This window comes from Phoxinus phoxinus, assembly GCF_949152265.1.
Source record: "Phoxinus phoxinus genome assembly, chromosome: 19".
Classification (NCBI taxonomy): Eukaryota; Metazoa; Chordata; class Actinopteri; order Cypriniformes; family Leuciscidae; genus Phoxinus; species Phoxinus phoxinus.
The window spans coordinates 5,938,567-6,072,257 of record NC_136894.1 but is presented as its reverse complement, the minus strand read 5'-3'; the positions used below and the strand labels follow the sequence as shown (position 1 = coordinate 6,072,257).

At 38.0% G+C, this 133,691-nt stretch overlaps 1 protein-coding gene across 4 annotated transcripts; it reads left to right on the top strand.

The window, feature by feature from the left end:
* The first annotated feature begins 19,940 nt into the window (after nucleotides 1–19,940).
* phf14 (PHD finger protein 14) lies at nucleotides 19,941–98,838 on the top strand. 4 transcript variants are annotated; one of them, XM_079590464.1, is made up of 18 exons: nucleotides 19,941–20,105; nucleotides 21,292–21,402; nucleotides 22,889–23,538; nucleotides 24,861–25,002; nucleotides 38,285–38,444; nucleotides 39,171–39,282; nucleotides 40,753–40,890; nucleotides 44,448–44,594; nucleotides 44,716–44,986; nucleotides 45,907–46,013; nucleotides 48,523–48,618; nucleotides 55,312–55,418; nucleotides 55,626–55,757; nucleotides 56,868–57,030; nucleotides 63,795–63,851; nucleotides 64,041–64,162; nucleotides 80,010–80,127; nucleotides 97,841–98,838. In XM_079590464.1, coding segments are annotated over exons 1-18 (2,706 nt in total). In that variant the 5' UTR covers nucleotides 19,941–20,104; the 3' UTR covers nucleotides 97,913–98,838. The 4 variants fall into 4 exon arrangements, with proteins under 4 accessions (XP_079446590.1, XP_079446589.1, XP_079446591.1 ...); XM_079590463.1 differs by having other exon boundaries at nucleotides 44,448–44,612; nucleotides 97,841–98,788; XM_079590465.1 differs by lacking the exons at nucleotides 80,010–80,127; nucleotides 97,841–98,838 and adding an exon at nucleotides 65,539–67,779 and having other exon boundaries at nucleotides 44,448–44,612.
* The last annotated feature ends 34,853 nt before the right edge of the window (nucleotides 98,839–133,691 follow it).

Here is a 133,691-nt window from a genome sequence, read left to right as displayed (position 1 = left end):
AGAAGGAATGTTGTTAACCGCGGAAAGACATCAGTACACCTTTTCAAGTTCAAATCCTCCCATGTTAATCTACTAACTCTCCTGACTGCTTTGTCGGACAAAATGGCGGATGGCGTATGATTGGTCAGATCATCTGTCAATCAAGCTCCCTGCGAAGGGTCAATTGACTTGAGATTGTGTTGGAATCACACCGTATAGTTCAAGCCAGAGTTGCCTGGTTGCCTGGTTGTCCGCGTTTTTTCCAACACCAAACATTATTTGTAGCGTGCCTCCCATCCAAATGTGCTTTGTCACTTCTGATAAGAAACAAAGTCCCAGATAAAATTCGGTCCATTTTATCAAGAAATTCAAACAACAAATGGCGTTTTGATGCTCTTGAATGTGACGTGACACTATAGCGCCTCTGTTAAGGAGCGTCTTTTCTTTTCTTCCATTTTAATACAAGTTATATTTCACAATGTTACTGTTTTTAATGTTTTTTTTTCCAAATAAATGCAATCTTGGTGAGCATAAGAGACTTCTCAAAAAACACCAGGTAAAATAGATGTGTAAATGATGACTCAATTCAATTTTTTAGGTAATAATAATAATAATTAGTTACATTTATATAGCGCTTTATCTGAGACCTCAAAGCGCTTTACATAGAAGGGGGAATCTCCTCAACCACCACCAATGTGCAGCATCCACCTGAATGATGCGACGGCAGCCATATTGCGCCAGAACGCCCACCACACACCAGCTTACTGGTGGAGAGGAGACAGTGATGAAGCCAATCAGTGTATGGGGATGATTAGGAGGCCATGATGGACACAGGCCAAAGGGGCAAATTTGGCCAGGATGCCGGGGTTACATCCCTACTCTTTTTTGAAGGACATCCTGGGATTTTTAATGACCACAGAGAGTCAGGACCTCGGTTTAACGTCTCATCTGAAGGACGGCGCTCTTTTGTCAGTATATTGTCCCCGTCACTATACTGGGGTGTTAGGACCCACACAGACCACAGGGTGAGCGCCCCCTGCTGGCCTCACTAACACCTCTACCAGCAGCAACCTGGTTTTCTCAGGAGGTCTCCCATCCTGAGACAGGTAAACTGTCCTTTAAATTAAAATTTAGAAATGTCATGTAGAAAATCATAGAAAGTACCATTAGCTCAAGATACGAATTAGTCAATGAAAAGTCCCCACTACGGTAATGTGTGTGAGAGAAAAACATTTAGCTGATGGTCAGAAAAAGTGTGGCAATGGAAGCGTGTTTCCACAACCGAATAAAAAATAATAAAGGTAATTGTGACCTTTTTATCTATCAATTTTGACTTGTTTTCTCACAATTCGCCTTTGGCTAAGCCACGCCCTAGAATGTAAGATTGACCAATCACAGCGCAGCCAAGAACGAGCTCCCACAGAGGGTCCGACACTTGTTCACAGCGCTCCATTGACTTTAACACAGGCGTCTCATATTTTTGGTCTCGGCAGGCTATTACCGTCGTAGTTTTATCAAAAATATGGTTAAGCGTTGTGCCTGGGGCATTTGTAACACAGATACGCGTTTCCCAGAGAGGTTGGAGGGGGGTGTCCGTTTTTTTCCCCTTCCCAAAACCGAAGTCAAATTCTGACAAGTGTCGTCTTTGGATTAAACTGTGTGGATGTCCTCAGTCAGCGAAACCCCTCAAGATCAACAAGCACACTTTTGTGCTCTAAGATACATTTAGCGTTTAACCTTACTGTGAAGTTATACTAGTTAGACAGTTTTATGCTGTTTAGGTTATGATTTCGGTTCTCTACCCTAATTGTTGATACGCTAGCACACGCTGCTAATAAATACAACTTTATACTCACGTAGTCCGTTTGCTTTGTAATAACGTTATACCCTACGATACGATATAATAACGATTATAACGAGACCTACCCAGCTTTGCATGAACAGTGTTGCTCTTTGATATTGTTAGTCCCAGCCTCCGTCTCGATTAGGATATGCGGTGGTTCATTTTTTTAACTGTGACCGTTATGCTTTTGCCTCTATTTGGATGCCTTGTTGTTGCTTGCGTTTCACCGGTATGTCTTGAATATAGCCTTCGAACACATACTGCAGCCACTTTTGCCTACTTCTATCGGACACTTTATTTGCTGCTTTATAAAAGTTTGATAAAATTCCAGCAGGAAGAGCCGTCACAGCATAAGCCATGTTGATATCAAACCAGAGCCCAGTTGAAGTTGTCGGAGGTAGCAACAGTAACTAAGGGGGGCGGGGCTTAGCCAAAGGCGAATTGCGAGTTTACATCTCGCAATTCTGACTTTTTTTCTCAGAGTTGCGTCATATAACCTCACAATTGCGAGTTATAACGTCAGAATTGCATATAAACTCACAATTGAGTTACACAGAGATATAAATTCAAAATTGCGAGTAATAAACTGATATAAACAGACTTTATTTCTCACAAGGGCAAGTTTAAATCTCACAATTCTGACTTTATTTCCCGCAATTGCAAGTTGTATCGTGCAATTCTGACTTAACTCATGTGAGAGACAAAAATCATAAAAAAGTTGCAATTATCTTTTAAATGTTTCTTTTTTTCTTTTCTGTGGCGGAAACAAGCTTCCATGTGTCGCACCTTAAAACAAAATGCAAAAACGTACACATGCTATACTACTTGTTTTAAGCAGTAACAATAATGTCACATGTTCCTATTAAAATTAACGTTTCACAATGCTGTCAGCCCATTTAGAACTGATAATTCCTTTAGAATGTTAACTTATAATGCAGGGCAATGCCATGTGCTTTACAAATTAACTTTGAACATATTGCTGGTGGAGTTACACTCTGGAACAAGGTCCGGCTCAAAATGGAGGCTCAGCAAATGGAGGCACCAAAGCAGCGGCACTCACCGATTAATCACTGCTAATGAGCTACAGGCCCTGAGGAATACAAGAAAAATCAAAACAAATTAATAGGAAGCAATGGAGAAGATTGTAAAATACTCATTTGCATCCCCCTCCCCCCCACAACAGACAACAATTTCCCCATCCAATCAGTGGCCGGGCTTTAAGAAATCAAACATACTCTTATCTAGGGAGGGATGCTCCTCTGACAAGCCTGTGATTGAATGAATTCATTATCCATCGCTCAAAGAGACACGTGCTGTTTCCTCAACTTTTCCCAGGGTTGCTTGCCTGGGTCGGCGCATGTTTATGGCTGTCCTGTTATGGATGACTTGGGCGCACGGTGGAGAAAGACTCCTTCAAACTGATGGAGGGTGCGCTGCTTATTTCAGCACAAACGCTCACCCCGAGAGCAGGCGTTTAGCATCTTAAGCACAGGCCACGGTGTAGAGCATGTCAACAGTGCAGCTCTGATAGATCAATCTGGCTTTTCGAGATGAATCCAGTTCTGAATAATTTTGAGCAGCTTGGCGAACCTTTCACTGCTCAGCAAGTATGTGTGAGACTTACAGTATTGAGATGTTTAAAGGGAGCGCACACTTGCGTGTGTGTAGTGAGTGTACAAGTGTACGACAACAAGCCTATGCAACCTGAATTTTGTGGTAGTAGTATTATTTTTGTTATGCACAGATAGTGAATCATATTTGGTATATTTAATATTAAAACGCTTCACATAATGTTTTTAATAGATTTTTCAAGTCCCTTGAAGGCATAATTATAAAAATACATTCAAGGCATTCAACTGATTAAAATTATGTCAAGTGACTTGTACAGTATAATTATCAATCAAATTAATTGTAATCATATTGCACATTTCAACATTGACTATAAGAACATGTAAATTCAAAGCCTGTAAAGATAAGGCGAGTAAAGATGAGTAAATCAAAAGTGACTTTAGAAGTCAATATATTATTATTATTATTATATATATTTTTATAAAAATGTTGTTATTTGTTATGAAATAGTGTTATTTTAATAGTATTTACTGTATATAGTCTTATATTATGTATTAATAGCTTTTATATTATATATTTTAAAGTTTATATTTTAAATTTTACTTTAAGTTTGAGTCATTTAGTGTGCTTTTGTGCTTTTATCAGTTTTTTACTATTTCTATTTACCTTTAATTTATATTTATTTCAGTAGTTTGAGCAATTTTAGTATTTAAACTTATTTCTGTCATTTTTCATCTAATATTAAACGAACAAAAACTATTTCTAATAGTTTTAGTTAACAATAACACTGATGGTGATCTTTATACAATATTCTAAAATATGAAATTGATAATTAAATAATTTGATTAATGTTTTTATACAATAGTGCATTTTATATCATATTATTTAACATTTAATTTTGTTTATATCGTTGCACATAAGTTGCATCTTTATTTCTGCGCCTTACGCCATGAGCACTATATTTTAAAGATGCTTTGTCAAGTTAAAAGCAGTTTCATGTAAAAAGAAAAAAAGAAGCAGCTTTTTCTATTGCAAACCATCTTTTGAATGAAACGAACTTGTCCCGTGTGTATGGCTGCTTACTCATTATGTGCTGCCTGCTTAAATTAAATCTGACATATTATTCCTAATATAATTAACTGTATCAAATGAATGTGTTGAAATAGCAGCCCTACTTTAATTGTAATTATGATCGTTAATTTATAGAGTATTTGTGCTCCCTTCTAAATATGTTCAAACTAGAGTCTTTTCTGCCTCGTAGCGATCACACAATGGCCGCATGAGTCACATGTAAATCTTCCATACAGTGTCAATTCAGATTCAGTTCACGCGCAGAGAGGAAAAAACTCACAGCAGAGAGACGCTCTGATTACTACTCAGCCATAATCCCTTTTCTCTGATCTCTGCTGATTTTAGTTTAATATTCCTGGGACTTTTTTTTTTTTTTTTAGAAGGGGGAATTATTCAAATACAAGGTAGAAATCGCTTCTCTACCTGCAGGCATTTGAAAGGGAAGTTTGGAGGGAGGGAGATAAATCGGAGCAAAGTGCTTATATGGCCTCCGAGCTTTTTCCTCCCTGATGTTTCCTTCAACGTCAGCCGGACATCTCGAACACTCGAGGTCATTTCCCCTCCTGCCCTGCTAATTTACTTGCGGGTGGCGTGTGTTTGGCGATGGCTAAAACCTGGTTCTTGAGCTGCATCTACTCGCCCCCCAGGCCACCCAGACTCACCCCTCTGATCTGGGGTGTTCGCTGATAGCGGCATGATAGCTGCCATGCCTTGAATTTCATTCCCGGGATCACGCCTCGCCAGCAGAGGAACAGGGGATGCTAAATCATCTCTGATAATCGGCTAGACGGCTAAAGCAGCCTAGCATGGCAGCCATTTACTGCGATTTCGTCATTCTGTAAAGCTTCCTGCATGTGTGCGATGGGTTGCGTTGGGTTGTTGATTGTCTAACCCTATTAATGCCTTTAGATTTATACATAGAGTGACGATGACAAAATGGATTAAAATGAGAGGAATATTCCAGATATAATACAAGTTCATTTCATCTATAAAGCATTTCTGGAAAAAATTATTTCACCGTCCAGCTTAGTTCAGTCAGTGCAGTCAGATCAATTATATTGTTGAATATTAAGTGTCCCCAAGTAAGCCAGAGGCGACAGTGGCAAGGAACCCAAACTCCATCAGGTGACCGAATGGAGAAACCAGGCACAGTCAGGGGGTCAGTTCTCCTCTGACCAATGAACAAACACTGTCATTATGATTCAGGCTGCATCACAAGTCAGAATTCGGATTGGGATCGGTTACATCGGTATCATCAAAGTCCTTTTAGGCAAGTCGTGCCACATCTTGGCAACGCCTCCGGGCAGCTATTTCGGACTAACAAGACCAGGCTTCTATCTAAATGAATGGGCAGAGAGTCAGAACTGCACTTTCACTGGTCACTGTGACGTAAAAACTGCATGTATGGAAACAGCAGTAAAATATTATAAAAATCGCTGAAAAAGTTTGATGACTTTGCCCCAAAATAAGGTTTAAAACGCCTTTTCCCCCACAGGTTATACTTTTACTACGCATGCGCAAGGGTTCGTCTCCGCTGTCGCAAAACCTCAACTGTGCGCATGCGTCAGTGGAACCAGACGATAGGCTTAAATGTTTCCCGGCTTGACTGTTAAAAGCAGATGATTGGCTTTCCAGCGGGAGGGGCGGGACATGTGCATACAACCGCCATCTTTGCCGTTACGGGTTTTCCTTATATAGTTGTATTGAGGATTGAGGAAGTGACATGTCTCTTATATAAATTGTCTCTGGTATCATTCGAATATTTCATCCAGCTCCTTTTTCTTGAAAATCCGACTCATCACGCCAGTATGGAGTTGAAGCTGGCCATAGGTCTGTGCCGAGGACCTAGCTGGTTCCTGTGGTCTCTGCTGAGGATCTGTGCCGATGGCAGTCGTGTCGACGAGGCCTTCACATGTCTCTGCTGACATTCAGGGTTGCGTTTTGGTCGTGTTTAGGTGCAGGCCCACCATCTGATCTGGATACGGACCGGGTCCGGCTGACTACGGTAACCTCGGGATAAGGATGAGGCATACAGACTAATATTAGAGTAGATGCCACTCATTTAGGAAGTAGTGTTCCCGGTTCCAGTTGACCTAATTTATGCAGCCTAACAATCATTTAACTGATTTGAATAAAATAAATTGATAATGTGTTATGTGTATGCCAGGTTGAAGAGAAGTGTTTTAGTCTAGATTTAAACTGAGAGTGTGTCTGCTTCCCAAACAAGGCTAGGAAGACTATTCCAGAGTTTGGGTGCTAAATAGGAAAATGATCACCTGCAGTTGATTTTGATATTCTAGGAATTATCAACTGGCCAGAATTGTGAGATTGCTTTAAGAAAGGGTTACAGTAAAAGCACTTACAATTGGAAGTAAATGGGGCCAATTTTTGGAGGATTGAAAAGGAGAAATGTGAAGCTTATAATTTTATAAAAGCACTTTGGCTACATTAATTCTTCTGTTAAAATGTGTGTGAGCTGTAAAGCTGTTTTAATCAAATGTATAGTCGTTTCAGGGTTTGATGGTCTGTTGTCATAGCAACAAAGTTGAAAATTGGATAGGCTATAACTCCAAGCTGCGTTCACACCGCACCGCCAGCGACACGCAGCGACACAGAGACATGACCCCATTCATTTCAACAGAGAGCTGGTGATTGTGGCAGTGACCGTGTGTCCAGCGACGTGACAAAGTTGAGATATGTTTAACTTTATGCAAATGAGGAGTGACTTTCGTGAGCGACGGCTAATCGGAGTGAAGTCTGTGAAGTCTATACGTCCTGTAGAGGAGAGTGTCGAGGCAAGATGGAGAAGTTAATTTTAGCGGTCAGCAACTTTCCCATAATTTCGAAATAATGTTATTATTGATATCGTTGATTCTGTAGTTTTCCTGTTTATTACTGTGAAGCTGCTTGAAATGATTTGAGGTGTGTAAAGTGCTATATAAATAAAGATAACTTAACTTCTATTGTAAATGATTTGCTGTAACGCAGATTTTTGCTTTTTTAAAGAGGGAAAATAATGTTATATTATTTTGCACTCAGCATTATGCCACAAGTAAATCATTCTGTTTAAAAGGTAAATAATGTCATTTCTGCACCACAAGCATCACCAAATGTTGTCTTTTTTCACATAATACTTCACGACTTTAGACAACTTAGTTATAATATAGGGCATGAGTCATATGGGCCACTTTTATGATACTTTTATGGTGATTTTGCATCTTTTTTGAAGCTTGGAATCTTTACTCCCCATTCATTGTAATTGCAATGACCAGAACAGTCAAGACAGGTTTCACACAACATGAGGGTGAGTAGAATTTTAATTTGTTGGTGAACTAATCATTTAAACAATACACACTTCATCTTTCAACATTCACATCGTACATCTGATAAACAAAAACCTTAAAGAGTCAGGCGCAAAAGCATATTCAATCGTAACTGTTGCAGAAGTGATATTGCAGATGTGAAAAAAGCCATCTTCCTGATGAACATGCATGCATTCAAATTGAATAGACAAGTGATGGCTACACAGATAACAACTGTTCCACCCTAGTCTAATTTTTAGTAATGGTGAATCTGTATTTGGGGTTGTTTAGCTGGAAAGCAAGGGCCAGAATGCAACCTCAGCCCTTCATCCAGAACTAGCTTTGTGTCAGTGCCAGCCTGGGGATTCACACTCTGGGAACAGTCACTTGGAGACCCGCTGTCAACACAAACACAGCACAATGAGTCCCAAACCGCCTTCACTCTGACAATGTGCAGCTTTAAGCTCTCTGCCAGGTACCTGATTGGGGTGGTGGATGCCAGAAGAAGAGCTTAAGTACAGGCTTCAGAAAAGGTTTACCACCGAGATCGGTATTTACCAAGCTTCCCTGCAACTTCTGTTTTGCTTTTTCAAGGTATAGCCTAACTAGCATTTTCAGTTGACGTAATAACATGCTTGTTTATAATTGAAGATATAAATGTGGTTTCAAAATATGCCAGAACGTCATCATATCCTCTATTTTTAATTGGCATTAACAATAAATCGATTCTTTTTTTTTTACACAAGATACTGGCATAACATCACTGTTTTTCTGCGCCTCGTCCCATGAGTGACAAAATTTTAAGAAAAAAAGTTGTAACTTTTCAAGTTAAAACTGTTAAAGCCTCTTCTATTTAAAAAGCATTTTCCATTGCACACCATCTACATATTTTTGTAGCAAAAATAAGAATGCTGTAATAGAGTGATTTTCAACTTTGCCATCTGGTGAATGGATCAAACAAGTTTTGGTAAAGGGTAATGTTGTTTTAAATAGAACACTTCACCTTTTTTACAGCACCAAATCATTTGTCGTTTTCCATTTCAATAAAATGGCATTTGAAACAAGCCTTTGCAAGTCCACGAGACCGCAAGTGCACATGAAGTGTTCCATTTGGGACAGGACCTTTTTTCAGTGTAAATACTCACATGACCTATACTAAAATAAATACTAAAATGAAACTATACAACAAAATGGCATAAAATTGTGCAAAAGTATGTGTAATAGGATGCTTTTGATGGTGCCTAGCATTTACGAAGGAGGTCAGTAATACTTGGAAAAATCTGTTAGCAGTCCCATTCATCTCAATGGCATCTTCATATGTTTGGGCTCCAGATGGTGTTGTTAGTCTACCAAGGGTCTATGGGCCAAACTAACCGTTGACCCCTTGGAAGAAAAAAAAAATACTTAGATTACTTGTAGTTGTCTCTGCATATATAGTTGAGAAAGTTTAGAAAAGGAGAATATTTAACATCCAGAAAATTACACACATTACCTTTAATGTGTTGTCTGATATTCCCATTTTTTAGTGTTGGCTTTGGTTAAAAGAGCTACAGATACATATCAGAGCATTGGCTGAACTATTCTTATGATTTTGTGGTTTGATGGCAGCAGTGACTATTTCTTTGCTCTAATGTACAGTGCCCTCTGCAGGCAGTTTGTAACCCTTAAATTTGATGGAACTGGCAACATTTTCTCTGGCTTTGAACATAATATGCACATAACCGCCCCTCAACACACACACACACACAGAGAGAGAGAGAGAGAGGGGAGGGGAGGGGGGGGGGGGGGGGGGGTACATGTATAAAGATAATGAACATGGTTTTATCCTTTCTGTATTAGACATTTGACATGACAGACACTAACACAAACATACAGGCTCGCATCCACTCCTAAAAATGTAAACGCCACTCAGAAAATGCAAGGCCCGTATGAATTTTTAGCAGACAGATGCATGCTAATTAATCACACAAACTAATGCCTCGTACCCCAACAGGCTGTTTTCCCTGTGCTCTTCCTCTTGATATGGCAAATAACAGGCCTGCCTGCCACGCAAGCTAGACACTTTGTCAAACAAATATGATCAAAACAAAGCTAATGATGTGTAAATTGTTTATGATGTTCTGTGCAATGAGCAACCCTAGTGTGTGCGTGTGTGCGCGCGCGTGTGTGTGTGTGTGTGTGTGTGTGTGTGTGTGCGTGTGTGTGTGTGTGTGTGTGTGTGTGTGTGTGTGTGTGTGTGTGTGTGTGTGTGCGTGTGTGTGTGTGTGTGTGTGTGTGTGTGTGTGTGTGTGTATAATCACTGCCATCAGCTTGACATAATCAGGAGGAAATGAATACGAGTATTTCACAGCACACTTTGAGCCAAACAGCGATCTGGGGCCTGTGATGGATGCTGGGCAATTCAAACGCCGTGAGTGATCGTTCGTGTATATTTCCCTGTGAAGTATCATGTGTGGGACGTATGAAATGTATTGGAGCGAAACAGGTACGTAATTGACTGGCATGTGCAAATGAATCGGGTTTTGAAGGAAACATGTCCTCTGAAGGGACTATACTGTGAACTGATCTCGACACTTTCTTTTTTAGCAGTATAAGAAATGATGAATGCTTAACAACATTGTATGTACAGTAGGGCTTAATGTGAGCACTGAAAATCTGGTAAAAAGTTGTATTAAGTTATATATATATATATATTAGAAGTAAATAATATGTAGTGGTTTCAGACTTTAATAGCAATACATATGCAATCATTGCAAATACATTCTCAAATGGCAACGGTTGTTTTTCAGTGCTGTGGCTAATGCATGTCAACAACATCATTGGCAGGTGTGTGTAAAAAGAGATGTTTAGCAAATGCATCGAATTGAAAGCACACACACACTTTAGCTCTCCAGGCAGCAGCCAGCGCCGCAGCCAGCAGTTCAGGCAGTCTGCAGTGTATTCTGTAAGGGGAATGCAGCATGTGCCTGCTGGGCTGTCACACAACAGCCAAAAGGAAGCATAACCAACCCTAATCCAACACACTGAAGCAATGCATCGTTCTGCTGAATCCTGGGACAGAAATACAATGCACACTCACAGTTTTAGATGCATGCAGGTGCACCACAAATACGTATTCTTATCTATTTTAATTGTAATTATGTGTACATCATTTATATTAATTAAATAATGATACATTATTTAAATATATATTATTGTATATGTATTTATTTGTATTTATATAAATATATTATTAATATTTTACTTAAATGTTAATAATACATTTTAATTATATTAAATTATATTAATTAAATGTTAATTATAATATATATTTAAATATATTAAATTATATAAATTATATAAAATATATAAAAAAATATGTTTGTATTTTTATTTTTTTATTTTAATTAAAATATTTTAATATGCATGTCTTTATATTTTTTGTGTGTGGATGTTTAAGATTACATTTTAAATCTCCCATTGAATTACATTCAGAGATCTTCCTATTGAACAATTTAGAGTACATTTACACAACAACGATGTACTAAAAACGGAAATGTATTCCTTTGCGTTTTTCACGTACAGACGACAATGTTGTGAAAAAAATCCCTGTTCACATGGATCGGCAAAAAATTACTAAAAAAATATGTAATACACAGGACAGGCCAGTAGCTGGCAATATCATTATTTAAAGAAACACTACGCGCCTAGTAATACACATAAGTATTATCCAAATTCACGTTTTTGTAGTTTTCACGGAGTCGATAGCGGTAGGCCTATCATTTTCCAAAACTTGCACTTTAGGGGCATTTACAATGGCGGTTTTTAACTAAAAAACAGAAAACTTAATGTGTTTTGGCCGTTCATTTACACGAAGCCTAAAAACACAAACTTTTGAGAGCGGGATTCAAAGTGCGCGGCGTTTCTTTAAAAAGTGACATCGCCAACTACTGGCCTGGCATGCGTAACAGCGTTTTTACTCATTTTAACAACATTGCTGTCTGTAAAACTTTTAAAAATAACTTTTTTTAATTTTAGTAGATCTTTGTCATGTACGGTAAATGTACCCTGAGTCTAATGATAAACTGCTTTGATACTGCAGTTCATTTGTCCAGAATCAAAGCCAAAAACCTAAACTAAAACTTTAACACTTATAATACTGTCTTAAAAGCTAGTTCTTTCAGGTAATACTGTTTGTAATGACATGTAGAGACATGTCATAAAATTGCAGTCTGAAACTTTAGATTCGTGACAGAAATCTTAATTTCCCTTCAAGAGACAGAATTAGTCTTTGAATTGAACAATGTGGTAAAATCATTGCCTTTGGGAAATAAATACATATTTATAACCAAACATCTATACTTTAAATATAGACACATACATCACAACTCAAAACAAACAAATAAAGGGGACTAATCTGAATTTCACCATTTGCGCTATGGCTGTTTATGGCTTATCTTAGCGCATTTTGCACTATGCATAATGTGGAGCGTTGAACCCGTAAATAAAATAACTATGGTAATTTCATGCAATTTCACTATAAATCAGTGAATGATGGTTCTAGTTCCACTTGGCTCTGGTAGCACATGTAACGTTTGAACCTGAAAATAAAAAATGAAATTTCTTGACACAGTCTCACCATGCAAGAGATGGATTTCCCTCTCCAGGAAATAAATGAACAAAAAGAGCATTCAATATGTAATTACCTGTCATAGACACAGTCACACCGGTGAAGGGAATTCAATATGCACCCGTGACACTTCCGGCGTAATGTGATGGAAATAAGTGTTTGTTTTGGTAGGTGGAGGGGGAGGTAGGTGTGTGTGTGTGTGTGTGTGTGTGTGGTGCGTGTGTGTGTGTAGTTTAGTGTTTTTTTGGTGCCAGAGAAACCGCATCTAGTTGTTCATTATGACCAACCATAGAAGAAAATGAAGGCATGGAGAGATGCTTCGTTTCATAGACCAAAAACATTGTTTGCGACACTTAAGTTTATCTCAGACATTTCAAAACATCTCTCTCTCTCTCTCTCTCTCTCTCTCTCTCTCTCTCTCTCTCTCTCTCTCTCTCTCTCTCTCTCTCTCTCTCTCTCTCTCTCTCTCTCTCTCTCTCTCTCTCTCTCTCTCTCTCTCTCTCTCTCTCTCTCTCTCTCTCTTTGTAATGGTTGTGTGAGTCTCACTCAATATTTCTCATTCTTATTAACTGCATGGGTGCAATTTATTTTCCTCTCAGGCAACGGAGGTGGCTGGGAATGTGGGAGACTCTGGTCGACGCTGATAAGCCCACGCTCACATACAGGCCTGCAGGAGGAACCAGATTTACCAGGAAGACAATGTCCACTAGGTCACATACATGCGCTTACACACGGACACATGAGTGGAGTAATTTACTGCACCAACATAGATAAACTTAAATAAACAGATAAACAGACTAACACATGCTTATAGGAACCAAACATGCACAATCATTCAATTTATCAATGCTTAACTGCATAAGCATGTGCATAAAAACATAACACATGAAAGCAAGTCGACTCGCTAACCTATGAAACAATGAACCACATTAAAGGGAAGCTTTTATTCACCTTTTTACAAGATGTAATGTAAGTCTCAGGTGTCCCCGAGAATGTGTCTGAGAAGTTTCAGCTCAAAAAAGGCCAATTTTGGAGTTGAAGCAAAAACATCCAGTTTTCGTGCATGTATCTTTAAATGCAAATGATCTGATCCTCCTTTCCAGAAGGGGGCGGAGCCTGTACAGCTTGTGCCTCGGATAAACTTAGGCCCTGTCCCAAATGGCACACTTCATATGCACTTTCGGTCTTGTGAATTGACAATGGCTGCCGCGTGTGCGTGTCCGTTCAAGGGATACTTCACCTCTGGAAAGATGAATGTGTATTTAAAATGGGTCATTAATGTGGAAGAAATGTGAAATTATTTTTGAATTTGGAGCCTTCTAGACTGAGAAAAGCCAGAAATTTTATTTTTGGCTTATGGGGATGAAAGACAAGAACTTCCAGAATGCACTTGCTTCGCTGCCCTAGGAGGCCACGCCTACCGGTAAGAGCGCAGCTAAACAACAAGGCTATGCTACTAGTGAGTCTCCGTGAGTCTGCCCGGGATTTTGATGTCGCCCATAATGTCCAGGATTCGGTTTTGCGTTCTACAGTCGCCATTCATTATGTTTCATGTAGCGAGCAGGACGAGACTGACGGCTGCGGGAGAACGAACGATGAATTCAGTTAGATTGAAACAAAAGGTGTGTATGTAAACAATGAATGGCGACTGCAGAAAGCAAAAGCCGAATCCCAGACATTTTGGACGATCTCGACGGCTGGACATGTCTGGGAAAAAGAAGATGGTAACCCGTACTACTCAGCTTTCTACACAGAACAAGAGCCTGTTAGCTTAGCTTCCAAATAAAAGATGGCTGACACTATTTGTACATTCTGTGAGTGAGATCCCTCCCTCTATGGGTGGGTTGAAAACATGCGGAACAGCACCTTCTACTGTAGTTGTAAGTGTCTGGCCAAAAAATCGTCATATGACGCAATATGAGGATTTTTGTCATATGTGGATTTTTTCCAGACTAAAACTACATAAATCTCATCTCAGGGGGATCTGAGGCAAGGGGGAGCACGGTGATTCGAAAATAATACTGGCTTTCTACTGATACAAAGCTTAATGCTAAATCCTGAAGTATCCCTTTAAGTCTGTGAGACTGTAGGGTGTCCCATTTCTCATTTTGGCTCTCAGAAGGGTGCTGGCGAGCGCCCCCTCTGCGGTCGATTTGCGCCCTCGATGCGCACTTTTGCCGAGCCCGCACTGATGCGGACTCCACAGCACACTTCTTCCCGACAGTTAAAGCGGCGTCACGTCACGAAAGTGCGGACTCAGAGGAAGACCGCGAGTGCTTAGGGTGCCATTTGGGACAGGGCCTAAAAACAAACTTATTCAGGGGAGGAGCTAAGCTAATAAGGCAGATTCTGTGTCAGTCATGGGCGGGGCCTGTTCCAACATGACATCACACTTGGAGCACATTCGTAAACGGATCATTTTGAGACATTGAGCAAGTTTACATGCACACCAGTACGCTGATAACTCACAAAAAGTCGTTCCGGGTTAACATGCAAACCGTTATTTCTCGGTAGTGACGTCAAACCGCAATCATTTGCGTATCTGTCTTTAAGTATTTCATTTGTAATGTCGTTCATTTGTGATGTTAAATAAAGCATTTCTGGCTGTTTTAATTTCTTCTGAACTATATCCAACAAAACAAAGCTGAATTAAAGGAGACATAATTAGGGAATAGTAATTCCATTTGTGCTGCTTAGTTAGGGACTTGCATTAAGGAGAAAGTTTTAGAGCTGGAAAAAAATATGTAATGATATTCCTCCCTAGTTGCTTGTTTGTGTTTATGTCTAGGAGCCGAGCAAAGCAGCAGGACGATAAGGGAGAAAAACGACACACACACTGTGGCGTCAGGAGCACAGAGACGTCTATAAACTAAAAGAAGCACTGCACTGTCGGAATATGACAGCCAATCCATCAGGGAAATGGAAGCTCTGTCTACTGCACCAAGGAGAGAGTGGCCAGAACTTTTATAAATAGTCACGCATTTTTAAGGGAAATTGAAAGTTGTCAGACATATGCTTTCCAGTCTTTCTGTTGATCATCCAAGTGGCCGCGTTGGTTGAATATGATTGAAACATCAAAGCATACAAAGCAGGAAGGTTGAAGACTACATGGGACATGGAAGGGCATGTGGGATGATTTTAATGGCCTTCTGTCTTAGAGCAGGGTTTTCTAAACGGCAGAAAAGTTAATAATCAATGAAATCGAATGTAACATTAAAACAACTCATCTACTCAATGAATCGAAATAAAACTGAAAATGCTATACGAGTGTGCTGCTTCTCACAAGTGGTCTCTGCAAGTGTTGTGTGTAGACGGAGACCCTAAATGGACATGGTGGTGAATATATTTCATTATTTTTGCGTTTTTTCACCATCTCGCGTTTCCCGAGAAATTTTGCGTTCACTCGTAAAGAGCTCAAAAGTTTTGCGAGTGAATGCAAAGTTTCTTGGGGAAACGCACATATTTTGAAAGTTGTAAAAGTTTCTCCGGGGAATGGAAAACTTTTGTGAGGGAAGGGAACAAAAAAACATTAAATTATAATTTTTTCTCCCATCTCAATTTTTGTTTTTTGTTAGGAGTTTAACATGCATTTGGAAACTCAGTGTGAGCTATAGGTTCACTTTATTTGGGAACTATTTGGAATCCCCTGTCTAAGAGATAATGAGGGAATGATTCTGATGGATTATAATGGAATAATGTGGAAAAGTAAAGCATTTTTGGTTTATGTTGTTCTTTTTTTACGATCCAGCCAGGGAGTGAGGACAACCATGCGCAACATGATCCCAGGATACTGGTCAAGATAAAAGGGTATCAGGGTCTAGACATAGTCAAGAAAAGGTAAGAACGTCCAGATGTTTTCTTTATTTCATCAAGAGACGCAACATTGCATACAAATTCTCAAATTCAATCAAAACTTCCATGCAGAACATGAGGGCTTTGAGTTTTTATATTAAAAGAAGAAATAAAAAAAACGGAAATGATCAATGTGGATACAAAAATGAAATTCAAATTGAACTTCAAAGAGGAAACACAGTGTATCTAATTCAAAGAATATACCAGAGTGAAATAGGCAGGAGAGGCGGTTGATTAAAGCTGAATATCTCCTCTTGTGGAAGTGTTAGGCAGACTTTTGAGAACGCATGTTAAAGAGAAGTACCCTGAGGCTCGGGACCAAATATGTTACATGGACGTGTGGTCATCCTTTCATCTGTGCATGAGCAGCGAGACCTATGCTATTAACCTCATCAAAACTAGCATGGCTTGCAAGTCAAACATTACGCTCAAGGAATGTTTCACTCTGTTCTTTCTGGACAACAACTGAACCCACATTTAAAAAAAATAAAAAGAGTTTAACTTTGAAGTAGCTGCTAAAAAGAAATTGCAAAAAAGAAACGCATTACGCTGACTGCAAATTAGAAGAAGGTGTTAAAGGAGGCCTGGAAATTAGCATCATCGCATGGGAGTCATTAGGTTCAACGATTGCCCCGGTAATGGTTGAAGCAATGCTATACCATTTTACTCACTTCTGTGCAGACTATTAAACAAATAGCATGCGTTTCTGTTTTTAGTTTTTTTTTTTTTAATTCACAGCCTCCAAGTTCCTTATTACTCATGCTTTCAAGTCTTCTGAACACATAGCTCTGTGTGAGAAACAAAGGGTGATTTTCATTTTCGGGTGATCTATTCCTTTAATGGCTGTGTTTTGCTTGGATGAGCCCTATGCTAATCATTTCGGCAGCTTTCATAAGAATGTTTCTTAACTTCTCTGCCAATTAATTTCAAGCATTTCGGTTTCCAATTGAATAAAGGATTGTGCATCGGTATAGATTGTCTCTTTCCTAAGGAGTAAATAATCATATCTAAAATGACGATTAAATTAGCGCAGCCCTGCACGCGGAGGGTGACATTAAGATAACACCGAGATAACATCTCCACACAGGGGCAATGTGTTTGTAATCAAATTCACTCAATTTCAGCCACACGCTCCAGTGAAAGAGCCCGCGAGGAAAAGCAATGGGCACCTCAGCCAAGATAAACGGTGGCCAACGTGGTATGATTTACACCATATGAATGGATAAATATTTCAATTTAAATGCAAAACATTAAACCGGCGGAGGTAGTCGATCAATGCAAGCATTCCGTAACATACTTCTTTAGGGTTCATAAATAATAGCCATTGCAATTACTTCTCTTCAAATGAGGTTTTAAAGCTGGCGTGGCACAGCACGTCTTTATAGTAATGTTTTTATTTCCTAAACCTTGTGTTATTCTTGTTCTTAATGTAATTGCTTCTGTCTTTTGCCTCATCAAGCTGACAGATATCTGCAGCAGAACAGTTTCTCAAGATCTCCATGTGGCTCCTCTGTGGGTTTCTTCATTTACAGCCTCTCGGTCCATCACTGATTCCATCACTGTATTAGATACTGAATAGTGCTGATAGAAACTTAACACAGTGATGGAAGCGTCTTTTATGATAAATATGCCTCATATTTGAATTCATTATTTGTAATCTGATATTTAAAAGTCCATCTGAACTTTACCATTTCTCAAGTTTTAAGGCCCCAGACTGGAATGCGGTATGTTCAGTAGCTATATATTGTGAGATACTTTTTGAATTTAAAACTTTTCTTTTTCTGTTTTCTATTTTAATATATTTTAAAATGTCATTAATTCATATTTAAAGTATTTAAAAAGTATTTAGCACTTTCTTTTTCTTTCAAGTTCACAGAACTGATATATTTTAAGTAAACTGAACTGTTTCATTGTTTTGAGTTTTATGAAATTATTTATTTTAATTTAGACAAACTTAAGTTTAACTGAAATGGCTGTGATGTCTATTTCCCAGCATGCTTTGCCGATGGAGGGAGGGTAGGGAGAGTAAATACTAAAAATAAGTGAAATATAGGCTAATGTTTTTTTGTTTTTGTTTTCTGCAAGATTAATGTTAAGTGGGAGATTTAGTAGCGTTTAGCGTAGTATGTTTTGTTATGCTAATTTAGAATAATTTCTGTTAATGTTGGTTTTAGGATAGTTACCATCATGGTGACAAGTGGTGAATGCAGCTTTATTTGAGAGCAAACAAAACCTTTATATTGTTGCACTCGTACAGCAAGTGCTTCTGTATAACTAATATTTTAACAAATTAGTATGTTAGCAGATTAGCTTGTTAAAGCTAGCTAATTTTATAATAAAAGAGTTCACATTGAGATTACATGAAAGTTTTAAGTTAATTGTATGAATTAGTGTACTCAAACATTTCAAGTTTAGAATAATTAAAATGTATAATACAAAATAAAATTCTGCTAGTTCAGCTTACTTAAACTTTGCCAAGTTATTCGCGGGTTTACAGTGCGTAGTGTCATATGATCCTTTAGAAATCATTATAATATGCTTACTTGCTGCTCAAGAAACATTTATTAATACTGTCAATGTTGAAAATAGGTGTTTAATGCAATCAGTTTAATGCATACTTAATAAAAGTACTAATTTAGTTTTTTTTTAAATACTGTAAATGCAACCAACAATACATTCCTTCTGCAATATACAAGAATGTGTGACCTGCACCATGTTTCGTCAGCAGAACAAAAACACATTAAATAACAGTACAACCAATTGAAGAGATGCATGTCTATCCCTCACAGCCTCACTTTCATTCCCTATTAAAAATCAAAGATGGCGCTGCTGTGAATAAGATCAATTACTGACAGAAATGTGCTGCTGTGCAATCATAGTCACCTTGGCTAATATGAAGCATTCATTTCATTCATTGGCAATATCATGGCATCTACAATGGAAAACGCTGGCATGGTGACACTGATGATGACGATGATGCTTATGATGATATTCGGAAAATGTTTTGATGCCAAGGGATAAAAAACGGTGGCTTTCCAGCACAATACAGTGCCATTTGTCATCGGGCAAGGACAGTCGTAATCATCCCTTGCGCGTGCCTTTCCCCATCAGTCTTCCCCTCGCTGAGTATCAGGATCAATCTAGGCTCATTTATTTTAATCGTCTCCTGTTTGCTAAACTGGCAAAGTCAACAGAGGACGACAGAAACAAGCCTCGCTCTCAAAACAAGCCAAAAACTGTCATTTCCAGTCTCGTAACATATCCTTGTTATTCTGCAAATGTGTGATTGTTTTAATATTTGTTTTAACCAGAAATGTGTCATTTTAGTGATTCCAATTGTGTTTAGTTAAATACATTTTTCTTCTAGAAACTTTTTAGGGGAAACAAATATTTGAGAGCAATTTGAGAATAAAGACTCAAACTGAATTCAATAAGCAACTTGTTTCTCAACCACTGATGAAGAATGGACTGAATGAATGAAGAATGAATGCAAATCGGAACATACGTCAAAGTCATAAGATATCGTTTTTCTTTTAGTGTGTTATGGTTGGAACACATTTTTCTATATTTGTTCCAAATAATAAAAATAAACAGTATTTTTTCAAATTACTTTAATAAATGACAGCTTAATAAACATTAAACCAACGTGATTGTGGATCATTTGGAGAACATGCAAAGGCAATGGCATTTGGCAAGCCTTTCTCTGGTGTGATCTGATGCGGCGGGTTGCTATGGTTTCCAACTCCTACCTTGTGAGCTGAACGTCAGCACAATGTGTACACGTGATACGCAATATCGTAGACGTACTACGCAGAACATGAGCTGAAGAGGCGTCCGTTGTACCTTTGTCCAAGCTATCCAAACGCGAAAATCCTATAAAGTGAGTAATCCTCGCTGTTACACTATACATTTTGAAAGAGAAAAAATAGCACAACATAATCACCATCAGAATTTACAACATGTGGTGTGAAATAAAAGAAACAAGCGTTAATAGATAGCACGAAGCTACAGCTGCGTTAGCTCGCTGGCTAACTGTTGTGAAGTTGCTCTCTCCATCATTCAGCTTTACAAACACATAGCATCACTTATGAAATATCAGCAGCTCTACGCATTGTTCACCTTATGCTAGATTATAAAGCACAGTGCGTCTTCGTCTCTCCAGGAAACTAGCTTCTTTATCCAGCTTAGAAAAGCAAACAGACTGTTTCTCTGCGAGCTGCCGTGACAGCATCATAGACCTGTGCTGCATGTTTAGCCAACATCATGTGTGAGTGAAGTGAAGTGAACTGTACTTCACGTGATTTTGAGATACAGACACTGTCTGTCGTTATTAGTAAGCAGTTTATTAGTATTAGTAGTTTGTTTAAACAACGTGGACATACATTTAAAGCCAGAAACCACAAGTGTGTAGACAATGTTTACATGGTAGGAAGGTATTACGCTATCTATCTATCTATCTATCTATCTATCTATCTATCTATCTATCTATCTATCTATCTATCTATCTATCTATCTGTCTGTCTGTCTGTCTGTCTGTCTGTCTGTCTGTCTGTCTGTCTGTCTGTCTGTGTAGTAGTCTAGCTGTGTGACCGTTTTAATTTCTAAACTTTTGGTGCATGTTTTGTTTGATAATTTGTTTAAAATAATGCATTTCCATCCATCCATCCATACAGTTTTGGTGCAAAAAAATGACAGTTTTAGCTCATTCTGCTGGGAGGTCCTACAGATGTTGAAGAGTCTTTACAATTGTAATTGTTTTAGATGTTTTCCTTGTACATTTATTTCATTGTTATTTTAGTATTATTTACTTACTTTTATACTATTTATTGATATTTTAAATTAAATTAATTTTTATTGATTCAGTTTTTTTTACTTTAGTTTGTATTACAATTTTTTTTACTACTTTTTATTTCAGTTTTTGTAAGTTTAGTTCTTAGACATTTATTTCAGTTAGTGATTTCTACACACATACAATCTTTATTTCAATTAACATTTTGTAGTTTTGGTTTTAACACTGACATAGTGTTTATGAAGTATAAAATGCATTTAAATCTCATTTTAACTAGTGGATCGGGGGTCGAAGCGGCGGCAGGTGAAGCCTTTGGCTGACTCTCTGCTGGATGCTCTGGACTATGACAGCTCAGATGACAGTGATTTTGAAGTTGGAGATGCATCAGGTAAAAAAATAGTCTCAAAACACCTTGTCACATCGATGTATGTGTAGTAGGGTATACTAGAAATGTCAAAAAGTGGGATTGTGGATCAATTAGATCTGTAAAATAATGACAAGTAGTGATGGCTAGTCTTAAAGGGATAGTTCACTTTAAAATTTAAATTCTGTCATCATTTACTCACCCTCAAGTTGTTTCAAACCTGTATTAATTTATTTCTTCTGCTGAACACAAAGAAAGATATTTTGAAGAATGTCAGTAACCAGACAGTAGTCTGTACCCATTGACTTCCATAGTAGGAAAAAAATATACTATGGAAGTCAATGGGTACAGACTACTGTTTGGTTACTGACATTCTTCAAAATATCTTTCTTTGTGTTCAGCAGAAGAAATAAATTAATACAGGTTTGAAACAACTTGAGGGTGAGTAAATGATGACAGAATTTTTATCCCTTTAATACAGTTAAAAAAGTCAAATCATAACTGATAGTTACATCAAATCATAACTGATAGTTGCACACAGCCATTTTAGACTTGGGGCCCTGCTTGGGTTTTCTCACCTGTCATGAAAACAGCTGCTGAGGTGGAGATGAGACCTTCATCACCACGCGTGTCACTGTTTTTTCCCCCTGCCTGCAGATTAGACCTCCTGTAATGCATTACTAACACTGGAGTCACATAAGCAATGGCTCCATATCACCATGACAGACTGGAGGTTAACGCAAAGCTAGCTATCCCATCAAGCTGCTGTCAACCAAAGTGCAGAAATATCTGCAACCTGATAATGAAATTCTAACACTTTGACCCCTTTGGGTCTTGACGTTTTGCTGTATGAAATTTCTGGTCAGATTAATCACGCTAAAATTTTTGGGTAATATATCATTGCCATATGCTTTATACAAATGCAAAAAATTACCAACTTCACATTTATAGGTCATGGTGGTTTAAAATACATGGTAAATGCATGTCGTTAATTTTACATGAAAGGATGAGTTTTTATGTTTGTTGAATGTTCACTCATTCAACTGATTTAATAACAGTTTTTAATATTATTTTGGTATTTACGATTCAACATGTAGCAAGGTAAACAAATACAATAGGAAATGTACATATTGAAATCTCGTTGTGATAAATAAGAACTGAAAGTGACCACAGCAGCAAGGCTGCTTTAATCCATTAGATTTAAAAACAACAACAACTACATATACTTATATATATATATAAAACCCAACCACACAAAATTTTAACCATTATTAGCTATGTATAAATATATTTTGTGATCCATGTATTTAATCCTAAAAAGGTAAGAATCTGTTTGAAAACTTCTTTAGTTGTATATTGAGTTATATTATATATATTTTTGTCATTTTAAATATGTATAAATTGTTGATCCATTGTACATGAAACAGAAGCTTGCTGTCAGCAGAGTATTTTTTGCATCACATCTGAAGTATGTTTTGTTCTGCACAAGTTAATTTCTCTTGTGTCCCAGGTTCAGAGGGCACTGGCAACGGGAGTGATGAGGAGGGCTCAAATGACAGCGCTGCGGGCTCTGAGAGCGACTCTGACGCTGTTGGCTCAGCTGATGAAGAGGGCATAGATGACGAAGAGACCAAAGATTTAAATGAAGACACTGAAGAAGAGGAAAAAGCCAAGGAACAAACTTTCTCTGAGGAGACCAGCAGCAAAGAAACAGAGGGAACCTCCAAGAATCGCAGGAAAGGAGAAAAATCCTCAGATACAGAACCAAATGGTAGTGGTACCGCCGAGGAGGCCTCAGGAGAGCCAAAAAAATGGAACCTCCGACGAAACCGGCCCATGCTGGACTTCACTACGATGGAAGAGCTAAACGAAATGGATGATTATGACAGTGAGGATGACAATGACTGGAGGCCGACGCAAGGAAAAAAGAAAGGCAAGGCATCATCTGGCAAGGAGAAAGAAGGGAGTGATGAAGAGGATGATGATGATGATGGTGGTAGTGATGAAGAGGACAATGAGGATGATGAAAATGAAACTAGTAGCAGTGATAGTGATGAAGAAGGGAAGAAACCAAAGAGAAAAGCAGGCAAGAACACTGGGGCGTTTGACGAGGAGGAGACCAATGACAGCCACAGCACATCCCATGGGAAGGGCAATGAGGTACAATCTCCTCTGATATTGCACTACTGTTCAAAAGCTGCTGACCATTTAAACTTTCTGTTCATCAAAAAATCCTAAAAAAAAACTGCATCACGGGATCACAGCTTTATAAAAAATATTATGCGGTACAACTGGTAATTATAATTTTTTTTTGATCAGCATATTAGATTGATTTCTGAAGGATCATGTGACACTGAAGACTGGAGTAATGATGCTGAAAATTCAGCTTTGCATCACAGTAGTCAATTAGCTATCTTTAAAAAAACTCTTAAAATAGTAATAAGATATGTTAAATTGTAATAATGTTTCACAATATTACTGTTTATGATCAAATAAATGGAGCCTTGGTGAGCATTAAAGACTTCTTTTAAAATATTTTATTCTTTACATTAAATAAGTAACTTGTAATTATCAGATAGAGCAACACCTTATTTACTTTGTTCATACTAAAAAACATGAATTCTACATTCTTCAGAATGCTCAATATTATTTTCTCCATACTTTATGGACTTTATCGTATGTATTTATCAAATATTGTTTTGCTGCAATCTTCCAAGGATATTCTCATTCACGATTGTTCAGATATATTTACCTCATGCTGTAGAATGCTTTGTTGAGATTCGGTTAGGCTATATTCCACCACCCTACAATTAAAGGAATAGGTCAGCCAAAATATTTACCGGTAATTCTTTCATGATTTATTCACCCTTGTGTCGGGAGTCTTAGGGATGTGGAATGACATGAGGGTGTGTAATTTATTTTATTTGTATTTTTTGGGGGGTGAACTAACTCTTTAATGCAAATAGCTTTACGAAGTACTGTTCAGATTTAATTTCTAAATAAACTAGCCATCTGTCTCCATCATTTACTGAAAACTGGCAATATGCGTGCCCTATTTCTCACAGTTAGTGTGATCAAATAGTTGATCTATCCACTTGTTTAAATTTGTCCAAAAGTTTAGCTGTATGAAAAGGAACCAGCTTGAATTCTCAGATGCAATTGTATTATTGTGCATTTAGGAAAGCAATCAGATAATCCAGTCATTGGCGCACATAGCATCAGATTGTTGATACAAAAGAGCAATCCTTGTGAATGGGCTTATCTGAGAACTTCAGTTTATAGGATTGGCTAATCTTCCAATCTCAGAGGTGGAATTAGAGCAGAAGCTTTTGAGTGGCTTTACTTTTGTCTCAGGTTTTTTCCACGCTGATCCGAGAACTGTTTTCAGAGGAAGATATTTGGACTTTGGTAGAGGACTTGTCCTATCAGTTGTAACATTCCTAACTTGAGTTGGATTGCTAAGTTATCCGTTGCTTCCTCAGGACTCTCTGTTGGAGCGGCCCCAGACCTGGAGCGCCCAGCGGATGGAGCACATCCTTATCTGCTGCGTGTGTCTGGGAGACAACAGCGAAGATGCGGATGAGATCATCCAGTGTGACAACTGTGGCGTGACCGTGCATGAAGGTGAAATCCCACATTCTGCCACCAAAAACTCAAATATTGATCTCAAATGTTTGCACAAAGTTTTGAAAAATTAATTTTAGAATATATTTCAATATTCAGTTCCTCCTTTTGCAGTGCAGAGCCTGATCTAACTTAGACAAAATAACATTAAGGTGCACTCACTTTTGCAAATGTAAAGGTTTTACATATAGAAATGTGTATAAATTCCGAGTAATAGGATCTATATCCATAGAAGAATATGCCATCCAATTCATGCAAATGTCATCCAGCTGAATTATTAGTTACATTTACTTTAGAAAGTCCAAACCAATGGATTATTATTAGCAGGGGTGCACATAACTTTTTCAGTGAGTTACTCAGGTGAGTACCAGGAGATGGTGTTAGGTACTCACCCCATATGTAGCGTGGCCACAGCCGTCAATCAAAAACATTCCCGTTTTTATAGAATCAAATAACTAACTAAAACCAAACGTATTTAAAAAAACGAACACTTAAATTTACATCCGCGTGAAAAAAACCCTACCTAAAATGATAGAAAACATCTTTGGAAAAAAATTATTTGAATTGTTATTTGATTGTTTAGTTTCCATCGCGTTCATTAGACTTCACGGAGTCAAAAATAGTCGATCTCCGAATGCAACTTAAAGGAGAACTCCGGTCAAATTTAACATTGAGCTCATTTTTTAGTACATTTGGAGTGCTGTCAATACAGAGAACAACGACAAATATCGGTGTTGCCTACACCGTGTTATCCTCTTTTTAAAATTTACACCCTATTGACTTGAATGGGGCAAGTTTTAAACTTAACCAGTTCTTAGTCTTATCATCCTTGATGTGTCATACAAGTGCCCAGTCATGTTGCTGGATTCCTTCAGAGTGAACACGAGTGAATCTGACTGCAGTAGATGTGAAAGATATGAATAAAAATGATGTTATATCAGCCAGCGCAAATACCTGTATTTAGTTCCTGTTTTCGGTCGAAGTCCAAAGTAGTCGATTGTCGAGTTCACGCGCATAGGTTTAGTTACTATGATCACGCGCGTGAACTCGACAATCGACTACTTTGGACTTCCACCGAAAACAGGAACTAAATACAGGTATTTGCGCTGGCTGAATTAACATCATTTTTATTCATATCTTTCACATCTAATGCAGTCAGATTCACTCGTGTTCACTCTGAAGGAATCACTCAACATGGCTGGGCACTTGTATGACACATCAAGGATGTTAAGAGGATAAAAGCAGGTTTAAAACTTGCCCCATTCAAGTCAATAGGGTGCAAATTTTAAAAATAGGATAACACAGTGTAGGCAACACCGATTTTTGTCGTTGTTCTCTGTATTGACAGCACTCCAAATTTACTAAAAATTGAGCTCAATGTTAAAATTGACCGGAGTTCTCCTTTAACAGGGAGGAGAGTAAAGATGGAAAGCTCCTAAAGCTTAGTTCCATATAAATTCACAGATAATTTGTTGTCGTGAAAATCAATATTGACCTTGTATTTGAAAAAGGTTCCTCATATAAGAAACAATACTAAAATTCAGAGTCAGTTCATTCGCATTCGGAGATCGACTATTTTTGACTGACAAAATGCAGACGGACACAGCTACAGTGAGTTGTTAAATCTTTCTTTTTAGTAAACTCTGTGTACACAAACAATGTTCTCAATGCTCGAGTTCATGTGTAGAGCCCCTTGGTGATACTTCACAGTTTCATGTTGTGTCGAGCCTTCTTAGTGTTTTAAAAATAGCGATTTTTGATTCATATACGTGCCCCTAGCTCTCCCATTCAAAAGGCAATTTGACCGAAAACGAAAATACCGTCAAACTTAAAATTGGCGTTTCTATTCTAATTATGCTTTTAAACGAAAGTTTGCCTCTTGTAGATTAACAAAAAGACCCTAGGTTGCATTTTGGCGACAGTTACCCTTAAAGTACTCAAAGGTGCGTAGTAACACAAGTGGCATTACGCATTCCTGATTTTTGTCTCGCATGCGTACCTGCGTACCAGTTATGTGCACCCCTGATTTATTAGGGTGAATTAGAACACTGAAGTTTTAGGTAGTTCTTTTTCAGTTGGATAAGAATAAAACTTAAGGCAATATTCCTCTCAATTTTGTTGTGAAACTTGTCATGGCATACGCTTGTCGTGTGTCCATACACTAGATTGCATTGTCAAGTCAGCGTGTGGAGAGTAAACACAGAAAGGCGAGTGATCTTCATCATCCCACATTATTAGCTCATTGTGACTCTTGACTCGTTGGAAACAAAAATCAATTACGCTTTAAACTGTCTTTTAGCGGTGGCCGTCTCATTCAGACAGACCCACTTAACACCAGCCGGGCAGGCTGGATCAATGTGTCACCACTAATTTTCAATTACTCATTGATTTATTTCTTTAATTATTTATTTGCGGCTTTTTTTTTTTGCTGATGTTCTGTTGATTTGCAGAAGCCTCACAGGTAGTTCTACGCTAGAAACAAAAAGTAGAAGTCTGTTCTACTTGAATACATTGAAATTTTATGAGATTCAGTTTTGTGCACATATTTTAGGTATAACTGGAAATTAAATTATCAATAAATCAGCTTTTAAAAAAACTGGTTGGTTATATTATGATCTCAATGTACAAATTCTCTATTTAAAGATCTTGTGAGTATACGTTAATTTAATAAAATGGTTGAAAATGCGACAGCGCAAGCATTATAAAGGCAATATAATGACGATATGAAGTCACAAAGAAAAAACATCCTTTCTTCTGTATTGTCATGTTCAAAAAATGTATGGTTTGGACATGGCTCTATCAATCGGTTGGTGATTTGATAGAGGTAGATCTGAATGTGAGTTTGCAGTTTATTGCAAGAAAGCGAATTAACTCATTAGAGAAGTGAGTTACTTCACCAGAGAGAAGTCTGTCGGTTTTGAGTTATAACATTTTGATGAAAAATTACGAGGTAAAAAAACAAACAAAACAATGAAATATGCATGGATGAATTGTTCATATTAAGATTAACAATATACATTTAGAAAATTAGAGTATTTTTTTTATTTCATGGCAAATTTGAAGTCCAGTCTGTCTATTTAGTTTTATGTGGTGAGGCATAGTGCCAAAGGATCAGGATTTTCAGAGTAAATCAAAAGGTTGCCGGTCACTGTTGTGTCCTTGAGCAACACACTTAATGTCTGGAGGGATTGTCCTTGAAATAAGTAAGTCACTTTGGATAAAAGCATGAGTTAAATGACTACCTACTTACCTGCTTGCTTCTCAGATTCCGTCTGGTGAGGACACATTAGTTAATTACATCTATAGAGCATGTGCCTGTTCGTCCTTTCATCTTAGCACACAGCAATGAGTGGTTTAAGAGGTGGTAAAGAATACACTCAGTAAAGCATCCATGCAGTTCTCCCATATACAGCATGTGTTCCATCTTGATGAATCTCCCAGTGGATCTTTGATCAATGCAGTGGACTTTAAAAGGGTGAATCTCATAAAGAAATTCCTGGGGAAAATTTCACCTCAAAATAAAAGGAAATAAAAATTACTTTATTATATATTATATAATTTTTTATATTTTTGTACAAAGAGAATGAAGCCAGTTTTGAGTACCATTGAGATTTTGTTGCGTTGTTGCGATTGTTTTGCGTTGTGGGGAAAAAAAGGTCTAAAACGGTAATGAAAATCATTTGTTTGATTCAATTTCAAGCTTTGTTATGCTAAATACCGTTCACTACTGTTCAAAAGTTTTGTTTAAAAATATTTATATATATATAATATGTTGACTTAATGCTCAAGAAACATTTATTATTATTATCAATGTTTTCTGCCTAATATTTTTTATAGAAACCTTTAAACCTTTTTTAATGCTATAAATGTCTTACTGTCACTTTTGATCAATTTAATGTGTCATCATTGCTAAATAAAAGTATCAATTTCTTTACATTATTTTTCTTTACTTTCCAAACATTTGAATGGAAGTGGAAAAAATAATAATAAAATGATTATTATTATTATATATATTTATTTATTTTTCATATTTTTTTCTTGTGGTTAAATGTGACTCAGACATTTATTAAATTTTTATTTTTATTTTTTGCGATATTCACTCAAATAAATCCACAAAAGTTACGGAGCATGAGCAATAGTGTTTCTACACAACTGTTTGTATTGAGACATTTTTCAACTAAAAAACAAAGTTTAATTTTAGCAGCCATTGGGTATTGGTATTGGTTTTTAGCTGTCAGTGGTGTTATCTAAGTCAAATAAGCTGCTCTCTCAAACTGATAGCGTGTCTGATTTAGAAAATGGTTAAATCAGTCACTGGCTGTGCCATTTCGGTTAGAAGACACATACACAAGGGTTCTGGTCCAGGCGCTCGCATTCACTCCTCCCCCTTCAGTGTCAACTCCAACTCACTGAAACAAGTCACTTCATAACCTAGTGCCACTGAATCAGAGGGCAACCTTGAAGCATCCAGGAGTCTTTCACTGTGCCAAGAGCAATGTTGCGGTGTCAGCTCTTAGAGCTGCACTCCTCTCAGATTCATAGACGCACAGTCTCTCGCTCTCCCCTTCAGGAGTGAAATAGAAAGTATAAAATGCAGTGAGCCCTATAGAGGAGTGCAGAATCTGTTCTGCGGTTCTGTTGCTTCATGATCTGTTTGAGTTCTCCCCTCACTCTCTTTCTCTTGTCGCTGGAGTGGTATGTGTGTATGTATATATATATATATATATATATATATATATATATATATATATATATATATATATATATATATATATATATATATATATATATATATATATATATATAAATTACAAATAAAGAATATTTCAGGATTTTTGAAGTGGCATGACCAAAAAGGAGTCATTAAATATTGAACAGTGCATATTACGCTACAACTGCTTTGAGTAATTTAGTGGTATAAATAAATATCACAACATTTGAAAAAGATTTGGTTATTTTTTTGTATAATATTACAGGATAAAGATATGTATATAGATTCCGAACATTTTTGCAAAATGGTAAAGAATATATATTTTTTTATGTTATGTTTTTTTACATTAATTATGAGTTTGGCATCAGTAAAGAATAAATAAAAAATGCTTTTTTCGTATTGTATTACAATGAGCCACATTCAAAGCGGTTGTAAAATAGCTGACATGTACACACCTGCAACCGCACAATTTGAATTCTTGCACCAAATTTTAAACAACCTTCTATTTTTAATTTTTTTCCCCATTCATAATTAAAAAAAACGGTCTGCACTGAAAACTGGTGTTTTTAAATGCTTTTCTGCTATTAAAATGGTAGAGCAGAATCTCACTTGGTTTATATTGCTGTACTGCCCAGCCTTCAACAACATTCTTTTAATTCATTTTCTTTTTTTAGCTCAAAGACTGTCTGAGAATGCTAATACTTTGAAAATAGCAATAAAAGGTATGAAGTATTGTAAGTCCAGGCATTATTCAAGGTATAATTTTACATTCTGCATTTGGTAAGTGTTTGGTTAGTACTATCAATCACATGCTTTACAATGACTAAAAGGTAAAATTCATGAGAAAAAAAAAAATACTGTCCTTCATCTCATTCCAAGCCTGTGTGAATTTTTTTTTTTTTTTTTGTGTAACACACAAAATAATATTTTTAACCATGTTGGAAACCACACAGTTTGGGTGACTCTTAAATTTAAAAAAAAATAATCTTTTGTGTTCCGCAGATAAAAAAAGACTTTAATTTTTTGGGGAATTTTCCCTATTCACTAGTCTTACTCCGTAACATTCACAATAGTTTGAACTGAACCAATAGTATTCACTTAAATTTATATAAATTTATGGTTTATATAAATTTATATTTTCAAATAGATCACATTAGGATGGAGAAAGCCAGCAGCTTCTAAGGGGTTGGACAGCTGTTTCAGAACACAATTCTTGACCTGGGCCAGTCGCTTGCCACCTGCTAGTACCAACTGCTCTGTGGTACCACTATTCCCAGTGGGAGAGGGCATGATTGGTCTAGGAGGTGTGGCGGCCCTCATTGCTGACTGTCACAAATGCTCGCTTGATATTTGTGCACTAGTTTGAAAAGGTGACCTTTAGACAAGTGCCACTGAATAAGGTGTCGTTCCTGTATTCCACTTCGCATACAGACAAACGTAAGTTTGTCCCAGACCAGCGCTCAGCTGCTGTTTCTTCACGTCAGCTATTTTGCCAAAGCCGTAGAGCTTTTGAAAAGCATTGCGTCTGCACTCGCGCAGTAAAAAATGGGATGTCACGTCTCAGACTGTGGGGAGCATGGGTGGCTCCCGAAACAAAGGATTTAGATTCTAATCTGCCTATTTACCGAGGGAAAGTTCAAGTGGCAGTTTTGTTTAACGTTGCAGTATTTGGATAGCTCGGCTATTCGGAAATGTTCTTGGGAAGGAGCCAGGAAAAATGGAATGATAAAGTAATGGAGCAAAGGGGCCACAAGAGCAGCACTGAAGATAAGAGACAAGCTGTCATCCTTAGATGCGCACAAGTGTCTCACAGCGTGACTCTGAAGCTCGGCAGTCTGTGGAGGCTCTGACCTCGCATATGGCCTCGCTCAAACTCTAAAGGGAAAGACTCTATCAGAGAAATGCGCTGGAGACTCGTGAACGATCAGAGCAGAGAGGAGGACTGGAGCCTCTTGGTTCCAGTAGTTGACACGTATTTCCCGTTTGAGCTCCGCACAATGCTTTTGATTAGCATCTAACTCTAACACGGCTCTATTTGCACGCTCGTCATTACTCGAGAATTGTTAAAAGAGACACTCCCCGCCATACTTGAATCTGATCTGCAAAGGCTATTCAGGCTAATTATGAGTCCTTGTTTACGCCTCCGACTTGTTTGTTGGTTTTATGTCCTTTAGTAGTTCATTAAAACAAAAAGAGGATTTTTTACTGGCTGTGTTGTAATGGTTGCCACTGTCATTCAGTGGAGTAAGTTTATTAAAACCGCACCACAGTAAAAAGCATCACATCGTTCAGTAATGGCTTTGCACTCATTGGAACACCAATTACCATGCTGCTGGTATTGATTTCAGTAAGACCCTAATGAATTCTGGACCGTAAAGTTAATTATTTCCCCAAACATGTGCAATTCATTTAAATTAGTTACTTGCTTAAATGGGTTTTTTGGTCAAATTTAGTCCTCAGGAATATGGTTATGTTTGTTTTTCTATGTTGTCTTCTGATTTGTCTCGCTTCTTGAGTAACTTTTCAATTAACACTCACTTACTCCTGCTTGCACATCCAAATTTATGCTTGGTTAATAGTCACTCAAATGTGCATGTGATCATTGGGGATGTAAAAAATGCATAGATGGATCATAACGCCTAACAGTAACTGTTAAAAGTGTTGATTATTATATTTATAATGACTATAATAATTCTGAGTGTATTATGTGTTCATCCATAATACAGTTCTTCACCTAATTCCAGTTGTAAAATTATTGGGAATCACATTGAATCAAACCAGTTTCCAGACTGACGGCAAATTTGAGTTTGCATGATTTGGAGAATTGTAATCAAACAGAAATATTGTGAGAGTAAATATTACTAATATTAAAGGAATTTATTGATTTGTGTTCAGAGCTTTAAGTACAACATTACACAGTAAGTTGGAACTGTATGCATTTGATTCACTTAAAATAAATAATTCAGAGTCATTCATTAACGGAACCGAACGTCATGAACAAACAATTCCGCTATTTAAAAAAGAATGGAACCGTTCCTAGTGTAATCTACTGTTAGTTTCAGATTGAATGCGTTTATTTAGGAAAACATTGTTTACAGCATAAAACCCAGAAGTCAGAGTAATGAAAACACTCTCATAGCACTGTCTTCTGTCCCATCACTATGTTTCCAATTTGAAAGACTCATAAAACTTGGTCTAGTGCAAACCAGACACAAATAAATAATTGGAGACTAGTCTGTGCTTTTAGCTGTGTATATCATGTTGTGTTATGACAGTTCTTGTTATAGGTCTATGTTTCGGGAACTCTGTGAGAGATAAAACTCCCTTAGTTTTAGGAATGGGTTTCTCACCAGAAGTTAAACAGTTTTGCTTGAAGGTATTTGTAATGTGGATTCTGTAACAGGATGCATTGAAGCCACTTTGCACACGTCTATTTTCACACCGGTGCACCTGGCAGAAGAGCTCACATTATTCCTTTGTACAGATGGATAATTGCTAAATTAATTCAGGTTAAGTATTTTGCTCAAGGTTAAAACATGATTCTCTCTTGCTTTATCTGATCTTTCATTCCTCAGACTATAAGCATTGCTCCCTTGCTTCCTGTCTTAAGTTTCAGCTTGCCTTCAAGGAGGATTGTATTGTCACAATGAACCTGTGATGCATGTGACCCAAGGCTGGGTTGCAGCATAGTCTCTGGCCTCAGGTGGTGTGCCTGCAGGTTTACAAGGTACCGAACTGCTAACAGTACACTTTAGATCGAGTGCTGCTTTGTTCAAGTATTGGGATTGCTTTTTTCTTTCTTTTTTGTTTCTAAATAGTTTCAACTGGTCTCTCGGTGTCACAAATTAAAGTCAAAACTGAGGGTATCCAACCATCTGTGCACCACCTGAAGTTATTGTTTAATCGAGTGATTCAGGAGGACAATTATCCAAAACACTGAATGAAGTTCACTTCTTAATGTCTAAAAATACTCAGATTTAAAGTCTTAGAGTTGCCCAGGCAATGTTGTAGCTTGAATCCAATAGTAAAGTAATGTATACGATATACGAAACCATATCGCCATTGTGCTCTTTAGAAATGTTCTTAACCCTATAGAGCTTCAGGGGTGATTGAAGTGTAGACTGATTTGGTTTAAAAAACAAAACTAAGTATCTGCTTATGGAATGGGAGCCTGAAAATGTAATATTTTACAATGCACAATGGAGAAGTATGTAATGTGTTTAATAGCTACATGCCGGAGCAGTGAAAACGCTTTTGACTTTCATTGACTATTGAAACAAAACATTTCAAGCGCTGCTGAATAAAACTGATTTATTAAGCAAATTCAAGCCTTTGTTCTTAAAAAGGTGCCCTGCTGAATAACAGCTGAATCACATTGGTTTCATCCCCAATACAAAACCAGCCTCACAGAGTTAAACAAGTATTAAATTAGAATGTTATCTGGTTTGATAGAACCTTGATTTTTTTTTTTTCACCTGCATGTTTCATTTTATTTCTTTTCACTCACCTCTTAATGAGGAAATGATTTATTCCACGCATTGCTGGTTATGAAAATGATTGTATTGTTTTGTGAAAAAGAGAGTGCTGGTTTTCAAAAGGCTTTTTTCAGTAGCTCTGAATCAATTTAGCTGATTTACATCAAGGCAGCTGCCATTCGTAGCTCTTACCTCATACCCCCCCTCTCTTTCTCATCTGCCAGTCTTTATGGTTCTAATTGGCCCTATTCATTCATTCCCGTGCCCCCCGACTTGGTTCTGTTGCTCCTGTATGTCCTGTTTTGCATGCTGACATGGCAAATATTTGATATATTGAATAAATCTTCTTCATCCTGGATGAAAAATATTAGCATTTAGGGAAGAAACGGAGTGAATATAATTGAAATACATCGCTGCGCTGAACGTCTCCTCGTTAATCATTTGACAAAGACAAAGAGTCAAAGGACTTCAATTCATCTTAAAGGAATCTTCTGGGTTCAATTAGAACTTAGAAATTAATGTTTTCATTGTTTTCTTCTGGTTTGCCTACTCTGTTTAACATTTTAGATGTTACCGCTTAAATTATACACATTTTTAATTCACATTTTTCTTGAAGAAAATTCTACTTTTAGTCAGCAAGGATGAATTACATTGATTAAAAGTGTGACACCAAAGAAATACATTTACATTTTTACATTGTTACATAAATGCTATTTATGGTTTAATTTAAATCGTCATATTTCACAATATTACACATTTAATGCTGCCTTCGTGAGCATAAAACACTTTTTAAAACCCTTCGGAGACGGGTTCCTTTCAGTTCTGTATGATAGTCTTTGTATTTTTTGCTTTAAACAGTCTTTTTCACTCGTCATGCAACAAATGGTTTAATATTATTAATATTAAGAATATTCGAACAGTTGTTAGAATTCTGCCATATCTGGCCATTAGTTTTTCATTACCACATTAATAATTTAATATAGTAATTTCCTGTTATGAAAGATTGGTGCTCAGACTCAACTATTTAGATGATCATGAGCTACTTTGACCTTTGTGAAAATACTGTATATCATGATCACTGCATGGAATCATTTGCTTGAAGTCAGAACTGTAATGAAGTTATTCTTTTCCCTTTGGCTATTAGAGATGCAAATAAAGCAACTCACTGTTGTTTTATAGCCTGCAGATAAATTACTGCATTCACCATCATTGTTTGAACATTGTGAGAGTGAAATATAACACCTAGCGAATAGCTTGTTGGAGAACACACACACTGTGCATAATGCCAGCACGCTTTGCCTCATTGTCTGATTGCAGTCATACTCTGATGTACACATACACACATCAGCCTAGCACGTTAACTCTTTCTGAACTCATCCCGAACCTTCCTCCACTGAATCTTAAAAGTGTTCCTCTTGATTGTCACCAGCCTTCCCCAGGTCGCTCTTTAACTGCCAAGCTCGTCATTTCTGACAAGGATAATCTTCTCCTCAGGGATTATGAAGCTCTCCCATAGTCATCACTTTTTTCCAGCTTAGCTCATATTAGCCAGCACCCTGTGGCTTAGCAGGTCCAGCTTTGTATCGGAGTTCAAAAGGAACATCGGAGATTTGCCTGACGGTTCAGCAGTAAGTCAGTTAAACCAGCAAACTGATCATCGCGAGCTCCAGCCCTATGGTTCAAAGCCTAGTCAGTAATACGCACCCAACTGTTGCCAGCAGTGTTCCCATAATACCTTTCTTTAAGAAAATAAACGTCGGGCTGGGCTTCGTAATGGTACCCATTACCACATGGTTCAAAATGATTGCAAGATGAGGGTTTGAAAAGCCTCTTATTTGATTCTACTGGTGAGTGATGCTGTGTGATCTTAACGTGCGCTTTAGTTACAGCTATGGTCACGCAATTTGTGTTTCCTCTTGGATAAAATGACCTGAATGATTCTGGCAAACATAAATTGTGAAGCTCAACATATCTTACCTTACAAAATTGCACACCTTAATGTATCCCTTCAGCTTTCTTATATTAAAACTCTTATGCAAAATTCACTTTAGCATGGTTTTTGAGCATAAATGTGTGTCAGCAGTCTGTACACAACCACCCTTTAATGGTAAAAATCCACTCCTTATTTGAATTCCCATAAATCATAAGCAGAGTGTCAGTATAAGCCGTTTGCAGTTTCTGTGCAATGTGATGTCACATTGTACAGGCCCCGCCCACGACTGCTGACGGACTCTGCTCAATTAGCATAGATCCCGCCCCGAGTGAGCTGTACACAGTCTGCCATGTGTATCTCCTCGCCAACAGAAGCATTCAAGGAAGAAATTTATTCTTTATTAAAGCTACTAAAGTACTAAAGTGATTTTTCTTTTTTTTCTTTAGTTGTTTGATTCATATTAACAGCAAAGCAATAGGTACTGTGTATATTATGCTGCTTTCACTTTAAAACACAGATCTAATATACACATGCGATTTCTTTACTTGCTGTTTACGTTCACAGACATAACCGACTTAATGTGAACTTTGTTTGACATAACTGCAATGTCATGTGACTGTGACCGCGATAGAGATAATTATCAAACCCAAACAGATGTTTTAGTTTTTGGCAGCGTATCGGAGGCTCCGCCCTCTTCAGCAGCTCATTTGCATTTAAAGATACATGCGCGAAAACAGCATTTGTATCCTTCAACTCAAATAGGGGCATTTACAACATGGCATAATTAATGAACTGAGGGGCATTTTGAGCTGAAACTTCACAGACACATTCTGAGAACAACTTAGACTTAGGTGCATAATAAGTAATCATTTCTACAATTCGCATGTTCTACACAATACCATGTTTATCACCACAAACCTAGAAGTTTTAGCCTGCTGGTTAGGGCTCAGAGAGAAGCCATGCTTAAGCATTCTCTGCACACTTCGCTGTTTGGGTTTTTTGTGGTGAGTATGTAAAGGATCTGAACTTTTATTTGATTGTCTCTCTCTCCAGTTCTCCCACGCCCGGGGGCCGGTTTGCTGTATTAGGAACAGGAACGTTATCTCTGTAGTGTTGAGAAGGAGCTGATTGCTGTCCTTATTGGTGGCATGGAGCACGTTTGCTGAGTGTAATAGGCGTCATGGTAACCTGATCAGCACAGTAATTGTCTTTGCAACCCGAGGAAATTAAGGTGACAGCATTAAAATGCTTTCATTGGTCCAATACTTCCATCTTTGTGGACTTGTGATGCTACAATTCGATCAAATGGCCTTATGTTTTATCTTTGTCGGAAAAAGTTTAGCAACAAAACCATTCTGTGCTTTAGATGTCTTTGTTCTTTTGATACTCTGCCAGGCACAACTGCAACATCATGCAGCTCAGCACTAAGTATATGTTCTGCTGTAGTTCAGATTTTCAATTGCCCTGGCAACATATTCACTGGCTCCACAAGATCTTGATCAAAACCTCTTGATGGGAATGAATGTTGTGATGTTATTTCCATCAAGAGGTGCGTCTTTTTTGGTCAAGATCTTGTATTGACAATGCAAGAGTCCAGCACTCTGTAAAGTCTCCTCCAGCACATCCCAAAGACTTTCAGTGAATATAGGTCTGGACTCAAAGCCAATTCATGTGTGAAAATGATTCTTCATGCTCCTCCCAGCCATTCTTTCACAATTTGAGCCTGATTAATCTTGACATAGTCATCTGGAATATGGCCATGATGTGTCTTCCTACATGGTTGTTTAAGAAATGAAAAGCTACACACTCTCATCAATTAGGGTTAGAACAATTGTTGTAACATATATAAACATATATAACATGCTAGACACATAATAATCACCGCAATAATGATCAAATCATTCACTCTTAAGCATTTGCCCATTTACATCCAAACACTGACTTTTTAGTTTTTTTGGCTGGGCGGTGTATGTATGTGTATGCAGTTGTGTGTGTGTGTTTGTGTCTGTGTGTACACATTTAAAAAATATATATATTATACATATATCATATTTTTCAGATCATTTAGTATGTTGTTTATGATTGTGAATGGGTTATAATAGAACTTACTGAGCACTGAGCAGTCAGTAATATCAAATACTTTGATTTTTCTTGTTCCCTCAGGTTGTTATGGTGTTGATGGTGAAAGTGACTCTATCATGAGCTCGGCCTCAGAGAACTCAACAGAACCGTGGTTCTGTGACGCTTGCAAGAATGGCGTCACACCCAGCTGTGAACTCTGTCCCAGTCAGGACGGCATCTTCAAAGAAACTGATGCGGGAAGGTGCGTTTTAACCGATGCTTGGTCTGATATTACATTTTATCATCATTAGTAGATTCATTAAAGGCACTGCCATCCCGTCACACTCTTTACTTCTTTAATTGTTGTACATTCGTTGAAAGTTTTGCGGCACTCTCTGAGCAAAGATGCTAAATAAGTGAAATACTTGAAGAGGGACATGTTTGTGCAGGAGTGAAGGAGAGAAAGGGTGGTGAATTTGGCTAGGAGGGAGGGAGGGATAGGGCTAAGAGAGAGAGGGAGAGGAAGAGAGAGGCATCTGAAGCGTGAAGACTCAAGCCACGTTATCACTGATAGTGCTCCTCAGCCCGCCTGCACCCAAATTTACTACTTCACTAGAGCATGAAAAACACAGCAAATTAAAGTGTGGAGCGTTCGCTCGCCAGAGATGGATATCTTTATATTGGACTTCGGATTCTCCTTCCTAAAGTCTGCATTTGAAATTTTGTCACACCAAATGGTCAAGTTAGAGTACATTTGAGTATTTTCTCCTCTGAAGGGCCTGAGGGTATAGCAGTTATTCAGGAAATAGTGAATAGTAGTCCATTAACTAGATTCTGCTTTGTTCTTCTAATAGTGGACATCTGGATCATTACTATCTTGATTTGTTATTCAGCACATGAAGTGAATAAGAACATGTCATTATACTATGATAATTGTGTAATTTAGATATTACAGATGAAAACTCAACTTTGTTTTGTTCTGCTGAAGGTGGGTGCACGTGGTGTGTGCCCTTTATGTTCCAGGCGTCGCATTTGGAGATATTGACAAGCTGAGGCCAGTAACACTCACAGAGATGAACTACTCAAAGTATGGGGCAAAGGCAAGTATCAGAAGTTATTAATGACACACAGCTACAAAAAATGTATGATCATTAGCTCAAAAACAGGTTATTAATACTGGTAAGCCGATATTAACCCTAATCAACCAATATTGACCCAAACATTGACTTAAAGAATTTCTTTCTTATGCTGCAGCAAAATTCATCATACAGGGAAATTATAAATTGTTCCTTTTACACTAAAAGTTTGGGGTTGGTAAGATTTTTTTTTTTCAATGAAAGATGTTTCTTATACTCACCAAAGCTGCATTTATTTGATCAAAAATACAGTAAAACTTGAAATTTAATTTGTAAAAATATTGTGATATATATTATTATTATTTTTTAATTTTTTATTTATTATTTTTTTACAATTTAATATACATTTTTATATATTAAAACAATGAATTCATTCCTCTGATGGTAAGTCTGAATTTTCAGTCATTACTCCAGTCTAAAGTGTCACATGATCCTTCAGAAATCATTTTAATATGCAGATTTGATGCTCAAGAATCATTTTTTTAATATATATATATATATATATATATATATACACACACACTTATCATATAAACAAACTTTTTAGATGCGATTACCGGTAATCGATTTGACAGAATTGATATAGAACAGATATCATTTTAATCTTCCTTACTCCTAGTTTTTAAGTGTTACATTTTTATTTGGTGTATATATATTATGATATTTAAAATATTTATTTATGGATTTAAGGAATATCAGCTGATAACACTCATTAAAATAGTTGATAAATTGGTGCATCCTAGATATTATTAAAACAATTTTTTATTGCTTGCACATTGCATTACATCTATTAATACTGAATCATGAAAAGAATTTTTTGTATCCTTTATTTTTTTAAAACAACAACAAAATAATTTTCTGATAAATGATGTGAAATGCTGACTTTCTTCTATGAGCAAAGGGCGTCTTTCATTTCCCTCCCAAGAATTTCTGTCGACTGTAGACATTTTGACATTTACTCTATCTGACATTATTTTATGTGTCAGTAAGTCAGAAGAGGTTCCTTTTACTGGGAAGCAAATTACTTTAGAAGCACTTGAACGGCTTTCTTTAATGGTTTGTGCTGTACATGTGAAAAGAAATTACTCCTAGAGAAAGGCTATTATTATTTTAATTTTGAACTCCAGTAATTGGAGAAAGTCAAATGGGCTTTTAGAGACCCGTTGTCCACTTTATCTTAAATATAGAACTATACAGTAAATGAATGTGGGATTGTTATAATGGTGTTTAAAGATATATATTTTTTTATTCATATTAGCTCTGTTACACAATCAGCTAGCGGTTTACCTTTCTTGACTTTGCAAAAACAGAAATAATCCCAAGTCTGTAGTATGAAAGTAATAAGACCTGCAGTCAGCAAATGCTAGAAAGTTTTTTTTAATGCCGTGTTTTTTGCTGGTGTCACAACGGCCTGTTGTGGTTAATGGTTTGCAGGAGTGCAGTTTGTGTGAGGACGCACGCTTTGCTCGCACAGGCGTTTGCATCAGCTGTGATGCTGGAATGTGCCGCTCGTTCTTCCACGTTACGTGTGCTCAACGGGAAGGACTGCTGTCTGAAGCTGCTGCAGAAGAGGTTAGTGTGTTACGTGGTCAGTCTTGCGATGACAGCTTTGTAATGTATTGTTGTTTCTCCTGTCCATGCTTTTTAACTCTCCTGCCTGTCAACCTCTTGTAATCAGGCTTGTAAGCAAACTTTTTCAGGCTCATCCTTCTCTTTTCTTTTTTTCTCACAAAAAAAAAAATTCTGTATGTCCTCAAATCCATTTAAAAAGCAAAAAATATATTCTTTCTTTTCACCCACATTTATTTCAAAACCTGTTGGGCTGACTGACTTCTGTGGAACACAAAGGTTTCCTGGCCACTCTTTTTACTGTAATGAAAGTGGATGATGACTGGGTAACAAAGCTCTAAAAGGACAAACAGCACCATGAAAATATCATAAAAGTAGTCCATGTGACTAATATATGGTGTACAGGCACTGTTTTCCAACCGTTCTGAAGCCATTTGATTGCTTAATTGTGTAGCAGATTCATAAACAAATCATTCTTTTAAGCATGATCCTTTCAGTGAATTGAATGATTAATTCATGAATCTGACTGATTCGGTTCTCAAGTTTGACTCGATTAGCAGTGGTTAATAGAGGTTACTGGAGAGGAATATTATCAGTGAATAACTTAAATGCCAGGTTGTCACACAAAACTGAATGGTTTCAAATATGTGAAGTATAGGATACAAATCACGGAATATTATTATTTTTATTTTGATACTTTTATGATACTTTTATGATGCTTTTCGAAGCTTGAAAGCACTAGTTACCAATTCAATAATCATATGGGGTAAAAAAACCCAATACATTTCCTCTCCTTTATTCCACGGAACAAAGTCATATGAAATTGTGTGAACTTTTAGATGGACTATGCCTTATTCTCTAGATTCTGATTCTCTGTGAACACGCATATTACACATGCATGTTTGAACTTCAAACGCAGGAGTTTATCAAATAGATACGCATACGCATAGGAAGAGGTCTCAGAGCACAAGGCTAGCCAGTCGAACAAATTCTCAGCCCAGGCCGTGGTCACAGACCATCAACCTCATGGCTCAAATATTCAGTCCATATTGGAGAAGCACATGATGGTGGCGTTCAGCGCAGATAAACACTGGCGAAAAGTGCCTACTCACTGCAATCCACTTAATCCAGTCAGCTGTGCAAAGGGCCTCATATCAACAGGTGAGTGGGCTGATAGCATCCAGCGAGACACCTTAAGCCTAAACGATTCCGTGGTTGACGGGAAATGGCTGTGCTTCCATCTGCCCTCGAGGGAGTGGTTGAAATGCTATGCGAGTGACGAGGAGATGTAACCAGGGAGGAGAAACTTGCTGCTAATGTCTCCGCTGCAGAGATTTGAAACTGCTGAAACAGGTTGACATCGTTCTAAGGTTCCCTCCTTTTCTGTATAAGGCTGTTTCTGAGAAAGGCAGTCCACTTCCATTCCTGGAAAAATCCTGCCAGCCTTACATCAGTCATTGTCTTGCCCCTCTGCTTCAGCTCCCACGTTCTCTGCAAAATGTACTTGTCCTTTAAAAGAGAGGGGAATTTTCACAGGCCTTTTGTGACCAGCTATTTATCACGGCTATCAGAGAATGCACAGACACTGATGGTCTATAAAAACGTGGAGTGCCGGGCATCATTATCACAACAGCAAGAATGCGTCAGCCTGTAATTCAGAAGATACTACAATTTCCTCCATAATCAAAATGTACGTTAAAATGATCAGGTGTGTGAGCACAAAGCACTCAAAATAAAACCTGCAACAATTGTCTAAGTTAACAATAATGAGGTATTTGAGATGATGACAAATCTTAAAATAACCTGTATGGAATAACTCATATTGTGTTCTCAAAGACATAAACCGTTCCCTTAGCTTCCTCCAAGTTGTGTGATTTTAAGAAGTAGATTAAACTCTGTTTTGCACCACAGCCGAGACCTCACTCTAGACATCAGCAGATTATTTTATAATACTCTGATTTTGACATCTGAATTTGTTTTAATCAATCGTCAGTAAAATGACATTTGAGGGCTGGTCAAGTTGCGGACAACGTACAACAGAGGCAGGCATTATGCAAATGTGTTTTAGAACTGTCACGCAGTAGGATTCGTAATACAAATGACTCGTTTAGGCGGTTCAGAGTCGATTATTTTTTTTGGGAGACAATAACTTAACTATTAATTGTGCACTTTCGACTTTCCAACTTTGCAGACCTTTTACATTCACAAACAGCTATGTTACACACTGCATGAAAGGGAATATTCGAAAAAACACAATAGGGGCACTTTAAACGAAAATACAAAACTAATAATACCATATTATTTTACATCAACCAGGTTAGAGTGAATAAGCTGAAGTTCAGACAATGTTCCACCGTCCCTCCCAGACTAAAATGATTGTTATAAGTAACAAGTAAATACGATGAATAAGTACCTCAGTAATGATTATTTAATTTATTCCCAACGTGCGCTAACATTCAACCAGTTCGCTACCAGTTTGGAGAGATTGTTTAATGTTTTCTAAGATTATGCTCACCAACGGCTGCAAAAACAGTAATGTGAGATATTATTAAAATGCAAAATAACTCTTTTTTTGTTTTTGTTTTTTTAATGTAATTTATTCCTTCGATGGCAAAACTGGATTTTCTGCAGCCATTACTCTAGTCTTCAGTGTCACATCATCCTTCATAAGTCATTCTAATATTCAGATTTTTGGGCTCTACTTACGGTAATATAATTATGCAGACCGTAATGCATTTTTTTCAGGATTATTTTATGAATAGAAAGTTCAATAGAACAGCATTGATTTCAAATAGAAATCTTATTTTGTAACGTTATATATTTTTTACTGTCACTTTTGATTAATTTAATGCATCCTTGTTATACAAATCTATTCCTCAAATAATACACTGAACACTTTTGAATTGTAGGGTATGCATCATACAGTATGAAAATGCATTAATATGATATTACATGGATTATATTATACGCCAGGCTACCACGCAAAACGTTCACACAATAAAGGACCAAACATCACTTCATGCTTTTCTGAAAAGACCAGGTGTAAATGCCTTACGATTTAAACCCGATCACTTAAACCACTTCAGGAGGAGGTTTGAAATGCGTTCCAAACGAAACTAGACAAGTGTTAATGCATCTGGTTGTTGAAGATCGGATTTATATTACTTTTGCGGAGACACATTTTTGTGGCCGAGTGTAAATGGAACAGTTTTAACAAATATAACTATCCGGTCAGTAAAAATGCATAAAGTGACCAGGTGTAAACAGCTCCAAAATGTAACGTCGTCTTGTTTTACAGTGGCTGTGTATACACATCATCCAATCAGAGTCTTGAATCACCTAGATACAGTGATTAACTGTCACGCAAGCGTATCAGACGTTTCATAATCTTATTAACACACAAACATGGCTGCTACATGTGTTTTTGTTTTCAGAATTATTAATGAGAAGTTGTCCTTCATCACTGACTTTTCTTTTTCTTGTTTTATCAAGCTATGGTTCAACATTTAAGCTCTCTTGGGTCTGTATCTACACTAGTCATGATCCATTTTCACCCACAGGACATTGCAGATCCCTTCTTTGCATACTGCAAGCAGCACGCAGACCGCTTTGACAGGAAATGGAAAAGGAAGAACTACCTGGCCCTGCAGTCTTATTGCAAAGTGTCTTTGCAGGAAAGAGAGAAGCAACTCACACCTGAAGCTCAGGTCAGATTTACCACCCAGGTCAGATTTACCATCTGGACACACATTCTTCCACACATGAGACAGTCTAGTGAATGATCAATCATCATTTCTTTTTGAATGTCCATGATTTCCTGACCCCTAGGCTCGAATAACCACTCGGCTCCAGCAGTACAGAGCGAAAGCAGAGCTGTCTCGAAACACTCGACCGCAGGCGTGGGTGCCCAGAGAGAAGCTTCCCCGACCGCTCACCTCTAGTGCATCAGCCATTCGTAAGCTGATGCGTAAAGCCGAGCTCATGGGTATCAGCACAGACATCTTCCCCGTGGACACATCTGATATCAGCGCAAGCGTAGATGGACGGCGTAAACATAAGCAGCCTGCCCTCACCCCAGACTTTGTTAACTACTACCTAGGTTAGTGGTTTTGGTTTCTCATTTGCTAATTCAAATAATAAAAGTCCCCCTGTAGTCAATCATTTCATCCCTTAAAACTCATGTTTGATCATCAAAATGACACTTTTCAAGTTGTTTCCTTGAAAAAAAGTATTTATGCCTTAAAATAGCTTGAATGTAACTACACCCTTGCCGCATTTAGTATATGTGGTTCTATGAATATACAAATTAGCCCCGCCTCCACTCAGAGACACCAGTTCAGAGATCCACTCGTTGACGATCACACGTTGAACTGATTGGTTACAAGGTAGTTTGTGACGTCAGAAACACCGGCAATTTCAAAAAGCATTTTGTGCAAATACCATTGCCATTTTAAAGAGTAAACACTCAGCAATGGTGTTGATTAATGAATTTGCACATGATTTTTCTTAAATCATATTAAAAACACCACATACACCAACATTAAAAGCTTGATTTTCACCACAGGGGGACTTTAAGTAGAAATAACTCATCAGGCCTGTGACCTATTTTTCGAGAAACCGCATTTCTCTATCTGCTTTTTGCTTTTTAATGTATAGAACAAGCATTGATGCATTTGTAGCATGTAGCTTACTGTCCCTAACACACTTGAATCTGTCTGCAGAACCGTAGGCGGTGTCAGACAGTGAGCGCTAGACATGCATCCCGCTCTGTAGCCTTGTAGCTAGGCACTTGCCCTCCAAATGAGTGATGTTAAGAGCAGATGTGTGGAGTAACCTTGGGCACACACTCCATTAGGTTCCAGCAGGAGGCCTATCCTCTATCAGTGCACTTTCTCTCCCTCTTTTTCTCCCAACGTTCCTCTTTTTTACATGCTTTCTCCCTCAATCTTCTTTTGATATACTTTTTCCTGTACTCTGATAGCAATCTCAGTATCGATTTGTTTGTCTTTTGGTATTCAGAGCGGAACATGAGGATGATTCAGATCCAGGACAACATCGTGGAGCAGAAGAACCTCAAAGACAAGCTGGAGAGTGAGCAGGAGAAGCTGCACATGGAGTACGATAAGGTCTGCCTATTGTTGACACTCCAGGCTCTCGCTAGCATCTGTTTTGTACATTAGCGCTTGTCCGTAGCACATTTGTTTTGGCTATTGGTGCTTAAAGAAGAGGCATGCACACCAGGAAATAATGACGCACCGCTGGAATATTATCCCAAGAGCGTAGCTCCTGAACAGCTACTAAATAATGCCAATTATGCTTCAGTCTTTCAATTTAGTATGCAACTGTGAAATCTCCTTTTATGTTACTTTATTCCAGACCAACTGCAGAGAGAAATAAAAAAGCGGATCCTGCAAAGATCCTGAATAACACAAGGTTATGTTTGTTAGCAGAAAATTAGATGACAAAAACTGGCAGTGAATAACACTTTTGTTAACTAAAATTTAAATTTAGCAAAAGACTAATTGCTCTAAAGCTCTAAAAAAAAATGAACAAGAGCCATTTTATTAGTTTTGTTAATAACACTGGTTAAAATGAATAAAACAATGAGTAAAAAAAGACTGCAAAACAGCCAACTACTCTTTTTCCAAAATACAAACAAATAATGAATAAAAATTTGTGAAATTTTCAAAATCCCTGGTATGGTATAGCAGCAGCTCACGTTCTGTGCTGCTTTATTTATTTGCCACCGACCCTCAATCCTTCTAAACATGATCTCTTGAAGCAGATTTGGGTAGATGGTGTTTTCTCATTTATCCCAATGAGGAGTAGAATGAAAGCGAGAAGTTGGAGTTAATGTGGCGTCTAGTCTTTCTGTGCCACATGTATTAAGCGGTATTAATGGAGTGTGTGTTGTTAATTATGGCACTCAACATGCATTAGCACGATGCCGGCCTTGGAGAGAGATCCTGAGCAAATCAACATCTGTGGAAAGCTGAATGCTTATTCACAAAAGTTGTTTAAAGCAGTGGTCTGACTCATCTTAAAATTGTCTAATAATCCTGAATTATATAGTATGTTACATAGTTTTTTGCTTTTAGTTTGATTGATGGGTTTGATAATTTTAACATTGTATTATTGCAAACTGCTTAATGTTTGCATCACCAAAAAGATAAGTATTAGTGTTAGCGTATGGTGTTTATTATCACTGTATGTTGGTGATGAATTCAAGATTCATTATAGTAACAGGTATGAGTAATTTCTTATATGAAAGTAATGGTATATCTAAATATATTATTATTATTTGTGCTGTGTATTCAAAAAAATACATAACCATGTGGTTTTTTGCATAATCTTTTTTTTCCCCTTGGAACTGGAAGATGCATTTCTTTATTCTGTGGAACACAATATGTTTTTTTAAAACGTTTGGACCCCAGTGTTCTTTAAAATATGTTTGACAGGAAAAAATAAATGATGACAGAATGTTTATTTTAGAGTGAAATGGTGCCCAAAGACATGTAGGGGCCACTCTATATAGCCTTAAACTTTAGCCGCTTTTCCACCATTGGCCAAAGCGGTTCTAAGAACATGGAACGGTTCCAATTATATTTCCACTTGAGCTCGGTGCGGACCAGCACAGTTAAATACTCCGCACAGTGTAACCGCGCTGAACTATTCTGGTAGAGTGCGTGTAGTGACATTGCCACTTATGATTGGTCACTTGTCTGTTGCCCGCCTTCTAGTTTCTCTGTAGCTGGCCAAGCATAAACACTAGTTAATAATAAAATAAAATTAAATATCTGATCATCCTCCATAACACGGCCACTATTTACATCTCTTACCGTCTGTAAACTATCGTGTTACTAAAGCAACGACTGACGCATTTGTATTACATTCCAAAGTGCTGGAAAAACTAATTTTATTATGAATTGATTTTTTGTAAAAAAAAAAAAAAAATTAAAAAAATAAATCAATCAATGAATATGTAACTATATAAATAGTTGCATTATTATGTTTTGGACCCCACTGAGCCATCAGTATTAATCTGGAGTGTGTGTTGGAGAGGAGACCGTTTTAAATGTTAGCTCAAGCTTCCCCACGTGGAGCCTCATCTTCACAGACAGCGGAGATAAGGGTGGCTCTCTTTAGTTTCGTTTCACATACCCATAATAACTTCACCTCTCCACTGTTTCCTCTCATCATCGTCTTTATCAAACGCCTGCCTGACGCTTATCTACTGTCTGGAGCTGAGAGTGGCCCCTACACGGCGAAATGCCACAGCGGTGCGTGTGTGTGCGAGAAAGAGAAATGTAGACGCAGGAAGTGTAATGGAATATTTAATGGTGTGCTGGGCCCTGAATCTGTTAAAAGTAGAAAATGTTTTTTTTGTTTGTGTGAGGGTGTTTTGATGTGTAGCGTTTGTTGCTTGCCTGAAATCAGCCTGTTTTTTTTTTTTTTGTAACGCGCTAAAGGCGTGTTTGTGTATTAGTCATTCAGATGTCCACAGGTTTGTGTACGCCTTTGGATTTGTACACATTAGTCCGTGCGTGCGTGTGTGTGTGCGCTAACAGACAGAGCTGCCCAACTTGTCCTTGTCTTATCTTATCTCCCGCCTTGCCGCGGTTTTATCTGCCACAGCTGTGCGAGTCTCTGGAGGACCTGCAGAATGTCAATGGCCAGCTGAGGACTGAGGGCCAAGCCATATGGAGCATGATGGGGGGGATCCTTGGACAGGTACGGCTTACCTTCAACCGCCTCATTCTTTCTCTCCCCTGTCCATCTTCATTCCGTCTCTCTCCGCCCCATCCCATCCTTGATCCAGCTGTACGCCTCATCTATCACAGCTCCAGTGAGCTTACATCCCTCCCTGATACAAACTGCTCGCTTCAAGTGCTCTGATCAGGCTGGGATGCTTTAAAGGGCCCATATTTTACACTTCCATAGCCTTTTTTCCCCCCGAATACCATTTTTAATGTTATTCAAGGTGTCTTACAACATTCAAAGTATATATTTTTTAGTTTTCCATAACGATTTTCCACATTGATGAACATTGAGTATAATCAAAAGACTAACAAATATACGCTTTTTATTTGTTTTACCTTTATGGTCTCAATTTCATAAAACTGTTTACACGTTGACACCTAAAAATACCAATGTAATATTTATATGTTTGTTACAAAATTGGGTTTTAAAGGTCTTACTGAATTATTTCTTTCTATAACAGTTAGTTCACGCAAAAATGAAAATTATCCCATAATTTATTGCCCTCGAGCCATCCTAGGTGTATTTGACTTTCTTCTTTCAGCCAAACACAATCTGAGTTATATTAGAAAATATCTTGGCTCTTCCAAGCTTTATAATGGGAGTGAGTAGTGCCTAAAAGTTTGAAGCCAAAAAAAGCGCATCCATCAATAATAAAAGTAATCCATATGGCTCCAGGTGGTCAATTAAGGCCTTCTGAAGCAATGCATTTTTGTAAGAAAGAGATCCATATTTTTAACTTTATAAACTTTAAAAATGAATCACTGGCTTCTGGTAACGTCCGTACGTGAGTCTAGTTGATATAAGATAAGAGGAGCTTGAGTTTGTTGCCCGGTTTGTTTGAACCGCGAGAGGAGTCTATTCTCACCTAAGCTTACTCTAATCCTATATCCTACGTCATGCGTCAGGTCAGAGGTCATTCTTCCACCAGAACTCGACTTTCATACGGCTGTTACCGGAAGCTAGTGATTATAATTTATAAGTTATAAATATGGACAAAAATGCATCACTTGGCTTTAGAAGGCGTTTTTTAACCCCTGGAGCCGTATGGATTACTTTATGATAGATGGATGCGCTTTTCTGGGCTTCAAAATTTTGGATACCAACTTCCATTATAAAGCTTGGAAGAGCCAGGATATTTTTTAATATAACTCATATTGTGTTTGGCTGAAAGAAGAAAGTCACATGCACATAGGGTGGCTTGAGGCTGAGTAAATTATGGGATAATTTTCATTTTTGGGTGAACTAACCCTTCAACAGCTATCCTGAAACAACCTGGCTAATGTTTTCACTTGAACGTTTCTTCTGGCATAGTGCACACAAAGCATAACTTTTAATTGCAGCTTAGTTTCCATAAACGGACATTAATGGCCGTAAATTTTAACATATGTCTGCATGGTGAATCACACTCTTTTTTTGAAAGCTATATTGTGCATTACAGCTTATTAACCTCCAGTTAATAAAATGTGAAGTAAATTGAGTCAACATCTCTTTGGCTCATGGACATCTTTCTCAGTTTTGATTTACAATGCAGACACTTTGGGTGCTCAGACGCAACACGTGGATCTAGCAGTTGCAGCGTATTGTTGGCAGAATTCGTATTTGACTTCACAGTGAAAAGAGTGTAAAGAGAACAGAAATCTTCTCCCTGGATTTTTTTGCACCTGGGTAATGAGCTGTGATTGAAAGAAATCTAGATTGTAGGCAGCACCCCACTGGGTAGACAGCGTTGAGGTAATTCTCTTCGCTGTAATGGGCCTCCTGTTTGCGAAATTCTTTCATTTGCGCTAACTGATTGACCTGTCATTGGCCATGCACTCAGCCCTGACTCTGTAGCTAAAAGCCGCCAACCTCTCCCCTGCTCACTATGGCAACCACATCACCAAGGTGCGTCGCCATGGGTGACGGTCACTTAATGAGTGCGAAAATGTGAAGGTCTGAAATGTTCCGTAGATCTCTCTTTTTGTCTAAATAACAGTCTGTACTTAGAATGCCATTTAGCAGGATATGCCCTGAAACAAAAATGTCACTGGCAACAGCAACCGTGAAAGGAATTGTAAGGATTCTGTGTTCTGAAATGTTTGTAAAGTTTGTCGGAAAAGTTCAGCCTCTTTGTTGGAGCTAAACGTTGCTCAATTTCATGCAGTGTGTATGTGGAGAATTAGCGTAGGCTAGGCTACAGGGCCGCACACAGAGTGAAAGGTTGTCAATAAGGAGGTATCGCCAGTCCACTTGTGTTTTGCCACCATTTTATTCACTATGATACACCCAGGAAGAATGAATTTGATGAGATTGCCTCCCCAGAATGAATATGAGAGTCCACTCTTCCCCTCGATAACCTTAAAACCGCAACAATCAGAACTGCAGCTCACGTCGTTATCTCGCTTCTGATACAACGACAAAACATTTAAAAGGCGCCCATTTGCATGCACCCATGCGCACTTGTTTAAAACTTAATTTGCGTTGAATAACTGGTTACCCGGCTTAGAGAGTGTGTAAGATGGTTAATTAAAAGGATCTCTTAAAATGTCCTCTCGGCAGATAAATGCCGCAATAATGGAGCGAGGAGGTAGAAGGAGGCGAGGAGAGCCGAGTGGTCTGGAAAAGAGTGAGCCAGTGAATCTGCAATGATGGTCATAAATCACATAATTAGAAAACGCACGCCGCTTAAGTAGCAACATCAGTCAAGGCGCCCCGCTCCTTTGTGTCATCTATCTACTACATTTTCGTTCCCTATCAGTCATTGGTGTCTGCACATAACCCTCAAATTATTGATGTTCTCAGGAGAGCGTCTCATCTCTCGTGCCACCTTGGGTGAGGGAGAACTCACACTGGTGCACTTCGAAAGGGGGCATGAATGTGTCTTCGGTAGCTTATCACCTTCGCAAACTTGAGGTCTATTCGCACCAAGTATGAATTTGTTCACGTAAACAATATGACCTTCACATTCACATTTGAGTCTGAAATATTTTGTTCATTTTATTTGAATAATCTTTTTTTTTTGCTTTGAACATGAAAAACAAAACAAAAAAACGTTGTATTATAATACCTTAAAGGGATAGTTCACCCAAAAAAGTCTGTCACTAATTACTCACCCTCATGTCGTTCCAAACCCGTAAGACTTCGATCATGTTCGTAACACAAATGAAGATCTTTTTGATGAAATCTGAGATATTTCTGTCCCTCCATTGACAGCTACGCAACTACCACTTCAACGCTTCAAAAAGTTCATAAAGATATTGTAAAACTAATCCAAATGAATTGAGCGGTTTAGTCCAATTTTTATGAAGAGAGACAATCAATTAATGTGGTGAACATTGAATTTATGCTTTTATTCATATATAAACATTCATCAACTTAGTTGTGGTAAACGGAAGCTTAAGCATGTTGGCTTGACGTGCGAGAACCAATGAGGTTCATTCTTGTGTTACGCAGCATGTTTTAGCTTTTACAAGAGGTTTGTTCTTGCGCGTCAAGCAGGTTCGGTTGATCTTATGTTTATGTTCGTTGATCAATGTTTATATGTGAATAAAACCCTAAATTAAATCTGTTCATCATATAAAGCGATCGTGTTTCTTCAGAAAATTTTGATTAAAGTTTAAACCACACGATTCTGGGTCTCTTAAGTCCTCTCGACAGATACATGCTGCAATAATAGAGCGAGGAGGTAGGAGGCGGGCGGCTCTTAACTTTTTTAATCGTCAAAGTGGTAGTTGCGTAGCTGTCAATGGAGGGACAGAAAGCTCTAAGATTTCATAAAAAAGATTTAATCAAAAAAGATCTTCATTTGTGTTCCAAAGATGAACGAAAGTCTTACGGGTTTGGAACGACATGAGGGTGAATAATTAATGACAGAATTAAAAAATTTGGGTGAACTATCCCTTTAAATTACAGAAAACTAGTTAAAGGTGCTTTCTAATGCAATTGCTGAAGGAGTTACTGCAAATTTGACATCTTTCTCTTGAATCAACTGACAGCATAATCAATATAGGCAAAACTAAAATATTGTATTTATTGTAGTTTTCATTCACCACTATAGAAATTTACCCAACTATGAAGACTACGCTTCCAAGAACCCTGGAAATGTGAAACTTTTCATTGTTGTGAGAAATTATGTGCAACGATTTGGTGTCCTTTAGTTACATCTTAATGCACGCTTCAACAATATAAAATCGAACAATGATCACAAATCAGACTGAATGATTCATACACAAATCAAACTGATCTGGTTCTTGACATGTAAAAAGCTGTTATTTGCGAACGAGTTCTTTCACAGTTTTGGATGCTCTTATTTAAAACCAGTAAAAAGTTGATGGCACACAAAAAAACCAAGCACATTCACACAACAAAAAAATAGTGCTGCTTTATGAATGATCAATCCAAAATATTGTAGTATTTTTTTTTTTTTTTTTTTTTTTACTGTTTTCTTATTCAGAAGTCAAATATTCCATTCAGATATCTGAACTTTTTCAGAAAATGACAATTTCATCAGTGGACTTGGAAAAAGATTGGTGTTAATTTTTCTTTGCAAAATTTTAGTATTTGTGTCCTTCAGTTGCATCTTAATGCATGCTTCAACATTGATAATGAATCTAACAAAAATCTGAATCACAAATCAGGCTGAATGATTCATACACAATTCAAACTGATCTGGTTCTTGATACGATGTGAAGATTACGCTGTTATTTACTATATCCATATGTAAACTAGCACATCAACAAAAAAGCACTATATGAATAATAATTATGACATTTTGTTGTGTTGCTTTATCGGGACGTCAAATATTTCATTCAGATGTCTGAACTTTTTCAGAGAATGATGAAAATTCAGCTGTGGACTCAAAAGTGAATTCGGTAACAATTTACAGACAAGGAAAACATTACTCACTAAGCTATTTAGATGCTGTTCTCTAAGTGCTGTTATAGTCATGTTTAGAAATAGCTTGTTTTTTGTTCAATTAAATATTTGATGTGGACACCATGTGTTAAAACGTCATTGTGGACTCCCCAAGCAGGTCCACCTCTTTTGGAAATTGTGTGAGTTATATGACCCCTCTCAGGGTACCATTGGGATTCTCCACAATCTCAGCAAGACTGCAAAGTCTGTCTGGCTCCCTCAGCAGATGGCCAGCCGCCTGTTCGGGCTGTTCTGTGAGGCTTTTTTTCTTTCTTTTTTTTGGTTTTTGTTTTGTCCTTAGTCAAACACCTTTCTTCTCCAAATAATATTCCCTCTGAAATGTGGGATGTGGAGTGAGGGACTGGCCACAGTAATCCAGAGTTTGCAGGATGTGGAACCTGGTATCTCCTCGCTCAGCTCTCCGTCCTGTTATAATCCCGGCGGTGCAGCGGCGAGGGACCGTCACCATGGGCACACTGAACTGAGCACGCTCAGATTAGAAAGCCTCTGGAGAGAAGCTACTCTGTGTTGCTGTGCGACCGGTTCCTACTAGATAATTTTTCTAATTAACCTGGACAGAAAAGATGCAGCACAGATGTATAGACAGAAAATAGAAAAACTTATTTTTTTCTTTCTTTCCTGGCCACTGTTCTCTCTCCATACCCCATCCACACCTCTTCAATCGCATCTTTAGAAGTGAATTTCAAGATAAACTCTTAATTCAACTGATTTACTTTATATTTTTTTGTCTTGTTCATATCTCTACATGTTTTTAAAGTACAACTTAAGACACATTTGTTTGCCATGGCCTATTCATCCTTTTGATGATAATTTTTTATTTATTTAATTTTTATTCCATTACTAATGTATTATTCTGTCTATTTTACTGATATTATGTAAAGCACAATGGTCAACATGTGTTGTTTTAATAGTGCTATACAAATAAAAGTGACATTGACATATCTCTACATAAAATGTCTCATTCTAGTGTTGCTTATTTGCTTTGCAGAATGAAAGTAGTCATAGTCACTCTTCATCTAGGTCATGCTTTCTTTCATTTCCCTTTAAAAATAAACACAAAATTAAAATAGTTTTCAGTGTACTGACAGGAATGTCAAGTAACCTTGTTTGACCAAAAATTCATAATTCAAATTCAAAACAAGTTATTAAAACAATTATGTGTCCTACTATTAGAGGAGTTGCAGTGCTTTGTGTGATACATCATATATATGATGGAAGCTATTAGGAAGGTTACATATGAGAAACGAGTGAAAAACAGAAATAAATTGATTGATTTCTATGCCAAGAACAGCATCAAACAGAAATGCAAAAATAATTCCCAAATGATTCGGCCAGCTTTCATTGTCACAAACCCATTGTTTATTGAATGAATTGCATTTGTTTAGGCTAATAAACACTTTAGTTTAATAGAGGCTGCGTATCCAAAAAAAGTATCTTCAAAATCATCAAAAAAAATTAGAGAACCAATGTTTCATTCTAAAACATTTAATTGGGTTTAATTTAAAATGTACTTAATAGTGTAAGCAACCAACCAGAACACCTTTGCAACTTTATGGCAGCATGATAAAAGTCATGTTGCACACTTTAGCAACTGTATAGCACTATCCTGGCAAACACTTAACACATCTTTAGAAAATGACCTTAAGAATAACTTTCTCAAGTTATGATGGTCTAGTTTAATATTATCACTGAATAATTTCGTGTGTCATTGAAATGTGGTTGAATTTCATTGTTCTGCTTTATTTACAGAAATTGAACTCTCCTGCAGTTCTGAAAGCTCCCAAAGAGAGAAAGCCAAGCAAGAAAGAGGGGGGATCACCAGGGAAGTCGTCAAACCTCCCAGCTATGCTCTACAGGTTAGCTTGCAGTCGATACAGGGTGCCAGCAGGTCATTTATGACACCTGGACAGTGTTATTGTAATATCTTTTTTAAATGTTGACCTAGAGTTCATCAAATATTATGCACTGAAAAAGTGTGAAAAGATATCTTGGCTTATAAAGTAAATGCTTGAATGTGGCTGTGTGCTGTAAATAAGAAACCGTTTCATGTTCTGCATGTGCAGCTGTGGCATCTGTAAGAAAAACCAAGACCAGCATCTTTTACTGCTATGTGACACCTGTAAGCTGCATTACCATCTGGGCTGTCTGGACCCACCTCTCACACGCATGCCGAAGAAGACCAAAAACAGCTACTGGTGAGAACAGGACTGGGAGAGGGAATTGAAATGTGATTCAAATTATTCTGGAAGTGCTTACATCTCTTATATCTCCAGAGCAGGGTTTCTAACAATTAATAATGGCTAATAATTATAAAACTGTTAAGTTTAAAATAAGTAAAATAAAAACAATCAAAATAAAATACTTACTAAAAAAGATATTTAGAAAATATTTAATGATTTACCTGTGACCATTAACCAACATGATAAATTAATTTAAGTCAATTATTGAAATATTGACTTAAAATCCTAAGATTCTCTGCTCTGAAGGAAACAAATACACTGTAAAACTTTGACAGTTCATCTCTTCTTCTTTTATTTAGGGCTGTCAATTGATTAATATTTTTAATCAAATTACATGATATATTAATATATGGGTCTGAGAGCAAGATTAATTGCAGAGGATTTTTATTACATTTTTGTTATAATTAATCACTAAATTAACATGTATAAGTTGACAGCCCTATTTTTTTAAATGTCTATAGCAAAATAAAAATGCAGTTTCAAATTCTAAGAGTGGTTTTCCACTTGTAGTGTTTTATAAAGTGACTCCACGTTTAGTTTCGTAAGGTTATACTAACTGTCACTTTCAAAATTTATGTGGAGCTCCACAGTTGCGTGCGTGAGCGTTTCTGTGTTTTGTTTATTTGTCAAGCTGAGCCCAATGCTTTCGCTGCTGATTCGAGTAATTCATTTAATCCATGAATAAGAAAGCGTGATGTCGTTCCGCTCTGCTGGATGGAAATTAGAAAGCATTCGAAAGATAAAATTGTGTAGGGGGCCAAGTCGTACCTAATTACTGGCAACTGCCTGCCCCTGAGACCGTAATACTGTATAATCAAAAAGCTTTTCTCGCACTAAAGAATTCGACTATTCCTTCAATTTTATATATTGTTTGTGCGGGATACTTAACCTCCCTTTTGTTAGAATGAATATGACACGTCTGCTTCCAATGGAAAAACATGGGCATGGACCTTGAAAGCCACTCTCTCATCTCAAAGATTTCTCCATACTGAGAAATCAATAAGGTCAAATGAAAGCAAAAGAATACCTGACTCCTCGTTCTGTCTCTCGCTCATCCTTTTCTAGGCAGTGCTCTGAGTGCGACCAGGCCAGCAGCGATGAGGCTGACATCGCCATGGAGACGCTGCCGGATGGAACCAAAAGGTCCAGGAGGCAGATCAAGGGACCAATCAAATTCATCCCTCAAGAAATGAGCCCAGAGCCCAAGAAGCTTCAAGTGAGAGGGACTGTGAGTTTGAGCATATCATGAGTTAACTGATGATGAATGTGTGTGTTAAAAAGACAATCGTTGAAATTGTGGTGCAAATTCTGGATGGTTTCCACTATTTCCACCTAAAGAAAAAGTTGATTCTCTCAGTTATGTATTCAATGTCTCTAAAATGAAAACATGGCCCAGTTCTGAGAGAGACTCACAAATCCCTTAGAAAATGTTGCTGGAAAATGGGAATGACTTGGCTAAAGGGACTACTACTAGTACTGTTTACTAGTTCATTTTAAGCTTCGTCTAGCTCTTCCTGATTGGCGTTTTAACTCTAGCTGTTGTTTTAGGTGGAAGAGTCATTCATTGACTTGAAATTGATTCTTTGCTCTTCATGTAAAACAGATAATTGACCTGTCCTTTAGTCTCTTGAGCTTTCACAGAGGTTATTGGTGAAAGTCACTGCTAGCCTTGTTGATTACTATATCATATTGAATTGTTTTCTAAAATCACCTTGAAACGGATACAGGCATAATTAAGCCATCGGTAAAAACCCCTTTGGAGCATTTCAGTTTTATTTGAACATTAGCTTTTAAAATTGTTTCTAATTCTTGATGAGCTGCCTTGCTGCCCACCTCCTACAAAGGCAGCAGCCTTCAAAGATAGCACCCTGACCTCAGAAGTGACTGATGTGAAACACTCTGACACAAATAGTGCTACGTCTTGACCTAAATTTGATTCTAGTACAGTTTGATAATAGCGTGTTGCTAAGCTAACAGCACAATATCGAAGACTATATACACACCAAGGCTGTTCACACGTATTACTATGAATGAGAGAAAACACAATATGGTCCTGGAGCTCAGGCTTGCTTGCTTGACTGTCAAGAACCAATGATTGTTATTCTTCCATGATGTGCATCAAGCAAGTACAGTTGAGCTTCTATTTACCATATTTGAGTGATCTATGTATGTTCGCTGACCTATGTTTATATGTGAATAAAAGCCTAAATGACGTCTGCTCATCATTTAAAGGGATCTTCAGAATCATATTCATATGGATTTATTTCACAATGTCTTTATGAATGTTTTGAACCATCAAAATATTGGGAGAATAGACTTCTCTGTTTACAGAAATCTCTCAGATTTCATTTAAAATATCTTCATTCGTGTTTTGGAGATGAACGAAAGTCTTAAGGGTTTGGAACGACATGAGAGTAAGTAATTGATGACAGAATTTTCTAGAACTAACCCTTTTAAGATGTGGTCACATTTACAGTTGTTTGGCGAAATCTAGTCATTTCAAAAAGAATGCGACTAGGGTGAAAGCGAAAAATGTACCCACCCAGATTTCGTAATGAGTTCAAGTTGGTCTTCTGGATTCGCCGCTTTGAATAACAGAAAGCTGTTTGGTTTGAAAGGGATTTCAGTGTGAGCTGTGCCTCACACAGCACTACACTATTGACAATAAACAATGGACTTGTTTTGCCAAATGTGTAGCTTGCCTATGATTCCTTAAAATGCTGCCTTTTTAGGCAGCTCACTATGTTTTGGAACGGAGGGATTCTTTTATTGTCTTTTGAATGATCAGGATTGTGCATGCACTACTTCTAGCTGTAGAAGCTGAGCAATGCTTTGAAGTGTGAGGGTAGGTGTGTGTGTGTTTTCTCAGACTTGAGATAGGGCTTGTCTTTCAGGCTCTCCATGGCTTCCACTTATCACTGTCCAGCATTCTCTGATCCTGCGATAGTGCTCCGGCAGCCCGGCTCCCTTAAGGATGACAAAAGATATCCATCGGAGAAACGACAAGCTCTCCAGCCCTCCTTCATTTTGTCTTTTTCAACCTTTTGTTTTAAAGATTAGTCAATAAACCTCTCCCTGCCAGCTTTTAAATCGAATTAGAAAGTAAAGCGCAATTTTAGATGGCTTCTGCAGCACTGCAGCCGCTCGCCTTGGCTTGATGGCTGTCAAAGTAGCTCACATGAAGGTAAAAGGAATGACTTCCGGACGTCGTTTTTGTTTGCTGTATTCACGTGTGTGAGTGTGTACTTGCGAATGCCATGCAGGGTTAATGCGTTTTCCCTTTAGTCTCTGAGACGCGTGCCCAGAAGTGAGGCGAAGGCTTCAGTGGAGAGCAGCTGGATTAAAAGGCTTTTATTTTTCTCTCTCTTCTGTAGCTCCGGCTAAACTCCACCAGAGAAAGATGCTTCATTGCTGAATTTATCTTCACTTGCACTCCAGAGTGTGGCAGCAGCTGAAAGGAGTCCTGCTTTGCATTTTTAATGCCCTTAACCAGCCGGTGTGGTGGTGGCAAGCCTCTGTAAAGCTGTGTTCTGATTTATCACGGCTAGCTAATCGACCCCCCGCCATTCCTTCCGTTCTGGAGTCAGTGGTGTTCGGCTTCGCTAATGTGCCGCACTTCTCCGTGGCCACTGAATACCGGCCCTCCTGCTCAACTGAAATGGCTCTCATGACTGGTGCACACTGAGATTTTGTTGTGGCTCTTTATTGGACTTCTGCTTCATTCGATAGACTGAGGGAATTGGAAATGTTGCTATAATTAGTGGAGTTTGATAAAGCAAGGGTCATCACATTGTCATCCACATTTTCTGAAGAGACACGATCAATTTATATGATGAACAGATTGAATTTAGGCTTAAACATTCATCAACTCACACATTAGTTGTGGTAAACGGAAGCTCATACACGTTTGGTTGAAGTGCGAGAACCAATGAGGTTCATTCTCTTGTTATGCAGCACGTTTGAGCTTCCACAAGAACCAATGAGGTTTTGACTTACTTTAAATGGAGGGTTTGTGCAATATCTAGAGACCAGAATATCATAGACCCTTAGAGTTGAGCTCTTTAGACTTGGCCTATTAACTAACCACCTAGCAATCATCCAGAACACCCTAGAAACCACATTACAATGCCCTGGCAACCACCCACAACAAGAAGCATTGAGTTTTATGGGACAGGAACCACTGCAACGGAATCTAGTGCAATTATGTATGTATACTATTTTAATTTGATAATTTATTAATTATTTTTGCGACCAAATAGTCCTATTGTTTTGTGAACTTTGTAGCAATTTTTTTATTTTATTAGTTAACATGTTTGTTCTGGATTGTAAGCCATTCGTCTTCTTTGAATTACCGCAGTAGGCTACTCTTTGTTACGGTGCCTTTGTATGCACCAGTAGTTTTTCCAATCTTGGGAAAATTGATTCAATGTTTTTTTTTAAAGATGCATCATTGTGAGGTGTTTAATTAAAAAGTAGTTTATTTTTTCACAGAGTCATCTTGACTCCTCCAAGTGTAGATTTTTGTTTACGTCAGCCCATCACCACGTCCACAATACTTTACCGTTACGTAGAGGCTCTCGACGCAGAGGACCACTGATCTAGCCTTTTATAGATTACCTTAATCGAGTCTGCCGTAATGAAGGAATAATGAAATAAATGAGAGCCTTTGTTTGGTGCCACCATCGAGGGAGAAATGGCAGAGGCATTTAAGTGCCAATTGGCAGTGTGGAAGCAGTTAGCATTTATAATGATAAGTGTTCCATCTGCTGTGTGGTGGCAAGCCAAAGGCGACAGATGGAATTGTTTTCACAATCTGTTTAAATATGTTGTCGTTTTTTCTTCCCTTTTTAAAAAGCCCCAGCTTGGCAGACTCGTACGCCCGTTCGCATTAAGGTGGAGATGTTTGATTTGATTCGTGCAGTGCTGCTGTTGTTTTTCTCATGTTTATCAGCCTCTGATGGAGATGAAGAGTTGATCCAACGATGGTAGACAAGAAAAAACGTGAGTGCAAGAAGTGTCTCTAGGCGAACAGAAGAGTGCACTGTGGAGAATGAGTTTGGATACTCCATCCTTCATGGCACACACAAAAATCCAATTTAAACAGCAAGGGTTGACCCAATTGCGGAATGGCCTTATATCTGGATAGAGAGGGGCATTGGTTAGGGCTGTGGTCTGGGCTCTAAACAAAGGGATTGAATCTCTATGTTACACAAGGGGGAGCCGGACTGAATGAGAGATTTGGATTAGAGAGGAGCACCACTGTTTGACATCTGTAGAAGCTACAGTGAGCCGCGAGTCACCAGCTGCTCTGCGTGAGCTGTTTACTCATGGAGAGCGTTAAACTTTGTTCTGTTCAGCTTACTGCCACATGGCTTGAACAACACATTACAATCCAACTGAGCGGCTTTTCAAATCTCATTTTCCTTTTATACTTTTTACTTTTTTTTTCTTTTTGTTTTGGTAATGAAGCCCTGAAGTGCAAAGTTAAGGAAAGCTTATTTCAGCATATGTCTCTGTTTTGACTTCACTACCTGCATCCAAATATGCCTCCTCCCTGGTATATAGTAGCAAAAAACAGTACATGAAATTAGTAACATGTCCGAATTCGTAGAATTAACAAAACACACAATAAATCTTCACTCTAATGAAAAACGTCTGTTGTGCTGCCTGTTCAACGTCCCATTGCAGTAAATTATTTTATCCCTTAAAACTCATCTTTAATAACCAGATTGACATATTTAAAAGTTCTTTCCTGTGAAAGTCATTTCTTCATGCCTTAAAATAGCTTTAATGTAACTCTTACACCCTTGTTTATTTTTGTATACACCGATTCATGAATATTCTAATTAGTCCCCGCCTCCACCCAATCACACCAGCTCGGACTACCTGATCCACTCTGTCAGCTGCAGTGAACGCTACACGATGGCAAGTGGAAATATTGGTTTAATTCAGCCATGTGTTTTTGAACCAGAAACTAATTCAGAAGAAGAGCAAATTATACAGACAGGCCCAGTTCTACGGGGGTGCTTGAGGGTTTTAAGAACCCACAAAAGAAATCAAGAGCACCCTCAGTTGAGACTGTAATATCATAGTGACGAAAATGATTGGGTAAACGGTCCAGTGAAATGTCAAATGTTTCCATTTTCAACATGTTTTTGTAGTGGTGAGCAATGTAGCCAATCATAGACATGTTTGTCGATCTCTTGAACGCAGAAATTGTAAGAGATTCGTTGTGTGGTGTAGACAACTTTTTTGATTATAATGGAACTTTGTGAGATCGCAAACTGAGATGATGACAGCTTTTTAGTGATTGTAAAGGGAACTAATTGATCTGATTAGCCCTTGGCTTGACTACATTATCAAACAGCTAATAATGTGTTGCAAATGTTACAATGACTCTGTATCTCAGAGTCAGACAGTCGCCTTCTAAATTTAGCATTCCTAGAAAGAATGAAAAAACCCCACCAATAGCCTTGACTGGATTGGTTACATATTTGTGATGGTAGGAGTTAGAGGCAGTTTCAAACTGCGTTTTTGAGACTGTCTTTGGTACAATGCAGTTTTTAAGGAGGAAATACTCAGCAATGGTGTTGACTGATGAATTTGCACATTGTTTGTCTTAAAACAAAGCACCACATAGACATATAAACAACATTACAATCTTGATTTTCACCACAGGGGGTCTTCAATATAATATATTTTGAATAATATATACTTCTTTCATCGCAGTTTGATAAGATGTATTGCTATTTCAGTTTTATTTCGATTAACTGCACAGCCTCATTTATTCATTTGTTTTCATTTGAATTATTTATGGAGTGGTGCTGGTATGATTTGTAGGCCAACCGACAGTTAGCATCACACTGGTTCCCTCGACAAAAAAACAAATAGGATTTTTCCATAGGCTTTTGGATTATCGCAAAAAACAAGCACTAGAATCAACAAAAGGTCCCACGACTTCAACATCACCACTTCCAACCACACTTTCAGTTTCTATCTAAAAAACATTTCCCCAGAAAGTTTGGGTTAGAATAGTTTATAAGAGCACAATTGTAAGCCCTGTAAAAGTGGACTGAGCTTACATGTTCAGCGTGATGAAGTTTAATGTCCCCGACATCCTCTGTAGTCCCATTTAGTGGGGTAATACTGATGTATTTTATGTCGTAGAATAAAGCGTGAAAGTATCTTGAGCTTGTGTTGACCACAGACCTTATTTCAGCCATTTAACCAAAAACCCATTGACTTCAGGAGGACGATGGAAACTAAAGTGCTAAAATGCTAACTTATTTCCGTTTTTTGGCCTACGATTTTACGTCATACCTGCACCACTCTATTACGCAACACATTGTGGCAACAAAAAGCGAAATGGTTCTCATTATAATTAGCGAAGCCGTCTATGCTGTCTGCGAAGTGTGTAGCAATGCACTTTTAACGGATGGACTTCATATTTCTATTTTTGATGCACTGCACAGTTACTCCAGTATCATTGTTATTCTCTTAACTATTACATCAATACTCACTTGCAATGTTTCAGACCGGCTTATTTAAATTCTAAATTGTCTTATAAATTCTACATTGTATAAACTTTTGTCCAGTACTTTAACATAGCCCATACACAATCAATGTAGTAGGAAACTATTTTTGAGCTTGAAGTTGATTGGTCTTTTCTGATCGTGAACAGTCTGAGTTGACGTCGTGTCAACAGGTAAAATCAAGTCACATGGCATGATTTGTTTACCTTGTGTACTTCAGGACTTTCATTATTTTTTAATTCATTTTCTTCCAGTGTGTGGCTTGATTTAATTGATTATTTTAAATACCCCATTCAGAGAGAATTCTTAATGCAAATCTTAATAATTGAATTCCTTGGTTCATTTTAATAATCTTAAATAATTGAAAACACAGTAATCAGACACTTGAACTGTTAAGTTGTTCTTTCGAAAAAGTTCAGTGTGCCATATTATGACCAAAAATCATTTTCCCTTTGACCAGAGAACCAGAGGCCAGAAGAGGAAGAGAACGTCCATTTACGAGGAGGATAAGATCGAGGTGAGCTTTCCCTTCCTCACCCCGCACTCCTTTACGACTGTCTATCTCCCCCATCTACCTCTAATATTTAGAGAGCGTTATGAAGGAAGACAGCTTGTGTATGTTTACACAGCAATCTCAGCCCTCTCCACTCACCAGCTTCATTCAAACACACACGGCGGTTGCCTCTAATAGCTTGCGTTTCCATAGGAACCATCACCGCGGGAGCGCAGACAGAGGCATTCGACTCTGCAGAAAAAGCCCAAAGCCGATGACACACGGACCGAGTGCACCACCTGCAAGAGCCCGGGCGACAATGAAAACCTAGTGAGGTGGGTAAGCTTGTGCGCTGCGCGTCTCTGAAGCATCTGCGCGCGCGAGAGCATGTTTGATCTGGCGGGGAAGAGGTGGGGGTTATATTCGCCTCGTGATTAAAGTTCAGGCTTCATTATAAGGACTCTGCCATGCATGTGTGAGTGGGAGGTAGCGCCGGCTCCACGGGGCCCTCTCTATTTGGCTGCCACATGTATTTGCTCACTTGGTTTGGCAGTAATGAGCTGTCTGATTTACTGTCACCACTTGGCCCCTGGTATGAGGTTGCGGTTCCTTCAAACAGGATTATTTTAACGTAACAGTCAGATCCAGATCAATTATACTTTTTTTTTCTTCTTCCTTTAACACCTCCTCGTCATGCTTTTCAGTGGCGTAACATTTGTTATGCTTTTGCTAAAATATATGCAAGCATGACTAAGAAACTTTTAATTGAAGCTCACATAATAGAAGTGACAAACAGTCGCCACTTCCGTCCCATCACGATTTGACATAAAGCTGTTTTTGGGTAATTGGAGAGTGGCCTGTCAGGTTAGAAGTACTTCAAATGCTTTTACAATGCAGATTAGGGGATATGCAATGTTTTGTACTAGAGCTGGCCGGTATAATGATATATATCATGGCTACGATATCAAGCGGCAATCGTTTTTGCTATATCTTTTGTATCGCAGTATGTAAATGTATCCGAATAGCACAGTACTACTTTATTTACACTTTAGAGTGATAAAGAAACATGCATGAATTGAAGCCGCCATGACATCCCGTATTCAGCTCTATTTCGTGGCTTATTGCACACGAGTGCAAAAATACACACAATTATGTCAAAATAAAAACAGTCAGTTATACCTTATGTCTGAACGAAAACAGTTGGGTGAAAACCGGATGTGCGTCAGTATATTGGAACAGTCTTAAATTGACAGCAGCCCAACATCTAACCCTAACCCAAACAACAAAAGACAAAGAGAAAATATCACTGCTCTTCACTGAATAACTTTTGTAGCTTTAATAATAATCAATTTAGATTTTATTCATACAGTGAAGCATGCGCAGTGTTTTTTTTGTAACATTTGATTATATAAATTTATATAGTAGTGTTTTATTACTACGTTAAGTGAACCAACTGTATCTGAATAAATATTTTTTTTCTATAGTATTTATCCTATTGTTTGAAATTTGCTGCTTTGTTCTTATTTTGAGTAAAAATAAAAATATGATGTGATGTATATCGTGATCCGATCGTGAAATAAGATTTTGGTCATATCGCCCTCTAATATTTCTTATTGTCGCGCAAAGCAGCTAGTTCGAATTAGCTGCTGTTTGGCCTCCGCTGTGGTGTGAGGTGTGTTGCCCTGACTCTTTCTATCTTTGCATTGAACAGGTTGTGAGAGCCGGGCACCACCTCCTCCCCTAGAAAAGGACAGATGAGAGAGAGACAGGGAGAGAGAGAGGGGCAAATTAACTCGTTTGAAGAGCGGCGTTGGGGTCGGGGAGGAGTCGCGGATGTCCGTCCCTTCTGCCCAAAATGGACAGTGCCATGGACGTTATCATGGTTAAACGACGGTCTGGCGAAAATTTTCTGAAAGAACAAAAAGACTATCGTATGTGGACTAACATAAAAATGGTTGAGTTTGCACTATAAAGGACTTTATATGGACAGAATACTCAGTTAGCCAGTTTGGAGGCACATACTCACCCATAGGGCCGTTCTTTGTGGAATACATGAACAGTGACACTGGTTTTGGGCCTTTTGCTCTGTGGATTAAGCCAGATTCTGGGCCTTTTCACCATCTTTGCGAGCGATTTGCTGTCATCTGGCCTTCTTCAGGCCTCCTGGACTTTCTTTTTCTCGCTTGCTTTCACATTGGCTCTACAGCAACGCACACCTCGCTCTATCCGAGCTTACCGCTGATCACAAGACCCAATCAACTGTGTTGACGAGTCAAATGTGCTTCTGAAAGCTAATTGTGTCTTCTGTCTTGCTTTTTATTGTGAATGCTCTTAATGCTTTTGTTTCATTACTCTGTGCTATTTTTCCTGTGCTGTATGAATTATATGGTTCAAAGTGATTAGACAATAGAATCAGTCGAGTTGTTTTCAAAAAAGTATTGGAATTTTGTTCTAGTTGTGGTAGCGTAATATTACTCAATATGGTAATATCCGTACTTAAACGTGTAGTTTTCCTTAGTATCAAATCAGTGATAGGGTTAAAGTTACAAAAACATATCCGGACGTATTTCACCACAAAAGAAGGAAATTCTATTTTATGTGAAGAAAATGATGCAAGGTTTTGGACCATTTTATGAAAATGCAGCACCTTTTCCAGCCCGCTTTTCATTATCGTATTGCTTCTGGACATTTTTTTATTCTTTTTACTTTATTTAATATTTTTGTAATTCTCTTTTGATAATTCATTACTGTACTATGCGATGCAATATTTTTTACTTTATTACAGTTTGTTTTTTATTACATTGTTTTTAATTTTTTATTTTATTATGTATTCTTTAAAATTTAAATCATTACATTGAAAGGAATAATGTGCCAAATTCTTATAAAAAAAGTCACAGACAGTATATTGGTTTCATTGTTTTGCTTAAGTTTGCCAGTTTTCTTTTGAATTTGGGGTGAAATATGACCTGCATATACTCTTGATGGGATATTCACCCAATAATAATTAGTCGTAGAATGCTAAAATTCTAAAGTTACAGTAATTAGTTGTGAATGTAGTCTGTGTTGGTATTTTGGCTTGCATCTGCTTGGCTGACAGTCGTCCTGTTTATGTTTAGCAATGGCAAAAAGAAATCCTAACATGCTGAAAAAAACGCTTCTATCCCAAACCCTCTCTTCCCTCATATTGCAGTGTATTGCACTAATGAGAGTCTAGCTACCTAATTCCACAGCAGGCCTGGCAGCTGAAATCCGATTCCCAAAGTTCCCAGTCTGACAGTTTACTGTGGCATCTTCCCTCGTGCCATTGGGAAAAGCCTTGTCCCTCACGCCCTCTCAAACTGCTTACTCGCACTGGACCAGACACGACACTTCCTTCTGTGGGATTTACATATCTTTCCGTCTCTGGATGACTTCAGCTGCCCTTTAACCTCTGACCCCACTGTATCTTCAGCCAGAGCTTTATCTCTCTCCACTACAGCTGTGTTACCTAGCTCACAGCATACTGTGTGTGCAAGTGTTTGTCGAGGCACATACTGCATCTGCTTTGCTCAGATAATGCTGCAAGATGGAGCCTTTTAGATTGCAGGTCGCCGGTTAAGTCATGTGTTGTCAGTTTAGCAAAGTATTGAGCTCTTTTTTTTTTTTTTTTTGGCATAAGCCGTGCTACAATTTTTGTTTTAAATGTTTTGAAATTGAAATGTTTATTAGTACTTGAATTTTTTTGTGCTTGACATTTTTGTATTTTTATGTAATGTATATATCTGACAGTAATTTATTCCTTAGGTATTCTCTATAGGTAATGTGTCAATGTGACTTGAAATGAGATTACAGTATTGCGTCCTGTGTGTATATGCAGTGTTTTTGTTGCCATGCGTCATTTCTCGTGAGTGTGGTCTTAGGACAGTGGCATTGCATCATGCAAGCCTTAATAAACTTTGGACTTTTTCATATCATTGCCACCATGATCCATGAGTGTCAGTTAGTCCAGCTAATGGATTGCGCAGGTTCTGCCAGCCATTGGCATCAACTCTGGTCCAGTACCCACCAATTTGAAAGGAAAATAATGTTTAAAGTCACCATGAAATCATAAATTTTCCCCTTCCCTTCGCAACATCTCTTTTGTAATTACATATTCACTGGCATGAGGGCTGGGCAATAATCCTTCCCCTCCAACAACAATCCAATCAATTCTTGTTGAACAAAATGAAGTCCATTCCCACAGTTTCTCTTATATATAGAGGGGGAGAAAACCAGACAATTGCCATTTGCCTTGTATGTCAACTTATAATACCCATAGTATGCAATGCCATGTTTATAAGAAAGATAGATTAGGAAACAAGTTAGAGCAAAGATGTAGAGCCAAAAAAAAAACATGTTGTACATTATTTATCTTAAATTGTGTGATGCATAGATCTGCTTTATACCAGCCATCTGACATATTATATCAGCCTTCAAAAACTCTTTTCACTCGACTACTTTTCACACTAATTTCGATCATTCCATCAGTGGTGGCTGTAACGCAGCTCAGTTAGTATAACACTCTCTCTCTCCTGCTGTTTTCTCAAAATGTTTTGCCTTCACTCCATCCCTGTTTTCCCATTCAGCACATCTCATCAGCTCACACTTACGCACTCTTCCTGTCTCTCTCCCTCATTTCCACCAGCCTTCTCTCTTCCCCGTGCCAAAGCCCAGCTCTACAAAGAGTCAGAGGAAGGGAGAGAGAAGCGAGGCTTTCATGGGGAAATCTAGTTAACGGCATAACAAAAAGCCCAGTGTGTCTGCTAGTAAGTGAATCGCATTTGTGCTTATACAACAGTGGCGGTGGCGGGAACAAGCTACATCTCTGTGGCCCGGGCCCATCAAAGCTCTGAGCCTCTTATTGTGGACCGGAGAGATAGAATCAGTTTGGCATGACCAAAACCTGAGCACCCCAATCCCTCATACTCAGTCCAGTGGTCTGGTACGAGGAATCCGGTGGGACGAGTGGTTCCGGTTTGAACCCGGGGTGCAGAAAGAAGGGGGAGGAGGATGTTCTGGAAGAGCGGTAACCTTTCCGATGATGAGCGCCTTTCCTATTACAGACCTGACACGGGATCTAGGGAGATGATTTAATGGCGGCATTTTGTTTTTGCTGACTTCACCCCTTTTTCTCCCCCCTTTGCACTCCCCACCCCTATTAAAACAGAAAACCCAAGCGGTAGGACTGCAGAGTGTGGGAAGAGTGGCCAAGCAGCTAAAATCTATTACGCTATGGCTTCTACAGTGTCTTTTATCCCTCCCAGTTCACTGCAGCGTGTACGTGTGCCGCTGGTCTTCGGGATCGAGCGCCTCCCCCTCTTTGTGCATTCGCTTGCGTAGCCCAGGGGTGCCTAGCTAATTACCAAAAGCATGGTAGAAGCTGGTGAACTGCATTGCTGCCAAAAAAGACTGTCTGGAAACAGTCCAGAGCCAAGGGCGCTGTGGCAAAAACAGCCAAACTTCTCTTCCTGATCCAGAATGAACAGCGTTTTAAATGGTTTAAAGGAATATTATGGATTTAATATAAGTTCAATAAACATAATTTTGGCATAATGTTAATTACCACAAAACAAAATGATTTGGCCCCCCAATTTAAAAATAAATAAAAGTATTCGAGGTCTATGTGAGGCACTTGCAATGGAAGGGAATGTGTCCAGTTTTTAGAGGATTTAAAACAGAAACGTAAAGCTTATAATTTAACAAAAGCTCTTAGATTAATCTTTCTGTTATAACCTGTGTATTATTTGAACTGTTGCAATTTTCACTTCATTTTTTACAGTCGTTTTAGTGTTTTTGGACATAACTACACAGAAAGAAAAAATGGAAAGCTTTTTTTTTACACTAACATTATATTAACGCGTATTGTTTGCGTCTTGTGGCCATCCACCTTATTTTGCAACGTGATTGTAAGCTATTATCTGTGAATGCTTGAAACAAAAACAAAAAAGTAGAATAGCAAAGTACATTAAATGCTACAAATATTTGTGCTCCAAACCAATGCGTTTATTATTACGATATTTAATTAAAATAATAAGATTACAAAGACCAGTTTGCAATATAAAGCATCAGTTTATGTACATCTAATATAACTAAGTGGCTGATATAACAAGCCATGTACCTTAGTTAAAAAAAACAAAAAGTAGGCACTATTGAAACTGAGTATTTTAATGTTTGCTAATTGTCTCACTGTAACCTGGAAATAACTTGTTGTGGTAATCAACATTATACCTATACCATTGAGCTTAATTTGTTCCGAAACCCGTAATGTTTCTTTTTAACCTTAAACAGCATCATCAAACCACCAAACTGTCCCTCAGTCAGCTGTCTGAGGCTTTGCTGTGCAAAAGTTGACACATCATGGCCCCCTGCTGTCTACTCAGTGAAGCGCTCCGCGTCCCGCAGGTAGCTCAAAGTTAGTGTCCCCGGCAGCCGGCCTGGCTTTGAGTACGAGACTAAATGAATGAGTGAGCCGTGTGGTAATGAGATAATAAAGAGGAGTTAGTTTGTCAGTGCATCGCTCGGTCGCAGCGGCTTCAGTCGTAAGCCCATTCATTGCCTCTCCTCCTTGTAAAACAAAGGCCTCTTAATAATACCATTCCCACCTCAACAGTAAATCAAAAAAGAGGAGGCTCACAAAGGCTGATAATCTGCTCCCTCAATAGAAGGGATTCACAAAAAGCCATGGGGGCACTTTGTCATGGGCGGCAGTCAATGGCCGAGCGTCTTGTGCCATATTGATCCCTGTCACGTGGTGGCTCCCCAAGTAATTGCGCTGGACCCGAGTGATAAATTTGCTGTGTTTGTACCATCCATAAGGGTGAGAGTAGCAGACCAAAGAACAAAGACTTGCAGTGTTAGTGTCGCTAACGCTCCAGATCCCGGTAAATCCAAGAATTAGCCAATTTATCGCTCTATCAAAATTATAATATGCAATCTTTTGGTCTGCACAGAGAAGAGATATTGTACCCGTTCACTCGTCTTGAGGTTTACATGTTGGAGTTTTGGTGCGCAAGCATCCGTAGTTGCTATTAAACACATCGGTATTGTTTAAGAGATTTGTTGCGTTTCTGCCACCCAAGCGTTTTTGTGGGGTCACTGCGGAAATTGCTCTCACTCGCAGGAAGTTAATCCACAAAAGGGCCAGTCAAAATTACCATGCAGATTAATCCCTTAACATAAAAGCTTTAATTACAATGTTCAAACATTTAGGAAGTAATCCTGTCTTTATTTTGGTATTAAAGGGGCATTTTAGCAGTAGCTTATCGGGTAGTGCAACGTTTCTTGTTTGTTGCCTTGTTTTGTACTTAGCTTTTTCTTCCAGTTCTAGATGTCCTCGAATGACATTTTGTTAGATCCTCGTGGCATATGAAATTAGTGGCGTTTGCAGAGGCAAGTATTATTAGCACTATTCCTCATACTTTTGAGAAGAATAATCATTTCTGTGGACATGAATGATGCCTAAAATCATGCAGCTTGTTGCGGAGGGTGTGTTATTACTCTTTCATAGATACTGATGGAATGACCGAGCCATAAGGATCACAATGTCCGAGACTCTGAGGTTATGACTTAGTTTGTTGCTGTGTTGTTGTTTTTAAGGTAACACTTTATTTTACAGTGTCCTTGTTACATATACATGTACTTACCGTAGTAATTACAGTAAATTATGCATAATTGCATGCAACTAACCTTCAACCAAATCCTAATCCTACCCTAACCCTATAGTAAGTATTTTGTTGCTTAATATTACTCAGTACTTAAATATATCACAATTCAGCTATTTATCCTTGCTCATTTTTTTTTTTTTTTTACTGACCCCAAACTTTTAATAAATGGTAATATCGTTAACATAACATGTTAAATTCCCTCAAATGTTGAACAGTAAAACCTTCCTTTGCTGGCATACCTTCTTAAATTCGACACAGTTGTCAATTTGTCTCATGCTGAACGTCCGTACTTTAGGTCTGATCATTTTTTTCCCCTGATCCTCTCAAATAAGGCAACACTATCATTTAATGAGAACTGATATTAATCTCCATAGTGATTTTTCTGTTGTGCCCCTTTGCTATCTGTTCTCGAAATTTTCAATCGAGCCCAAGTGTTCCAAGAATTGTTTAGATGTTGGTGATTGCCCGTGTGTCTTTAAAATGCGAGATGATTGCGGTAATAACAATCTGAAAAAAGAAAAAAAAACTGCAGTTGGGAGCCAATTTAACTTAAATATATCCTCTTCACTCTTATCCGGGGAGATTTCGAATTGTACATTATGGTATTAAATATTGGAGTTGTCATGCGTTATCTCTCTAATCACTGGGCTGTGTAGACGAAGGCCTCTGCCCTGAACCCGGCTGACCGGATCAGCCTTTAAAAGGAGCGTCGGGCTGAAATAGAGTTCTAAGTGGAAGGATGAGAAGAAGATCAAGCAACAGAGCCACCGGGCTTTCACCCTGCACCGAGAAACCAGCGAGACGACGGGGGGAGGGGGCCTGAGCGTGCCAGGGGGTCTCTAAGAACTCCTCTTAGAGATTAAACAGTAGATGAAAGAGGATACGCATCGCTAGCCGAGAGCAACATGTGTCACAGACAAAAGCAATCAATCGTGTTTTTCCCCTCACCTCACATCCCAATAAGATTACATCAATCAATAGACTCTCTTATGAGTGATTGGATTCCGTCCGAGATCGGAGGAGAGAGTTGGAGGGGAGGGGAGAAACGAGCAGCTCAATTTTCCCAATGATTAAAGCGGACCCAAATTGCTTTGATAACATCAAGGACTTTGTGACGGGGTCCAGAAGGGCAGTGCGCGGAGCAGATAGAAGCTGGCGCCTGCGTGTTGCGGGAACCGCCGAGGAACGGGGATGATGCGTCACCTCGCGCCGCAGAAACTCTTCAGAAACTTCTCACACGGTGCTTGTGGAACGACGAGTTGTTATTAGTAGTGCGCATGTCTTTCGTGGCGTCCTATAATGCCATTTTCACAAGATGTAAAATAAGGCTCTGAAGTCCCCTGAGTGTTTATGTGAAGTTCTAGCTCAACATACCCCACAGATATTTTTTTTTAGCATGTTAAAATTGTCACTTTTTGAGGGTGAGCAAAAACGTGCCATTTTTGTGTGTCCCTTTAAATGCAAATGAGCTGCTGCTCCCGGCACAGAGGGCGGAGCTTCAAGAGCTTGTGTGTTAGCAGCTCCGGTTACCTCACGCAGACACACGGAAAATGTAAAACCGTTTAGCCTTTTATTAACTTCATCAATACACAAAAACACAATTGAAATGTGGTTTATCTGCCTATGACCTTAAACTGGATGTGCACAGTATATAAAAACACAGTAATGTTCAAAAGTGTGTTTTTTTGGGGTCTTTTAAAAGTCTCATCTGCTCACGGCTACATTTATTTGATCAAAAATACAGTAAAAACAGTAATTTTATTAAATATTATTAACCTTTTAAATATTTAAATTTAAATTTTTAAAAATGTAATTCATGCCTGTGATGCAAAGCTGAAGTGTCAGCATCATTACTTAAGTCTTCAGTGTCACATAATCCTTCAGAAGTTATTAGAATATGCCGATTTTCTGCTTAAGAAACATTTCAAATGATTTCTTATTATTTGTTGATAACACTTGCTGCTGAATATTTTTGTGTAAACTGTGATACATTATGTAGTATGCAAGTAAGATAGATTTGTTCTCGGTAGTCAGAAGGAAGATGTACCCTTTTATTTCTTTATTCAACTCCACTTGAAAGAGAAATTAAAAGTATATTTATATTAATTTTGAAAGGTTACTTCCTGTTGAACCACCTGATGATTGGCCATTGTCAATTTGATTTCCAATTAAGCACAATCATTGGCCCTTCTGTCTGCTTGGGTCTGCATCACTGAGCAGTGTTTTAATTCAAAGATGTTAAACTGTGATACACAACAAATGCTACAAAAGGTTCATTAAGGCAAAGTAATTAAAGAAGTAAATGGCGAATCGGGGCGCGCTCCACTAATAAAACGCAAGCCTCCCGTGGCTGCCGCAGGTCCTAAACTTTCCCCCCGCCGGAAGCGAGAGGAGTCTCTCACTCTTTCTTTATTTGCCGGAGCGAGGGATTCACATGAAATCAATCGGCAACTGTGTGCAACAATAGCCGTGTGCTCATTAGCGCAGCACACACACACACACACTCCTGGTCATTTTTCTTCTTTTCATGAGGAAGCCTGGAGGTGATTTAAATTCCCCTTTCCTGTGCAGATATGCCTGCTCAGCCCCTCCGTGTGTGTGTGTGTGTGTGTGTGTGTGTGTGTGTGTGGTTGTGTTTGAGCATGCCGCTGTGCGAGTTTGTACTCGTAACCCATCCTCACATCTGCTCAGACAAGAGAATGTGCACTTGAGTTTACGTTCATAATTGTAGTTGTCGTCTTGCTCTTTGATTTCATTGTCTGTCACATGTTTGTTTTTTCACCTCGATAGTATTGCAGTAAATTGAACTTTCAAGATAATTGTTACTTGTGTTGCTTTAATGATTTCCTTTAAGGATTATTCTGATTTCAATACAAGTTAAGCTTAATTGGCAGCGTTTGTGGCGTAAGGTTGATAAGCACCAAAATTAATTTCCACTGTCCCTCCTTTTTTCTTGAAAAAAGCAAAAAATTATATTAAAACTAAAAACTATATTAGCGTCCACACCAGCAGACAATATTTTTGTGTGTCTGCCGCTTTAAATGCTCGAGCTCTTCAAAGCAGGATGGATTCTGATTGGCTGTCAATGTTTTTATCGTTCATAAACTGGAAAAAATTGCTCTGAAAGTGATTCCAACTATATTGTTTCTCTCTGCCGTTACGGTTGTGGTGTGAACTATGATATTCTAATATAATCAGAACGATATTTAGAGCTGTAGCTTTTTTGTTATCGGTATAGTAATCGTCCTTGGTGTGAACAGGCCTGTACAGTGAATGGGGCCTGCAAACATTAAAATACTCACTGTTTCAATAGTATTCCCACAAGATGTAAACAGTATTTACATGATTTTATTGTTGAAAAATAAATCACTATCATTTTCGGTGTTATATAAAGTTTTACTAACTTGCCATGACAACGTGAAAGTGTGAACTCTCTGTTTCAATACTCTAGCCACATAATGCAAAACATTTTCATGATAAAATGAATTTAGTGAGAAAATTCATGTACTACCTTTTTTTGTGATATAGTAATTTTGTTGTGACGACAATGTAACAGTGTATTACAGCAATAATACATGTTTACACAGAATAATTAAAATGCTTTTATACAATTATAAGCTTCACATTTCTGCTTGTAAATCATCCAAAACATTGGCCCCATCTACCTCATTGCAAGTGGCTCACATCATTTTTGCTTTATTTATTATTTAAGGTAGAGTCAAAATTACTTAATGTGCTAATCAACATTATGCCACATGCATATTCTGAACATTTATTTAATGGAAAAAAAGACTAATAATTTACTTTTAAGTAAATTAGATTAGATTAAATTGTAAGTATAGGTTAGATAAAACAATATTACATACTTTAGCTAACAAACATTTCATCCAGTTTCACGCGAGATCAGTTCGTGTTAGCTGTTTGGCTCATTTAACAGCTCTTTTATGTACAAAATAATAAAACAGAAGGGCATTCGCTCTTGTTAACTGGTCCTCTAAAGAGGTCATTGCCAGGTATAATGGGATGAGAGCAAAATTCTGTGAATCTTTCTGTAGCAGTTTTATTTTCTCCCTTTCCCCACTCTCTCTCTCTCTCTCTTCAGAGGAGGATCATGTAATGGAGGCAGCTTCGAGTTGACAGTCTGTCGCCGAGGGCAAGCCGTTTTCTCATTGCTCTGTCACAATAAATATATGGATTAGAAACAGGAAGAAACCGTGCACGCTGAAGCACAAACATTGGAGCACCGGTTAAATTGGCTGATGTTGAATAAAGAGATGAGGTGTGTGTTTGTTGAGGAAAATTAACACATTTGATATTTTTCTCATGTAACACAATAATTATATCGTCAATAGATTCACTTTAATCAAACACGACTATTTCCATATAACTGGCTGTTAAAGTGGCCATATTTGACATGTTTTACACATTTCCATCGTATACTGACCATTTGAATGAAATAGGATGTTTGATATTGTCACTTTCATCTGGAAAGGCCAAAATATGATGTACATGTGAGTAGCTGAATATTAAAATTGGGCTATTATATATGTGTTAATTACGCTCATGCTTGTCATTTAAAATCTTGTTTAAGTGCAAGCTCCATAGATTTGGTCAAATATATCAAATAGCTGGAAAAAGTCTCTTATGCTCACCAAGGCTGCATTTGTTTGACCAAAATACACTAAAAACAGCAGTCTTGTTAAAAAATAAAATTATATGTAAATATATTTCAAAATGTAATTTATTTTTGTGAAGGACAGCTGAATTTACAGCAGCATTACTCTATAGTCTTTAGTGTCACATGATTAGAAATCATTCTAATATGCTGATTTGATGTTCAAAAATAATTTATTATTACTATTGAAAACAGTTGTGCTGCTTAATATATTTTGTGGAAACCATGATACATTTTTTCAGGATTCTTTATTAAATATCAAGTTAAAAAATAGCTTTTTTGAAAACTAAAATCTTTTGTAACCGTCTAAATGTACTATCCTTGTTACCTTGTAGCTACACCATGTAGCATCCTTGCTGAATAAATGTATTAATTTCTTTAAAAAATAAATCTTGCTGCGCCCAACTTTTTATGGCCAAAAGATTTGCTAGACTTTATTTTTTAAATAATAATTCTGAATTCTGTATTTGCCGTTTATGTCACGTATAGTTTTTGAACTATAGTTTTTCAAACTCTTTGAAAGAGCAAGACAAATCCTGGTTTCCAATAAATGTCCCATTTAAAGATGACAGTACGTTTTTCCGTTTAATCTAATGCTATGTTCACAGGGAATGTTCTGTCAGTTCTCGGGAATGACGACCGCATGTACTCGCAGGTGTGAGTCTCAAAATTGTCCCATTCACACAGCAACATACAGTAGCATCTGGAACACTGTCTGTGTTAGAGGTCGACCGATAGTGGATTTTCCAGATAACAATAACTAGGTTGGACCGCACTGGCCACTGATTAATCAACTGATCGTTTTTAAATTGTATACCGAATGAAAACAGTACTGAACTATGGGAATGTAGTGTACTCTATTTTTTTAAATAAAATAAATATATAAATATTAATTTCGTCTCAAATACTGTCTGTATGAATGTGCAACGGTCAAGGCCGCATTCTCTTATCTATGGTGCCCCTAAAGGGACATGGTGGTGGGGGAAAAAAATGAGATGGGAGGAAAAATACATTTAAATATTGCCTTCCCCCGGGGAAACTTTGCGTTGGCAAAAAAAAGTATCTTGCAATGCATTTTATTCCCGGTTCCGATCACACAGCGCGGGTTTTCCGAAAATACGGTTGTGAGTCCTGAAAATGTACGTGTGTGTGAATTCGATTATAGAATGCGGTTGTCACTCTCGTAAATTGCTAAACTGTGCGTTAGCGTAACCGTATTGAGGACTCAAATACATGATTGACTACTGTATTCTGCTGCTGCTGTGTGAACGTGGCCTATATAAATACCCTAAATGCGTTTGTCTTTGACTGCCCTGTTACTCTGTCAGGGGAAATAGTGGGTTGGCATGGTAACCACAGGTGAGAGTCGGCTCATTCCCTTTTGCAAAGGCACCTTGAAGTGCTCCCTTAGGACTCGAGAAGTTTATTTGGTTGCTTGATGAGAAGCTGTGTGAAATGTGCTGTTCGACTCTGTGGATATGAGCAGCATATTTGTTAGCTTCATATTTGCTAACTATATTTGTAAGCATCATTGTTAGCTTTTTGATCTTCAATCAAACTCTTAATGGTGTGCAAACGCGCCGAACATCAATGTGTGCTGGTTTTTTGGTGTTTCTGTCATCATATTTCTTTAATAAATGTGGCTAATAAAGCAGAAATCAGTTGCGCGTTTGACCTTTTTGCACTCTTTCAATGATACACAGTGCTAATGACCAGAAATCTACATTAATGTGATCAGGTTAGCCATTATATGCTGTATTCTAGCCGTTGGGTGTTGACAGAAGGTGTACATGTGTCTTCGGCGTGAGACTCTCTGCTCATTAGCACCGAGCCGCATCACCGTCCAAGGCCTTTAATTAGCATTTGAAGTCTGCGATGGGCCTGAGTTTGAAAAGGGCTTCCACGTCACACAGCATCGGGTTCGGTGACACCAAGAACAACCCTGCCTCTGCTAAAGTCTCAGTGTTCCCGCTCATTCACCCAGCAGACAAAATATGGCGTCCGTGGTCCGTCCCTGTCTTTTTCTATCGCCTCATCCTGCGGGCTCGCTGATAAGACCGCCGTGCCCCCCGTCCCGTAATGGAGACGAGGATGTGGATTGGGCCTATTGACCTCCCCGGCTCTTATCGGCTTTATCTGATTTACATTGCCAAATCAGAATCTACTATATTGATTACAACATAATTAGTTAATTATGGACAGGATGGAGAGGAGAGCTTGGACTGCAGGGTGAAGGGCATGCGGGGCTTCAGCAGACGCACCTTATGAATGTTAAATGAGAACTGAACTTCATGCACTTTTTCTTACAATGGTCTTATGAATATAGATATATTTAATGTTTTTTTTTTATAGCTGTCATTGTTAATTTATTGCAATTAATTATAAAAAGTAATAACAAATTGATCCATTTACTTATGCCCACTGAGTCAAATTTAAATCTCATAAGGATTTCTGTAACACTTTACAATAAGGTTTAATTTGTTAATATTAGTTATACTTTATATTAGTATTAGTATATTAGTTAGTTATACTAACATAGATTAAATGAACCAGCAATGAGCAATGCTTTTAGGTAATGTTGTTTTGTATCATTTCACATTGTAGATATTAACATTGTGAAATAAGTATTTGTGTTATTAACAAATATTAATTATTTGTATTCTATTTATGTTTTTGAAAGTAGTTTCTTATGCTCACGCAGGCTGCATTTATTTGATCAAAAGTACAGTAGAGATAGTAATGTTGTAAAATATTATTACAATTTAAAATAGCTTTTTTCTATTTTATTATATTTTAAAGTGTAATTTATTCCTGTAATCCAAACTTGAATGTTCAGCATCACTACTACAGTCTTCAGTGTCACATGATCCTTTCAGAAATCATTCTAATATGTGACCCTGGACCACAAAACCAGTCACATGGGTAATTTTTTTGGAAATTGAGATTTATACATCATATGAAAGCTGATGTGTTATGATAGGACAATATTTGGCTGAGATATGACTATCTGAAAATCTGGAATCTGAGGGTGCAAAAAAATTGAGAAAATCACCTTTAAAGTTGATAAATAAAAAGTTCAAAACAACATCATGAATTTTAAATAGAAATGTTTGTAACATTGTAAATCTCTTTACTGACACTTTTGATCAATTGAATGTGTCCTTGCTGAATAAAAGTATTCATTTCTTAAAATAAAATTTAAAAAACTTTTAAGATACCTAAAAATACTGATTATATTTGATTATTTTGCATTTGATTCATTTCTGTATGTTATATAAATATAAATTCTGCCACTAATGTGAAATGTCCCTGAATGTTTCTGATGACGTTGCATTTTGTTTTCAGTAACAATATTCAGCACTTGCAGCAGCTTCAGAATAGCATAATAATCGACCCAAGATGGAGGACTTTTACGGTTTATGTAAAATCGGATAGCTGGTGGTGGAGCAGACCTATAACTAAGGACAGAATCTCAGTGTCTTTCTTGACACCTTGACTCTGGAATAAAAATCCCGTAGAGATTTATCGACACGATGAGCTGAAACTCATTTCAGCAGGACCAATCGAGCAGCGTGTTTTATGACGGCTGTACAAGGCCGTGTGAGAGGTTGTGTGCCAATGTGTTTTGAATCTATTAAGCATCTGTTACCTGACAGCAAATGGCTCTGTCACCATCTATCATACCTGCCTGGTTAGGGCCATACTGGCCTCTTGGCAGGGTATAAGCAGTGTGTGTGTGTGTGTGTGTGTGTGTGTGTGTGTGTGGCACCGCAGCTGCATTTTAATGTATTCTCGCTGCTAATGTGCTGGCTGTTTTCCTCATAGGTGTGATGAGTGTCAGCTCTGTTACCACTTCGGCTGTCTGGATCCTCCCCTGAAGAAGTCGCCCAAACAAACCGGCTACGGATGGATCTGTCAGGAATGTGACACCTCCTCATCAAAGGTGAGAGTCAACAGAATTCTCCCTATACCCACTTCTGTCGTATTCATACGTTCTCCCAGCAATCCAGCTGCATTGCAGCAATGGGTGGTGCTAAAAATGTTTGAGTAATAGTTTGTTTCCCTAATTTTTCATTTTTTACCATCACAATTCCCATCTAAAATCTAGTCAGCTGCTAGACAGCATGTGTAAAATAAAGGGTAGCACTTTATTTTACCGGTCTGTTCCCCATGTACTTACTATGTACTTGTTATACAGTAGTTATTAATAACTGGGTAATACTAACCTTGAACCTAACCTTAACCCATGTAATTACCTTATATTAACCAGTACTTTTTTAGGCAAGTACACTGTAAGTGCATATACTGTAAAATAAAGTGCTTTTAGGTTTGATTTAGGGTTAGTTTCTTGTGATAGTGCATAATTTACTGTTATTACTATAGTAAGCACGTTACATTTGTGATAAGAACACTGTAAAATAAAGTGTTACCTTTTTATATAATTATATATTTTAGATTAAATCTAATAATTATATTTCTAATATAATTTTAGTTCATACATGATTTACCGCAGTATTTGTGGAATTATTCATTTCTTTAGACCCATAGCACATTCTAGTACAAAACCAGAAGGGCTTTGAAAGTAGAGAAGAGTAGTCCGTCCTATGCTTTATATATTCAGTGCTCATCGCTCAAGTATCAGCCCAGTTCTCTCTGAAACATTTCCTGACATGATTTATTACATAAATAAATAAATAGAAATCTTTACCACAGATTCTTTAAATACTCTAACGGGGCTTATCGGCTCCCTGGCTTTGTTAATTACAGATAAAAGCTAAGCAGATGTGGTGTGAAGATGCAGAAGTGTCCCGATAGCACCAGTGGTGAAAGTCAGCCTCGGTTTTAAATGCTATATACCTTTCTTTCCTTCCTTCCCTGCACACGTCAGCGGCTGCTCCTGATCCCTTTCGTAAAAGCCACAGTTGATCCGCGCCGTTCACTTAGCCTACGGTGATTGTTTTGTATTATTTTTTTGGGGAAATTAGTGAGTGCTTTCACGTTCTCCCAAACATTTAATTTCTATTTCTCATTGAATTACAGTGCAATCAACGGCATTATGTGTCTTCTTGGAAACCCAATTAAGTTAATAAATGCATCTGCTTTTCAATTTATCTTTAAATGGACAGTTCTGCTAGCCAGACTCTAGCGGCATGGAAAATGGGGGTTAATTGATGTTTGCTGAAGAGAAAGTAAAAGATGAAAAATGGTGGTGGTTTGACTGCATGGCGGGATTAGTAACATGGAATTATTGCTCGGGATTAAAAATGAAAAGGTTCAAGCAGAAAGCATGATGATAGAATGACAAATGCAGATGCTGGTAAATACAGTTTACTGTATATATACACGAATCCTAGTCTGGAGATGCTAAGATAAATAGTGATATGGTAATAACAGTTATGATGGTAACATGGTACGTTTTCACACCATATAATGATGGAACCCCTCAGAGATCTCAATATAATCTCGAATTTTTCCAAGACCAGTTTTATTTGAGCTATCAACATTAATTGTATAGCTAAGTGGAATACTCTGACTGTATGACAATAATTGTCATAATTTGTTCCTAGGTTTTTGTTATTCAAAACTGTTGATTGTGTTAGTGTTATGTCACATGTCACCTTGATGCCAAAAACACAGTATCACCATTGTAAATTTCCAAAAAATAGCATTACCATGGTAAATGTACAAAAATCATAGGTAAATGTACAAAAACATGGTGTTTCCAAAGTAAATGTTCAAAAAACAACATAGTATTACTATGATAATGGTATTGCTACAATACCATGTGCAAAAACATGCTTTTTTGGATATTGAATCATAGTTATACCATATGTTTTTGTACATTTACAAAAACATATGTTATAACTATGATTCAATATCCAAAAACATGGCATTACAATAGTTAAGGTACAAAAACATAGTTTTACCATAGTAAATGTACAAAAAACATGGTGTTATCACGATACCATGTAAAAAAACAACAACATAGTATTACCATGGTAATGTGCAAAAAAATATGATAATGTGAAGATACTTAGAAATGTCAGTATGTGTTTGCTAAAATATGGTTCATAATGTTCCCAGATATTTCTGTTTAAAAAATTGTTGATCAAATGAGATTTTAAAAGCTTCCAGTTTACTCTCAGCAGCCCTTTGTTTCAAACACATGTAAAAGTGCTTAATGTCTCGCTCATAAAATCGACTGATAAAGAATTATGTTCTGGCAGCAGACCCCCTTTGTGTGTGCTGTGTATCTCCTGTAAATAGGGCTATTATAAGTCAAAGGCGTTGAAGAAAAGCTGCAGATCGGTAACCCGCTGCTACAGAATGAGAGCTGTGCAGTTCAGAACAAAAGCGATGGAAGGAAGGCGAGTGGAGACAGAGAAAAGAGCTTTAGACAGTGGGAGGTGCACCAGGGCCACAGGGATTAAACAAGTCTTTGCCTTTAGAATGTGTTCAGTGACAGCCTGCCGTGAGACCAGCCGCTCCCCGGGGACTCGCAGAGACCAGACACAATCCTGTTTAATCACAGACACACGCACACACACACCGGGCCACATACCTCTCTCTCTCTCTCTCTCTCTCTCTCTCTCTCTCTCTCTCTCTCTCTCTCTCTCTCTCTCTCTCTCTCTCTCTCTCTCTCTCTCTCTCTTGGTTTTAGTAGAACCTGCTGTCTTATCTCACACTCACTATGGGGTTTTTGTTGTCCTCTTTGGAACTTGCTCCTTCTAATGTCATCATTTTATATCCTCTCTCCAACTTAACTGTATAAGAGCGATGACAGAACGGGAAACGGGAACACTCTCCTTCCTCTTACCTTTACTTTTCTTTTTTTTGGTTCGAAGGCTATTTTAACACCACAAACGGACAATTCCCCCAAATATTTTTTTTTCATGCAACCTTTTATTATTTGGTTTGGATCCTATCATTAGCATAAACTTTTTTTTTTTTGGTCACTGTTTAATGGAAGTGTCATAACCGTTGTGTGTGTGCGTGCGTGTGTGTGCGTGTGTGTGTGTGTGTGTGTGTATTTATTATATAACATTTTATTATATTATTTGTATATATTTTTTAATTCTACAGTTTATGTAAATTGTTGTTGTATTTGGATTGAAAGATTTTTAGCTATTCACGCCTCAAAACATTTACACTTTTAGCATCTGGAAAATGCTTTTATCCTCATATTTGTCCTAGATAATTCAGTATGTGTTTCCTCAGTGTAACCCATGACCTTGGCATTGTTAGTGCTATACTTTACCAGATGAAATATTGGTAAAATTTCATTAGAAATCAATTCATTGTTTATATTTATGTTGAGTATTTTAGAGCGGACATTCAAGTAAAGCTCTTTAGGTTGTTACGCTCTAGACATTTTAAAATCATTATATATTTGGTTGAACAATCGTCATACTGTAAATGTAGACACATCTGACCCTTGAAACAAAAAGTCGGGGGGAAGGGTAAATGTGTTCTGGCCGTTACTGCCATTTTAAATATAATAGTTTCCATTATGGGAATCAAAGAGCACTCCAGAAATGAGCAGTGTGTTGAAGTGCTTAAGTTCTGTAATCTGCCACGCTGTGAACCTCTTTACCTGCGGTTGGTCCGGATGTTTTTTTAAATGCCATCTTAAAATGCAGCCAGCTTCTTCTATAATTCTCCTCCTCGGCAAGAGTGTGAGGGTCGACATTAAAGGGGAGCCGTGTTTTGGTTTTGCCAGAGTTGAATGAAGAAGTAGCAGTTCAGAAGTGTGGAACTGAAGAGTCGATTTGTTATCCCTTCCAGCATTGACTTGTAGATGTGAGCGGAGAGAGACAGTCGAGAGGTTCACACCTCAAGGAGCCATCTTGTTTTTCAGCCTCTCAACTAAAACACAGGACCCTTTGACAGGCTATCCCCATGCAAAGACCTCTGTAGACCCCAAACTCTTATACATAGGGACCATGGGACGATTGGAGGATGTGAGATGGTCTTGAGCTTGCCGGGTGGTTATCTGTCTCTCGCTGCATTTTTCTCACTCATTGCCTTTTAAAGGTCACCATAAATGGGTTTTTGCCTCTAAGGTCTTGATTAATAAAAAATGTTTTAAGTTGTTTCTCGGTTGATGATTTGTCGCATCGAGACGTTTGTGTTATTAAATCACTTAATTGCGTCTGCCTTCCCTCCCTTGCGGAAAAAACGATTGTGAGGAAAAGCTCATTTCCATTAGTTTACGAGCATGCGGGCCGACTCTGGTATCAGTTCATACGTGGCCCGGCAATAAAGACTTTATTAGTAAGTGTTGAGTTCATTACGAAGGCTGTGTATTTCCCTGCCTGCACACGTCAGATAACCCCCGGCCAACGAAGGCCACATCCCTCTGCTGTCACTTCGGAGCCCTGCCGAATTGATTCGGGTAATAAAATGACATTCCTGCCACAATATACGGATGGCCTTTAGTTGGAGAGCCCGTTAGGTGGTGAAGAGGGGCTTGTTTGAGCTTTATTTACACCCGCGTGTCACCGCGGCTCACCCTCGTGATAAAACGTTTCAACAGATCTGTGGTGTGTTTGAAATGCCATGAGGCGAACCCGGCTCAGGCGGGAATGGAAATGCCTAAAGGACAGCTTTTGTGGATTGCTAATTCAGTCACTATCTAGACTCGGGGTCAAAAGCCTCGTTACTGCTGCAATTATTACACTTGCAGAAATGCATTTGTGTCGTCCCGAGATGATCTTGCGGGCTGATTGGACGCTAAGCAGAGTTTGTTTATGAAGTATGTTACTACTTGACCTTGACCTTTAAATTTGAACTACTTTAATTTTCTAAGCCTTTTCTCTTGTTTATCTATGAGACACTTTACACAAGGACTTTAAATTTGTAATATGGAAGTTAACTTAATTTGTGTTGCGACTACATTAATTACTTTTTGGGGAAACTTTAACTGAAACTAGACAGGGAGTTGTAGTTCCCAGCATGCTTTAGTAAAAACTGGGTGGTGAGATTAATGTTCAAATTAAGTGTATTTTATGTGTTTTAATGAGATGAGACAAAAGGGAGACTTGATAGTGCTTAGTGTCCAATGTTGAGGTTTAGATCCGTTTCCGTAATGTTGGGTTAACGTTGTGACAAAAAGGGAAGCTTTTGCTTATTAGGATACATGAAGAGTGTGTTGAATTTTGCTTTACTCTGAGTAAAAAAAAACATTAAGAAATTAATAATGTCAGGGTCACGTGTAAAATCACAATGGATTTTTAATTAGTCACTTAAAACAGCTTTATTCCATTGAATGTACATAAACAAATTATATTTTCTCACAAAGGATTATTGAACTAAACCAAATTATAAAACAAAACATGTTGATGTAAGTTAATTGATTTATGTGGAACTAATGTGCATGATAAAATGATGTACATTCATAGACCATATTAAAATAGACTTAAATTGAATATATATACAGAATATATAAATATGTATATATATATAGTATGTATATATGAATGTCTTTATGTGGCAAATAGTATGGGTTTGGATGTGGGACTATTTGTTTGTTGGCCAATAAAGGACAAGTTAAATACTTGAGAAACCTGTTTGAAATTCCCTATTTGTGAAATTCCGTTTAGTAACAGTATGCAGAGATGATGTGCTCTAATACTCAGTTAAATTCAGGTTCTGGGGATGATTATCTTCAAGCGCAGTTGTCAGTCAGAGCCTCGACAGACTGACCTGCTAAACAGCCTAATTAAGTTAGACTAATTAACTTAATTAAGTCCCTCTCTCAGCAAGCTTTACCATGGAATTAAATTTGTAAAGGAAATTAGGGTTTTTCTTATTATTATTTATCAAACATTGATTGCCACCTGACAAGATCAAGGGCAAAGTAACCTACCTTAATATAAGCAATTGCATTTTGCCTGGTTTTCAGCAGGTCTCCTTCAGTTTACCTTCTCACGCTGTTCTGAAGTTGAATAAGTGTTCAATGGGGCTCTGAGAGGTCAGGCATAAAAAGGACGAGTTATTGTAGCTGTGCACCAGGCATAAATGCAGTCAAAACCAAAGGTTAGCATTTCCAGAGAAGGTAGCATGATCCTGAAAGTTACCTTGCGCCCCTGCTTGCCGGTGAGTTGGATGGAGAGTGCTATGTAGAAAAAAAATCAATGCACCGGAGTCACGTCCATCACTTTAACTAGGCAAGCTGGATGCCTCATTCCCTCTGAGGGGCCAATTTTCAGAGTAAACAGGACCCTGGAGATGGCATGGCAAATTCCAGCTGTCCCGTTGGTCACTTTCTTAGTGCTTAGTGGGTTTTATTAACTCACTTACATCGCCTGTACGACAGGGTGGACCTGTAAAACCTTTCTGTGATGTAGAGGCTTTATGATTTGGTAAAATGGTGCAATTTACCACCAAAACCATTAACCTTTTAAAATGTTAAATGGTTGAAATGGTTGGTTGACCCCACACTGAGGCAAGTTCTGCAGCAGGATTCAACCCGACAGTTAAAAAGTAGTGTTATGTCACGAAAGGGCCACAAGAGTTTAGGGTGCCGTTTGTGACAGGGCCCGACTGACTTTGAGTGAGTCATTAAATCATTCACTGAATCAACTTGTTTAAAAACACTTATTCGATCAGGATTGATACAAGTGGCCCGGTCCCAAATGGCACACTGCATGTGCACAGGGACAAGACAAGACCGTAGAGTGTCTCATTTGTCTTTTTTGATTTCACAAGGGTCATTATGTGCCCTCAATGTAAACTTTTGCAGAGCATTCACTGAATCAGTTTGTTCAAACACAAAGATTAATTCAGGAATTAAACCGCTGACTGTCTTTATGAGTGAATCAGTTAATCGTTTATTCGATTGATTTGTTCTGATGCACGGATTCATTCAGGAATGAAACAAGTGATTTGTATTTGAGTAAATCGATGAATCATTCATCGATTCGGTTTAAATTCTTTCAGAAACGCAACTAATCTGACTAGTTTGTCCTAACATTGCAAGATAAGGGAGTGTTTGGGAAGCCTGTATGCAGTTTAGTTTGGAGCCGCTAATAGTGCAGAAAGACCTGGTTTAATGTCTGAATTTATCGGTTGACATAGGTAGAGCCTTTACTGTCTTTCGTTTATCATAATTAGCTACAAGACAAATACACTGTAAAAAAAATTCTATGTAAAATACTGGCAGCAGAGTCGCCAGAAATCTATTGTAATTCTATGGTAAGAATACTGTGAAATTACTTTACAGCTTAATACCGTAAAAAGTATTTTACAGTAAAATACTGGCAGCAGAGTCGCCAGCAATATACTTAAATTCTATGGTATTAATACTGTGAAATTAGCCTAGAAATCTAGACGCCCCTAGCGGCAGCAAAATGTATTTTGCAGCCAGGGCCAGTCTAGCAACTCTCAATACACATTCTAGCAGCAAAAACCCAGATTGGGTCAGGCCAATCACGTCGTGTATAGAGCATGCGGGGCGGGCTTAACATATGACGACAGAGTTGCGACGGCTGGCATAGGCACTTGTAAACAAAGAATGGCGGCAGCAGCTGTCGAACAGCAGTCTTTCAAATCGGCTTTGGCCGCGACTCTGGAGGACTTGGAGTTAAGTTTCTCTTTAAGAAAAGAGCAAAAAACGGCACTTAAATCATTTTTAAAAAAGGAAGATGTGTTCGGAGTTTTGCCGACTGGATACGGAATAAGTTTAATATACCAATTAGCTCCGCTGGTGGGAAAACGCACCACGTCACCTTCTTCGTTGCTCTGATTGGTTGTAGCGCTATCCTATTGCGTGCAGAGGGATTTTGAGAGACAGCCGTTTATCCCGCCTCTCAGAGTAAGCCTAGTCTATGGACAGTGTCCAGACTAAACATCTTGATGTAAGTCTGGCTGGCCAGGCTACTGTGAAATTACTTTCAGCCATTTACTGAAAAAAAAATGTATGCAGTATATTTATGTAATTATTTCAATTTATAAGACACTAAAAAAACACTGCGAGTAAAAAAAAAACACAATTTGGATCATTTTGGCAACACAGCTCTAGGTCAAAAAGGGAACCCCAAAATAGGTTGGAAATTAATATCATGCAGGAAATTACTATAGTAAAAACACAGGCAACAGTAATAGGCTAATAAAAAAGTGAACATTTATTTATAAGCAAGAACACCCAAAATGGACAAAAATATATTAAAAGCAACATGAAAGCTTAATTTATATATATATATATCCCATATATTGCATAAATAAGTGCAGAAAAGAATACAAACTCAAACTCTGTTGTAGTAATGAAATTCAACTGAAACGAGATTGCATGTAAATGTTTAATAATCAATAATCTTGATTATTACAACAATCACTACAGCCAAAACCATCAGGCTGAGTGCCACCAAGAAATACAGTCTGAAAGCCTTAATCAACACTGAAATTTGGGAATACATTATGTATTACAGTGAATCAATACCATTTTACCTTCTCCGTTTAATGCATTTATAATCACTCACTTATAAGCACTCTCAAGTGCGTGTTCAGTTCCAGCTCCTCAGTCACCATTCGAGTGATTTGGATGGAGACAAAACACTCTGACCAAAACCTCCAGGTTTAAAAGAATGTGTTCCTCGCTGCAGTCAGTTTCCAAGTTCTCTCTTATAGGATTCGAAGTGTCATTAGTGCCGCGAACATAAACAAGTTTGTTACAGGCGCCACTTTTTCAGTTTCAGTCCAAAGTGACTGTCCAGGTATTTTTAAACACTCTTTGCTGCAGTCCGTTACAAAGTTCCCTCTCCTATCCGCTTTGATTAGTGTTCTTCTATTTCGCTGTCATGAGCGCCACGAACACGGATAGGTGAAGACTTACTCCTGTGAATCTCCCGTTCAGCACCGTTCACTGTTGCTTAAAAAATGCATTGCGTACTACTGTACAAAACCGTAATACATAAATACTGGACTGTAAATTAACAACTAAGCAGTTGCTTACCGTGAAAAATAGTGCCCAGAATGCATTGTTTTCTGCAGCACTGGATTTTCAAAAAATGGAAAACAGTGTTACTATTTTTTAATGGAAAACAGTATTACTGTTTTTTTTACAGCAAATTTGTTTTATGTAACATTAGAAGGATCGTTTAAATAAGTAGATGACACGCGTGAAGTAGCGCTTCTCAACCCACCAGACAACAACAGCAGAATAGGAAGAGGACGAGGCTTTTCCCTCCGCATGCATTATTAATAAACAACCAGGAATTGCCTTATCACACTTATCACACTTATCACAAAGGTGACATTGAACATGACAAGACTGTACAACCCTCTGACCTCTGTGCTTTAAGTGCATTACGTCTTGGACCATAAGTGTACAGTATACACACACTGCCTTGTTTATTGTGGCTGTATTTGATGGGATATCCACCCAATCTGCTGACAGAGGGAGATGCTGAAACAACAATAGGGGTTGTCTCCACACCTGCAAACACACCAACAGATCTGTTCAAAAATTGATTCTCTCACACTCCCATATGCACACGTACCGACCGGCACACTGTTTAACAAATGCAGCCTTAGAGGAGTGTTACTGTGTGATGCTATAAATCACATTAATGAGGATCAGCAGACTGCATACTGTTCATAACAGAAAGGCCACACACACATCCGTCTTGAGGTCTCCATTCTATCCTTAAAGGGATGGTTCACTGAAAAATTTAAATTTGCTCATTGTTTACTACATCATTTCAAACCTTTGTCTTCCATAAAACTCAAATACTCAAAATTGATACCCGATTTTTATATATATATCATGTGTACTATATTTTTAAAAAGCCTTCCTAACCATCAGGGACTGACAAGACAGTCAATTCGCACAAGCTGGTGTAGGTGTTTGCTACTCGGCAGATGCACCTCGTCTGTTTTCACCTGCGTGTTTTAGTCGCTACTTTATTAGCGTGCTCTTAATTGCTCCTGCTTTTTGTACTGGATGTTGTTTAGCTTTTAGTTCGCTATCCATTTATTTGCTGAGAGCCTCCATCCATGCATGTAGGCATGTAACCAATTTCCTCGCAGAGTTTGAGCACTTACATTTATTTGTGATTTAATATTTCACCAGAAATTGGAAATGGAGAGAAAGTAGCTCTTCCTTTCCATATACCACACCTCCTCCTCGCAACATTGGCTCTTATCAGATGCAAGTAAAAAAAAAAAAAAAAAGAAGGAAAAAAACGGAACAATCTCTGGCTTGTGCATTTTACTGCTGATTTAATTAGCCATCTCTTGGTAAGTTCACCTCAGTATCTGTCACACCTCACTAGAATGAAAATCCATTCTCTGGGAAAAAAGGTAGATTAATGAATGCCCTTTGTAATAAATGAAAATGGGAAGCGCAAATATGCATAGTCATGAAATTTAATTGTGCTTTCTGGTGATTGGGTTTTGCTGGGAGAGGGTGTGTGAGAGAAAAGGCGTTAGGGCCAGAGGTGGCTCAATGTAGCATGTAACGCACAGCTTCAGCTGCCTAATGAAGCGAGTGTTTATGACTGAATGCAATTGTGTCATATCCACTACAGTGAAACACACACACGTCCTTAGGTTTGTGCTTACAGACCACCATCACACTCAATTTGTTGTACTCATGTACAAACCCAGACATGCAAGTTTGATTCTCATGAAAAACCAACACAATCTTAATGTATTACTGTCCCTTATACTCACCAAGGTCGCAAAAATAGTAAAACTATAATATTGTGAAATATTATTACAATTTAATAGAACTGTTTTCTATTTTAATGTTTTAAAATGTAATTTCTTTGATGGCAAAGCTGAATTTTCAGCATAATTACTTCAGTCTTCAGTGTCACATGATCCTTTAGAAATCCTTCTAATATGCTGCTTTTTTGCTCAAGAAGCATTTCTTATTATTATTAATGTTGAATAGTTATGCTGCTGATATATATTTTTATAAATTATTATTTTCTGTCACTTTTGATCAATTTAATGCATCCTTGCTGAATAAAAGTATTAATTTCTTCTTCTTTTTTTTTATCTCACAATACTGGATATCTGTAATCTGATTGGTTGATTTATCCAACTTCTGGAAGTAAGGTTAGGGATATTTTTCAGTCCGCCTAGTCAGGTACCAAAAACCTTTTTTATTTTGTATTATGCAGTTTAATTATATAATCATGAGCAAATCTGTATAAACTGCTTTTTTTGTTCTTATAGGTGAAATTGTATATATTTTTAGACAGTCTATTTATATTTTATACAACTTTCTTTTTTTATATATATATTTTTTTATTGTCGGCCTATTATTTGTTGTATAATATATTTCATATATATACATATATATATATACAGGTGAAACTCAAATTTTTTTAATATTTATTTCAGTAATTCAACTTAAAAGGTGAAACTAATATAGACTCATTACATGAAAAGTGAGATATTTCAAGCCTTTATTTGTTATAATTTTGATGATTATGGCTTACAGCTAAACCTTTTCACAATATTCTAATTTTGAATTTGAGGTTTTCATAAGATGTAAGCCATAATCATCAAAATTATAACAAATAAAGGCTTGAAATATCTCACTTTGCATGTAATGACTCTATATAATATATTAGTTTCACCTTTTAAGTTGAATTACTGAAATAAATTAACTTTTGCACGATATTCAAATTTTTCGAGTTTCACCTGTGTATATATATAAAACTTTTGCTGTTTAGTAAAAGTTCTGGCTACGCAAGGCTAGCCCTCTCTGGGCGTGTATAGCTCTATCAAATTACTCTGACTGGTAAATATTTTTCCACCATCTCTATGAAGAGAGATGGTTAGGAGAGGTCATGAATAATCCCGCGTCCTGATAGCGCACTCTCTCACTTTCTCTCTTTTTTCCGTCTGCCGAAGACACCCATTGGTTCAAACCACAGCGCTTCATTTTCTCTGGATGTCTCTCCTGCTTCCTTACATGCTGCGTGTTTTCATCATCGTAGTGGGACATCAATCTGTCTTCCGCGGTGCATGCGGGATTGCAGACACGCGGCGACACCTATCAAACGGGAGGAGGTCGGAAAGCCGCTTCTTTCCCTTCGCCACATAAAAGCCGTGTATTCAACACGCATGCACAAATAAATACAATGAAAGCAGAAAATGTGATAAAGAAATAAGTCATACTAATTAGCCCGCTAATTCTTTGAGGACTGTGCCAGCTTGATAAAGGATGCTAAAGCTTATTAAAGTAAAAGCAGCGTTGTAAATTTTTAATTCTTTTTTGTCATTTTTTTTCTGCACAGCTTTATTTTAATCCCACTTTATGAAGTTTGCTGCATGTAGTGTGGGTGGGTGGGAAGAAAAAAGGAAGGGGGTTTGATTGTGTCGCTGTAAGGCAGCGGGGGTCTGCGACTCAGATGCATTAACACGCCACAGGCCTTTGTTGCCACCTAGGGTCCAGACCACGCTCTCGCTTTTCCTCCGACGTTGCTCGCCTAAACTCTCCCTTATGCTGCCGCACATTTCTCTTTCTCTCTCACTATTTCACACGAGTTGCTGGGTTTTTTTTCTCCTTTTTTTTTTTTTTTGCCCTTTTAAAATCTAAAATGCAATTAGAATGAAGAATGTGGCATTTCATTATCATACATGTATAAGCAGTAGCCAGAGGGCTGGCTGCCTCATGGAGAGTGAATGGCAGAATGAAGGCTCCAGCTTTCCCTGGAGGAGAGTGATGGAGATATCCCACAAAGCCACTGCCTGTCAGCGTGATCGGGCCCGCAGTGGGCCAGCGTCTCCACGATGTCTCTGCCTCACAAAGCAAATGTCACACTGTCAGCAAAATGAGCGTCCTGTTTAAAAAAAGAGAGGAAGATTTGAAATGGGAGCTTTATAGAGTCAAGAAGTGAACTTCACATATTGGAATTATTTTTATTGTGACGTATATATCACCGTATTCAGCAAAGCGTTTTCCTCTGGCTGGCAATGGTTGACTTGTGTGTGTGGTTGAGTCCTGTTCTCCTTTACCCCATAGCTGCGGTCCTCTAGCTTTTTTAGATACGTTGATCAAATCAAAACAGGAAGTACTCTGTAAAAAAAAAAATGTTGGTTTAACTTTAAAAAGTTACCTTGTTGCCGTAAAATTTAGTTTGTTGTAATTAAAAATTTGAGTTAATACAATAAAGAAGAATGGCTTAATAAACAGAAACTCAAAATAGTATGTTATCGAAGTTGATTTGACAAAAGATAAAAAGTTGTGTTAACAAATCATGAAACATTTTTTTTTACAGTGTACCAACTAGTACCAACAGTTTTTTTTTTTTAGCATACTGTCTCTTTCTGTTTAAGCAGTTTAATGCCATGCTTGATTAATATCAATTTCGTTTTTTGCAGTTATGAGAAAGCGTGGTTTCTCATAACTGCAAACCACAACATAAAATAACATCTCGAAATAAATCCAATGGAATTTGTAATTATGCAAATTTTGCAGTCCAGTTCAAACACATTGATACTAAATTTAATTTTAAATGTGTGAAATCAGCAAGTGCAACTTTAAGTGCAACATTAGTCAACTTCTCACCTCTTATTCACATTGCAGTAGTAATAATGTACCTTATAACATTTAATTTAGATTATACCATTCAAAAGCTTAGAGTGATATTTAAAAATATATATTCTTTATTTAGTACGAGTGCAAGTCAGCATATTAGAATGATTACTAAAGTTATTTTCAATTGTAATATTTCACAAAATGTATACTTTTAATTGGACTTTTTCAAAAACAATCTTATCAACACCAAACTTTTGACTGAAGGTGTATAAATGTAGAATACAATAAATAATACAATATTTTACAATACATTTAAAGGTTGCACATTTTGATGGTCCATTTTAGACATTCTACTAACTATAAGTAACATTGCAAATTCATGTCAACAAACTCTGAGTATTAGTAGACTGTTGGGTTATGGATAGATTTGGGTTAGTGGAAAAAATGTACATAGTTGTAAAGTTAGTTAGTAGATTATTTGTTGGAGGAGCATCGCAAATTAAGAGTTAGCGGCTTTTAAGCAGAAAGTCTACAAATACTCTAATGAGAGTAAGTTGACATGTAGTTTTAAAGTTACTTAGTATAATGTCTAAAGTGGACCATTGAAATAGTGTTACCAATATAAATATTTATGAAAAAATATCATAAATGGTATTCATATTTAAATAATAAATCTCTTTTTTTGCTTTGTTTACTGTTAAGCCATGTTTTGCTGGTGTCCCGTGTCTAGCACACCAAGGAGTGTCCAAGAGCCCTGGTTTCGCCCTGCTCACAGGGATAAACACTAAATCACAAACGGGCCATAGCGTGTGGGTCAACGAGTGAGTGTTTGTGTCCATGTGTGTCCATGGGAGTGTGAAAAAGCTCAATCGAGGCACTCCATGAGATTGTTAGCACGAACCGGACCACCCTCCCCTCTTGTATCCCTTTTAAGTGCTGACTGGCCTGATGATAACGTATGGCGCCAGAAGTAATTGGAAAATTGGCAGGCTTGTCAGGGAGATTTGGTGGATGGCACAGGCTGATCCGGCAGCAAGGTTCATGAGGTGTCGCCCCACCATTAGATTTATATCTCCGCACGGCCCGGCAACGGCAAAGTACCCAGAGTTCAGGAAAAAGTAACTCATTTTTCATAAAGCCTGGCTGCATATCAAAAGTCATCCACAGACAGAGACAAGACCCATATGGGAGAGACATTGCTGAATAAAGCAAAGCTGTCTGTCCAGATTAACTGCTGAGACTGCTCCTGAAGCCACGTATTGGGAGCGTATCACAATTCTGATCTTTGTATGTCTGAAAGTGATGATGGCCTATAGCAGTTTTTCTTATAGATATGAAACATATAAGGTTATTACTTTGTAATTACTAGGTTATTACTATGTTACTATATTCATTGGATCTGCTTCTATAAATGTATTACTAGTTCTAAGAACAGTAGATGCTTTTAATGAGATCTCTGACAACTATGACCTTCAGTAGTTTCCCATATACTGTGGCCATACTTTTCTACAAGCTTATTACTTTGTAATTACTATGTTGTTACTACATTCATTGGATTTGCTTCAACACATTTATTAGTTGCCCTAAGGAACAAGAGATGCTTTTAATGAGGTGTCTGAAAACTGACATAGTAGTTTCCCATATATTGTTGCCATACTTTTTTGTACTATGTAATTACTAGGTTACTACTATGTTGTTACTATATTGATTGGATTTGGTTCTATAAATGTATTACTAGCTCTAATGAACAGACGCTGCTTATGAGATGTCTAAAAACTATGACATGCAGTAATTTCCATATATAATGGCCTTAGAACTGTTCCTTAGGACAATTAATACACTAATATAAACAAATCCAATGTATATAGCAACACATAGTTATAACTTAGTAATTACATTAATTAAATTCTGAACACTGACATACAGTAGTTTCCCATATAATATGGCCATGCTGTTTTACAAGGTGTTTAGTATGTAATTACTATGCTGTTACTATATTCATTGGATTTGCTAAATGTATTTATAGAAGCAAATGCAATGTTTACAGAAAAACTTAGTCATAACCTTTTTAAAAAGTATGGCCACAATATATGGGAAACTACAATCGGTCATATTTTTCAGACATCTCATTAAAATCTTCTATTGTGGCTTAGGGCAATTAATACATTTATAGAAGCAAATCCAATGAATAAAGTGACAACAACTATGACCTGTGGTAGTTTCCCATATATTGTGTCCATACTTTATTACAAGGTTATAACTATGTAATTACAAGGTTATAACTATGTAATTACTATGTTATTACTATGTTTTTGCTATATACATTGGATTTGTTTCTATAAATGTATTAACAGCTGTATGGAACAGAGGATGGTTTACATGAGATGTCTAAAAACTGTGACCTATAGTAGTTTCCCATATTTTGTCACCATACTTTTTACAAGGTGTTTTTATGTAATTACAATGTTATTGTATTCATTGGATTTGGATTTATAAATGTATTAATTGCCCTAAGGAACACTATATTATTTTAATGAGATAACTATGACCCATGGTAATTTCCCATATATTGTTGCCATACTTTTTTGTACAAGATAATAACTATGTAATTACTAGGTTAACCCTATGACTTTACTATGTTCATTGGATTGGCTTCTATAAATGTATTAATTGCCCTAAGAAACAATATATACTTTTAATGAGGTGTCTGAAAACTGACATATTGTAGTTTCCAATATTGTTGCCATACTTTATATAAAAAATATTACTATGTAATTACTAGGTTATTATAATGGTTTCTATTAACATTGGACTTGCTTTTATAAATATATTAATACTTCCAAGGACCAATAGATGGTTTTAATGAGATGTCTGAAAACTATGACATACAGTAGTTTTCCATATATTGTTGCCATACTTAATTACAAGATTATATCTATGTAATTACTATGTTATTACAATTTTTTCATATATGATTGGAATTGTGTCTATAAATGTATTAATAGTTTTAAGGAACAGTAGATGGCTTTAATGAGGTGTCTGAAAATTATGACCTAAAGTAGTTTCCCATATATTGTGGTCATACTTTTTTTACAAGCTTATTATCATGTTATTACCAGGTTATTACTATGTTGTTACTATATTCATTGTATTTGCTTCTGTAAATGTATCAATTGCCCTAAGGAAAATGTATGCTTTCAATGAGGTGTCTGAAAACTATGATGTTTCCTATATATTGTTGCCATGCCATACTTTATTACAAGCTTATTAATATTTATAGGTTATTACTATGTTTTTACTATATTTATTGGATTTGCTTCTATAAATGCATTAATAGCTCTAACGAACAGACAATGCTTATAATGAGATGTCTGAAAACTATGACCTATAATAGTTTCCCATACATTGTTGCTATACTTAATTTTAAGGTTATTGGATTTTCTTCTATAAATGTATAAATAGCTCTAAGAAACGATAGATGCTTTTAATGAGATGTGTGCTCTCGATTCTTTCTGTAACTAAAGCCATGAATCATCATGTGCTTCTCAGCTTCTTTGAGTATAGTGTGTGGTCAGGGCTCTGCCATCACACATGGCTGTGCGTAGATGTGTTTATTAACCTTTGCAGGAGGGGATAATTGCATCTGTCAGACTCACTTAAAAGCTGAGATGGCCGTCATTTCCTGTTTGTCGTCTCCTCTAAATTTGCAGGTTGTGTAAATGACTCTGGCGTGACGTTTGCTCTTTGTTCACTGCAGTGGAGGTGCTAAAATTACCATTGTTCAGAGTTAAGCATTGCATGTTGAGATACAGTTTAAAACTGTATTGCTAGTGAATTTCTAGTAACATACGTTCAAATTGGAAAAGGAAATAGGCACGGCCTGGCTGTCTTTAAATTCATCCTGTTTTTTGGTCACACTTTATATTAGGTATCTTTAACTACTTTACATTTAGATTAAGTCCATTAAGATTTAGCTTTCTTGTGTGTAAGCAATGCTTCTATCCGCTCCTGGTTTACTCGGATCATCATCTGCGTTTGTTTTTGGATCTGGAGATGTTGTGCTATTTCAGAAGATCCGCAACAGCGCCCCTTACTGTATAACAGTGAAAACATGTATAGCCGAAAAATCTCATTAACGATACTTTTTTTTATTTTTCAGGAGGAAGAACCACAAGAGGTTGACGAAGAGTCTGTGAAAGAGGAAACGGAAGAGCAAGAGATCACAGACTGAAAAACTCTCGTTACCTTATCGTTACCTCACGTGAAATCGTCTTGCCTACACAGTCAGCACCATCACCTCATTTCCTGCTGAATTGTGGGATGTAAAATAACTTTCACAAATGAAATCAACAGTCGAGAACTGCCACTGCTTCACAAGACTGAAACTTTCCTCCTTTATTAACCAGGAATTGATCAAATGACCACAATTGCCAGCTTCAAAAAATTGTCAACGCTGTGATCTCTCTGTATAGAGTCGAACCGTCATGTCCACCGTCATGAATGAATTTCAGAGTTCAACCCAGGGAATCGTTGGAGCGCTGGAAGAACAGCTGGATCTAATGCCAATGCATTATGATCGTCATATGAGCCGTTTTTACCTTGAATACTCTATGCCCACGCAAAGCCTGTTTTATAAAGGTTATTTTTCATACACTAATTAACATTTCCCATGACTCATGGATGTGAATATCATACTGGTGTGTGTTCAGAGTTTCCTCAAGCAATGTTTCTGTTATACAGCAATTGCACACTATTTGTTCCTGTCCCGTAAACACCTCTTTGTTTGTCAGCCCTTTATATTTTATTTCATATTGTTTAAACACCAACATATTATAGTGTAATAATTAACATTAATTAACATTGCATTGGAACTGACAGTTAGTGGCTTGTGTTATATAAATAATTCCTTACTTCCTGGTGGTAAGAGCAAAGTCTATTTTATTATTTTTTACAAATATCATTTTTATACCTGCAGTATATTCCAGAACATCCTTTATCATTGACAGTGTTATTGTCCATGCTCATGTTTGAGACAATTCTCAGTCAAAAAAAAAAAAGTAATCTGCCTCAACACTTGAGTTCCAGACGAGTCTGTATTTGGGTACTTAAAAAAATAAAATAAAAAAGTAATAAACATTACTTGTGGTTTTTGAAGTCATTTTTATTATTATTATTTCTGTTATTGCAACAGGACCATAACTATTAGATTCTATCAAGATTAAGGGCAGGGCACTCAAAGAAAAAGCCATTTTTAGAGACGGAAGTGCACTTTCCACAAAAAAAGGTGCAACATTGGACGTGAAAGTATTTCTTTTTCAGTGAAAGGAGATGATCATGCTTCATAAATTTTTGATGATCAGCCTTGGAAAATAAAACCAGTTATGCAGTATTTAGTTTAGATGTTTACATACTGGTTTAATCATTCATTTCTGATTTTTTCAAGTGGTAGCAGTACACATTAAATCTGGTCACAGTCTCATGTGATGTCATCTCGTCTCTATCCCACAATAAATATGCGAAATAACGCCATTTGAAGCATTTCTACATCATATACATTATATATATAATTTGATGTGTTTACATACTGGTTTAATCATTCATTTCTGATTTTTTCTAGTGGTAGCAGTACACATTAAATTAACATTCAAATGATATATATATATATAAGTATATGATGTAGAAATGCTTCAAATGGCGTTATTTCGCATATTTATTGTGGGATAGAGCCGAGATGACATCACATGAGAATGTGACCGGGGGGATACAGACATTTTATGCATTTAAATCTGACTATTTTAAATGCAAAATTAATTGTATGTTAGGTATTAGTTTAACTAATCAATTGTTTGTTACAAAAAAAATAAAAGTGAATTGGTGCCTGAATTCTTTAAAATATGTAATAGGGCATCAAAGTGTACCATTTTCGTAGAAAGTGTTTAGATCGTATGAAATATCATGGAGTGTGATGCTTTGATAATGAAAGCATTACTTTATCACTCCAATGATATACGAGTGCAAAGATGTTTCTCAAGGGTTCAGTGAAGCTTGCCGGTGGGCAAACCAACAGAAAATGGTCTTTATCCAGCTCTGTCGTGTCTTACTCACAGTGCGCATGTCATTTAACCGTTCCCTCACACCACAGGGGCGAAAGAAGACCGCAAATGCCATTTTATCTTAGCATCTCATTGCCTCACGAAGCTTGTCCTCCCCTCACCCTGTCAGGGATCTGGCTTGCATTCTGATATTAATGCATCGAGGGGTGTAATTCCAATTTGTTCCAAAGCAACTATTAATTTGCCCATTTCAGGGCCGTGCAGGAGGAACCCCTGTAAGGCCACTGAACCATGAAAGACATTATCTGAAGGGTTCTGTCTCCTCCTTTCTTTCTATTTTCTTGAAGAGGAAGGATTTGGTGTTGATGCGTCGCTGGTTCCTTCAGCCGTTTGCGATGGACCCCCTGAAGCTGAGCGCTCAGCATGCAGCATGCGGAGTGTGTCATTAGGGTTGTAATAATGGCAGCGGGTGTGCTTATGTCAGAGTGGTCTTCTCGTCCAAGACCCCCATGCCCCCTTCCACAACCTGATTACAACCTCTGCATAATAAAAAGGTCCTGTGATGGGGACTTCATGTTCAGAGGAGGAGAGCTTTGCTCAGCAAGCATACGTTTTATCCATGAGAACAATCATGTCTAAGAGAGCGATGACCGCTAGATTACTCTATGCAATGGTAATATGATTTCTGGTTGAAGACATTGTGGTCCTCATGGTGATGATGATAGTCTGAAGCAGAGGTCTATAATACCTGGAGAAAGCCAAGCGTTTCCAATCATCACAATGGCAGCTGCTCAGTGAATGCCCGACTTCCCATACGCATGCGACGTCACTGGTAAAACCTTTATAATGAAATAAATATTAGTTAATATTGCGTGCAAATTTTTTTTTATTGTGTATTTATCTACCAACAAGGTCTTTTGACCACTTGGATATATATTTATTATTATTATAACACAAACACACACACACTTGTTGTATAAAATTGTATATTATAAAATACATAATGTACAATTAAAATCATTTGCAAAATCATTTCCATGCAAAATAGACTTGCTTTAAGAGCACGGATGTATATAGCTATATGTAGACTATAAATATATGATCTGTGTGTGTGATATATATATATATATATAGAGAGAGAGAGAGAGAGAGAGAGAGAGCCAGGAGAACAATACTTGCCTGACTGCATTGTGCCAAGTGTAAAGTTTGGCGAAGGGGGGATTATGGTGTGGGGTTGTTTTAGGGGTTTGGTTTGGCCCCTTAGTTCCAGGGAAAGAACTCTTAACGCTTCAGTGTACCAAAGCCGCGTTTCCACCGCAGGAACTTTGGCGTGGAACTCTGTGTGTTTACACCGCAGGAATCAGGGTCTAAATGAAGTTCCGGGTAAATATTTCCCCCTCTGAAAGTCCCTGCTGGCGAGGTAGTACTTTTTCAAAGTTCAGGAACTTTCGGGGGTTGGACTTGTGCGCTGAACATGCTGATTGGTTGTGTTCACGCCGCATTTTGATTGGATGACTCCACGCAGCATTCTACTTTAACCGCCATTTTAAAAAATCGATTGCGGTTCGCGGCTTCAGGTAAGAGTTGTCTGTCTGCAAATATGGAATACATTTTCTTTTTTTAAACACCGCTGGACCGACGACGAGGTTCAGGCTTTATTAAGCGTATTTGTGGAAGAGGACATTTTCTGCTCGTTCGTCCCAGCCATCTCAGGGTCAATGTCCAAAATAGCTGATAACATACATCGTCAAATTTTATATCTAGCATTACGAGCTTTCTGAACATGCAGTATCAGTGCTCGTCTCTTTTGTTTTCGCCATTTTGTTAATTACCTCGTTAGTAAATAATACATCACAAACAACTGCAGCACAGTTTGAATCTCCTCCATACTTATTATAAATGTGGCGCTCAAAACTGATTACTGTCCGCAGTTTACACAATCTTCCCTGTACTTCAGACCGCGGTGTAAACGCAGAAAGCAATCGGTCTGGGGCAAAAAAAGTTCCAGGGAAAAAAGTTCCTGGGACAAATTGTTCCGGGTAATTTCGGTGGAAACACGGCTCAAGACATTTTGGACAGTTTCACGCTCTTAACTTTGTGGGAACAGTTTGGGAATGGCCCCTTCCTGTTCCAACATTACTGTGCACTAGTGCACAAAGCAAGGTCCATAAAGACATGGAGGAGCGAGTTTGGTGTGGAGGAACTTGACTGGCCTGCGCAGAGTCCTGACCTCAACCCGACAGAACACCTTTGGGATTAGAGCGAAGACTGCGAGCCAGGCCTTCTCGTCCAACACCAGTGCCTGACCTCACAAATGGGCTTCTAGAAGAATGGTAATCCCATAAACACACTCCTAAACCTTATGGAAAGGCTTTCCAGAAGAGTTGAAGCTGTTATAGCTGCAAAGGGTGGGCCGACTCCACATTAATCCCTACGGATCAGGAATGAGAGGTCATTAAAGTTCATGTGCTCATGTGCATGTAAAGACAGACGTCACAAAACTTTTGTCAATATATATATATATATATATATATATATATATATATATATACACACACACACACCTTAACATTACATTAAAAAAAAAAAAAAAAAAAAAAAACATTAATGTTCTCTAACATTAAACATCTCTAAATTTGCTCCGTATTGAGTTTAAAAATATTTCACACAAATCATCCCATCGAGTTTTATACACGCAAACACAAAGTTCCCATATTCAAACGAGCCGTCATCTCCTAATCACGGCCATCTTTGCTCTGACAGCCTCCACTTTATTCTCCGTCTGTCTGCTTCTAATATTTCTGCTGTTTGCTGAGGGAATGAAGACGGTAAAGATGCACTTTCGCAGCATTTCGAATATCCAGTTGCTCTCGCTCCTTGTTCCCCGGGTTTTAATTGCTCCGAATAACGCTTTAAATAGCATCACCTTGGTATCCGAGCGCTGTGTGGATGATGACCTTTTCCAGACTGTGTAGTGCTGTGACATAGTCATTTCCCAGCCCTTAATGTACTCGGAGAGTACTCTGTTCGGAGGGAACGTTCACAGGGTGCTAATCTCTACCTCTCGACACCTCGTTCCACACGTAGTCATTAGGAGAGGGGGGTCTTAAAAGGGTTCCTGACACACTGGAGTTAGACATGTTAATAACTCTCATTTCAAACTGACTGGGGGAAATACTGTATCGAAGATGACAGTGTAAAATGTAATGTGATTTTCTGTTCTTTAAGGTTTATTGAGGTTCAGTCCTTGAAAGATGTAAGAAAACTTATTACATCAATGCTGAATTATCCTGCCTGGGAAGCTTGTGCCCATTCGTTATTAGGACATTTCATGCATTAGATGTAAAGAATGATATTGTGAACAATAAACACATCAGCATCAGCATCTGAATTCAAAAGGATGAAAATGATTCACTTCTATAACTTTTTTATACACAATATTTCATTTTCATTAAGCAAGCTGAGTGAATAACTTTACTTGCTGTTCCACAGTACATCTCGTCTTTGAAATGGTTGAAATACAGCATGTAAAATTAAAATAATTTGCTAAATCATTTCCATTCACTACTTGCTTTATGCTCACTGGTCTATATGTACACTATGTTATATTATAGATTAGTGTTTCCATAATGATTCACATCGACACTCCCCTTACGACATCGCAACTCTGGTATAATAGTATTACGAGTTTCCCACTTGAAAACACAACTTCGTCATTTATGTGCTCGGAACTCATAATTACTTTTTCATAATTTACTTTCTGACTTCAGTTTAACTCTTTCTCTGCCAGCGTTTTTGTAAAGAAAAAAAAAAAAAGTTGGCAGCCACTGCCAGCGTTTTTGATAATAAAAAATGAAAAAAATCATGGCCCCGAGAATATTTTGCTGTATGAATATCTGAACATGCAATATGTCGAAAGAAAAAACTGTTTTATTCTAGCTTCATGCATTCTTTTTTCTAACACTTGAATGTGGGTAAGTTTCATAAAAAAAAGCTACATTTTGAACAATCCTTTTTCAAAGACTACAATGTGCATAAGCAATGCTTTTATCGCTTTTTTTCTCTCTACTCTTTCAGAAGATGTGTAATAGCGCCCCCTACAGTTCAATAGCGAAAACACTGAATATTCCGTCAATGGCAGAGAAAGAGTTAAGGGCTCTGCATAATTATCTAATTATCTATTACAGTAATCTAAGGTTCTTCTCTTTAGTCAAATACTTCACTTGACTCATTTTACTTTCATCCTTTAACTTGACCATTCATTCATTTGATTGATTGATTTAAATTTCTTACATATTTACTTTTCATATTTTTTAGTCTTCAATTACTCTTCATTATTTATTGTTTTTGGTAACACTTATAGGTAAACACTTAAAGTAACTTGTTACACACATAATATGTATCACATAATAACAGTAAATTATGCCTAAAGAAGCAACTAACCCTAAACCAAATCTTAACACTATGTAATAAATGAATATCACTAAGTACTTATTTGTGTAATTACACTGCAACAACATCACCTTAAAATAAACTGTAACCTTGTTTTTATAGTATTAGACATATTTAACTACATATTTACATATTTTAAAAAGGCATTTTTGTCCATTTTTGCAGTTTACACACCTCTACACTGAGCAGCTCGGTCACCAGCACACTCATTAATAGTTGAATAGGCCAAAGAAAGCAAACGTTTTCCTTCTTTCATCTTTGGCGGTGTGCCTTTTAACAGTGTAAATGAGTTTCCTGTGGGGGTTGGCTGCTGACCCGATGGGGAGGACATGAATGAAAATGTTCCAGATCCTTTCATCTATGACACTTTATGTACCATCCAGTGGACATTAACTCAAAACTGCCTTATCATATCTTTAAATAACATCTATCGATCTAGACTAGAGTATAAACACTACCATTTAAAAGTGTTCAGTAAGATTTTTTTGTTTTTGAAAGAAATCTTATATCAAGGCTGCATTTATTTACTCAAAGTACAAACAGTGATATTGTAAAGTATATTTACAATTTAAAATAACTTTTTTGTTACTTAAAGTTTTTAAAATGTCATTTATTTCTGAGATGCAAAGCTGAATTTTCAGCATCATCACTTCAGTGTCACATGATCCTTCAGAAATCATTCTAATATGCTGATCAAGATACATTACTTTTAAAAAAACATACTAAATTATAGTTATGTAGTGTTATAATCCATTTAATCACTTTTTGAGCATAGACCAAAAAAATACAATTTTCAATTTGGTAAATGCTGAATGCTTTGGAACACAGACATAAGTTTGGTCTCTTTTTAAAGATGACACTTGACAAATTATTGCTAAAGTTTAAAAAAGTGAACTATATAATTTATAGTTATTTGTATACTATTACATTTACTGTCATGAAAAATGCACAAAAATGAAATTTTACAACAAGAGACTTTTCACTATTTACTATTTTTATATGAAATATATATTTTCCAAAACACGTTTTACTCTAAAACTGTGATAAAAATTAAAACCATAAATCGAAACAAATTGTGTTACAAATCTGAGCTAAAAAAAAGATAATTTCCAACGAAGCCGTTTTTTCCCGCGAGGAATACAAGTGTGAGTATATTTTCAGGACCATTTAACCTTTTCGAAACATGTTAAAAAAAGAAATCTCACTGACCCCAAGCCTTTAAACGGTACGGTGTAGATAAAAAGTTGAACACGTTATTTTCTCTATACAAGAAAAGAAATCTCATTGCACATTTATATTGACGTTTAAATATGCTGATGCTTTCAACTCAATGTGAATGAATCAATGAGGTCACTGGGTCATGTACAAATGCCTTTTTGAGGTCGCAGTTGAGATGGCAATAATTTGTGTGGTCGTTAATAAGGTAATTAATGATGTCATCTCTGACATCACCACATATCTCTCATGCTGATGCAAATGTGATTTCTAATACCTTGATTTAATGACCACTGCTATCCATATAATATTACTAGCATGATGAGACCATGTTAGAACACAATGACACATTGCCCTCACAGATGAATGAGGTCATCCATGAATATCTGCAATATTTGATTCTGATTAATTATGCTAAAATGGTATATTTGACCATTTTACATTTCAACCAACTCCTAGTTCCATACCTCTTGTATTACCAATATTTAATGTTTATTTATTGCTGTAGTTTGCAGTATTTGGTAAGTAGCTGTATAATAAATGGGATAATTTACAGTTTGTCGGTCATTATCCTCAAATAAACCCCTACAAGATGATACATTCAGAGTTTATTTTGTGATAATGACCAGCAGACAGTCCATTATCATTGTCAATGAGAACACATTTATCTCAAGCATGGCCCTCCTTTAAGTCCTGCGATAATGTTGACAGTTCAGACAGGGATTTTAACATATATATATATATATATATATATATATATATATATATATATATATATATATATATATATATGCACAAAAGAACATATGTGAAGTTGACTTCAGTCAAATAGGATTATTAAATAAGAACATTGTACCTCTATCGGTGTACATCCAGTCGCGACCCTGGCTCTATTTCTGAGTCACTTGCAAGGTCCGCAGTCAAGGCGGCAAGGTTTCAGCTGTCCTTGGTCCCTGTAAAATTTACGTCCATATAAAAAGGTAAATACCCTGCGAAGTCTTACTGATATAAGCTACTGATCGTCTCCCTATTACAGTTTTATGGACTGTGTAATTTAGATGGACCCAGCATGGCTTCCTATAACTCCCTTTGCCCCTCCCAGTCCTCTGCGCTGTCTTTACACATTGCAGATCTCGAATGCATTATCGCTTATGACAGTACACACCGTTTACAGGAGAACACGCATGAAGAAAAAAGTTAATTTACTGTTCAAGCTTAAATGAAAGAATGACTTTTTCTAGAATGTCCAACCGGAGTACAGGTTGGAACTGTAGTGAGGCGTATTTTAATCAGATAATATTGTTTTAATCAGCATATTGTGCATAATGCCATACGGTCACATCAGAATCCTGATAGGAGGGCTTTATAACGCTCTTTCCATATACAGTACACTTCGGTATCCCATACATTTTAGAAGCAGAGGCAAATGTCGTTGTTGTGAGAACTAATAGACATGCTAGATAAACTATTATCTAAAATCAAATTAAAGGATTAGTTCAATTCAGAATTAAAATGTCCTGATAATGTACTCACCCCCACGTATTGTACGTCATCCAAGATGTTCATGTCTTTCTTTCTTCAGTCAAAAATAAGTTAAGGTTTTTGAGGAAAACATTCCAGAATTTTTCTCCATATAGTGGACTTCAATGGGGTACATCAGTTTGAAGATCCAAATTGCAGTTTCAACACTCTAAAAAATGCTGGGTTGTTTCAACCCAATTTTGGGTCAAATATGGACAAACCCAAACGTTGGGCTAAAAATTTAATTAAAAAAATTTAACCAAACGGCTGGGTTTGTCCATATTTGACCCAAAAAATGTTTTTAAAGTGAAGGCAGCTTCAAAGGCTCTACATGATCCCAGCCGAGGAATACGGGTCTTATCTAGCCAAAAAAAAAAAAAAAAAAAAACATTTATATACTTTTTATCCACAAATGCTCGTCTTTAAACTAGCTCTGCGATGCACCATGCATTACGTAATCACGCTGAAAGGTCATGCGTGATGTATGCGGAAGTACAGACCTAGCAAACATGCAAAGACAGTCAAACGGCATTTATAAAATAAAAAATGTCATAAAAGGTAAAACAACGATCTCGGACGATTTTGAAGTTGGAGGAGAAAATAAGATGTTTTTCACCTAGCCTACCTTTTTGAACCGGAACACGTGTGACTTTTTGGCCTCGTTTACACTGTCAGTGAAATGCGACCCAATTCCGATTTTTTGCTCATGTGACACAGATCGGACGTGTTCTATGACGGAAATTTTAAAATTGGTTTCAGGCCTCGTTCATATGTGGAAATAAATCGTATATAAATCAGATATGTGTTAATTCGACTGTCATGTAAACAGGCAGATCGTATTTTCTGAGGCATTAGGCAACGTCTCTGCGGTTTGATGACGAGAGAAACCCTGACGCGCATCTGGGACGGAATGGCCCGACAAACGCCGTATTGTCGTAGGAGAGGAATGTGGATAAACGTCGACACGAATCAGGTTGGCTTGCTCATCCTAAAATGTCAGACCCACTGCTCCTTGTTAAAGCCCGCCACGATCTCATTAAAGTGCGTATCTAGCACAAATTTTATTTCTCGTGCCATTTAGGCTACGCCAAAAATAGTTTTTGCGTGCATATGATACGCAGTTTTCGCGTGCATATTATACACTTTATGGCGCGTAATACGCACGCACTCCACACCCATAATCCAACCCAAGGTGTTGCGTATCATGCATGTAAAAACTATTTTTGGCGTATAAATGACACGAGAAATATAATTAGTGGTAGCCTATAGATACGCACTTTCATGAGATCGTGTTATATGTTCCCACTGGCCACCAGTCCTGAGATGTCTCTCGCACACACTAACTGAAGCATGCGCAGGCATGATGGCGCTTTACGTCCTCATCCGCCTCAAAATCATGGTGATGTTTGGCGAACGTGTTCACAATTGAAAGAACGTGTTAAAGGACGGTCAAATATAGGGGGATATAGACCGGATATAGACCACAAATCAGAATCAACAAATGGAATATTTTCCTCAAAAACCTTCATTTCTTTTCGACTGAAGAAAGAAAGACATGAAAATATTGGATGACGTACGTGGGGGTGAGTAAATGATCAGGACATTTTAATTCTGAAGTGAATTAATCCTTTAATAACGCATGAAAAGTAGCTAAAGACATCATACTCTGCCCCTGTCCAACCTTGTAGGTCTTGAACTTGCCGACTTCTAATTATAATAATTTAGTTTTATCTCCTAAAAATAATTTTGTTTGATCTCCTAAGATCAGAGTTTTATGCCCCATTTATGGAAGGCAGCAAACTATAAAACATCCTGTGTAGGACAGACTGAAAAGTAAGTTTTAACTGTGTGACTAGTCAATAATGATGGCCAGTCATTGGCTGTTAGGCTGCCCATTACCGTCTCATGTAGGAAACATTGTCTCAAAGTGACTCATAAAACAACTCTCAATACATGGGTCCATTTTTCTCCCAAATGCAAGGACACGTCTTCTCCCACTGTGCCACAGCACTACATAATACCACACCTTAGCTTCCTTTTGGCAGCGCAACGACACAAGTAAACAGCTCAAGGTGACAACTTCCGTCAAGAGAACAAATGCCAACCATCCATTATCCACCTCTTATCCGAGACCGGGTCGCTGTGGCAGCAGGCTAAGTAAGGACACCTATACGTCCTATTCCCTGGCCGCTTCCTCCAGCTCATCTTGGGGATCTTAAGGCGTTCTCACACCAGCCGAGAAATATAATCCCTCTAGCGTGTTCTGGGTATACCTGAGGTCTCTTCCCAGTTGGACATGCCCAGAAGAGAACACATCCACTGGATGGCGTCTGGGAGGCATCCTGAGCAGATGCCCGAACCACATCAACTGGCTTCTTTCAATGCAGAGAAGTAGCGGCTCTACTTTTAGTCTCTTCTCGATGTCTCTCAAAGTCAGCCCAGACACCCTGCAGAGAAAAAAAATCATTTCGGCCACTTCAATCTCATTCTTTTCGTCACTTTACCCACAGCCCATATGGTTGTTTAAGAAATGAAAAGCACACTCCATCAGTGAGTGTTAGAAGAACTGTTTTTAAAACTTGATTTGATAATTTATTTTATGAAGAAGTACAATGTTAGTCAATCGAAACAAGCAAATCATTGAGTAACAAACGGAGGCTGTATGCCGCTGCTTATCTTTAAGCTGAGAGGCACTCACTTTATGCAGAGATGCTATCCTGCTGAGCTCACAATGTGTTGCAAATGCCAGATCTAATGCATTCTGCATCTGTGCCGCATACAATGTAATATTAGTCTTCTTGCCTCTCATGCTCTCCCTCCTCGTCATCCATTAAGCTGTGAGGAGAGCATCACTACTCGGGAAGCATGGAGTGAAGATATCATAACTGTCAATAGCCTGCATTCATGTTTTCAAGAGTGTAAGAAATGGATAGTAGCTCTCAGGTGTCGTGTGTGTGTCAGTCATGCCTTTAAGATGTGGGGGCTGCACACTTTTTAACTTAGTAAAGGCCCATGGGTTTTCGATTGGGGTTCAGGGATGGAAACATGGCTTCATGGGTGTTTATGTAAAATTTGAGAGAGAAATAAATATATACTTTAGGGCTGTCAAAACCATTTTAGATTTTTTTTTTACTGTTTTTACTGTATTTTTGATCAAATAAATCCAGCTTTTGTGAGCATAAAAGACTTCTTTCAAAAACATTAATGCCCTCATGAAATGGATGTTGCGAAGAATGTCTTTTCTTCCATATTGTGACATATATCTGAGTAAAACGGCTTCTCAAACAAGAAAACATTTAGGGCAGGACTTAATTTTGTCCATCTGGTATTGATTGGATGGCTGAATGGTTGTCGTTTACTATTGGTCGATCTCATGTGAGTTACAGGTTGCCCCGCCCTCACACTTTAGAGAAGAGAAAAATCTTAGACTCTAACCTTTTGACTGGTATACAGATAAATAATGTAGCAGCCAGTGATCAACATGCATTAACAAACAACTTTGAAAGCTGCATTAAAAAAACACTCGGCTTAAAAATGTATGGGGGAAAGGGGGAGGGTGATGCTTATGGCAGCATTTGTTACTAACTGGCTCATTGGCAAACATGTTCCACCTACACGAAAATGCATTACGCTTACAATCGGATAATATGAATGGCGAGATGTTAAAACGTTTCCCAAGACTCCTCGGGCCTATATTTGCAGGAATGCTCCTTTATTAAATGGCCATAGTGTTCTGGCGCTCCCCATGACCTGCCAAGGATAAAGAATCTGTTTACTGTAAATTGCACCCCACTCCTTCCCCTCCCCAAAATACCATCTGCCACTTAGAAGGCCGCTGTGTTAGGGCTGGCTAAAAATAGACCTTCTGATTGGCTCCTAAAGGGAAAAGGGCCCACATCACCCAGAAAGCCTCTGGATTTGATGGATAACCTGAAAGAACATTGGCACGGGATCGCCGTCATTGAAGCCGCCTCCATCCAAATCATTTAGCAAATTTCGTTATCCGGGATGTTTTCGAGCGAACTGAAACCGACAGATAAGAGAATGACAGAAAGAGCATTTTGAAAAGGAAAGCAACTTTTTTTTTTTTATCTCTCTAGGGTGGGTTTGCCGGGCCAGCCACCTGTAATTGGCTTATCCTGCTTTCTCTCCAGCTCTGTCACTGTGATTTGCCAGTTTGTTGATTTGAGGAGACAGAAGCGCTGCTTCTGTGTCTCTTTGTGTTTGACTTTATGGGCTCTGGTAAAGTGTAACAGAGAGAAGAAATGCTGAGGGTGGTTCAACCTCCTGCTATGCAGTAATGGCACAAAGCACACTGGCGTTTATGGACGAAGTGAGAGCGCTGCAGTCTTCTGCTCATTTCCTAGGAGACTGACAACCCTACAATATCCATTTACACTTGTCATACTGACTATTTCAATAAACACCCAGAGAAAGTCTGTAGGTGCAACCATGTTAGTCACTGAGGAACTTAATATCAGTGGAGTTGCCAATAAGGATGAGTGAAAAAACAAAACAAATACATCGATCTATGCTGCCATACCTCATTTAATTCCCAATAAATTATGGATAAAACCAAATGCCCCATCCAAGATGTTCAGGGTAATACATTTTATCTTTATCGTATCATACAGCGGCATTCACCTCTGTCCAAAACAGCAGAACTTGGGTAAAACCAGCACAAAGCAGTCACATCTAATGATCGTCTGAAGATGGAGGCCGTGTGTCTTTGGCACGGAGATGCATTTAAAGGTCACCGGTGGTTTTACAAGAGCTGTTAATGGTACCGCTGCGTTTGAGTGAATTGGCTGATCTGTCAGAGAAAGGCTTGTTTATGAGTGGTTGGTCGCCTCCTCCTGTCCTGCCCGTGCACAGAGCTCATTCCAGCGGCCGTAAAAGTCCACAATTGCTCCGATTCATCAAAGAATTAGCAGGAGTGTGACGGCTCGACTGAGGTGCTCTTAACTGATCCAGGTGCCGATAGCAAGAGGGGGCAAGTAAGGTGTTCAAATTAGCAGGAACTTCAACATGACAGAAAATAGCAGAAGTGGATAATGAAACTAAGCACATCGGGACATTATACACTACACCGTTCAAAACTTTGGGGCCAGTAAGCTTTTTTTAATGTCGCTTATGCACACCCAGGCTCATGGCCGCGGGAAGTAGGGGTGCTGAGGGTGCTGCAGCACCCCCTGACGACAGCTGTTTCACTACATTGGCATTTAAGATGACATGACTTTAAATACATTTTTGTTTTTCAACATGTTTTTTAAAATAGTAAAAAAATAAATAAGTAAAAATTCCATATTAATTTGTGAATATTTTAAATGTTTAATAAAGGGGCAGTAAGTCATGAACAAAAATTATTGGTTAATTAAAAAATTAAAAGTCTATATTTATTTTTTTGCGCAGCAATTGGTGTAGCCAAATTAAAATTGTGTTGGTGAACTTTGCGTCTTAAAAATACAAGCGTTTTCGTTTTGCACAAGTGCATTGCATTGGAAACCCTGGATATAAGCATATATCCTCATTCCTTTGTATGGTCATATTTTTGTTTGGGCTTTTTAATATTAGGATTTTGTTTAAAATACTCTACCATCACCACCCCGCAATATCAAGCCCCGCCCCATTAAGCCCCGCCCCCAGCACCCCCTAGATAAAATATGTTCCCGCGGCTATGCCCAGGCTGCATTCATTTGGTCGAAAATACAGTAAAAACTGTAATATTGTGAAATATAAAATGTAATTTATTCATGTGAGGGCAAAGATGAATTTTAAGTATCATTACTCCAGTCTTTAATGATCCTTCTGAAATCATTATAATATGCTGAATTGGTGCTCAATAACTTTTCTAATTATTTTCAATTATAAATTGAGCAGCTTAATATTTTTGTGGCACATTTTCAAGATTCTTTGATGAACAGAAAGTTCAAAAGATCTTAATTAATTATTTTGAAATATTTTGCAATACTTTGAAGAAGAAAAAAAGTATGAATGATATACATATATCAGAGTCAATCATATCACTGAAACTTAACTACTGTAGGTTTAAACTGAAAAGCTTGAATTAAAGGGGCATTTGTTTGGAGTACATAAACATTCTGAGACTCTTTTAAACTCCATTTAACGTAATCACTGTACATAAAATCACAGCATGTAGGTCTTGTTCTAGTTGTCGCCTCAGAAAGTCATGGTAAGCATTTTACTAAAAAGCATATTCACTTGTGCCTCAAATAGGTTATTAAAGTTTCCTAAATGGATATTCTCAAAGGATTTGCATTGCATTATGTACTAGCACAAATCACTTCATTTAACAAAGTATCCAAAGACTGCCAACCAATTAGAGTTTGGAGCTCTTATTTAATCTTAATAAACCCTTTGCATTGATATCCATCACGGAAACAGCAAATATGTGGAACAATAGCGCCCTCTCTCACCAAGCAGCTTGATACTTAAAGGAATAGTTCACACGAAAATGTAAATCCTGTTATCATTTACTCACCCTCCTGTTGCTCCAAACCTGTATGATGTTCTTTCATCTGCAGAACACAAGAGAAGATTTTTTTTTTAAGAATGATGGTAACCAAACAGTTTTGGTGACATTTGACTTCAACTGTATGGGCAAAAACAAACACTGAGACATTTCATTATATGTTCTGCAGAAGAAACAAAGCCATACAGGTTTGGAGCAGGTTGAGTGCGAGTAAATGATAACAGAATTTACATTTTTGGGTGAACTGTTCCTTAAAGGTGAACTATGCAGTTTTTTAAGCTTAAATTACCTAAACTGAGCAGCTTCGGAGTCATTGGAATGGTTATATGACTTTTTTTCGGGTTGAATGGTGGCCATCTCGCTTCCCCCTATAGTGACCTTGGGTGGAAAAACTTGCAACTATGAGCCGGCGGGCCGCCGGCCTCAGCGTCAGTGAGTATCGCGTGATATCAGGTCTCGTGATGTAATGAATTGCTTTATGGCAAAAAAAAAAAAAGATCTGCTAAAATTCTGTCATTTTAGCGCTCCCTCACGCTGTTCGAACCCGAATGAAGAAGACGTTTTGAAGACGTCCCATCTGCTTTGATGTCGTTGATCTACTAGCCTCTGGTATCTGTGAGTCGCCAACGAGTTTTTACGACAGTGTTGTCAAATATCTATTCCGAAGATGTAGGGGGAGCTCTATAGATAAACCTGCGAGCAAAAAGCGAGAATACAGCGAAGAAATTCCCGAAACTGCATAGCCCTGCTTTAAAGAATGTGACACAAGTGTTGTGCCTACAAGCTACCAGCAAGATTGCGAGTGCGATATTGCTTTTATAAAACTATTTGATAAACAAGCTCCTGTGAACGTACTTACATTTTAGATAGCCAGTTACTTTGACTATTTTGACTATATAATATGACTATAATATATTATAATAATTGTTTGAGAGAATGTTTCAACGACTCACTCATTAAGAAAGTAGGTGTGTTTGACTAACGGTGTATGACATCAAAGTACCGCTAGAGCGACTAGAGAGCAGACGACTCCGTATATGCTTTTTCAAATCACTCTTGTGGTATTTTGATGTCATACACTGATCGGTCTGCACAGTGCCGCCTCGAGTCGAACACACCTAGTAACTTGTTTCACTCCTGAACAAATCAGCAGTTTTGAATGAGTCAGGTGAATGAATGATTCAACAGCGCATGCAGTCACATCACGTGTCGCCCCCTACTGATAATGTAACCTGTGGAAAGAGTCACTGAAAAATCCCCTCAGACAGCCGGTTTAAAAAACAAACGCAGACAAGCGGAGTGATGCAAACAGATAAAGGTCCCAGTGCTGTCGGACTGTAATATCAGCACTCTTGGAGATTCGAGGACCAGGGCTGGCTAAATATGATATAGGCTACTCTAATGGTCCTATATGACTAAAGCAATGTTTCTAAATTAAAGCAGTGATATTCAGAGAAAGGGAGGGGTATTTCGGGGTGTTTGAAGCATTTGGATCCTCTGGAGCTCAGGCAATTGGCTGTCGGCGCCTCATTGCAATGGTGGGGCTTGTGTTGGACGATTCTGCTTGACTGGCACTCAAAGACCATCACTCTCACATCTGAATTGCCCACGATAAGGCTTCATTACCATACGTTTCTTTCCTCCTATTGAGGAGGGCTGTCTAAAACAAAGGCCAGTTGATTATTTTGCTTGATCATTGTACCATTCAATGCGACCCGATTGCAAACGGAAGGGAAACAATGGGCTTTCCCAGAGGATCCCGGAGGCTGACATGCATACAGTAACAGGACTGGTGACACTGACGCGAGATCACTGCGGCCAGGCCTGACAGTACGCCCATGGGACGCACGAGAGCTCAGAGACGCTGAATCTGAGACTGTCAAGGCTGTCCATGGGTTTGAATGGCTGCAGTCCACTGAGGATTTTGCATATCAGCGGTTCGTCACTGTCAGACAATAGCAACGCATTTGGTTGCTGGACAACAATATGCTTGCATTTGTGTTATATGTAATATTATATGCTACTAATACACTTAAATATATTGACAAGAAGGGGGGGGGGGGGTATTTTCATACTGTATACATCTAACAAACAATGTACATAAATTTCCTGAAAATATTATAATCTGAATATGTTGTGTTTTTGATGCTAATTCGTATTGGTGCTTCCAATATTGTCGTGCAGTCGTCAACGGTGATTCCTTCGAGATTTTCCTATGGGGTTTTTCAATTTATGAATTAAATAAAGTAAATAATTTACGTTGTAGAACAAAATATCAAAGTATAGTCAAGTTATGTTTACCACAGACTTTATTTTACACCTAAATCGTGTAAATCGTGTAAACCCCCCATAATAAAATCCTATTGGAAAATCTCAAATTTATTAATCTTCCCGGGTTCTGACAAACACCACTCTAACAATAATGTGTGTGAGCTCCATATTCTACCAAGCCTATATCAAATTATATGGGCCACAAAAGTCTGAAACATGAAACGTTTCTTGTATATTGTCTAAAAAGGCTCAATTTACTGTTCCATTAAAAAAAAAAAAAAAAAAAAAAAAATAGATTTTGTAGGTTTAAAGGTAGGGTAGGCAATATTTTTCAGAAACACTTTTTGTTATTCTGGTTGAAACTCTTTACATTCTGCTAGCAATCAATTATAGAAGTGTAAATATTACAACTTGTACACATATCTTCTGTTGAAGTCTCAGGACCAAAACATTTTTATCCAATCATTGCATTCGGTCTGAATGCAATGATAGGATGTCCTACCTGTCTGTCAACACATGTATTACCATATCTCCTCCGCGCACCCTGTCCGCGCAGACATCGCACGTCATCAGCACGTTTCATGAGGCTATGGAGAGTTGTAGACAGTCACTGAGCACTGTTTGCATTAGTCATGATTCAAATGACTACCGTAATACAAACACTTCTAAGCACTGATTTCATTGTAGTATGCTAGACTAGAGGTGTTTGTATAGAGGATTATGGGACATGGAAATTGCATTGAATGGTACAATAGCAACACAACTAAGAAGGAGAGAAAACATGGGATTACATGTGGTTTTCTGCTCCTTAATGTGATTTTCTTAATGACAGTTTTACCTTTTTATGCACTTCAGTGAGGACAGTGGCGAGGTTGAGATTAGAGAGAATGTATTTTGCCTCAAAAGCCGATTAGCCTGATTTGAAACAGAGCCAAATTGAGTCTATTCTGTTCTCACTCACAAAGACTGGGCAACAAAACATGAAATAAACGGAGCAAGGCTTTTTGTTAACTAACGTTCTGTCTGTTTTCATATTACAGCTTTTCATAAACCCTCAAATATACATTTAACACCTTTAAATGAAAATAATTCAAAGTGTGGATGGTAGATTTCCATTTGCATTTGCAAAACTTTTCAAAAACGTTTTTTTTTTTTCCTCAGTTAGATTGTGAGACAGCAAATACTGCACACACACATTTTTTTAATAAAAACCTTTCTCCTTCAAGCATTGTAGAAATATATAGAATTAACTTTTCTTATATGCCTCCCGGTCAGTTCTTCTGTTCTGTACAGCCATCTGGTGGTTTTACAGGGATACTTCACTTACAGTTTTTTTGGATTGCTTACACACTAAAATTAAAAGTAGTACACTATTAGCAAAACCTTACACTCAAGAAGCAAAACATCAGCCCATATTTGCACAACTATAAGCACATTGTCAACCTCACACTTGTTGCAAAACTCTACACACAGTGATTTGCAAAACACTAAGCACACTTAACATACATTACACACAAAAATCTATCATGAAGTCACTTCCTTGCAATACCAAAGCACTGACTGTCAAATTACCGAACCGTCCAACCAATTGGTTCAACACAGTCATCAGGTGTGCAAACACTTGTCTGCTTAATTGTAGACACAGCAATCAGCTATAAGCACTATAAAAAGCAGCAGGTGAGTTCATCGGTCTTCAAGTACAATGGAAAGAGTCAGAGAAAGAGTAAGACGAGGAGGAGAATGAGAATGAGGAGAACAAGGAGGAGGACAAGGAGGAGGAGGAAGGGGAGGAAGAGAAGGAAGAGGAATCAACAGAGGAAGAGGAAGATATGGAGGCCATGCTGGAGGTAGAGGAAGAGGAAGACAAGAAGGTGCTCAATAAGGACCGAATCTGACAAATGAGATCCGCGCAACACTGGTTGACCACGTTGTCAACCACGGCCTGACGCTGAGGGAGGCTGGACTGCGAGTACAGCCAAATCTAAGCCGATACACAATGGCTAGTGTGATAAGAACATTTCGATTGGAAAATAGGTACTAGATCTACACTGAACTGCACAATTTTGCCTGACACTGTTCTTCAGAGAGTTTTACGAATGGATGGAGAGGAGATCCAGCATGAGTTCATTTACGTAGATGAGGCTGGGTTCAACCTGACGAGAACACGAAGGAGGGGAAGAAACATCATTGGCCACAGGGCTATAGTCAATGTCCCAGGGCAACGTGGGGGTAATATAACACTGTGCAGCCATTACACAGAATGGGGTCCTCCACCGCCATGCCCTTATGGGCCCTTACAACACAGCACTCATACTTACATTCTTGGACCAATTGCACAACGTTAACAGCAGCAAATCAAATCGATCATATGCAGAGTTCATATGCAATACATTGTTGTCTGGGACAATGTGTCTTTCCACCGCTCTGCTCTGGTTCAGAACGGGTTTCAGCAACATCCACATTTCACCATCCTATATCTTCCACCATCCTCTCCATTCCTCAACCCTATAGAAGAGTTTTTCTCGGCATGGCGGTGGAAGGTGTATGATCTCCGTCTCCAGGCTGAGGTACCGCTCATCCAAGCCATGGAGGAGGCCTGTGACCAGATGGAGGTAGCAGCAATGCAAGGATGGATTCGTCATTCAAGATGTGTCTTTCCAAGGTATCTTGCTAATGACAACATTGCAACATTGCTTGCGATGAAATTCTCTGGCCAGATCCAGCTATAGGCGAAGAGATAATGTCTAGTTTATTTTATTTTTTTTACAGTAAACTTGCAGTACAATACGTAAAGGGACATTTTGTTACAGTATTATGAATCTCCATGTCAACATTTTGGGCGAGTTGAGAAATAAATGAGTTTCTTCAGTCTGCAACATTGGTCTTGTGTAGTGTTTGGTGAATTTACATTATATATACTTTGTTGATGGTAGCCTACTCTAATCACAGGGAAGTAAGTGCTAAAAGTGTTTTAGGTTTATCACAGCAGAGTGTAACTCGTGCAAACAGAGTATAGCAATGTGAAACGTGTGTGTTTCATATGGTAACAAAGTGTGGTTTTAAAACAGAAGTGTATAGTTTTTACAAGTGTGTTTAATTATGCAAAGGATCTGTAGGGTTTTGCTTATTGGGTGTGTGGTTCTGCTAACTGTGTGTAGTGTTTTGAAAACACGGGCCCTGTTTTGAAAATCGTGCTTAAGCAATCCAAAAAAACTGTAAATTCTAGGTAGCCTACTGCTAAGCTATAACGTTAGTGACATCTCGGTGCACTTTGACAATGGGATGACTGGGAAACAATGTTCTAATTATCTTAACCCTACACTAATTGTTTATTATTATTATAAATCACTAAACAACTAAAAATAACATTATATTAGTTTAGTAGCAGCAGCAGCAGTAGCAGTAGCCTAAGTCTATAGTATTTAATTATTATCTTTTATTATTATGTCCTCTAAAACGGGGTGTGATGACATTTATCTTTGAATACCACCAGACGGAACTACAGTGCTTTTACAGTAAGTAAGTAAGTTTAGTTAGGCCTACTAAAGTTTTTTTCCGGAAGTTTACATTTGAGAAAGTGGAGAGATGGACATAAGTATGCAGCTGAACCTAAATTACACTATTACAAACTTTTATATACTGTCTATGATTCCAAAGAGCTGAGTCCCAAAGTAGCCAACACTACCTAAATTCTCATTAGGAAAAGTGATAGAAAAGTCATAATTTGAAACACGACAAACACCCACCTTTACAGATTTCCAACCAGAAGATTGTGTGACCTGCCCCCTAGTGGCTGTTGCGGAAGTCGCAGCAACTATTGATAGGCCTATAAATTGTTGCGAGTTCACACCCAAAAATGAAAACTTTAAAATTTTGTCATGGCTATCAACTTTTTGGTTAACAGCATTCTTAAAAATATTTTCTTTTGTGTTCAACGGTAGAAATATATATAATAATTATCTCGATAAATGTCAAATCTGTATTTCGTTCACATTAAAAGGCAGAGATTTGCTAAATTGCTCCTGAGTGAAATTAACCAGAGAGTTAAGTGTGTTTTTTATCATCAGAACACGACTAACACTTGCCAAACAGGTGACCATTTCACAAATTATTATTAACCTAGATGTTAGGCTAATATAAATGGCTATTTAGTTAGGTTCTTAGAAATAAAAATGTACACTATTGACAGTTGACTTTGGATGCAGGAGTATATTTATGTTCATTAATAAAAACGTCAACAATTGTAAAGACCTTTTTTTTTTTTTTAGGGTGAAATTTAAATAATCCTGACTGTTTGAATTGGGATTTAATTCATCATTGGTCTTCGATATTATTTTTACTGAATACAATTAAAAGTAGACTACATTTAACATAGGTCGCTACAACAGTATTTTTCTTATATAAAAAAAAACGAATATCTATCAAAGTGCTTTATTTCAAAGGTTGCCACAGCCTAGTGGTCCAGGCACTGACATTGAGAGCTGAACATTTTTAGGTGACCCAAGTTCAAGTCCCGGCTCGCTGGCTTTTTTTTATCCAATATTTTCCTTTCACAATAAAACTCGAAAATATATTTCTTTAAATTGGTGCCAGGTAAGCTCCATCCCCACACAAAATAAAATAAGATTTTTAAAGCCACTACAACGCCTCTCAAAATGGGAGTGGGGGAACGGATTCCGACAGCTGTTTTTTTTTACAGGGGGAACAGAATCCGACGGCCAAAAAACAGCCGTGGAAATCCGTTCCCCCTGTATTTCTTACACAAGGAGGATCTTCTAATATCTATCAAAGTGCTTTGAATTCCAATGTTGCCACAGCCTAGTGGACCAGGCACTGACATTAAGAGCTGAAGATTTTTAGGTGACCCAAGTTCAAGTCCCGGCTCGCTGGTTTTTTTTTATCCAATATTTTCCTTTCACAATAAAAGGTAAAAACTTGAAAATATATTTCTTTAAACTGGTGCCAGGTAAGCTCCATCCCCACACAAAATAAAATAAGATTTTTTAAGCCACTACAACACCTTTCATAATGGGAGTGGGGGAACGGATTCCGACAGCTGTTTTTTTTACAGGGGGAACAGAATCCGACGGCCAAAAAACAGCCGTGGAAATCCGTTCCCCCTGTATTTCTTACACAAGGAGGATCTTCTAATATCTATCAAAGTGCTTTGAATTCCAAGTTTTCCACAGCCTAGTGGTCCAGGCACTGACATTAGGAGCTGAAGATTTTTAGGTGACCCAAGTTCAAGTCCCGGCTCGCTGGCTTTTTTTTAATCCAATATTTTCCTTTCACAATAAAAGGTAAAAACTCGAAAATATATTTCTTTAAACTGGTGCCAGTTAAGCTCCATCCCCACACAAAATAAAATAAGATTTTTTTAAGCCACTAAAACACCTCATAATGGGAGTGGGGGAACGGATTCCGACAGCTGTTTTTTTTTACAGGGGGAACAGAATCCGACGGCCAAAAAACAGCCGTCGAAATCCGTTCCCCCTGTATTTCTTACACAAGGAGGATCTTCTAATATCTATCAAAGTGCTTTGAATTCTAAGGTTGCCACAGCCTAGTGGTCCAGGCACTGACATTAGGAGCTGAAAATTTTTAGGAGACACAAGTTCAAGTCCCGGCTCGCTGGCTTTTTTTTAATCCAATATTATCTATTCAAAATAAAAGGTAAAAACTCGAAAATATATTTCTTTAAACTGGTGCCAGGTAAGCTCCATCCCCACACAAAATAAAATAAGATTTTTTAAGCCACTAAAACACCTCATAATGGGAGTGGGGGAACGGATTCTGACAGCTGTTTATTTTTAGGTGACACAAGTTCAAGTCCCAGCTCGCTGGCTTTTTTTTATCCAATATTTTCCTTTCACAATAAAAGGTAAAAACTCGAAAATATATTTCTTTAAACTGGTGCCAGACACAAAATAAAATAAGATTTTTTTAAGCCACTACAACACCTTTCATAATGGGAGTGGGGGAACGGATTCCGACAGCTGTTTATTTTTAGGTGACACAAGTTCAAGTCCCGGCTCGCTGGCTTTTTTTTATCCAGTATTTTCCTTTCACAATAAAAGGTAAAAACTCGAAAATATATTTATTTAAATTGGTGCCAGGTAAGCTCCATCCCCACACAAAATAAAATAAGATTTTTTTAAGCCACTACAACGCCTCTCAAAATGGGAGTGGGGGAACGGATTCCGACAGCTGTTTTTTTTACAGGGGGAACAGAATCCGACGGCCAAAAAACAGCCGTCGAAATCCGTTCCCCCTGTATTTCTTACACAAGGAGGATCTTCTAATATCTATCAAACTGCTTTGAATTACAAGGTTGCCACAGCCTAGTGGTCCAGGCACTGACTTTAAGAGCTGAAGATTTTTAGGTGACCCAAGTTCAAGTCCCGTTTCGCTTGCTTTTTTTGATCCAATATTTTCCTTTCACAATAAAAGGTAAAAACTCGAAAATATTTTTCTTTAAATTGGTGGCAGGTAAGCTCCATCCCCACACAAAATAAAATAAGAATTTTTTAAGCCACTACAACACCTCTCATAATGGGAGTGGGGGAACGGATTCCGACAGCTGTTTTTTTTTTTACAGGGGGAACAGAATCCGACGGCCAAAAAACAGCCGTCGAAATCCGTTCCCCCTGTATTTTTTACACAAGGAGGATCTTCTAATATCTATCAAAGTGCTTTGAATTCTAAGGTTACTACAGCCTAGTGGTCCAGGCACTGATTAAGAGCTGAAGATTTTTAGGTGACACAAGTTCAAGTCCCAGCTCGCTGGCTTTTTTTTATCCAATATTTTCCTTTCACAATGAAAGGTAAAAACTCGAAAATATATTTCTTTAAATTGGTGCCAGGTAAGCTCCATCCCCACACAAAATAAAATAAGCATTTTTTAAGCCACTACACCAACACCTATCTTAGTTGGAGTGAGGGAACGGATTCCGACAGCTGTTTTCTTGCCGTCGGATTCTGTTCCCCCTGTATTTCATACACAATGAGGTTCTAATATTTATTAAACTGTTACTGATATATTGACCCCTATAGCCTAGTGGTCAGTGCACTGGTGCAAAGAAGTGTAGGGCTTTGGGTGACCCGAGTTCAAGTCCCCCAGTTTGTGACTTTTCTTGATCCTGTACCCTGCTCTCATAATAAACAGCAAAAACTCCATAAAATTATTCCTTAAACTGATGCACTTATTTAAGGAGCTGTCCTGTAGCTCAAACAGTAGAGCATTGGTGCTTGCAATGCCAAGGTCATAGGTTCAATTCCCAGGGAAAGCAGAAACTGATAAGAATACAAAATTTGTACCATGAAATTCAATCTACGTTGCTCTGGATCAAAAACCTGCCAAATGCTTAAATGTAAACGATGACAGTTAACCTCCATCCTCAAACTAAATACTATCAACCTTTATTCAAGCCACTACATTAACACCTCTCATAATGCAAACGGATTCTGACATATTATTTTTTGCCGTCGGATTCTATCCCCCTGTATTTCTTACACAATGAGGATCTTCTTATATCTATCAAAGTGCTGAACATGATTAGGCCTCCACAGCCTAGTGGTCAATGCACTGACTTTAAGAGCTGTTGATTTTTAGGTGAAACAAGTTCAAGTCCCGGCTCGATGACTTTTTTGATCCCATATTTTCCTATCACAATAAATGGCAAAAACTCTAAAATATATTTCTTTAAACTGGTGCCAGGTAAGCTCCAGTTTCCCAAACAAACAAAATAAAATAAGCATTTTTTAAGCCACTACAACACCTCTCATAATGGGAGTGGGGGAACGGATTCCGACAGCTGTTTTTTTTACAGGGGGAACAGAATCCGACGGCCAAAAAACAGCCGTCGAAATCCGTTCCCCCTGTATTTTTTACACAAGGAGGATCTTCTCATATCTATCAAAGTGCTTTATTTCCAAGGTTACTACAGCCTAGTGGTCCAGGCACTGACATTAAGAGCTGAAGATTTTTAGGTGACACAAGTTCAAGTCCCAGCTCGCTGGCTTTTTTTTATCCAATATTTTCCTTTCACAATAAAAGGTAAAAACTCGAAAATATATTTCTTTAAATTGGTGCCAGGTAAGCTCCATCTCCACACAAAATAAAATAAGCATTTTTTAAGCCACTACAACACCTTTCATAATGGGAGTGGGGGAACGGATTCCGACAGCTGTTTTTTTTACAGGGGGAACAGAATCCGACGGCCAAAAAACAGCCGTCGAAATCCGTTCCCCCTGTATTTTTTACACAAGGAGGATCTTCTCATATCTTTCAAAGTGCTTTATTTCCAAGGTTACTACAGCCTAGTGGTCCAGGCACTGACATTAAGAGGTGAAGATTTTTAGGTGACACAAGTTCAAGTCCCGGCTCGCTGGCTTTTTTTTATCCAGTATTTTCCTTTCACAATAAAAGGTAAAAACTCGAAAATATATTTCTTTAAATTGGTGCCAGGTAAGCTCCATCCCCACACAAAATAAAATAAGATATTTTAAGCCACTACAACGCCTCTCAAAATGGGAGTGGGGGAACGGATTCCGACAGCTGTTTTTTTTTACAGGGGGAACAGAATCCGACGGCCAAAAAACAGCCGTCGAAATCCGTTCCCCCTGTATTTCTTACACAAGGAGGATCTTCTAATATCTATCAAACTGCTTTGAATTACAAGGTTGCCACAGCCTAGTGGTCCAGGCACTGACTTTAAGAGCTGAAGATTTTTAGGTGACCCAAGTTCAAGTCCCGTTTCGCTTGCTTTTTTTGATCCAATATTTTCCTTTCACAATAAAAGGTAAAAACTCGAAAATATATTTCTTTAAATTGGTGGCAGGTAAGCTCCATCCCCACAAAAAATAAAATAAGATTTTTTTAAGCCACTACAACACCTCTCATAATGGGAGTGGGGGAACGGATTCTGACAGCTGTTTTTTTTTACAGGGGGAACAGAATCCGACGGCCAAAAAACAGCCGTCGAAATCCGTTCCCCCTGTATTTCCAACCCGATCTCACGATTTCTTACACAAGGAGGATCTTCTAATATCTATCAAACTGCTTTGTTTACAAGGTTTCCACAACATAGTGGTCCTGGCACTGACATTAAGAGCTGAACATTTTTAGGTGACCCAAGTTCAAGTCCCGGCTCGCTGGCTTTTTTTTATCCAATATTTTTCTTTCACAATAAAAGGTAAAAACTCGAAAATATATTTCTTTAAACTGGTGCCAGGTAAGCTCCATCCCCACACAAAATAAAAGAAGCATTTTTAAGCCACTACAACGCCTCTCATAATGGGAGTGGGGGAACGGATTCCTACAGCTGTTTTTTTTACAGGGGGAACAGAATCCGACGGCCAAAAAACAGCCGTCGAAATCCGTTCCCCCTGTATTTTTTACACAAGGAGGATCTTCTCATATCAATCAAAGTGCTTTATTTCCAAGGTTACTACAGCCTAGTGGTCCAGGCACTGACATTAAGAGCTGAAGATTTTTAGGTGACCCAAGTTCAAGTCCCTGCTCGCTGGCTTTTTTTTTTATCCAATATTTTCCTTTCACAATAAAACTCGAAAATATATTTCTTTAAATTGGTGCCAGGTAAGCTCCATCCCCACACAAAATAAAATAAGATTTTTTTAAGCCACTACAACGCCTCTCAAAATGGGAGTGGGGGAACGGATTCCGACAGCTGTTTTTTTTTTACAGGGGGAACAGAATCCGACGGCCAAAAAACAGCCGTCGAAATCCGTTCCCCCTGTATTTTTTAACAAGGAGGATCTTCTAATATCTATCAAAATGCTTTATTTCCAAGGTTGCCACAGCCTAGTGGTCCAGGCACTGACTTTAAGAGCTGAAGATTTTTAGGTGACCCAAGTTCAAGTCCCGGCTTGCTGGCTTTTTTGATCCAATATTTTCCTTTCACAATAAAAGGTAAAAACTCGAAAATATTTTTCTTTAAATTGGTGTCAGGTAAGCTCCATCCCCACACAAAATAAAATAAGCATTTTTTAAGCCACTACAACATCTTTCATAATGGGAGTGGGGGAACGGATTCCGACAGCTGTTTTTTTTACAGGGGGAACAGAATCCGACGGCCAAAAACAGCCGTCGAAATCCGTTCCCCCTGTATTTTTTACACAAGGAGGATCTTCTAATATCTATCAAAGTGCTTTGAATTGTAAGGTTGCCACAGCCTAGTGGTCCAGGCACTGATTAAGAGCTGAAGATTTTTAGGTGACACAAGTTCAAGTCCTTGCTCGCTGGATTTTTTTAATCCAATATTTTCCTTTCACAATAAAACACTCGAAAATATATTTCTTTAAACTGGTGCCAGGTAAGCTCCATCCCCACACAAAATAAAATAAGATTTTTTCAAGCCACTACAACGCCTCTCAAAATGGGAGTGGGGGAACGGATTCCGACAGCTGTTTTTTTTTTTACAGGGGGAACAGAATCCGACGGCCAAAAAACAGCCGTCGAAATCCGTTCCCCCTGTATTTTTTACACAAGGAGGATCTTCTAATATCTATCAAAGTGCTTTGAATTACAAGGTTGCCACAGCCTAGTGGTCCAGGCACTGACATTGAGAGCTGAAGATTTTTAGGTGACACAAGTTCAAGTCCCGGCTCGCTGGCTTTTTTTTATCCAATATTTTCCTTTCACAATAAAAGGTAAAAACTCGAAAATATATTTCTTTAAATTGGTGCCAGGTAAGCTCCGTCCCCACACAAAATAAAATAAGATTTTTTTAAGCCACTACAACGCCTCTCAAAATGGGAGTGGGGGAACGGATTCCGACAGCTGTTTTTTTTACAGGGGGAAGAGAATCCAACGGCCAAAAAACAGCCGTCGAAATCCGTTCCCCCTGTATTTTTTTACACAAGGAGGATCTTCTAATATCTATCAAAGTGCTTTGATATCTAAGGTTGCCACAGCAAGTGGTCCAGGCACTGACATTGAGAGCTGAACATTTTTAGGTGACCCAAGTTCAAGTCCCGGCTCGCTGGCTTTTTTTTTATCCAATATTTTCCTTTCACAATAAAACTCGAAAATATATTTCTTTAAATTGGTGGCAGGTAAGCTCCATCCCCACACAAAATAAAATAAGATTTTTTTAAGCCACTACAACGCCTCTCAAAATGGGAGTGGGGGAACGGATTCCGACAGCTGTTTTTTTTTCAGGGGGAACAGAATCCGACGGCCAAAAAACAGCCGTCGAAATCCGTTCCCCCTGTATTTCTTACACAAGGAGGATCTTCTAATATCTATCAAACTGCTTTGAATTACAAGGTTGCCACAGCCTAGTGGTCCAGGCACTGACTTTAAGAGCTGAAGATTTTTAGGTGACCCAAGTTCAAGTCCCGGCTCGCTGGCTTTTTTTATCCAATATTTTCCTTTCACAATAAAACTCGAAAATATATTTCTTTAAATTGGTGGCAGGTAAGCTCCATCCCCACACAAAATAAAATCAGATTTTTTTAAGCCACTACAACGCCTCTCAAAATGGGAGTGGGGGAACGGATTCCGACAGCTGTTTTTTTTTTTACAGGGGGAACAGAATCCGACGGCCAAAAAACAGCCATCGAAATCCCTTCCCCCTGTATTTTTTAACAAGGAGGATCTTCTAATATCTATCAAAGTGCTTTATTTCCAAGGTTACTACAGCCTAGTGGTCCAGGCACTGACATTAAGAGCTGAAGATTTTTAGGTGACCCAAGTTCAAGCCCGGCTCGCTGGATTTTTTGATCCAATATTTTCCTTTCACAATAAAAGGTAAAACTCGAAAATATTTTTCTTTAAATTGGTGTCAGGTAAGCTCCATCCCCACACAAAATAAAATAAGCATTTTTTAAGCCACTACAACACCTTTCATAATGGGAGTGGGGGAACGGATTCCGACAGCTGTTTTTTTTACAGGGGGAACAGAATCCGACGGCCAAAAAACAGCCGTCGAAATCCGTTCCCCCTGCCATTTTTACACAAGGAGGATCTTCTAATATCTATCAAAGTGCTTTGAATTCCAAGGTTGCTACAGCCTAGTGGTCCAGGCACTGATTAAGAGCTGAAGATTTTTAGGTGACACAAGTTCAAGTCCCAGCTCGCTGGCTTTTTTTTATCCAATATTTTCCTTTCACAATAAAAGGTAAAACTCGAAAATATTTTTCTTTAAATTGGTGTCAGGTAAGCTCCATCCCCACACAAAATAAAATAAGCATTTTTTAAGCCACTACAACACCTTTCATAATGGGAGTGGGGGAACGGATTCCGACAGCTGTTTTTTTTACAGGGGGAACAGAATCCGACGGCCAAAAAACAGCCGTCGAAATCCGTTCCCCCTGCATTTTTTACACAAGGAGGATCTTCTAATATCTATCAAAGTGCTTTGAATTACAATGTTGCCACAGCCTAGTGGACCAGGCACTGACATTAAGAGCTGAAGATTTTTAGGTGACCCAAGTTCAAGTCCCGGCTCGCTGGCTTTTTTTAATCCAATATTTTCCTTTCACAATAAAAGGTAAAAACTCGAAAATATATTTATTTAAATTGGTGGCAGGTAAGCTCCATCCCCACACAAAATAAAATAAGATTTTTTTAAGCCACTACAACGCCTCTCATAATGGGAGTGGGGGAACGGATTCCGACAGCTGTTTTTTTTTTACAGGGGGAACAGAATCCGACGGCCAAAAAACAGCCGTCGAAATCCGTTCCCCCTGTATTTTTTAACAAGGAGGATCTTCTAATATCTATCAAAGTGCTTTATTTCCAAGGTTGCCACAGCCTAGTGGTCCAGGCACTGACTTTAAGAGCTGAAGATTTTTAGGTGACCCAAGTTCAAGTCCCGGCTTGCTGGCTTTTTTGATCCAATATTTTCCTTTCACAATAAAAGGTAAAAACTCGAAAATATTTTTCTTTAAATTGGTGTCAGGTAAGCTCCATCCCCACACAAAATAAAATAAGCATTTTTTAAGCCACTACAACATCTTTCATAATGGGAGTGGGGGAACGGATTCCGACAGCTGTTTTTTTTACAGGGGGAACAGAATCCGACGGCCAAAAAACAGCCGTCGAAATCCGTTCCCCCTGTATTTTTTACACAAGGAGGATCTTCTAATATCTATCAAAGTGCTTTGAATTACAAGGTTGCCACAGTGGTCCAGGCACTGACATTGAGAGCTGAAGATTTTTAGGTGACACAAGTTCAATTCCCGGCTCGCTGGCTTTTTTTTATCCAATATTTTCCTTTCACAATAAAAGGTAAAAACTCGAAAATATATTTCTTTAAATTGGTGCCAGGTAAGCTCCGTCCCCACACAAAATATAATGAGTTTTTTTAAGCCACTACAACGCCTCTCAAAATGGGAGTGGGGGAACGGATTCCGACAGCTGTTTTTTTTACAGGGGGAACAGAATCCGACGGCCAAAAAACAGCCGTCGAAATCCGTTCCCCCTGTATTTTTTACACAAGGAGGATCTTCTAATATCTATCAAAGTGCTTTGAATTACAAGGCCACAGCCTAGTGGTCCAGGCACTGACATTAAGAGCTGAACATTTTTAGTTGACCCAAGTTCAAGTCCCGGCTTGCTGGCTTTTTTGATCCAATATTTTCCTTTCACAATAAAAGGTAAAAACTCGAAAATATTTTTCTTTAAATTGGTGTCAGGTAAGCTCCATCCCCACACAAAATAAAATAAGCATTTTTTAAGCCACTACAACATCTTTCATAATGGGAGTGGGGGAACGGATTCCGACAGCTGTTTTTTTTTACAGGGGGAACAGAATCCGACGGCCAAAAAACAGCCGTCGAAATCCGTTCCCCCTGTATTTTTTACACAAGGAGGATCTTCTAATATCTATCAAAGTGCTTTGAATTCTAAGGTTGCCACAGCCTAGTGGTCCAGACACTGACATTAAGAGCTGAAGATTTTTAGGTGACACAAGTTCAAGTCCTTGCTCGCTGGATTTTTTTAATCCAATATTTTCCTTTCACAATAAAAGGCAAAAACTCGAAAATATATTTCTTTAAATTGGTGGCAGGTAAGCTCCATCCCCACACAAAATAAAATAAGCATTTTTTAAGCCACTACAACACCTTTCATAATGGGAGTGGGGGAACGGATTCCGACAGCTGTTTTTTTTACAGGGGGAACAGAATCCGACGGCCAAAAAACAGCCGTCGAAATCCGTTCCCCCTGTATTTCTTACACAAGGAGGATCTTCTAATATCTATCAAACTGCTTTGAATTACAAGGTTGCCACAGCCTAGTGGTCCAGGCACTGACTTTAAGAGCTGAAGATTTTTAGGTGACCCAAGTTCAAGTCCCGTTTCGCTTGCTTTTTTTGATCCAATATTTTCCTTTCACAATAAAAGGTAAAAACTCGAAAATATTTTTCTTTAAATTGGTGGCAGGTAAGCTCCATCCCCACACAAAATAAAATAAGAATTTTTTAAGCCACTACAACACCTCTCATAATGGGAGTGGGGGAACGGATTCCGACAGCTGTTTTTTTTACAGGGGGAACAGAATCCGACGGCCAAAAAACAGCCGTCGAAATCCGTTCCCCCTGTATTTTTTACACAAGGAGGATCTTCTAATATCTATCAAAGTGCTTTGAATTCTAAGGTTGCCACAGCCTAGTGGTCCAGGCATTGATTAAGAGCTGAAGATTTTTAGGTGACACAAGTTCAAGTCCTTGCTCGCTGGCTTTTTTTTAATCCAATATTTTCCTTTCACAATAAAAGGTAAAAACTCGAAAATATATTTCTTTAAACTGGTGCCAGTTAAGCTCCATCCCCACACAAAATAAAATAAGATTTTTTTAAGCCACTAAAACACCTCATAATGGGAGTGGGGGAACGGATTCCGACAGCTGTTTTTTTTACAGGGGGAACAGAATCCGACGGCCAAAAAACAGCCGTCGAAATCCGTTCCCCCTGTATTTCTTACACAAGGAGGATCTTCTAATATCTATCAAAGTGCTTTGAATTCTAAGGTTGCCACAGCCTAGTGGTCCAGGCACTGACATTAGGAGCTGAAAATTTTTAGGAGACACAAGTTCAAGTCCCGGCTCGCTGGCTTTTTTTTAATCCAATATTATCTATTCAAAATAAAAGGTAAAAACTCGAAAATATATTTCTTTAAACTGGTGCCAGGTAAGCTCCATCCCCACACAAAATAAAATAAGATTTTTTAAGCCACTAAAACACCTCATAATGGGAGTGGGGGAACGGATTCTGACAGCTGTTTATTTTTAGGTGACACAAGTTCAAGTCCCAGCTCGCTGGCTTTTTTTTATCCAATATTTTCCTTTCACAATAAAAGGTAAAAACTCGAAAATATATTTCTTTAAACTGGTGCCAGACACAAAATAAAATAAGATTTTTTTAAGCCACTACAACACCTTTCATAATGGGAGTGGGGGAACGGATTCCGACAGCTGTTTATTTTTAGGTGACACAAGTTCAAGTCCCAGCTCGCTGGCTTTTTTTTATCCAGTATTTTCCTTTCACAATAAAAGGTAAAAACTCGAAAATATATTTATTTAAATTGGTGCCAGGTAAGCTCCATCCCCACACAAAATAAAATAAGATTTTTTTAAGCCACTACAACGCCTCTCAAAATGGGAGTGGGGGAACGGATTCCGACAGCTGTTTTTTTTACAGGGGGAACAGAATCCGACGGCCAAAAAACAGCCGTCGAAATCCGTTCCCCCTGTATTTCTTACACAAGGAGGATCTTCTAATATCTATCAAACTGCTTTGAATTACAAGGTTGCCACAGCCTAGTGGTCCAGGCACTGACTTTAAGAGCTGAAGATTTTTAGGTGACCCAAGTTCAAGTCCCGTTTCGCTTGCTTTTTTTGATCCAATATTTTCCTTTCACAATAAAAGGTAAAAACTCGAAAATATTTTTCTTTAAATTGGTGGCAGGTAAGCTCCATCCCCACACAAAATAAAATAAGAATTTTTTAAGCCACTACAACACCTCTCATAATGGGAGTGGGGGAACGGATTCCGACAGCTGTTTTTTTTTTTACAGGGGGAACAGAATCCGACGGCCAAAAAACAGCCGTCGAAATCCGTTCCCCCTGTATTTTTTACACAAGGAGGATCTTCTAATATCTATCAAAGTGCTTTGAATTCTAAGGTTACTACAGCCTAGTGGTCCAGGCACTGATTAAGAGCTGAAGATTTTTAGGTGACACAAGTTCAAGTCCCAGCTCGCTGGCTTTTTTTTATCCAATATTTTCCTTTCACAATGAAAGGTAAAAACTCGAAAATATATTTCTTTAAATTGGTGCCAGGTAAGCTCCATCCCCACACAAAATAAAATAAGCATTTTTTAAGCCACTACACCAACACCTATCTTAGTTGGAGTGAGGGAACGGATTCCGACAGCTGTTTTCTTGCCGTCGGATTCTGTTCCCCCTGTATTTCATACACAATGAGGTTCTAATATTTATTAAACTGTTACTGATATATTGACCCCTATAGCCTAGTGGTCAGTGCACTGGTGCAAAGAAGTGTAGGGCTTTGGGTGACCCGAGTTCAAGTCCCCCAGTTTGTGACTTTTCTTGATCCTGTACCCTGCTCTCATAATAAACAGCAAAAACTCCATAAAATTATTCCTTAAACTGATGCACTTATTTAAGGAGCTGTCCTGTAGCTCAAACAGTAGAGCATTGGTGCTTGCAATGCCAAGGTCATAGGTTCAATTCCCAGGGAAAGCAGAAACTGATAAGAATACAAAATTTGTACCATGAAATTCAATCTACGTTGCTCTGGATCAAAAACCTGCCAAATGCTTAAATGTAAACGATGACAGTTAACCTCCATCCTCAAACTAAATACTATCAACCTTTATTCAAGCCACTACATTAACACCTCTCATAATGCAAACGGATTCTGACATATTATTTTTTGCCGTCGGATTCTATCCCCCTGTATTTCTTACACAATGAGGATCTTCTTATATCTATCAAAGTGCTGAACATGATTAGGCCTCCACAGCCTAGTGGTCAATGCACTGACTTTAAGAGCTGTTGATTTTTAGGTGAAACAAGTTCAAGTCCCGGCTCGATGACTTTTTTGATCCCATATTTTCCTATCACAATAAATGGCAAAAACTCTAAAATATATTTCTTTAAACTGGTGCCAGGTAAGCTCCAGTTTCCCAAACAAACAAAATAAAATAAGCATTTTTTAAGCCACTACAACACCTCTCATAATGGGAGTGGGGGAACGGATTCCGACAGCTGTTTTTTTTACAGGGGGAACAGAATCCGACGGCCAAAAAACAGCCGTCGAAATCCGTTCCCCCTGTATTTTTTACACAAGGAGGATCTTCTCATATCTATCAAAGTGCTTTATTTCCAAGGTTACTACAGCCTAGTGGTCCAGGCACTGACATTAAGAGCTGAAGATTTTTAGGTGACACAAGTTCAAGTCCCAGCTCGCTGGCTTTTTTTTATCCAATATTTTCCTTTCACAATAAAAGGTAAAAACTCGAAAATATATTTCTTTAAATTGGTGCCAGGTAAGCTCCATCTCCACACAAAATAAAATAAGCATTTTTTAAGCCACTACAACACCTTTCATAATGGGAGTGGGGGAACGGATTCCGACAGCTGTTTTTTTTACAGGGGGAACAGAATCCGACGGCCAAAAAACAGCCGTCGAAATCCGTTCCCCCTGTATTTTTTACACAAGGAGGATCTTCTCATATCTTTCAAAGTGCTTTATTTCCAAGGTTACTACAGCCTAGTGGTCCAGGCACTGACATTAAGAGGTGAAGATTTTTAGGTGACACAAGTTCAAGTCCCGGCTCGCTGGCTTTTTTTTATCCAGTATTTTCCTTTCACAATAAAAGGTAAAAACTCGAAAATATATTTCTTTAAATTGGTGCCAGGTAAGCTCCATCCCCACACAAAATAAAATAAGATATTTTAAGCCACTACAACGCCTCTCAAAATGGGAGTGGGGGAACGGATTCCGACAGCTGTTTT

Coding starts and splice junctions, on each gene's coding strand:
- phf14 (XM_079590463.1), top strand. Junction 38,445..39,170: donor AAAGAAACTGATGCGGGAAG/GTGCGTTTTAAC, acceptor GTTCTGCTGAAG/GTGGGTGCACGTGGTGTGTG. Junction 39,283..40,752: donor ACTCAAAGTATGGGGCAAAG/GCAAGTATCAGA, acceptor AATGGTTTGCAG/GAGTGCAGTTTGTGTGAGGA.